At 40.2% G+C, this 121,896-nt stretch overlaps 2 protein-coding genes across 9 annotated transcripts; both read left to right on the top strand.

Moving 5' to 3' along the window:
- The first annotated feature begins 8,019 nt into the window (after positions 1–8,019).
- Positions 8,020–64,644, top strand: LOC142854531 (E3 SUMO-protein ligase RanBP2). 2 transcript variants are annotated; one of them, XM_075980232.1, is made up of 30 exons: positions 8,025–8,206; positions 15,463–15,530; positions 17,300–17,411; positions 18,937–19,089; positions 21,623–21,853; positions 22,171–22,316; positions 25,027–25,219; positions 27,667–27,754; positions 29,494–29,703; positions 31,368–31,549; positions 31,633–31,808; positions 31,963–32,086; positions 33,418–33,579; positions 33,768–33,905; positions 33,979–34,125; positions 35,469–35,648; positions 35,737–35,820; positions 38,217–38,352; positions 43,121–43,215; positions 44,012–48,803; positions 49,677–49,754; positions 51,401–51,571; positions 52,284–52,376; positions 52,828–53,006; positions 56,502–56,703; positions 58,580–58,681; positions 60,027–60,172; positions 62,381–62,654; positions 62,774–63,108; positions 63,465–64,644. In XM_075980232.1, exons 1-30 carry the CDS (start codon positions 8,135–8,137, stop codon positions 63,768–63,770), a joined length of 9,375 nt encoding a protein of 3,124 aa, XP_075836347.1. In that variant the 5' UTR covers positions 8,025–8,134; the 3' UTR covers positions 63,771–64,644. The 2 variants fall into 2 exon arrangements, with proteins under 2 accessions (XP_075836346.1, XP_075836347.1); XM_075980231.1 differs by lacking the exon at positions 49,677–49,754 and having other exon boundaries at positions 8,020–8,206.
- Positions 64,645–66,279: 1,635 nt separating this feature from the next.
- On the top strand, positions 66,280–115,135 carry Ccdc138 (coiled-coil domain containing 138). 7 transcript variants are annotated; one of them, XM_075980222.1, is made up of 16 exons: positions 66,280–66,555; positions 67,652–67,696; positions 67,857–67,914; positions 70,678–70,798; positions 74,275–74,402; positions 75,174–75,355; positions 77,608–77,766; positions 84,136–84,255; positions 85,511–85,588; positions 86,581–86,688; positions 89,699–89,860; positions 93,108–93,224; positions 98,738–98,930; positions 107,951–108,127; positions 112,905–113,043; positions 114,615–115,135. In XM_075980222.1, the coding sequence occupies exons 1-16, from the start codon at positions 66,463–66,465 to the stop codon at positions 114,778–114,780; spliced, it is 2,046 nt and encodes a 681-aa protein (XP_075836337.1). In that variant the 5' UTR covers positions 66,280–66,462; the 3' UTR covers positions 114,781–115,135. The 7 variants fall into 7 exon arrangements, with proteins under 7 accessions (XP_075836337.1, XP_075836338.1, XP_075836344.1 ...); XM_075980223.1 differs by having other exon boundaries at positions 66,310–66,555; positions 70,681–70,798; XM_075980225.1 differs by lacking the exon at positions 66,280–66,555 and adding an exon at positions 66,695–67,114.
- Positions 115,136–121,896: the final 6,761 nt, after the last annotated feature.

Here is a 121,896-nt window from a genome sequence, read left to right as displayed (position 1 = left end):
TCTAACCCCTAAAACCTACCTATTGGGGCCCTGTGGAGATAGTCAGCCATAACAGTGAACACTGCCACTGAACTGAATGCCTAACTAACATTTTTCATGTCTTTTTTTATTTTATGCATGTGAGTGTTTTGCCTGTATGCTTATATGGGCATTATGTGTATCACTGGTTCCAGAAAAGGAGCTCCCATCTAATTCCCCTGAAACTGGACGGTTGTGAGCAACCACATGGCTGCTGAACCTAGGACATCTTCAAGAGAAGTAAATGCTCTTTATCACTGAGCCGCTTTTCCAGCCCCCATTTTTTTATGTCTTGACATATATCTGAACATAAAATCTAGGCACCTGCACCATGCCTGTCAGGAAGATGCTCACAGCCAGAGCGTTTCTCTTCCAGTATTCAACCTTTCTTTGACAAAACTGCTTTAAATTGCTACACTTGGGAGCTCCGTAGGTTCTGAGTTGAGCCATGCATCTCTTTTCCTCCCTCTCAGATGTCTCTGTGTGGCACAATGGCAGGACTGCTGGAAAGGGGAGGCTTCCTGGGAGAGCTGGATGGTATGAGAGATGGGAACTTGCCGGGAAGGAGACCAGCAGTGGACCTCCCATGCCTTCCACTTACCGACTCCTACACGGGCATCTGTCTAGACTCCCAAGATAACAAGTTGACTACATACAGTCCAGCTAGCCTCCCCCTCATCCCTCCGCTCCAGAACTCATCAAACAGCTGAGACTTGTCCTCTGCCCTTGACAGTGCCACCCACTTCCAGGTTGAGCAGCTTCCCCAGCATTCTAGACAATATAAGGATGACACCCTGTTTTAAAACAGGGGACATAGCCGGGCGGTGGTGGCACACGCCTTTAATCCCAGCACAGGGAGATCTCTATGAATTCGAGGCCAGCCTTGTCTACAAGAGCTAGTTCCAGGACAGCCTCCAAAGCTACAAAGAAACCCTGTCTTGAAAAAACACACACAGAAAAAAAAAAAACGGACTGAGGTTAAGTGCAATAGACAGGTGGAGAGAAGACCCTGACTGTTATTTTTTTTTAGGATTTATTTATTTACGTATACAGTGGTCTGCCTGCATATATGCTTACAGGCCAGAAGAGGGCACCAAAACCATGTGGTTGCTGAGAATTGAACTCAGGACCTTTGGAAGAGCAAGCAGTGCTCTTAGCCACTGAGCCATCTCTCCAGCCCCCCTGACTGTGGTCTTTGTAATATTTTGTTTGTTGTTTTGTAATGAGGTCACCTGTATCATCCAAGCTGACCTTGAACTCTTAGGTTCAAGCAGTCCTGTTTACTGTGCTGGCAAGCTCTAATACAGGCCAGCAACTGGTTAATACCACGACCCCAAGACTCTGGAACTACAAATACACTGATATACCCAGCTTAAAACAAACAAACTTCTTATTTAATAATATAGTGAAAGTCTATGAACTGAAGTCAGGTAACAGTTACTGAAAAGCAGTTTGTCCAGGCCAGGAGCATTGCAGTCCTGGAATGAAGGTATCAGATGACTGGCAGGGAAAGAGGCCAGTGCTGTGGAATTTACATTTAGCTGCTCAGAATATGCACTCTAAGTACACAAAATGCCTTGATTGGGCTGGAGAGATGGCTCAGTGGTTAAGAGTGCTGCCTGCTCTTCCAAAAGTCCTGAGTTCAATTCCCAGCAACCACATGGTGGCTCACAACCATCTGTAATGGGGTCTGGTGCCCTCTTCTGGCCTGCAGGCATACACACAGATCTCTCCAGCCCTAAATAAATAAATTTTAAAAAATGCCTTGATCGGTGGTTGCTAGCTACTTTATCTTTTCAGAACAATAGAACAAATTAAGTTCAGTGGCTCTATATGAGATAGTTATCTCCAAAATGACAATGGTTTAAAATAGTTAATAATGGAAGACTGCTATAGCATTGTCAAATCTTTTAGATTTAGTTATTTGGGGGTTTTTCTTCAAGACAGGGTTTCTCTGTGTAACAGTCTTGGCTGTCCTGGAACTCATTTTGTAGACCAGGCTGGCCTTGAACTCATAGGGATCCACCTGCCTCTGCCTCCCCAGTGCTGAGATTAAAGGCGTGCACCACCACCTGGCTAGATATATTTATTCTTATGTTTATGAGTCTTTTGCCTGCATGGATATTTGTACATCAGGTGTGTGTCTGGTGCCTGCAAAGGCAGGATGAGGGCATCAGATACCCTTGAACTGAAGTTGTAGATGGTTGTTAGCCACTGTTAGGTACAAAGGAGACTCCAATTCCCTAAACTCCAAAAGGCAGCCCAAATATTCAGAAATGAGCTCAACTTGGACAATGGAGGATTTTTGGCAGTTAGGTGAAAGCCAGCCTTCCTCAGGAACTTGTGAAGTCAGTTCCCCTCTATCAAAGAGTCATTTCCTTACCTCTGCCAGAAGAGACACACCTGTGGTGGCTACTAGGGGATCAAAGTTCACATTGGCCTCCAGACTCCCGCAGTATCACAAGTACCTGTTACACATTTCAAAGTCCATCCTCATTCTTGTCACCTCGCCACCACCTAAGCTTCCTCCAGGTCACAGGCTTCCCCACACCCAGCTACTCGTTCTCCTTAGAACCCTGCTATTTCCGATAGGTTGACTCTCTCCCTTCCTGTTTGTGCCCTCATCCCCACCCTCTTCTCTTTCCCTCTCCCCATTTCTCTGCTCTGCCGCTGCTTCTCTCCTTGCAAGGTCCAATCTGCTGGCCGTGTCCAGTCTACTTTTTTCTCTCTTTGCTCTGGACTCTTCCAGGTGCCTCTGGCTGCTCTCTCCCTCCGGTCTGCAATTAGCCTTTACCATCCCATGGAACGGTCATGTTGTCAGTATACAGCCATCATATGAGTGCTGGGAATCTAACTTGAGTTGTCAGGTGGAGCAATCAGTGCCTTTAACCACTGAGACGTCTCTCCAGCCCTCCCCCCCCCCCCGCCTTAATCTCTGAAGGCTAAGTGTGAGCCACCATGACAAGTTAGAATGACTCATACTAAACAATCACAAGTACTGATGAAGAGCAGGAGGAAAGGAAACACATGTGTACTGAGAGTGGCAATGTAAATTACACCACGTAAAACACTGGGGAAGGTTCTTAAAGAATTAAAGACAGGCTGGGCGTTGGCAGCACTTGGGAGGCAGAGGCAGGTGTTCACCACTGTGTGTAGTTTTTTCAGTGCTGGGGCTTGAATCCTGGGCTTCCTGCATGTTGGGCAAGCCCTTGCTGAGACTGCAGCCTCTTCCGAAGCCGTCTAAAGTAAATGAAATGTGCTGTGGGTGTTGATTTGATGCCCGCTTTCCCACATTCACCGCAGAATTATTCCTAAGAGGTAGGCTAAAGAGTTTAGTAATAAATGATGAAAGAAAATATGACATGCACGCATACATACTCAGTCAACTTTTAAAAGGTGCCTTTAGTCTTCCCTAGTCTTGTCGCTTGTCACAAACCAGCTGACCCTAGAGACCATGCTTAACAAATTCATCAGGCACAGAAAGACTTCACGCATTTGCTTACATGTGGAACTTTAAAAGTTCCGTAAATAAAATGGGCGGCGGCGGTGCACACCTTTGATCCTAGCACTCTAGAGGCAGAGGCAAGCCACAGAGTGAGTTCCAGGACAGCCGGGGCTACACAGAGAAACCCAGTCTTGAAGAAAGAAGGGGAAAATATCCTGTTCTATTGGGTGCATGTTGCTTACACATCATCATAAAGTGAATAAATCTAAGTCCCAAATCCCGATTTTATGTCAATGACCGATAATGCATTGGCTGGGTGTGGTTTTGCACCCATTAGTTCCAGTTCCGGGGATGCAGAAACTGGTCTGGTCTACAAATTGAGTTTCAGGCCAGCCAGTACCACAGAGTGAGAACCAATCTCAAAAGCAAATAAACAAAAAAAACCCAAAACTCAATAATGTAAAAGGAACTTCAGTGCCTTACAAAAAGCATTGTGTAAAGTGAAGTAAAACACGTCTTTAAGTTCCTGATTCATGCAGAAATAGGAACTGCTTGTCAAAAAAAAGTCTGTTCTTCCTTTGCTCTTGGTGACCAGAACAAACCTTGTGCAGACTGTTCAAGCCATCTACCACCAAGTTACCCCCATGTCTCAGAAGAAGGATTTTGAATTCCTCGAGAAGGTTCTTCGTCCTAATCCTTTTCAGTATGTCTAACTTAAATTAGTTGTATCATTCTTTACCATGGTACAATTGAGGGCAGCCAGGTGAGGCCATTCACTGTTCATTGTCGTGCTTCCTCGCCCACGTAAAATGAGTATAGTCAGATACAGTGCCAGCCTCACAGGAACCGGGGAGCTTCTACACGTGACATGCTAAGAGCCCAAGGCAGCAAGCGCTTACTTCTTAGCCTTGACTATTGTTAGTGGCACATTTCCAAACCAAACTCATGGTGTCACTTGTCACCTAGCGTACATGACTTCCGTATCCATCATAGATCTCACAGCAGGGTGGGCAACTAAGGATCCCAGATTCCCGTAACAACTCAAGTCACCCTTGCTATTTCAAAATTATGTTTTTCTTTTCTGTTATTCACATTCAGGACCATTCTAAAATGTTTCTTCAAATATTTTTAGTTATATATTAGTGCGTGCTTGAGGATATGCGTGTGTAGCATGTGCAGGCAAGATCCTTTTGAGATCAGAAGAGAGCACCAGATCCCCTGGAACTGGAGTGGTAATGTGGGTGCTGGAAACCGAAACTCAGGTCCTCTGCAAGAACAGTGAATGCTCTTAACCACCAAACCATTTCTTCAGTCCCAATTTTTATTTCTGTGTGTGTATGCACGCGCGCGCACACACACATTCGTCTCCTTGTGTGATTGTATTATGTATATACAGACTCATGAGCCTATCTCAGTTGGTGGAGTCCAGAAGACAGCGTGGGATCCTCCTGTAGTACTCTTCTGCCTTTTCCTTGAGGCAGTGTCTCTCCCTGAATCTGGGGCTTGGATTCCATTTGCTAGGCAGGCAGTCAGCAAACCCCGTGTATCCCCACCCAACACCCGCAAGGCTTACAGGCATGAGGAAGTATGGGTGCTGACATCTGAACTCCAGTTCCCACAATTTTGCATCAAGTGCTCTTTTTTCTTTTTGTTTGTTTGTTTTTTCCAAGACAGGGTTTCTCTGTGTATCTCTGGCTGTCCTGGAACTCACTCTGTAGACCAGGCTGGCTGCAAACTCATAGAGGATCTGCCTGCCTCTGCCTCCCTGAGTGCTGGGATTAAAGGTGTGCGCCCTCACCACTCAGCGCATCAAGTGCTCTTGATTGCTGAGCTACCTCTATTTAAAAATTTAAAAATAATCTCCAATTTATTCTTTGACGACGTCATAGTTACATAGAATAGTGTATTTCAATTTTCTTTCTTTAACCCCCAACCTTTCTTCCCAACACATCCCCTTCCCCTTTCTTATTTGACTTTTTTATTTTAAACCCCAGAAGTTTAATTATAGTTGCTTGAATGTGCAAGTTAGCATGTGTGCCTATTTGCTGGATCACCAACCAGTGGTTGGTTCCACCCGTGAAGAAAAATGACTCTCCTATCGCTAGCAGCCATTGACTCCGACATTTCCTCAGCTGGGACTGGGATGTCATATGTCCCACCCCACTCGTGTTGGAATGTTGACAGCATGATCTTGTGCTGGTCTAAAACAAAATGTGATTGAATTTTTTTCTTTATAAAGGCAATGTTTCTTCAGTGTGGAAAATATGGAAAACTTCAAATATATAAAGATGATGCAAAAGACCCAGTTACAATGTTAGCATACTTCATCATTTCCAACATAACCAAGGCATCACTATAGGCACAAGTGTGACCTGTCAAATCTAAAATGTTCCTAACATTTTATGTCTTATTTAAACTAAGCTTTTAACGTGGAAGGAATGCTGTACACATAATAAATAAACAAATAGACAAATAAATAAATACTTAAAAAAAAGAAAACGAAATGTCCACTTTGGGGGTGGGAAAGGTAAAGTTTAGTTCCAACAACCAAGGCTGTCTGTCTCTCAGGGAAAGCAGAGAGTAGGGAAGTGTGGGAATGGGTGTCTGGGGAGGAGGGGACCCTAAGAACTGGACGGGGGAAAGAGAAGGGCTAGGATGCTGACATGGGGGCTTTGAAATTTATTTTATTTATTTATCTTTTTGGAGACAGGGTTTCTCTGAGCTTTGGGGCCTGTCCTGGAACTGGAACTAGCTCTTGTAGTCTTGTAGACCAGGCTGGCCTCGAACTCACAGAGATCCGCCTGCCTCTGCCTCCTGAGTGCTGGGATTAAAGGCCTGCCCCACCAAGCCACCGCCACCTGGCTGAAATGTAAGCAAGTCCTTGTGAGTAGGGGACCAAAGGAGCCTGGGGGCTAAGCATAGACTTCCGCAGGTCTGTAGGTGCCACAGCCACACTCAAACTACTTTTCCTTTTGCCAAAGGCAAGGGAAAAGACTCCTTTTGAAGGAAAGGAACCTGTTTCACAAGTTGTTGAGGAACGCTGGCTCTTATCTAACCGCCAGACATCCTCTGACTAATCCAAGTTGATCCTGGGTCTAGACTCAATTTGGGAGTCAGTAGGTCTGCCCTTTTCGGGGGTGGAGTTAAGTGGGCGTACCCTTTGGACCTGAAGATAAGTTGACTATCCTCTAGAAGGGCAACTGTAGTTTTTATCAGTCTTTGCAGACACAGCTTCTCTTCGGGAATTCTCGTTTACAATTCTGTTCACAATCTGTACAACTCAGTGACAACTCTGTTCACTATTTTTTTTTAAATATTTATTTATTTATTATGTATACAATATTCTGTCTGTGTGTATGCCTGCAGGCCAGAAGAGGGCACCAGACCCCGTTACAGATGGTTGTGAGCCACCATGTGGTTGCTGGGAATTGAACTCAGGACCTTTGGAAGAGCAGGCAATGCTCTTAACCTCTGAGCCATCTCTCCAGCCCCAACTCTGTTCACTATTACTTTTTGTTTGTTTTTGTGTATCTGAGCCCGTGTGCGTCGGGAGCTATGGAGATCAGAGACTTAGAACCGTTGGAACTGGTGGTCAACAGCCAGACGTGGGTGCTGGGAACTGAACTTGGGTCCTTCGGAGGAGCAGCAAGCTCTCCCAACTGCGGAGCCATCTCCCTAGCACGAAGAGATTGTTTACTTTTTTTTTTAATTTTTTTTTTTTTTATTTTCGAGACAGGGTTTCTCTGTAGCTTTTGGTTCCTGTCCTGGAACCAGCTTTTCTAGACCAGGCTGGCCTCGAACTCACAGAGATCCGCCCGCCTCTGCCTCCCGAGTGCTGGGATTAAAGGCGTGCGCCACCACCGGCGAGATTGTTTACTTTTAATATTCTAATATAACCTGTTCTGCTAATTGTTAAGTCACAAAACAGGACCCCCAAATGGCAGTGCTGCTGACAATGTCCTAGATGACCGGTCATTTCTAGAAAACAGAAACCTCAATTTTTTAGCTGGGAAACAGAAACCTAGCTTCAGCATTCCTCAAAAATCTCATGATTCTGGTTTCTGTTTGTTGGGAAAGGAACCACTTCCCCTCTCCGCCCCTAACGGTCAATTACTCAATTACTCCGGGCACCAGCGCATCTCACCATGATTTTTCAACCTTGGTTTATCCAAGCATAAAGTCACGGTCCAGCATTAACCATTATTCTATTGAAACCAGAGGCAATGATGAAGCCTGCCTCTTTAAAAGGATTTTTTTTTAAAAAAAAAAAAAAGGAAAAAGAAATCAACTTTTAAACCTTGAGCACCAAAAAGGTCGGATTCTTAGGGCACTGTCAACAGCATCGCCACTTTGGTCCCGCTTTGTGACATAACCACTAATTTGATATATAAAGGTTTTTTTTTTTTTTTTTTTTTCTGGGGAAGGGAGTTACGCACATTCGTCTGGGGGGAAAAAAAAGCAAAAAACGGTAACGTGGTCCGAAGGCGGGAGGCAGCAAACCAGAGCGTCAGGCCGCTGCGCGGCGCACGGTGATGACGCGGCATCGCGCCGCCCCCATCCGCTCGCGACGGAGCTGCGTCACCGGTGTTCGGTGCTCACCTCCTGGAGACCGCGGCGGCGGTAGGCCCCGGCGCTGGCCTCCCGCTCGCGGGGAGCTCGTTCGGCGGCGCGATGAGGCGCAGCAAGGCCGAGGTGGAGCGGTACATCGCCTCGGTGCAGGGCTCCGCCCCGTCGTCCCGAGAGGTGAGCGGGTCAGGGCAGACCGGCGTCATGGCTCCCGGCGGCCTCGGCTCCGGCGGGAGCGGAGGCGGCCGCGGGCGGCGTTGGCGTGGCGCTGCTGAGCACCGGAGGCGTGGGGTCGGCGGCCGCCCGCCTTTCCTCCTCATGGCGGCCCGCCGCGGGCCCACTCGGGCCTCGTCGCCTCGGTCTCGGCGCGATCGGCCGGCTTGGGGCTCTGCGCGGGGCTCGTCTGGCCGTGCAGGCGCCTTGGGTCCCCCGGAATAGCGAGGTCCTGCGACGCGGGCCGTGGCTCCCCGGGAGGCTGACGCCGCTCGGCCGTGGGCTTTTCCCGCTGTGTGGGTGGCTGCGTGGAAGTGGAGCGGACAGACAGCCACATTCGCTAGGGCGCGTCAGCACAAATCACACGGGAGGCCCTTAATTGGGAGTCTTCGCTTGCTGTGTCCCACTCTTTACATCCGCTTCCCAAACCTCTTTTGGAAGCTGCTATTCTTGGCTTTTTTTTTTAGAAGTTTTTTATTTAAAGGCAGAAGGTCGGGAATTTTTAATTTGTTATAGGCAGTAGTTTCTATGCCTAACTATTGCCAACGTCGTTTTTCCATACCATGTCTTGTGGGTGTTTTTCTAATTTTGATCATTAATGTGTTATAATTATTTTGCCGGTGGAGAGAGATATTCAGAGACTCCAGAGTCAGTTTTTTCTGGGGTTGAACAATCAAGTTCTGCCATTTGTAAACTGGAATTTGGTACAGTATAGACTCCGTCAATAAAAACGTAGTTTTGTTTCATGTTAAACGTTTGGGGCAAAGCTTGAAATACAGCGAGCTTCAATTTATCTCTAGCAAACGCATAGTTCAGTCAGCTATTTTTTAAATTCTGAAAAATAGAGTTTTCTCTAAGGTTTTTTATTTATTTATTTATTTACTTACTTACTTATTTATTTATTATGTATACAATATTCTGTCTGCGTGAATGCCTGCAGGCCAGAAGAGGGCACCAGACCTCACTACAGATGGTTGTGAGCCACCATGTGGTTCCTGGGAATCGAACCCAGGACCCTTGGAAGAGCGGTCAGTGCTCTTAACCTCTGAGCCATTTCTCCAGCCCGTCTCTAAGGTTTTTTTATGATCATCCATATATACCACAGTTCATGTACAAGTCCCTTATGTAAATGGCAGGGTTTGGTTGTTTTTGTTGTTGTTACTTTAAATGTTTTCTTAGTTTGAAAGGGTTAAATAATCCAGTCCAATGACTCTAACTCCAAAAAAAAAATCAGGGTCTAAAGTGATCTTTAAAATTTTCAAGTTCAAAGCTGGGCGGTGGTGGCGCACGCCTTTAATCCCAGCACTCGGGAGGCAGAGGCAGGCAGATCTCTGTGTTCAAGGCCAGCCTGGTCTACAAGAGCTAGTTCCAGGACAGGCTCCAAAGCTACAGAAAAACCCTGTCTCGAAAAACCAAAAAAATTTCAAGTTCATTTAGTGCTGGTCTGCCACAAGTAGGAAACTTTACAACCAGTTGCCTCTGATGGGTCAAAATCAAAACTCCTGGGCACAAAAATTATCAAGTGAAAGTACCTTCAGGTTTAATTCTGTACCACATTAAGCACATGTATTTATATTTAGACTTGGGTCTTGTCACCAGGATGTCTCATACGTTTGAAAATATTTTTAAAATCTGAGAACAAAAACCCAAACCCAAAGACCCTGAAATCTAAAAATGCCAAAATTTCAGATAAGTCATGTTCAGCTAATAATATGTAATACTCTATAAATAGTTGTTAAATTTTGTTAGGAACGGTAACAAGGAAGTAAAGTCTGTATGTATTCAATTTATTCAATTCCTATTATTTTTTTATTTGTTTGGCTTTCTAGACAGGGTCTCATTATGTTGCTTCTGGTGTCCTGGAACTCACTATTGAGATCGGGCTGGCCTCGAACTCACAGAGCCCCTCCTGCCTCTGCCTCCCGAGTGCTGGTGTCCACCCCTGAATGCACCATGCCAGGCTACCAACATATTTTTTAAAAATAGTTTTTGATGTAGGAATGGTTGAGTTGGTTAGTCACCAACTTGGAGAGTGACAGCTGTAAGAAAGCTTGTCTCTTAGCTAGCTTCCTTCATTGTTCACTTCTGTGCTATTAACATTCAACCAAAACCCTTACTTCCAAACCTTCTATATTTAAAAAGAAGTTATGTCGAACAAGTTCTGTAATTACTAAGAAATAATGCTGCACGCCTTTCTTTCCTGTGCTCCTGGTGACCTGTATTTTACTGTTTCATTTTATAAATTTGGTTATTATTGATATTTCATGTTTGTAGGATATTATTTTTGTCCTTTTGTGGCCAGTTCATTTCACTTAGTGTAATTTCAAGGTCATCCATATTGTAGCAGGTGTTAAGAGTCATCCCCTTAAAAAAAAAATAAAATAAAATAAAAAAAAGAGTCATCCCCTTTTAATGGTTGAATAATAGTATGTATGTATCTTAAGTATGTCACGTTTTGCTTATTCATTTACTGTTGATTGACACTTAGGTTGTTTATATCTTTTGTCCAATACATACAATACAGTGAACAATGATATAAAAATATTTTAGTGCTTACTCTTAATTCCCTTCGGTTTACACCAAAAAATAATTATTGAGCTGTATGTTAATTGGTGTTTTCTGAGGAACCCCCAAATTCTTTTCTATAGTGACTATACATTTTTATATTCCTGCTGTCAATTTATGGGGTTCCAATTTATTTTTTTTTAACCAGTGCCTTACATTTATTTTTTATTGCATCTTATTTTGTGAGAGAGAGAGAGAGAGAGAGAGAGAGAGAGAGAGAGAGAGAGAGAGAGTGTGTGTGTGTGTGTGTGTGTGTAAATAAGTGCACTTGTGGAAGTCAAAGGAAAGTTTGCTAGAGTTGGATCTCCTCTACCACATGGGGCCTAGGGAATTTAGGTCTTTGGGCTTGATGGCAAGGTGCATTTACTCACTGAAACCATATTGCCAGCTCTAACTATCCTAAATCTTTAAATAATTAAAAAAAATATATTTATTGTTTATGTCTTCGTGTATCACATGTATTCCTGTGCCGGAGGAGGCCAGAAGAAGGCATCACATCCCCTGACACTAGAGTTAAACGTGGTTGTGAGCTGCCATGTGGGATCCTTTGAAGGAACAGCTAGAGAGCTCTTAACCACTGAGCCACCTCTCCAGCTCCAGTTATCTTAACTATTACGTTCATATAGTTTTCAAATTTATATTAGCAACATATCTCCCCCAGTTGTCCTTCTAATGAACTTGCAAAAGCACTACCAGTCCCACATACACACTGGTTGTATGCTGTATGTTTTTGAATAATTAAAGGTAATACTGAATTATAACTTAGTCAGTCTGACTTAACTCTTTAAGAATTTAGGGGGGGCTGGGCAGTGGTGGCACACGCCATTAGTCCCAGCAGTCGGTAGGCAGAGGTGGATCTCTGTGAGTTTGAGGCCAGTCTGGTTTACAAGAGCTAGTTCCAGGGCAACTAGGGCGGTTGGTTATACAGAGAAACCTTGTCTTGAAATACCCCCCCTCTTCCCCAAAAAAGAAGAATTTAGGGACTGGAGAGATGACTTAGAGTTTAAGATCACTTAACTGCTCTTGCAGAGGACCCAGGTTCAGTTCAGTTATCCATATGGTATGCTCATAAATATAATTGGAGTTCTAGGGGATACAACACCCTTTTCTGATCTCCAGCATCAGGCATGCATGTGGTATACATAGCCTATATGCAGAGGAAACAACTCCTACATATAAAATTAAATAAATAAATTATAAAAATTAATTTGAAGGTAAAATTTAACTTGCTACTGTCTTGTGCTCAAATTTCAAATATGATTTTGTAAATCTTTGTAAGTTAGGTAGCAGAAAGAGGTATTAAAATTGAGACTGTGATAGGGGGCTGGAGAGATGGGTCAGCAGTTTAAGGCATCCACTGCTGGGTTCAATTCCCAGCAACCACATGGTGGCTCACAGCCATCTGTAGTGAGATGTGGTGTCCTCTTCTGGCCCGTAGGCATGCATGTAGACAGAACATTGTATAATAAGTAAATCTTTAAAACAAAATTAAAAGACTGTAATACATACCCTTTAAGAAATTATTACTTATGTGTATGGATGTTTTGCCTGCGTGTATGTCTGTGTAGCATGTACATTTTCAGTGCCTGCAGAATCCAGAAGAAGGCATCAGATCCCCGAGCTAGAGTTGTGAGCTGCCATGTGGGTGCTAGGAGTCGAACCAGGGTCCTATGGAAGAGCAACTGTTGCTCTTTACCTCTGTCTGAGCCGTCTCTCCAGCCCCAGTGGCTCATACCTTTGATCCCAGTACTCTGGGTTGAGGTAGGAGAATCACTGTGTTCATTTGCAGCCTGGACTACAGTAGCATTTCTGGTGAGTTCTGCTAGAGTGAGAACATGGCTTAAAAACACATATGTTACACATAGAAATTGGGTTACTTTCCGGATGGGTGGAGAAAAGGATTGGTTGTTTAATAGGTATTACTTGAAAAGTAATAATTAGTTAATGACTTTTAAAAACAAAGGATCCAGTGTATACTACTTAGAAAAATAAATATTAGATTTCAAAGTAATTTTAGAGAGACTGAAAAAATATAGGGATGAAAATTTTACGAATCTCAAGTGAGAATGGCCTTTCTTACCACATAACCACTAAAGAGTAAACAGCATAGAAAACATTATTTTCTCTAAAAAGTCAGTCTTGTTTCATAAATACACTGAACACTGAAACAAGTAACAACTAGAAACATTTCAAAATAACCATAAATATCGGTGGGGTTAAGGAGTCCTTAAGGAGGGGGATTTTTGGGGTGTAACTCAGTTCTAAAAGTGCTTGTCCAACATCATGAAGGCCTCCTGGCTTAGGTTGCCAAAACCAAGGATTGGGCGTAGTAGCCTACACTTGATCTCAGCATCCAGGAGGAAGAGGCGAAAGGATCAGAAGGTTTATGCTCCCCCCAAATCTTTAAGGATTAGTTAATATCATTTTCCTACTACAAAATTCATGGTGATGATGAAATTTTATTGAGACTGTATACTAAGTATTTGATTATGCTTATAAAAGTGGTCTTAAGAGGTGATTCCTCTGCATATTAAATTAGAGATTAAAGAAATGAAAAAAACCTGAGTTCTTAGATACTTTAATAATTAGTAGAAGAAATAGTTACAAACATTATGGAGAAACGTAAGTAAGGAAAAAAGTAATTTTAAAAATTTTGAAATTAATCCCAAGGAAATTTTGACTGGGCAGATTTGTACTTAAGTATATTTTGAGTGCCTACCCACTCGCGGTTCAGTGATGGTTGAAATCTAGCAACCAGGATTGTACCTGAGTATACCATACAGTTGAAGGGATAGATAAACACGGGCAAAACCAATAAAAACAGGACTTTGATCACTGCTGTTAACACATAAGCAGAATGCTGTAGGAGTGACAGTGTCCTTTTTGAGTCAGAAAACACCAGGAAACTAGCTGTCTTCTAGGTATACTTTGACGCCTTCAGCTAGAATGTTCTGATATTGCTATTCTAAGTATCAATTTATACTATTGAAGTTCATTAGCTCAGACACCAGATAGTTCCCAAAGCCCCCTTTCAAAGGGTAATTACTGAGACAGCTTGTCAGTAGCAGAGTTAAGCTAATAAGTCCCACAAATGTCTGAACCAGTTCTGTTAGCAACATTCCATATAGCTAAATTATCCTTCATAGAAAGGAAGACCAAAAGTCTCTGAATACTGGTGTATCCAAAGCCATTGGCAACGATTCTCTTTTATGTGTATGAGTGTTTTGCCTGCATGTATGTATGTGTGTCACTTGTGTGCTTGATGCCCATGGAGGTCAGAAGAGGTGTTGGACCCCTGAAACTGTAGTTACAGAGGTGGAGAGCTGCCATGTGGTGCTCCTCTTCACCGCTCAGCCTTTTCTCTGCCTGCAGATCATATCTTGTGTGAAGCTGTGTTCTGGACTTGGCAGTTTATAGTAGTAAAGATCCAGGGTATGAAATAGGTTTATTTCAAGAATTCAGATTTTATTTCCTTTTCCTTTTTTTAAAAAGATGTATTTATTATCTATACAGTGTTCTGCTTGCACATGTATGCCGGCAGGCCAGAAGAGGGCACCAGATTTCTTTATATTTTGAGCCCCCATGTGGTTTCTGGGACTTGAACTCAGGACCTCTGGAAGAGTAGTCATTGTTCTTAACCAGTGAGCCATCTCTCCAGTCCCAGATATTTCAAAGTCAGGTGTGGTATGTGCCTGTAATCCCAGTACTTGGGAGGCCGAAGCAGGTGGATCTTTGAGGCTGTCCTGGTTCTACATCTCGTGTATCAGGCCAGTTAAGGCTAATAACCCTGTTTAAAAAAAGAAACAAAATACCACATTTTATTTCAATCTTTAAAAATTCGTGTGTAAAATACTGGTTTTTAAAGTGAATAGTACATGGACCAGGGAATGTCCAGAACTTTAATGAGTCTGAAATGCTTTCCCAAGGAGGCTTCTTACAGAGGGTGGGGAAGGAGAGATTTCTGGTATACATCCCTTTCTCCAGGAAAATTGGTTTTTATGTACTTACTTATCTGTAAAGTAATGCAAGGAAAGCAGTAAAAGATTGCTGGGTAACACATGGCTAAGGTGTCCCTAGCTTCTCTGAGTAAACTTTTTTCATTTTGTGTGCGTGTGTGTTGTAACTCAAGCTGGTTTTGAGCTTAGAATGGCCTTGAACTCAGGATCCTCTTGCTTCTATTTCCAGTTTCTGAGTCTTTAGGACTGCAGGTGTGAACTACTTCACCTGCCTTGAATTGTAACTTCTGATGCCCATTTTAACTATTGAATTTATTTTTCATGAAATTTATAAAATTTGGAACCATTCATTAACTCTTAGGATATACATATACATATATGTATATATATGTGTATATATGTATGTTCAGGTAACATTTTACTTTTCTTTCTTTTTTTTCAAGACAAGGTTTTTCTGTAGCTTTGGAGCCTATCTTGGAACTAGTTCTTGTAGACCAGGCTGGCATCGAACTCACAGAGATCCCCCTGCCTCTGCCTCCTGAGTGCTGGGATTGAAGGTGTGCGTCATCACTGCTCAGCTCATTTTTTTCTTTTCATATGGAAAAGTTAATGTTATACTTGTTAGGGCATTTTTGTCCTTTGAAAAAGTTGTGTAGTATTTCAAAATATAAACAGTAAAACCATTCAATTCTTTTTTAGAAGTCAATGAAAGGATTCTATTTTGCAAAGCTGTACTATGAAGCTAAAGAATATGATCTTGCTAAAAAGTAAGTACCAACCTGGAAAGAGGTTTCAATTTTCCATTCTTGTAATAGGAAGAACTGTTAAAGAATACATTTTTATTTAAGTGTATCCTGGAATAAGGGATTTATTGCTCTCAGACATTTGTTAGATTGAGCTTCTAAGAGTATTTCTTACTGGCTTTTGTTTATATCTAGTACAGAAATTATTTGTCTTAAAACACTATTTCTAAAATTGCTCTTGTGTAGAATGAAAGAGATCATTCCTGTGTGTAAATTTCTTTCTGGTTAGTTAAGAAGCAGGAAACACTGACTTCATAAAATGCTGGCCAGAGAACAGCCAACTTAACAACGTCAGTAGTTGCTTTCTTACCAACCAGACAAGAAACTGGCTGGTTCTAATTTCCTTACTCAGAGTAGCTTAGAGGAGGAAGTTAAAAGGGAGACAGATTATCAAAAGCAGTTATGGGACCAGGGGACTGCTAGCGAGAAAGGCTGTAACCCAGGTTTTCCTAGGACAGTTCTTTAGAGTCAGTTATTTTTCTCTGAATTGTATGTATGAGGGCCTCTGGGTATATCCCTGGCAGCCTCTTCCCCAGAAGGAAAGGGAAGCAGTGATAACTTCTGTTGGCCACATCTGAATCTGTTAATTGTTGTTCTTGTTAATATGAGAGTCTTCCTTCCTTCCTTCCTTCCTTCCTTCCTTCCTTCCTTCCTTCCTTCCTTCCTTCCTTCCTTCCTTCCTTCCTTCCTTCCTTTCTTTCTTCGAGACAGGGTTTCTCTGTGGCTTTGGAGCCTGTCCTGGAACTAGCTCTGTAGACCAGGCTGGTCTCGAACTCACAGAGATCCACCTGCCTCTGCCTCCCGAGTGCTGGGATTAAAGGCGTGCGCCACCATCGCCCGGCTAATCTTAGAGTTTTTCTTCTCAGTTTTCGTGTTTGGTCTTTTTCTATCACATTGTTAATGAACCCAGAAAATAACTTTATTTTTGTTGTTACTTGATTTAATATTGCTTGATACAAGACATAGAAATTAGGGGCTGGTGAGATGTTTTAGTGCATAAAGGTGCTCGCCCGCCACCAGCCTGATGGACCTGAGCTAGACCCCCGGAATCATCTTCTGCAGATTGTCAATGTATATACTGCAGCAGACACACTCCCTCCCAAATTCAGGATGGGAAGAGAAGAGAATTAATTCTGTTTGGGTAGTCAAGACATTTTTCTGCTGTTCAAATTTAGCTGAGTATAGTACTTAGAGATTATTTTCTTGTTTAAAAGGTAAATATGTTCTCTTGGTTTGTGAAACATTTTTAGTATTTAACATTCTCACTTAAAAATTTTTCATTGTAGTTTGTTGATTATAATCATTGCTTATTATGCGAAACTCTTTAGTAAAAAAAAAATTATGCATTCATTTCTTGTAGGTAGTAGAAGAAAAATCATTTGGCAAGTGTAGCACTTTGTAGTAAAATGAGGGCCTGGAGAGAGGACTGGTGATTAAGAGTACTCAGGTGCTCTTGCTGAGGACGAGTAAATACATCTTGAGTAAAACAGTAAAATAAGGAAATGTGTTGTTGTCTCTGTGTGATTGTTAGCTACTTTGCAGTGGATATTTTGGTACTCTGTGTTAAATAAATATGGTAGTTAGTAATTGACTTACAGTAGAAGAATTGGTGGGTGCTTGGTTTACGATACACTCTTCTGTCAATATTTCAGTAGAGTCATAAGTGTAATGATCTGAAGTTTAGTTTTGTATTTTAAAACATGTTTAATCGATGACTCTTGTTTTTAAAACAGATACATTTCTACATATATTAATGTGCAAGAGAGGGACCCTAAAGCCCACAGATTTTTGGGTCTTCTTTATGAAGCTGAAGAAAATACAGACAAAGCTGTTGAATGTTATAAGGTAATTATAGAATTAAAGTACAGCCTCTGTGAGGCTGGAGAGATGGCTCATCAATGAAGAGTTTGGAGTTTGGGCTCATCTTCCAGAGGAACTGGCTTTCAACCCAGCACCCATGTGGTGGCTTACAGCCATTTGTAATTCTACTCCCAAGAAATCTGATTTCCTCTTCTGGCCTCCTTGGGCACAATCACACACATGGTACACAGACATACATGTAGACTAAAAACCTGTACATATTTTTTTTTTAAAGTGTAACCTTTGCATAGCCATACAGGTGATGCCTATGGTATGTAATAAATAATTCATATTAATTTTATCAATGTAGTGAAAAGAACATTAATACTATTAAGTGGCTTAGTTTGGAACATATTTAAAATTTTGATTTTTGGGGGGTGGCTGGGGGAGATAGGGTTTCTTGGTTGCTTTGAAGCCTGTCCCTCCTTTGGCCAGGGTGGCCTTGAACTCACAGAGATCCACTTGTCTTTGCCCCTAGTGTTGGGGGTAAAGGCTTGCGCAACCACCATTGGGCTAAAATTTTGAATATTTAAAACACATAAAATATAGTGTAGCCTGGGGAGATGGCCCAGCTGGTAAAGGTGCCTGAGCCTGACCAGGTGAGTTTGGTTCCTGCAGTCTACAAGGTGGAAGGAAGGAGCTGTCCTATGACTTCAACTGGTTGACCATGGCACAGGAGCACCTACACCCCTGGAAACAAAATAAGTAAAACCTGAAAATGGTCAGAGACAATAACCTCATATTTTTAAAAAATTTAACTAAGCAATGCAAAATTTATTTAATTTATAGTTACAATGATTTGTTTCTGTTTTGGTTAGGTTTGTTTTTTGAGGGCATTTTATACAGTTCTGGATGCCCTAGAACTTGCTGGCCTCAAGCTCATAGAGATACTCTAGCTTTTGTCTCCTGAGTGCTGAGATGAAAGGTATCTAAGACCACATCTACTCCACAAAAAAATATTGGTGGCTCTAACCACTTTAAAATAAAATCATTTAGGAATCGGATTTTGAAAATCTGTAAGGTAGATAACTCAGGTTAACAGTGCTCACTATATTTGTCCTGAGTTTGGTTCCCAGCACCAAGTGGAACAGCTCACACTTGCCTGTAAGTCAGTTTCTAGGGAATCTGACAGCCTCTTTTGCCTTCTTGAGTATCTACATTCATGTTTTGCATATGTGCACACACAGGAACACATGCATATAATTAAAATAATTTAAAAAAATCTTTGAAAAAACCAGGCAGTGGTGGCGCACGCCTTTAATCCCAGCACTTGGGAGGCAGAGGCAGGTGGATCTCTGTGAGTTCAAGGCCAGCCTGGTCTACAAGAGCTAGTTCCAGGACAGGCACCAAAGCTACAGAGAAACCCTGTCTTGAACCCCCCCCCCAAAAAAAAAAATCTTTGAAAAATTGGGAGATTTTTATATGTGTAGTAATTTTTTTTAGGTGATTGTATATACTTACACTTATGTTCACTTTATAATTTCTGTTTTTGGTATTTTTCTGATATCAGCGTTCAGTGGAATTAAACCCAACACAGAAAGATCTTGTGTTAAAAATTGCAGAATTGCTTTGTAAAAATGACGTGACCGATGGAAGAGCAAAATACTGGGTTGAAAGAGCAGCCAAGCTTTTCCCAGGAAGTCCTGCCATTTATAAGCTGAAGGTAAAGTCACGACCCAAGCAACATATGGAAGGAGAAAACTCAGATATCATCATTTTTAGTGTTTTTAAGCATAAATCCTTGTCAATAGCAAACTTATAGTACATTCATATTTTCTTTAAAAATCTTTAAATCTTATAAAACCTTTCTGAGTGTTGGTTTACTAGGCAGTGTAATACTTTACAAATGATACCTCAGTTATTATTCTAGAATAATATTTTAGTGATTTTATAGTTTCATAATTCCATACAATGTAGTTGCTATGGTAGATTGTATCATTTTGTGACCAGTGGAGGTAAGGTGTGTGTGTGTGTGTGTACATGTACTTGCGTGCATGTAGCTAAGGTGTAAATGGAACTCTGGCATAGAATTTTCTTTGTTAGATAATTATTTATGGGTTGAAAGCTTAAAACAACTAGAAAGAAGTATGTTCAAGCCTGCTATAGTAGTGCATATATTTAATCTAAGCACTTGGGAAGCAGAGGAATGTAGATCTCTATGATTCCAAGCCCAGCCTGGTATAACATAGCAAGTTTCAAGTCAGTCAAGGCTATATAATGAGACCCTGTCTCAGAGTAATAGAAATAGTTGTGTTCTAAAAACTGGAAGCATGAGGCTCTCAAACAGAAAATAAAAACACAGTTTATTCAGAATAATTACTAAAAATGTTAAAAATTCTTAATGTTACTTTGTATGGCTTTGGGTTTTCCCATGTTGTCATATCCAACTTTGACTGTTACATTTGTTTGTTTTTGACTGTCTTGCTCATATCCTAGACTGGCCCCAAACTCATGGTCCTCCTGACTTAGCCTCTAGAGTACTAGGATTAAAGGTGTACATAAATGTATATTTATTTTTAACTTGTTCCTTTCAATGCTATTATACATATATGTGTGTGTATTTTCCCCACCCTCCAGACAGGATTTCTCTCTGTAGCTCTAGCTGTTCCACTCACATTGTAGACCACGCTCGCCTCAGATCCATTTGCTCCTGCCTCCTGAGTGCTGGATTAAAAGTGTGTGCCACTATGCCTGGCCTATACATGTTTCTTTAGAAGTTTCAGCAATTAACTTATTTTGAAAGAGGTATAATGTTCCTTTAAAAAAATTTCTGTTTTTAATTTAGTATTTCACGTATAATCAAAGCCCAGGCTTTCTTTTTGCAGATTAAAAGAAGCCAACCATAAGTTTTTGGAAATGACCTGAAGGAGAGAGATTAATGGAGGAGGTTAGGAAATATATAGATTGCTACTGGAGATGTTTGTAAGGCAAAGATAGAAGATAAGTATGTAGGTAAAGTAAAATAGAATTTATACATCAGGATAGCTTCACTTTTCTTAGTGAAGGATAAGTCAAGGCCAAAGGTTGAACATCAGGGTTGAAGGAATATGTGGTCCTTTTAGGGAGCAGAGAATATGCATTTATTAGAAGTAAAATGGTACTTCATTTTAGGTAATACTAGTTTGAGGCATGAGATCATGAAAATCAAATCAGCCTGAATTTGAAATTTCCTAATTTCCAGTATGCCCTATCTCCAGTTGTTCAACTGTTTATGGCAGCACAGAGAGAATGGTATAGGGGTCCTCGTAGGAAAGGTAGAGGGAATTAGGTGGAGGGATTTTTGTAAACAAGCAGTAATGTAGAATATTAAGAATTACTGCATTTTAGCTTGATGGAGAAGAAAGTAAACCCATGTGTTATGGATAATTAAAGCTTGACAATGTAAGTGTGCTGAAAGAGCTTCTCATAGTGGAGAAGTACAGATGTGGCGCTGAGGTGTTGAGTGAACTGGCGAACACCTGGTCAGAGCGCTATGATCAAATAATAGGGTTGGAAGACTTGTATCAATGACAAATGTCTGAATGTTGTATGAGATGATTAAAGAACTGAGTAACTAAGCTACTACCCTACCTATTTGCTAATTATAAAGGTAATTGTTAGGGATGAAAAAGTCACTCCCCCTAGAATTACAAAAAGTGTGGGAGGACATGTGGTTTGGAGATAATAGTAGGGAGTGAAGAAACCGTGAATTCCTCCTGTGTATAGATTATGAGAGGGAGCTGTTATGAAGAGCTGCTTGGGGCTCTCGTGACGTGGTAATACTCACTGTTCATTTAGTTTCAAGAGGGGAAACTGTAGTAGATGATGACGATAGCAGATCAGTGTGAGACGTTGGGCTTAAGTAATTGAGTCACACTTTCTGTGAGCTGCAGGTATGCAGGTGAGGATCCTGGTGGTAAGGGTTTATCGGGTAGGTTGTACCAGGTATACAGGGCTGTGAAGCAATAGTAGTCTTACTAAAGTCTCTGAGGTGAATATGGACAATCACGGGTACTGTGGTAGCTAAGTGCTACTTTCACGCGAAGTTGTTAACATCTGAAAGTAAGTGTGAAGTAGTTAATAGTTTATGTGGAGTGGTAACCTGTGCCGTGTACTTTTTTTAGAGCTAGATATAGTTGAAGGTTGTGCATGAACCTATGGCTTATCTAAAATTGTATCAGTATTACTCAACATTTAATGACTTTTCTTCCAAATAGGAACAGCTTTTAGATTGTAAAGGTGAAGATGGATGGAATAAACTTTTTGACTTGATTCAGTCAGAACTTTATGCAAGACCTGATGATGTTCATGTGAATATCCGACTAGTAGAGCTGTACCGTTCAAATAAAAGATTGAAGGATGCTGTGGCCCACTGCCACGAGGCAGAGAAGAACATAACCCTACGTTCAAGTTTAGAATGGAATTCCTGTGTTGTACAGACTCTTAGGGTAGGTGAAAGCTATTTGTCTCCTTTTCTAGATGGATAGTTACCATACATTCCTTCATATTTAAGTGTTCTTCAACATTTAAATTTCTTTCATCAATAGAGCACAACTATAAAATGAAAATTTGGATAGACTGGGATAATAAATGTGTGTGTGTGTCTCTGTGTGTATATTTGGTATTTTTATTTATAAGGCCAGTGTAAACATTGCTATTTTTATAGTTATAGTAATAATGGACCAAAGATTTTTGTAGCATACTGGTCAGTTTTTTAAAATCTGTTAAAGATTTAGAAAGATTTATTGTTTTTCTAAAACAATAGGAATATTTGGAGTCTCTGCAGTGTTTGGATTCCGATAAAAGTACTTGGAGAGCCACCAGTAAAGACTTACTTCTAGCCTACGCTAACCTTATGCTTCTCACACTTTCTGCCAGAGATGTGCAGGAGAGCAGAGAGCTACTGGAAAGGTATGTTGTTGAGAGACTGTAAGTGTGCGCATGGACACACTTAGCCACGTGACAGATTTCCTTTTTTTTTGTACTAATTGGTCTAGGTTTGTTTACATCATTAACATTCCTCTAGTTTACCTATGCTCATACGATAAAACACTTGAGATTATACTTTTATGGAAATGCTATATAATTCTATACAACTTATTTTTAGGGAACTTTTTTGTAATTTTAAAATTACGTTCTCTTATATATGTGGTGTCATATGCCATAGTGCAAGTGTTGAGGTTGGGGATAATTTACAGGATTTAGTTCTGCCCCTTTCATTTTTGTGGGTCCCAGGGAATGAACTCACCAGGCTTGGCTATAAATGCCTTTGTCCTTTGACCTGTATTGCCCTCCCTAGAAAATTCTTACAGTAACTCTCTGAAAATTAGCCTTCTAGTTTAATATTCTCTTTTGTCATGATTAATAGTTCAACATTAAAATGAATGTTCTGGAGTATAATGTTTGATTTAATTTAATGTATTTATTTATTTTGATTGACTGATTTATTTTTTTGAGACAGGGTTTCTCTGTTTTGCTTTGGAACCTCCCCTGGAACGTACTCTGTAAACCAGGCTGGCCTTGAACTCACAGAGATATGCTTGCCTCTGCCTTTCAAGTGCTGGGATTAAATACAGCACCACCACTGCCCAGCCACATTTTTTTTTAATTATTTTATTTTATTTATTTATTATATGTGTGTTCTGCCTGCATGTATGCCTGCACGCCAGAAGAGGGCACCAGACCTCACTATAGATGGTTGTGAGCCACCATGTGGTTGCTGGGAATTGAACTCAGGACCTCTGGAAGAGCAGCCAGTGCTCTTAAACTCTGAGTCATCTATCTAGTCCCCCCCCCATTTTATTTTTAACGTGGCAATTTTGAGTAAAAGCTACGTAACAAAGTTCTTTTTTGTTCATTGACTAGGTTCAGATTTGCTAGTATAAGCATTTAGCATCACTACTATTTCAGAAAACATTTGGCTTAGAAACAAAGGAATTCAAATATAATGAATAAACTTATTTTGTTTGTTTGTTTTGTTTTGTTTTGTTGAGACAGTTTTTCTCTGTGTTAACAGCCCTGGCAGTCCTGGAACTCACTGTATAGACCAGGCTGACTTTGAAGTCACAGAGATCCGCCTGCCTCTGCCTCCCAAGTGCTGAAAATAAAGGTGTGTGCCACTGCCACTGGGTTCTTTTTATTTTTTTATTTTTATTAATCAAATTTCATATTATAAAAGCATCACTTAGATTTGTATATGGACCACTGCTTGCCTTTGAAAGTAGAGGATTGGCTAGGTGGTGGTGGCACATGCCTTTAGTCCTAGCATTAGGGATGCAAAGTTAGGCAGGTCTCTTAGTTTGAGGCCAGCCAGTACTACAGACTGAGTTCCAGGACAGCCAGGGCTATGCAGAGAAACCTTATCTCAAAAGGCCAAAAAAAATTAAATAAATAAATAAAATAAAAAGAAAGAAAGAAAAAAAGGAAAAAAAAACGTAAAGGATTGTTGGGTTTTTGTGGATTGGGAGACTGAAGCAGGCAGATCCCTGAGTTTGAGGCCAGCCTGGTCTACAGAGCAAATTTCAGGACAGGTCAACGCAGAGAAACCCTGTCTTTAAAAAAAAAATGCAAAAAACCCCCAAAACTCTGAAAGTAAAGGGTTGCTGAAAAATACTTAATTCATGAAAACAAATAAGCTTATAACAGTAACAGTGTTTATGAAAAGTAAGAGTTTTTTAAATAAAACTTGAAAATGAGGCATTATTTTACATTTTTGTAGCATCTGTCTCAATTGAACACAAGTAGATTCTCAAGGATGTCATTCTGTATGTTTCATCTGAAGTCTATAAAATTCATTTATATATGTATGAGAAACTGAGTATAAAGGGCGCAAAGCATTTCCTGTTTCTTAGTATTATTACTACAAAAATAGGTTTAAACTCAGAGATTCCCCTTAAGAGGTCTTTGAGAACTCATAGAAATCCTCAGACCTTATTTGTTAGAAAATCTGTTGATTTCTTATGATAAGCCTTAATACTTAGGATAAGAGTAATCCTTCACACAGTGGTAGGCTTCTAAAGCTTGGTTATTAGATTTCAAAATGTTAAATAGAATATAAAATAAAAATAATTTCTGAACTGTGTTGTCCTCATTTACCATTAAATATTCACATTTTATCTGTCATTTTAATTTGATTCATATCTTTTTTGTGATTAATAACTATTTTGCAGTAGGATATCATGTAGAATGTGTTTAAGATTGAAGTATTGTAACTGCTGGGTGAAAATTCCCACTAGTGTTTGATCTGTGACTAGCCTCCAGGGTGCTTCATCTGTGAAGGGTCATAGTGTGAATGTGCAAGGTGTGCTTTAAAATCACTATAGTGTGGTATATAGAGTACCTGTTTACTCTTTAAAATCACCATAGTGTGGTATATAGAGTACCTGTTTACTCTTTAAAATAGCCATAGTGTGGTATATAGAGTACCTGTTTACTCTTTAAAATAGCCATAGTGTGGTATATAGAGTATCTGTTTACTCTTTAAAATCACCATAGTGTGGTATATAGAGTACCTGTTTACTTTTTAAAATCACCATAGTGTGGTATATAGAGTACCTGTTTACTCTTTAAAATCACCATAGTGTGGTATATAGAGTACCTGTTTACTCTTTTGATCTTACAGTTTTGATAGTGCTCTTCTGTCTGTGAAATCTTCTGTGGGTGGAAATGATAAGCTCTCAGCTACTTTCCTAGAAACGAAAGGACATTTCTACATGCATGTTGGCTCTCTACTTTTGAAGATGGGTCAGCACAGTGACATCCAGTGGCGAGCTCTCTCTGAGCTGGCTGCATTGTGCTATCTCATAGCTTTTCAGGTAAGCCTTTTTCAGTTTGGGGTGCAGTGTCATTTCAAAAAGACTTTATCGTTTTTCTCATAGAGGTGTGTCCCAGTGAGTAATAAAAATATGTGAATAAACATTGTGTGAAAGATAAAAGTCAGTTTGAATAGCTAAAGCAAGGTGAGCATACTGTTTAGACTGGTGAAACAGGTGTGGATACATTCTTGTGGACAGTATTTAGTGGTCTCATTTATTTGGAGATCATTTTGAAGAGTTTGATCTATAAACTTGGCCATATCTGTGAATATAATATTAAAGATAAATTTTATTTATTATTATTTTATTTAATGTGCATTGGTGTTATACTTACATATATATCTGTATGAGGGTGTCAGAGTCCTTGGAACTAGAGTTACAACAGCTGAGAGCTGCCATGTGGATGTTGAAAATTGAATCCAGGTCCTTTGGAATGGCAGCCAGTGGTCTTAACTGTTGATTCATCTCTCCAGCCCCTAAAGATGAAATTTTAAATGTGGGTCAAGTTGATTCAAAGAGTTATATATAGGACGGATATCCTTCCCTCCCTTCCTCCCTCACACTTCCTCTTTTTTTCTCTCTTCTCCTTTTCTACCTCCCTCTTTTCCACCTCCATCTTTGCCCTCCCATATCTTCCTCTTTCTGTCCCCTCTCCTTCACAAATCCCCTCCCCCTTTTGCTCCTATCTTTGTTCTCTCTTTCCCCCTTTCCCCTCCCCTGCCCTTCCTCTCTCCATCTCTTGTGTTTTTTTTTTTTTTTTTTTTTGGCGGGGGGTGACAGGATCTTTTTTTCTTTTATAGAAAGTATTTTTCATATAATATATTCATATTACTGTTTCCCCAGTTCCTCCCTATCTTTTTTCCCATCTTGATCCACACACTTTCTGTCTTTATTAGAAAACAAGCAGGCATCTAAGGAGTAATAGTAAGATAAACAAAAACAAACAAATTGGAATATGATAAAACCAAATGAAAAAGAGCCAAAGAAAAAGCACAAGAAGCGTGTATAGATGTGGAGACACATGTTTGCACACTTAGGAATCTCAAAAACCCCAAATGCAAAGGACCTGTAAGGCAGAAAAAAGAAACACAAAACTGCCCTGACTTAATATTGTAAGACAAAGAACCTCCAAAGATGTCCTTGAGTTTATTTTGTGCCTACTGCTGAGTATGGGGCCTATCCTTAAGAGTAGTTTGTTTAACTGGATGATAGTGACGGTGGTGGCACACACCTTTAATCCCAGCACTCAGGAGGAAGAGGCTGCCAGATTTCTTGAGTTCGAAATCAGCCTGGTCTACAGACTGAGTTCCAGGTTAGCCAGGGCTACACAGAGAAACCCTATCTGGTATTGAGGGGAAAAGTGGTTTGTTTCTCCATTGAGACTCCCTTTGAGGAAATGAATATTTCATTTGCAAGTAAATGTCAGTCAAGTGGAGATAGCTTCTGAGTCAGGAATGGGATGTTTGTCCACTCTGAGGTCTAGCAGCCCATGTGGTACAGACCCATACAGCTCCTTGCATGTGTCACAGCTTCTTGAGTTCATATGTGCACCAGCTCTGCTGTGTCTAGAAGACTTTGATTCCTTGGTGTCCTCTATCCCCTCTTAAACTCTTTCTGCCCCCTCTTCTACAGTGTTCCCCGAGTCCTGAGGGGAGGGATTTGATGGAGACATCTCTTTTGTTCCAAGGTTTTTCACTCTCTGCATATTACCTGGCTGTGGGTCTATGTGTTTGTTCTTGTCTGCTACAGGAGAAAGCTGCTCTGATGTTAGTTAAGCCATGCAAGGAAATAGTATAGGAGTCATTTTATTGCAACATTTCTTTAGCAGAACAGTAGTAATATGTGGTTTTTCCATAGATCACTTGCCTGTTTAATCTCAGGGTTTTGGTTACCCAAGCAGCATTGTTAATGGGTTCCATTTCATGGAGTGGGCCTTAAGTCAAATCAGTTATTGGCTGGTTACTCCCACAAGCTTTATACCACCACTCTTGTACCAGTGAATCTTGCAGACAAGTTGACCATAGTAGATGGAAGGGTGTGGTTGGGTTGGTGTTTACCTTTCTCCTTTTAATGTGAAGAGTATCTTCCCAGTATTGTCAATACTAGTCCTTAGGGGCTAAGGATCTAGTTAGGTACCAGCTCTGCTTCTCCACATTCACTGGGTTGTAGGTGTTTGACAAGATCTTTTATAGCTCTGATTTGCCTAAAAGACCATGTATAGCCCAGACAGGCCTTGAACTCAAAGCAGATTCTTCTGCTAAATCTGCTACTCCCGAATATAAGCGTAAGTAATCTTTGTACTTTTTCTTAATAGAGTACATAAATTTCTTGTCAGCCTTTGTCCAATTAAGTTTAATTATTAACTGGCCATTTTTAAAAAGTAGTATGGAAAAGAACATCAGACTGTTGGAAATAGAGATATTGAATTTTTATTTTAAAATTGTCAGATTCCAAGACCAAAGGTTAAATTAATAAAAGGAGAAGCTGGACAAAATCTACTGGAAACGATGGCCCATGATCGACTTAGCCAATCAGGTAACGATACAATTTTAACTGATTAAATTCTAAAATGGTAAAAACTTAAAAATGATTGTATTTGAGTTTGTTGTTTGAGTTGAGTTGTGCATGTACTCACTCACTGTACATCACTCAGGAGATGATCTCTCTTTACCGTGTGGGTTCTGGGGTTTGAACTCAGGTCCTTGGCGGCAAGTGCCCTTAATAGCTGAGCCATCTTGCTATGCAAGATCTGAACTTTTATTAGGCTCCTTAACTTAAAGTCTTTCTAGTATTCAGAGATAATCTTTTATAATTACTTGTTATTTTTGCCATATTAGTTAAAGGTAGTATGGCAGGGATTAGGGAAAAAACACAACCAAATTGCTACATGGGGGAGGTGAGTGAGGACTGAACTTGGGACATGGTACTTGATAGGCAAGCACTCTGTCATGGAGCTAAATCCCCAATCCCCATTGCATTTTAAATTAGAACCTACTTAGGCTGGGCAGTGGTGGCATATGCCTGTAATCCCAGCACTTGGGAGGCAGAGGTCAACCTGGTCTACAAGGAGAGATCCAGGACAGCCAAGAATGTTACACAGAGAAACCCTATCTTGAAACAAAACAACAGCCAAAAAACCAATTAGAACCTACTTAACTTTGCTTCCAAGTGGTGATAACTTGTTTGTGTAGATGCTAGAGCATCCATCTTTAGTGCGTGAAATCATTTCTGTAGCTAGATATCATTTGCTGCCCATTTAACACCACTGCTTGTAAACACTGGACTTTAGGGATAGTCTTTAATTGCCTAAATGGAATGATATAAAGTGGGGGGGGGGGTTGTCACTATATTTTTCCCATAGTATGTTTTTCAAGGTCCACCCATGGTATAGTATGTAATAGTTCTTAATTCAATTAGTAGTTTGAAACAAATCCTTTTTAAAAAAAACTTAATGTATTTATTTTATGTGTATCAGTGCTCTATCTGTATATATGCCTGCATGGCAGAAGAGGGCATCAGATCCCATTACACATGGTTGTGAACCACCCTGTGGTTGCTGGGTATTGAACTCAGGACTCCTGGAAGAGCAACCATTGCTCTTAACCACTGAGCATTCTCTCCAGCTCTTGAAACAAGTCGTTAACTCTAAAATTCCAATAAGAAATTTCTATCAGGGGGCTGGAGAGATGGCTCAGAGGTTAAGAGCATTGCCTGTTCTTCCAAAGGTCCTGAGTTCAATTCCCAGCAACCACATGGTGGCTCACAACCATCTGTAATGGGGTCTGGTGCCCTCTTCTGGCCTGCAGGCATACACACAGACAGAATATTGTATACATAATTAATAAATAAATATTTAAAAAAAAATTTCTATCAGTAGAGCTGGAGATAGGCACTGCCTTAAAACTGTTTCAAAACATCAGGAGTCTGAGAAGGTGGTTCTAGCCATGATTACATCAGGCCAGAGCTGTTGTCTGAGGGGCACTTAAATCCTATACTTTTCTAGAATGCAAATTCCTTTAGCATTTTTTAATACATTTTGTCTCCCCCCTTTTGTTTTACTTTATTATGTAGACACAGATACTGTGAGACCTATATTTTGTTTGTTTTCTATAAAGTACCATTTTTCTTGACCAGCTGTGATTTGGGACTTGGAAGATGAGGTCGGTGATAATTGTATTATTTCCTTCTTGGGTGTTTCAATGAAATGATTAAGAAATGTGAGCAAATTAAATTGGTGTTTCATCATAAAATGATGTAAAAAATTGTTTTTTTAGGGCACATGTTGTTAAATTTAAGTCGTGGCAAGCAAGACTTTTTAAAGGAAGTTGTGGAATCTTTTGCTAATAAAAGTGGCCAGTCTGCTCTCTGTGATGCCCTGTTTTCCAGTCCATCATCCAAGGATAGATCTTTCCTTGGTAATGATGATATTGGAAACCTTAATGGACAAGTACCAGACCCTGATGACTTGGCTAGATATGATACTGGTAAGTTGTACATTTCAAAGGAAATGCTCTTCATTTATACCTGAAAGGTTCATAGTCTTAATATTTTTTGAATTCTTCCCAGGTTTATTTTGGCAGGAGGTGGAAGTTAAAAAGTCTATGTATAGATGACACTTACTTTTTCTTTATATTTCTTGCTGCTTTGTGAATTTTCTATCCTGTATGATGTATGTATCTCTATCTCTCTCTGTCTATCTGTCTGTCCGTCCGTCCGTCCGTCCGTCCGTCCGTCCATCCATCCATCCATCCATCCATCCATCCATCTATCTATCTATCTATATTTGCTATGTACTTTGAACCATTCAGCATTCAATTTGTTTTTTGTACTACTAAAATAATATAATAATACTGAGAACTTTTTTATTTAAATAGGATCTTTTTGTTTGGTTTTGAGACAGAGTCTCACTACGTAGCCTTGCTTGGTCTGGCCTAGAATTAGCTATGTATACAGTGATGGCCTCACAATCATAGAGATCCACCTGCCTCTGCTTCCCAAGTGCTGAGATTAAAGTTATTCACTACCATGCCCGGCATCATTTAACCATGTTTTTAATGAAAGTTGTATGTAACGTTTTTCATTTCCTGCGTTTTCCCAATTGTTTTCTTCCCTTGTCTTTTTCTACTTGCCAAGATTTGGCTTATGTTCTAGGATTATTTTTTGATAATCTTTGTCAAGCTTTTAGCCCAGTGACAACCACTTTGCTGGAATGAATGTCCATGTGGACAGTTGTGCTATTAGCCTCTTCTCGTTGTACCAGTTCATCATAGATGACCTATTTCACTGACTTTTTACTGAAAAGGTTCTACCTCTTTAGTACACATTAAATAACCTGAAGTACTTCATCCTTATGGCTATGCAGTTATGATCACAAAGGGAAGCATATGAGAGAACTTCATTAGTAGATAGTATATGAGATAGAATATGGTTTAAAATTAATTCCTTGGAGATTCCTAAAACTGAAATTACTGAGATAGATAAGTACTTACTTACTACCTTTGTCTCTTGCAGATTGCTATAATGCTAGCATTTCTGGAAAACTTGAGCTCTCCTTACTTCCAGAAGCCCATAACTTTTTCAGTATTACATTTCTTGTAGATGAAAAAATGCTTTTTGCTATGCTCATAAGTTAATATGGTATTTCATTGTTACTTAATGACTTCTTAATGAAAGGAACATCTTTCCAAAATTTTTATAAAGTAGGAATTATTTACTTGTTTTGTCAGGTTTCTTTTATTGTTTTTAAAAATGATTTATTGATTGATTGACTGATGACTCTTATTTTCTCAGATGGCATGGAACTTTCTTATTTACCTTTTCTTATTAAAATTTATAAAGTGTAGCTGGGTGTAGTGGCACACTTCTTTAATCCCAGCACTCAGGAGGAAGAGGCAAGTGGATCGAGGCCACAGAGTAAGTTCCAGGACAGCTAGGGCTATAACAGAAACCCTTGTCTTAAATCCAAAGCAAATCAAACAAAATTTTATAAAGTGTAATGCATTTAATAAGAATGTGAAATTTTGCTATATCTAGTTCTCAGGTTTGAAACAGCAGTTTGTAGTTAAGTTTAATGTTGGTTTAATTGTTTATTTTGGCAAGCTAAAGACCCAAAGAAAATGTACATGGTCAGTTTTCCCCTTTGTTTCAGGTGCCATTCGAGCACATAATGGTAGTCTCCAGCACCTTACCTGGCTTGGCTTACAATGGAATTCACTTCCTATCTTACCAGCAATTCGAAAATGGCTAAAACAGCTCTTTCATCATTTGCCTCAGGAAACTTCAAGGCTTGAAACAAATGCACCGGAATCAATATGTATTTTAGATCTTGAAGTAAGCAATGATTATAATCGATTAAATATTTCGAGTGTTTGTAATTTGTTTTACTAACTCGCCATTTTTTAAAATTGAAACAGGTATTCTTACTTGGAGTTATATATACCAGCCATTTACAGTTAAAGGAGAAGTGTAATTCTCATCACACTTTGTATCATCCACTGTGTTTGCCACTTCCTGTCTGCAGACAGCTTTATACAGAGAGACAGAAATCCTGGTGGGATGCAGTTTGTACTCTGATTCACAGAAAGGCAGTGTGAGTAGTAAAAGAATAGTGATCCTTTAACTTATGACCTGGGTTTTACTAGGGATCTAATTAATTCATGGGAAGGTTTTATTTGTCATATGACAGCATATTTGGTAAATGTTGAGCTGCGTTTCTTTAAAGTAGTTCTATTAAACTTTTATAGACCTGGAACGTCAGCAAAATTGCGACTTCTTGTTCAGCGTGAAATAAACACTCTGAGAGGCCAGGAAAAACATGGCCTTCAACCTGCTCTACTTGTGCATTGGGCGCAGTGTCTTCAGAAAACAGTGAGTGCAATGAAGTGTGTGTGTGTGTGTCATTCTTCTTTCCTTTCCTTCCTTTCCTTTTTTTCCTTTCTTTCAAAATATGACTTACCTCCAGTGGCAGAGGCAGGCAGTTCAAGGCCATCCTCGCCTACAAATTGAGTTCTAGAATAGCCAGGGCTATTGTACAGAGAAACCCTGTCTCAAAAAACCAACCAACCACCCAGCCAATCAACCAACCCAACAGAAAAAAAATCATTGCCTCTAAACAAAATTCCTTTTCCATAATAAATTAATACACTTACACATAAGTGATGAGTAAAATACTACCTACTACTTAGTATGTGCTATGTACCAGATTAGAAGTAGATGTTTAGTAAAATACTGCCTACTACTTAGTATGTGCTATGTACCAGATTAGAAGTAGATGTTTAGCTTTCTGACCAAAGGCTTACTTCCGCGGGCAGATTTGGTTATCTAAAAATGGCAGGTTTGTTTCAGAGAGGATTGAACAGGATTTCACATAGCCTTGACTTATGTGGCCAAGGAAGACCTTGAACTACTAATCCAATTACCTCTGCATCCCAAGTACCAAGATTGCAGTTGTGTATCACCATGTTCACCTTAAAAAATGACAACTCTCAAAAATAGACTGGGCCGACTCATTAGTAAATGTACTAGACTTTTTCTTTTGGGTCACCAACCAGCTCCCAAATCATGACATGGAGACTTATTCTTAATTTTGAATGCTTGGCCTAGCTTAGCCTCGTTTCTGGCTAACTCTTTTATCTTAAAATAATCTCTCTCTCTCTCTCTCTCTCTCTCTCTCTCTCTCTCTCTCTCTCTCTCTCTCTCTCTCTCTCTCTCTCTCCTACCTTTTTCCTTGGAGTTTTTTTACCTTTTCTTTTCTGGTATAACTTTGACTACTTGTCATGTCTAACTGGCTGGCAACTGCCTGGTTGTTTCTGGTGCTGTATGTATCCTACATTCTCTCTCTGAGCCTAGATTTCTCCTATTTATACTCTCTGCTGGCCAGTCTCATCCATCTCATTTCTGCCTAGCTGCTGTCAGTTAAGCTCTTTATTAGACCAATCAAGTGCCTTAGACAGTCAGGGTGAAACAAGCGTAACATATTTTAAGTTGTTGACAAAGGCAGCAAAAACAAATGTAACATTTTCACATAAATATTCTGCAACATAAACAAATGTAACATCTTTGTCTAGTTAAAATAACATTCCACAACAAGTAGAGGCAGTAATTTTTGATGTTCCATTTCATTTTGATTTGATTTTTTTTTTTTTTGTCATTTCTCTAAACTATTTGTGAAGTTTTGGAATTCTGACTGTCTCTTTTAGGGCAGCAGTCTTAATTCTTTTTATGATCAACGGGAATACATAGGCAGAAGTGTTCATTATTGGAAGAAAGTTTTACCATTGTTGAAGATGATCAGAAAGAAGAATAGCATTCCTGAACCTATAGATCCTCTGTTTAAACATTTCCATAGTGTGGATATTCAGGTAATAATAAACTCTTAATAAATTTATTGCATATGTAATTTATACACATATAGATAATAACTACTTCAGCAAATTGCCTTGTTATTTAATGATAGTGGTGCTTCCTAAATCATGTAGCTGACAAAAATTTTAATCTGGAAAGCATGTAGGTTGGAAGCAGTTTAAGTAACAGTTGTATATGTTCTTAGGCATCTGAAATTGAAGGCTATGAAGAAGATGCACACATAACCTTTGCTATATTGGATGCTGTTAATGGAAATATAGAAGACGCCATGACTGCTTTTGAATCTATTAAAAATGTAGTTTCTTATTGGAATCTTGCACTGGTAAGTGATGTGGGAATTGAATTTCGTTTTGTTTGTTTGTTTGCTTTGAAAATCTTAATTGTATCTTGTGTAGATTTTTCACAGGAAAGCTGAAGACATTGAAAATGATGCCCTGTCTCCTGAAGAACAAGAAGAATGCAAAAATTATCTGAGAAAGACAAGGGACTACTTGATAAAGATTTTAGATGACAGTGATTCAAATATTTCTGTGGTTCAGAAAGTAAGTTGTTGGTTGTTTTCTGTAATTAAGTATTATTGATAACTGCCCAGGTTTTATATTTTGGTAACTCTTAAATCTCTCAGTATCCCTTGCATTAGATGTACCAGGGACTTGTGTGTAGCGTGAATGTGTGTTGATTCTTAACACTTTATCTTAGGTTTGGTATCTCTTTAAAAAATAACAACAGCAAAAACTTGGCAGTTGGGGTTAGGACGATAGTTGTACAAGTGCGAGGGTCCAAGAATGACCACCCAGCACACAAGCAGATTCCAGGTGGCCGTGACCCACCCCATTTGTAATTCCAGTACTCAGGAGGCCATAATAGGTGAGTAAGTTTGCTAGTTAGACCAGCTGAAGCTCCAGATTCAGCGAGAGACCATCCTTTGGTATACAAGGTGGAGATGGTAATCAAAGAAAATGTTTGATATTAACCTCTGACGCCCACATGCACATGTGTGCACAGATTTTTGCACATGCATGTGTGAGTATGAACAACACACACACACCCAAAAAATATAAAACTTTGTTATCTAGGTACATACTGGTTTCTAAAATAGGCAGTAATTTTGGCATGTAATAAAAATGAATATAATAACTTGAGGACTAGTTCCTTATTTTGTTTTTTATTTATTTTTTTATTTTTTATTTTTCGAGACAGGGTCTCTCTGTAGCTTTTGGTTCCTGTCCTGGAACTAGCTCTTGTAGACCAGGCTGGCCTCGACTCACAGAGATCTGCCTGCCTCTGCCTCCCGAGTGCTGGGATTAAAGGTGTGCGCCACCACCACCTGGCTTAGTTCCTTATTTTGGTGAAGTGAAACCAGAGTATTTTTTCTTGTTTCCTTGAGCTGTTAGCAGTTCACCCTCATACTGGTTTCATGTTTAGCCTTCCTTCTGAGTATTTTGTTTATTAACATTATTGCTGCTCTTAGATTAGGGTTTATATTATCTGGTGCATTTCAGCATCTATATTCACTCTATTCAAAATATCTTAGAAGAATCGGTAACTTTGTCCATATGGAAAAGCGTCCTAAGTTCACTTTTCTTTATCAATTTGACTTACAGAGATACTAGAAGTAACTTAGACTTTAGATTCTACACTCTGTTTATATGTATAACTTAACATGTATTAAAATGCTCGTTAAGATGTCCTGCGGTGCCCACATGTAGTTTTTACAAAATGCTGAGGCAGGACTGAGAATTCAAGTGTATCCTGGGCTACAAGGTGAGATCCTGTCTCAAACTAAGAAGAGAGGAAAGTGCAAACAGTTTAATAAAATAGAATCCTTTATTTCCCAAGTTCGTATTTTGTCATATTTTTGCAAACTAAAACCTTTTGTTTTTAGTTGCCTGTTCCTCTTGAGTCTGTAAAAGAGATGCTGAACTCAGTTATGCAGGAACTTGAAGACTACAGCGAAGGAGGTACTCTTTATAGAAATGGTTGCTTGCGAAATGCAGATTCAGAGATGAAACATTCTACACCGTCTCCTACCAAATATTCTCTGTCACCAAGTAAAAGTTACAAGGCAAGTAGAAAAGAAATTATTGTATTGTGATGTTCTTTTCTAAATGTCATAAACACTGTTAACATTGTGTGTATATTTGTATGTTTAGTATTCTCCAAAAACACCACCTCGATGGGCAGAAGATCAAAATTCTTTACTAAAAATGATCTGCCAGCAAGTAGAGGCCATTAAGGTAACCACTTAATTAGACTAAATGTAACGCTTACGCTATGATTTTTCTCTCTGATCATTTCCTGACCCTCTTCCCAACCCCCCTCCACCTTTAAGTTTCTCTGTGTAGACCTTGCACTCACTCTGTAGCCCAGTCTGGCCTTGGACTCAGAGATCTGCCTGCTCCTGCCTCCCAAGTACGAGGATCAAAGGTGTGCACCACCACTCCTCAGCCCTCATGCCCAGTTTTTTGTTTCCTTTCCTTCCTTTCCCCTTCTCCTTCCCCTTCCTTTTTTTCCCTTTCTTTTCCCTTTGCTTTTTTTTTCTTTTTTTGTTTTGGTTTTTTTGGTTCATTACTTTCTTACAGTTGATCAAAATGCCCTTACTCTACTCTATAGAGATCAATTATATATCCTGTTTTTTGTTACATCTCTCTTCACTCTAACCATATTTTCTAAATCACTTACACATCTATTTCCATATGAGATGTGGATAAACCTTTTATCTAAAACAGTATGATTCCTGTTGATCTCTACGGTTGACTTGTACTGCTGTGCACTGTCATACCTTTTTCCCTGGATTCTTTTCTCAGTGTGGCCATTGTTAAAGTATGTCAGCTTTATCACAAGGAATTTAAAAATTGTCTGAACTTAATTATTTTCTGTTTAAATGCTTTTATATGAATGGTTTAATTAGAGTGTAGCATTTAGGGGGACTTCATTTTAGAATTACAGATTTTTTTTTCCCCAATGCTTTTTGGGTAAGAGCTAAATTATTTCTATACCCAATATTATACTAAGGACATTTTGCTATGTGGCAATTATTATGGTATGTATAATCAGCACTGTTCAGCTTTGAAAACTGGTTAAGTGACAGAATTTTGAGTTTGTACAGTTATTATGTGTTACATGAACCATGATAACACATTAGAGTTTCAGTATACAGGTTTCAGTCATTCCGTATTATATGCTGTGGAAATGTAGTGGAGCATTACTTGGTAAGCCTGTAAAACTGGGTACTATGCAGAACTCTGACTCTAGTTGTTAATTATTAAACAATTAGATTTTTTTTAAAGATTTATTTATTTATTACATATAGTGTTTGTAAACCAAAAGAGGGCACCAAATCTCATTATAGATGGTTGTGAGCCACCATATGGTTGCTAGGAATTCACCTCAAGACCTTTGGAAGAGTTGTTTATGTATTTGAAACATAATTATAGTATAGGAAGGTCTCAGACTTGTAGTTTTCCTGCTCGCTTTCCCTCAAGCTGGGATTATATATGTGAGCTACCACTCCACTTAAGCATTTCTCTAATAAGAGAGCAGATAATACTAGGATTTTTTTTTAAATATGATCTCAATTGTTATAAATTGGTTAGATACCTTGGCAGAGAATTTTCATGCTGTTTTCAAAATTGACCTGTCATCTGGATATTATTTCTTATTTCTTGAAAAAAACAAAGCAAAACAGGTGGTGGTTTTTCTTGCACACTTTTTAATCTCAGCATTTGGGAGCAGAGGCAGGTGGGTTTGAGGCCAGTCTGGTGTACAGAGTGAGTTCAAGGACAGGCAGGGCTACACAGAGAAATCTTGTCTCAAAAAACAAAATAACAAAAGAAAAAAAAATTCATTGGTTAGAATTGCAAGAGGAAATTTTGTAATTTCTGGGGTTGGGTTGAGTAAGATATCTATGTAGAAGGCAGTGGTGTGTCTGCCATCTTGTCTGGTAGGAGAGAGTATGAAAACATTTTGGAGGATCAGATACCAGTTCTATCTTTTTCTGCATCTATCTAATCTATGTCTATTTAAGGTTTGATAACTGTGTCTGTCTAATTTGAAGTTCTCTTGTTTACTAACGACATGATATATGACTAAGAATGTGTATACATGATAAATTTTGAGCAGATACTATTTTCAGTTGCTGTGAGTAATTTGGAAGTTTGTTTTCACCCCCACGTGGTTAAGTATTGAGAGGTGACCTTCAGTGCTAATTAGTCCAGATGATGAGAAGAACAGAGCGGTACAGGGAGAAGATCTTAGAGGCTGAGTAGGTAGCTCAAGAGCTTGAGGATAATGGGTATCAGAAAAAGAAATTTATTTATCTTAAGTTTTATGAGTTTCTAAGTTTTTAGTGAGACTAAATTTTATGAAGATTAATGTCAGTTAAGTATGGAATGGAAATTAAATAAGATTTAGGGAATTAGTTCTGTGGGATAGAGTTAAAGTGAAAAATTACAGTAGACAAATTTTAACACATTAAATAACCATGTTCTTAGTATCTAGATTCCAGTGGAGAGTATATTCTAAAAGATACCACCAAGTATTTAAATTTAAAATATTTGCTAAGTGTTCGCTGAGACTGTTCTAGTATTATATAATTAAATGTTTAACTTTTCCTTTTATTTTCTTTAAATAGAAAGAAATGCAGGAATTGAAGTTAAATAGTAATAACTCTGCCTCCCCTCATCGCTGGCCTCCAGAACATTATGGACAAGACCCAGCTCCTGATGGGTATCAGGGCTCACAAACTTTTCACGGGGCTCCGCTAACAGGTAAGCTGGCAACTGAACAACCCCCAGATCTAATAAAATATTACTCTCCTTTTAAAAATTTTTCTCTTTTTTATAGTACTGAGATTTCAACTTGAAGCTGCATGCTTGCTAGATAGATGTTCTATCTCTGAGCTATACCCCCAGCTCAGTTCCCCCCATCCCCCAAGATTTAAATAGGTAACTTGTGAATTTAACTTGTCTGTGGTTTTTTCATTCAAATATGTTTACTTACATGTTTGTTCAAACTCTATATTTAGTATACTGAAATTTTATAAGTCCAGTCAGAAACAAATCTTAACTAACTCCATATATATATTAAATCTCAAGGAATGTCTTAGAATCTTTTTATATACCTCATAGCTAAACTGTGAAATGTTTCATAATTTGAAACATGTTGAGCAATATTGTTAGGTACTGAGATGGTGCCTAATAAGAACTTAAACCTCTTGAGTTATTTTGATGGTGTTTAGAGAGACAGGAAAGTAATTAATTAATTTTCATTGTGAGCCTAGCTTTTATGGCCGAGTCATTTCTCCAGCCCTAATTTTGAAATGTGATTATTCACCAGGAAACCCATAATTATCTGCTCACTTGCTATCTATCTATCTATCTATCTATCTATCTATCTATCTATCTATCTACTATCTACCTACCTACCTACCTATCTGTCTACCTACCTATTTATCTATCTATCATCTACCTATCATCTATCTATCATCTACCTATCATCTATCTGCCTATCTTCTATCTATCTATCTATCTATCTATCTATCTATCTATCTATCTATCATCTATCTACCTATCTATCTTCTATCTATCTATCTATCTATCTATCTATCTATCTATCTATCTATCTATCTATCTATCATCTATCTATATCTATCTACCTATCTATCTTCTATCTATCTATCATCTATATCTATCTATCTATCTATCTATCTATCTATCTATCTATCTATCTAATCTATCTATCTATCTTCTATCTATCATCTATCTACCTATCTATCTTCTATCTATCTATCATCTATCTATATCTATCTATCTATCTATCTATCTATCTATCTATCTATCTATCTATCTATCTATCTAGTCAATCAACTGCTCAATCTATCTATTGAGATAGAGTTTTATTATTCAACTCTGGATGGCCTGGAACTCACTGTAGACCAGGGTGGCCTCAAACTCATTCATTTGAATTCTTTCACCTGCTTCTTCTACCCAAGTGCTAAGATTATAGACATATACCCCCACAGCTGGCTGCATAATAAGTTCATTTGAAGTTTTTTTCTTATATTTTAGCTGTATAATTTAACTCCTAAAATATGGAGTTGATATTTGTTTCATATAATTGTCTTGAGCATTTGTGTTTGTACAGATAGGTATGGTGATGTTTATTGTGGGTTGGTTATGTACAAAAGTACATTTTGTATAATTTTATCATAGTAACTGTGTAAATACTCTTGGTAATTTTAGTGTTATAGATGAGGAAATGCTTTTTGAAGGATTAGTTTATCCATTAGTACTTGCTATACTGCTAGTTACTGATAGATTGGTGTTTTTATCCCTAACTTAGAAGTAACTTGCCAGTATGGTATAGCGCCCCCAGGTGGTCAGCAATAATAAAAATAGGTTTCTTACCTGACAGATTACTCAAATGAAATCTGAAATTCTGTAAAACCTGAAACTTAATAGTATGGTAGGTCTTTCTTTGTTTTTTGTTTTTTCGAGACACAAGGTTTCTTGTGAAAGCTCTGGCTGTCCTGGAACTTGCTTTGTAGCCCAGGCTGGCCTCAAACTCAGAGAGATCTGCCTGCTTCTGCCTCCCAAGTGCTGGGATAATAGGCAGGAGCCACTGTGCCCAGCACTTTTTTTTTTCTCTTGTTGTAGTTTTTGAGTGACAAGGTGTCCTAAGTGGAAAAATCCTACACAATACACTCATATGAGAGGATGTTGTCAGAATATAAATTCACTGAAAATATAGGCAGGGTATGATGGCAAACATGGTTATAGCCCAGTACTCAAGATGCTCAAGCAGGAAGATCACAAGTCTAAGGCCAGTCTTGCCTGCTTAGTGAGGCCCTGTCTCAGAAACAAACAAATTGAATTGAATGAATGAATTTATGAAACATGAATAAATTTGGTATTACTTGCTTTCTGTTCTTAAGACATCTTTATGTATATGCAAATATTCTGATACCTTTGGCACCAAAAAATTTAGACAAGAACTAACTTAATTAGAGCTGTAATGTATATTGATTATTTTGTTTTGTTCATTTTAACAACATCTTATTTTGTAGCCCAGACTGGACTAGAACCCATGATGTAGCTCAAAACTGACTTCAAACTTACAGTGATTCTCATGTCTCTGCGTGAGGGATGGGATTGATGTTTAGTGTAAGATCTAGTTTAAATAAGCACATTGTGTTCTGGTTCACGGAGTCACACTTGACGAGTTCTCTCTGTTCTCTTCTCATAGTGATTTCTCAGTGTTAGCAAGGTTTCATGAAGGTAAACTCAGTGTCATACATTACATAGAAAGTATGCGTTTAGAGCATAGACCTTGAACTGCTTAAAACTCTTTTGTAGGGGATTAAATAGACTGGCTGACCTCTAGAGTTTATTAGTTCTTGTGTGCATCAGTTACTTAGTACCTCCTTGGTTACTATTTCCATTTCTTCTGTGTACAGGCAAAAAGGATCTTTTTTTTGGTGTCATATAAGTCTATAAACATTCACATTGTCGTATTCTTCTTCTTTTTTTTTTTTTTTTTTTTTTGGATTTTCGAGACAGGGTTTCTCTGAAGCTTTTGGTTCCTGTCCTGGAACTAGCTCTTGTAGACCAGGCTGGCCTCGAACTCACAGAGATCCGCCTGCCTCTGCCTCCCGAGTGTTGGGATTAAAGGCGTGCGCCACCACCGCCCGGCTGTCATATTCTTTTAATGATAAAAAAAATTGTACTGGCTAGTACATCCTTGTTTTATAGTTAAGAAAAACTTCAATTGCTCGTTGGCAAGGTCATAAGTTTATTGGAAGCTTATTTATCCCCCTGTGTTCATAGTAAATAATACAGAGGTATTCTTGTTGTCTTTTAAAAATTAGATGCCTAGAAGGTAAAGATCAATAAATCTCAGAAGTACTGAACAATTTAACGAAAACTAAAGATTAACCACCCTTTAAAAACATACATAGTCTTTAAAACTTTTATATTTGTTTTATGCATATAAGTATTTTGTCTGCATGTGTGTCTGTGCACCACATGTGTGCCTAGTACCTGAAACTGGAAGAAGGCTTCAGAGCCTCTGGGACTGGAGTTATCGTTATGAGCTGCCAAATGGGTGCTGGAAATCTAGTCTGACTCCTCCGGATGAGCAGCCAGTGTTCGTAACTGCTGAGCCGTCTTTCCAGCCCCTAAACACGTTTTGGAATATTCTCTTAATTGTCTATTCATATACTGGCTTCTCTTTCTTTTTTTGTTTCTAATTTTTTGTCCTACTGAGTCTCCAGGCACTGATAGAGTTGCATTCTTTTGCCTGCACGTACATGTACACTGTAGGCATTCAGTGCTTGTGGTTGACAGTTGTGAGCTGCCATGTGGACTCTCTTCCACAAGAACAGCCATGTCTCTAGCTTCTTACCCGTAGATTTTTTTTTTTAGATTATTGTGTCATGACTATCAACTTGTAACTTCTGTGCCTGTTTCCTCCTCCTTAGAATAATAGTTCTGTCCCATCAGGCCATTCCATTAGGTTTCCAAATTCTAACTTGGGAGTACTTACTTTACTTCTACAGTAAATATGTACAGTACGAAAGGTCTTTTGGTTTTTAGTTCTGGTAGCACTGTCATAAAATAGAGTGAGCACAACACTGTAGTTTTGCCACTTAGTTTAAGTGCCTTTTAGTAGTTTCAGTTCCTAATAAAGCTCACAGAACAGATGGAGCATATAGTTTGTCTTTCAGTGTTATATTTTTATGTATGTGTGTGCACATGTGTACTTTAAGCCAAAGAACAAGTTTTGTGTTAATTTGTTGTTTTAAATTTTGATGTATTGTGCGTGTCTGTCTGTCTGTGCCATAGCGTGTGTTCTGGAAATGAAAATCATATTGCTAGGTTTGTGTGGTAACCACCTTCACCTGCTGAGCCATGTATTTGGCCACATGCTTATTGTGAGGTCCTTTCCATGATTATATTAGATGATTTTATACTTAAATCTCAGTAATATTTTGAGTTCATAGCACTACTATTCTGTAGATTTTCAAGGCCTCTTTTAAACTTTAGGTCATCAGATGCATTTTGGTTAGTAAATCTTTTGTAACTACTATATTTCTAATGTTGATCATCCTGTGCTTTTAAATCCTGCTGATCTTAGATGGACCATTTGCATTCTTCTTGGTTTTTCATTTGAGAGAGAGAGTCTCTCACTATGTAGCTTTGACTGAAACTCAGAAGAAATCTGGCTGTCTCTTTGAGTGTGGAGATCAAGTAGCATATGCCACTTATGCCTTAGTCTAGGCATAGACAACAGCGGTGGTCTTTTTTATTTTTTTTATTTTTATGTCATTTTTATAGGTTTTCTTTTTAGTTTTTCATTTATTGATTACTTTGGGTTACTTTAATGTGTAGAAATGTAAAGATAGAATAATTAAAATTTTCTTTGATTCCTATTTTGTATTTATAACTCTTGTCTAGATAATAGTATTTTGAACTATAGAATAGACTTTTAACATTGTTTTCTTTTTCTTTTCCTTTTCTTTTGTTTGTTTGTTTTTAGTTGCAACTACTGGCCCTTCAGTATATTATAGTCAGTCACCAGCATATAATTCCCAGTATCTTCTCAGACCAGCAGCTAATGTTACTCCCACAAAGGTAATAAAGGAAAAACTTGTATATTTATAACTACATTTTAAATGTTTAGGTTTCTTTTAAAGAAAATGAAAGGAGTAAGTAGTTCAGTATTGGAAATTTTGTGATCTTCATAATACAGGAATTTCTTAGTTTTGTATTTTAGAAGTAAGTTGAAACATTTGAAATATGTTAAATATAGGAAGATTGCAAGTTTTAGCCCTTGTGTCTTTCTATTTCAGTTGGAATAGGGCAAGTATATTCTTGTGTTGCTAGTCTGCTGTATTGCCAACCTGTTGGCTCAAACAGTAATTGAAAATGAAGACTGGAAGGACAGAGAGCTGGGGGTGCATTTAGACCCCTCTTCTACTTATTGTGACCTTGGGCAAGCTTTTTTTAACTTCTGAACCTCTTAGGGAATACCTATTTTAAAATGAAAATTATACTACAGTTAATACAGTTTTTGAGGATCCTAAAATGAGATAAAATGTTTAGAATAAAGCCCAGTTGGTACAGTGAATTTTAGTCATAATTACCACTGCTAATTAAGATCATTTGGTAAGTGATTAATGACTGAAGAAGCTATTTGTAAGTGTAGAAGTTTAAGACATCTTATTAGTACATGCCAAGTAAATATACAGGTGTCTTTGTAGCACCATTGGTGTCCCTTGTTCTTCTGTGTACATTGGTGCTATTGCTGAATAATACTCATAATTTCAGGTTTATAAGAGTTGATTTATATGTAGCTTTTCATATGGTTATGGTTATCTTTATATGGTCTTATGGTTAATGTATAAAATATTTTAATTTTTTCTTTTAGGGACCAGTTTATGGCATGAATAGGCTTCCACCCCAGCAGCATATTTACGCCTATCCACAGCAGATGCATTCACAACAGATGCATACACCGCCAGTGCAGAATTCATCAGCTTGTATGTTCTCTCAGGAGATGTATGGTCCTCCCTTGCGGTTTGAGTCTCCTGCAACAGGAATTCTATCACCCAGGGGTGATGATTACTTTAATTATAATGTTCAACAGACAAGCACAAATCCACCTTTGCCAGAACCAGGGTATTTCACAAAACCTCCACTTGTAGCTCATGCTTCAAGGCCAGCAGAATCAAAGGTTATGGAATTTGGAAAAACCAATTTTGTTCAGCCCGTGCCGGGTGAAGTAATAAGGCCACCTCTGACAACACCAGCACACACAACACAGCCAACTCCCTTTAAGTTTAACTCAAACTTTAAGTCAAATGACGGTGACTTCACATTTTCATCACCACAGGTTGTAACACAGCCTCCTTCAACAGCTTATAGTAATAGTGAAAGTCTTTTGGGTCTTCTGACTTCAGATAAACCTTTGCAAGGAGATGGCTATAGTGGACCAAAATCAATTTCTGGTCAAACTATTGGGTCTCGAAATACATTTAATTTTGGGAGCAAAAATGTGTCTGGAATGACACTTACAGAAAACATAGGCCAAAACCAGCAGAAGAATTCTGGTTTTCGTCGAAATGATGATATGTTTACTTTTCACGGTCCAGGAAAATCTATATTTGCACCCCCTGCTTCAGAGCTGGCAAATAAGAGTCATGAGACAGATGGAGGAAGTGCTCATGGGGATGAGGATGATGATGGCCCTCACTTTGAGCCTGTGGTTCCTCTTCCTGACAAGATAGAAGTAAAAACCGGTGAGGAAGATGAAGAAGAATTCTTTTGCAATCGTGCAAAATTGTTCCGTTTTGATGGTGAATCCAAAGAATGGAAGGAGCGTGGGATAGGCAATGTAAAAATATTAAGACATAAAACGTCTGGTAAAATTCGCCTTCTGATGAGACGAGAGCAAGTATTAAAGATCTGTGCAAATCATTACATTAGTCCGGATATGAAGCTGACACCCAATGCTGGCTCAGATAGATCTTTTGTATGGCATGCCCTTGATTATGCAGATGAGTTACCAAAACCAGAGCAGCTTGCAATTAGATTCAAAACTCCTGAGGAAGCAGCATTATTTAAGTGTAAATTTGAAGAAGCCCAGAAGATTTTAAAAGCCTCAGGAACAAATGTGTCTACAGCACCAAACCATACTATCAGAATTGTAAAAGAACCTGCAGCTCATGATAACAAGGATATTTGCAAATCGGATGGTGGAAACTTGAATTTTGAATTTCAGATTGTAAAGAAGGAAGGGTCTTGGTGGCATTGTAACAGCTGCTCATTTAAGAATGCTGCAACTGCTAAGAAATGTGTATCATGCCAAAATATAAACCCAGCCAATAATAAAGAGCTCCTAGGTCCACCATTAGTTGAAAATGGCTTTGCTCCTAAAACTGGCCCAGAAAATGCTCAAGATCGATTTGCAATGATGACCCCGAATAAGGAAGGTCATTGGGATTGCAGTGTTTGTTTAGTAAGAAACGAGCCCACTATATCTAGGTGCATTGCATGTCAGAATACAAAATCAGCTAACAAAAATGGATCTTCTTTTGTTCAGACTTCTTTCAAATTTGGGCAGGGAGACCTTCCTAAGTCTGTTGACAGTGATTTCAGATCTGTTTTTTCTAAAAAGGAAGGAGAGTGGGATTGCGATATATGCCTGGTCCGAAATGACGGAAGCTCTACAAAATGTGTTGCTTGTCAGAATCCAGGAAAACAGGCTGTGTCTACTGTTTCATCACCTGCCTCTTTTAAGGCCAGTACTTCGGATATAAGTAAACCTGCAAAGGGTGGATTCGAGGACATGTTTGCTAAGAAAGAAGGACAGTGGGATTGTAGTTCGTGCTTGGTGAGAAATGAAGCAAATGCTGTAAAGTGTGTTGCTTGCCAGAATCCTGCTAAGACAAGTCCAGCTGCCGCCTCTTTCAAGTTTGGTTCTTCAGAGATGAGTAAGGCTCCCAGGAGTGGATTTGAGGGTATGTTCACTAAGAAGGAAGGACAATGGGATTGCAGCCAGTGTTTAGTCCGAAATGAAGCAAGTGCTGCTCAGTGTATTGCTTGTCAGAATCCAAATAAACAGAATCAGCCTACATCTGTTATCCCAACTTCTGCCGCTTCAGAGACAAGCAAATCTCCAAAAAGTGGATTTGAAGGATTGTTTACCAAAAAGGAAGGACAGTGGGAGTGCAGTGTTTGTTCTGTCCAAAATGAGAGCTCTTCTCTAAAGTGTGTGGCTTGTGATGCCTCCAAGCCAACTCATAAGTCTGTTGTAGAATCTTCTTCAGCTTTCACAGTGGGCTCAAAATCACAGTTAAATGAATCTGTAGGAAGTCAAATGGGAACAGAATTTAAAAGTAACTTTCCAGAAAAAAATTTCAAATTTGGCATTACAGAGCAGAAATTTAAATTTGGGCATGCGGATCAAGAAAAAACATCTTCCTTTGGCTTTCAGGGATCTTCTAACACAGAATTTAAGTCAATCAAGGACGGGTTTAGTTTTTCCATTCCTGTGTCTGCTGATGGGTTTAAATTTGGCATTCAGGAAAAAGGAAATGAAGAGAAGAAGAGTGAAAAACACCTTGAAAGTGATACTGGGTTCCAAGCTCATGATGTTAGTGGTCAGAAGAATGGCAGTGGTGTGATCTTTGGTCAGACAAGCAGCACTTTCACCTTTGCAGATCTTGCAAAGTCAACTTCAGGAGAAGGGTTTCAGTTTGGCAAGAAAGACCCTAATTTCAAGGGATTTTCAGGTGCGGGAGAAAAGTTATTCTCATCACAAAGTGGCAAAGTGGCTGAGAAAGCTAACACGTCTTCGGATCCTGAGAAAGATGATGATGCCTACAAGACCGAGGACAGTGATGACATCCATTTTGAGCCAGTGGTGCAGATGCCTGAAAAAGTAGAGCTTGTAACAGGAGAAGAAGATGAAAAAGTTTTGTATTCACAGAGGGTGAAATTATTTAGATTTGATGCTGAGATAAGTCAGTGGAAAGAAAGGGGTTTGGGGAACTTAAAAATTCTCAAAAATGAAGTCAATGGTAAACTAAGAATGCTGATGAGAAGAGAGCAAGTACTAAAAGTCTGTGCCAATCATTGGATAACCACCACCATGAACCTGAAGCCTCTCTCGGGGTCCGATAGAGCGTGGATGTGGCTAGCTAGTGACTTTTCAGATGGTGATGCTAAGCTGGAACAGCTGGCTGCAAAGTTTAAAACACCAGAGCTAGCCGAAGAGTTCAAGCAGAAATTTGAGGAGTGTCAGCGGCTTCTCTTAGACATTCCACTTCAGACTCCCCATAAGCTTGTGGATACTGGCAGGGCTGCTAAGTTAATACAGAGAGCTGAGGAGATGAAGAGTGGACTGAAAGATTTCAAAACATTTTTGACAAATGATCAAGTAAAGGTCACCGATGAAGAGAATACAAGTTCAGGTGCCGATGCTTCCAGTGCTTCAGACACAACAGTGAAGCAAAATCCTGAACACGCTGGGCCTACCTTAGAATGGGACAACTATGACTTACGGGAAGATGCCTTGGACGACAGCGTCAGCAGCAGCTCAGTTCATGCTTCTCCGTTGGCAAGCAGCCCTGTACGGAAAAACCTCTTCCGTTTCGGTGAGTCAACTACAGGATTTAACTTCAGTTTTAAATCTGCTTTGAGTCCGTCTAAGTCTCCTGCCAAATTGAACCAGAGTGGAGCTTCAGTTGGCACTGATGAAGAATCTGATGTTACTCAAGAAGAAGAAAGAGATGGACAGTACTTTGAGCCTGTTGTACCCTTACCTGATCTAGTTGAAGTATCCAGCGGTGAGGAAAATGAACAGGTTGTTTTTAGTCACAGAGCAAAGCTCTACAGATATGATAAAGATGCTGGTCAGTGGAAAGAAAGAGGCATTGGCGATATAAAGATTCTACAAAATTATGATAATAAGCAAGTTCGCATAGTGATGAGACGGGACCAAGTATTAAAACTTTGTGCCAATCACAGAATAACTCCAGATATGACTTTGCAAAATATGAAAGGGACAGAAAGAGTGTGGGTATGGACTGCATGTGATTTTGCAGATGGAGAAAGAAAAATAGAACATTTAGCTGTTCGTTTTAAACTACAGGATGTTGCAGATTCATTTAAGAAAATTTTTGATGAAGCAAAAACAGCCCAAGAAAAAGACTGTTTGATAACACCTCATGCTTCTCATCTGAGCACTCCTCGAGAATCACCATGTGGCAAAATTGCTGTAGCCATTTTAGAAGAGACCACAAGAGAAAGGACTGATGTAATTCAGGGAGATGAGGTAGTAGACACAACTTCAGAAGCTGGAGAAACATCTAGCACTTCTGAAACAACACCAAAAGCAGTGGTTTCTCCTCCAAAGTTTGTATTTGGCTCAGAGTCTGTTAAAAGCATTTTTAGTAGTGAAAAATCAAAGCCATTTGCATTTGGCAATAGTTCAGCCACTGGATCTTTGTTTGGATTTAGTTTTAATGCACCTTTGAAAAATAGCAGTAATGAAGTTACTTCAGTAGTTCAGAGTGGATCTGGAGGAAAGGTAGAACCTGACAAGTGTAAACCACAGACTGACATCAGACAGTCTTCAGATGGCAAAGTCAGAAATGTCGTTGCCTGTCCAAAGGAGGAGTCTTCACCTAGTTACACATTTAAAGCACCAGAAAAGGGTAAGTACGCAATGTTTAGAGTTAAGCAGGTTTTTTTAAAAATATTTTTTGAAATGATTTATTCTTATTTATGTCTGTATGAGAGTGTCAGATACTTTGATGTTACAGATGGTTGTGAGCTGCCATATGGGTGCTGGGAATTGGACCTGGGTCCTCTGAAAGAGCAAACGGTGCTCTTAACCATTGGGCCATCTCTCTAGTCCCCAGCAGATTTTTTAAAAGTGTGTGTCTTTGACTCTTTAGGAAACAAATATTTTAGTCGAAGTTGTGTCGTAAACACTAGTTAGTGAACATTTTGAATTATTTTCATAGACAAGTCTAACCCCTAAGTAAGTTTGCCTGTGAGTATTCAGACTAACAGATCATAAGAGATTTGTTTCAGTAACTTGAGAGGCATGTATCATAAAGCAGAGCCAAAGAAGCTAATCTAGTACAAAGACTCATGCACTTGATTCATGAGTATTAGTCTTTTAAATGTTGATTCTTCAGTGTTTTGTTTTTTTTTTTGGTTTTTCGAGACAGGGTTTCTCTGTGGCTTTGGAGCCTGTCCTGGAACTAGCTCTGTAGACCAGGCTGGTCTCGAACTCACAGAGATCCGCCTGCCTCTGCCTCCCCGAGTGCTGGGATTAAAGGCGTGCGCCACCACCGCCCGGCCAGTGTTTTGTTTTAAAATCAACTTAAAGCATGTGTTATTGAGATGTTCCGTGTGTGTTATATGAGTTAGTATTGCCACCTCTTAGTAAATTAGCGAAGAAAGACCTTGGATATGTAAGACAACCAGATTGATAGAAATTGAGGGTTCCAACTTCTTATGTATTAAGAGTCAATTTGTTTCATAAGATGTTAAAAAATGAATATTCTTTATTTTCCTAGGATTTAATTTTAGCCTTTTTAAATCTAATCCCATGGCCTTTTGGACCAGCTTCCCTACCTTACAACCTGAGAGCAAAGGTATAGATCTAGTATTCCCAGTATGAGGTGACTGGCAGCTGGTAGTCCTTAGCCAAGTACTTGTGGCTGTATGAACTGAAGTACTTAACACTGCAGTGTGCATGCTAAAGAATGCCATTTTACAAAGCATACCTTTTGAGTAGGGCTGTAACAAACAACTTTCAAAATTACGTTTTAAAATGTACCTGGGTGCTATTTATGTTTTTTGGTGCTCTCTTGGCTTCATCTTCAACTATGCTTAATGTCTGTGTGTTGTCTCTCTCTCTCGCTCTCGCTCTCTCTGCTTCACTGAACTTTTTTCTTTTCAACTCTGTAGAACCTGCTTTTCTAATCTTTGACTTTAGCCACTACTGTGTGTGGCAGTATTCAGATAGGATGGCAGTAGAATGTATGTAAAACATGTCTCTTTAGGGTTTAGAAACTGTTTGAAAGTAGACCTTGTTTTTACAGCTACCCTTCTGTAACTTGTGTTTCTTATGAAGTACAAATCATTTATAGATATGAGTCACTTCTTGACTAGAAAGAACATTAAGCATATAGAATTTGTAGACATTCACTAAGAGCAAATGAGGGAAATATGTCCAGTATTCATCCTGACCTTGTAGGGGTAGGTTCTACCAGTTCTCTAAAGTAACACCATCCAGTAGAAATAAAATATGATCTGTGTCTAAATTTTTTTGTGAGCAGCATAGAAAATGAGGAAATCGGCATAAAAAAGTGATCTATTCAATTTAATATATATGTACAAAATATATCATCTTTTAATAAGGATTTAAAAGAAAGTGAAGATATTTTATATTCTTTTTTATACCAAGCCATTAGAGTCCAGTGTGCACTTTCATACCTCTAGCCCATGTTAGTTTAGTTTAATCACCTTTGAAGTGTTGGGAAGCCACATGTGGGTAGACTACCATATTGGACATGGTGGCTTTGGAGAATGTTTTCTCATAGTAGCTGGTACATGCATATTTCATGACTGGTTTAAGGCACTGGTTTATCAGTTCCTATAAGCTAGAGATTCTTAATATATCAGAAGAGACTTCATCTTCCGTTTTTCCTCTCCAAATTTTTGACCTTTCATCAGGTGGGAGTGGAATAGGGGTGTTTTTAGTCACAGAAATTGTCTTGATACATAAAGTATGACTGAAGAATGATTGTTTAACTTTTATCTAATTCCACACTTGGAAATATGCGCGGAATGGATACATGCTATCACCTGCCATCCTTTGTAGTTAGAAGTTGTTTGCTTTCTTAAAGGAGCTTAGAGAACTAATGCAGGTTGGCTCTGGGGCATACTAATTTTATGTTAGATAATCCTGGAGGTACTTCTTTTCAGTTGTAAATGCATGGATACTTTGCTGAATTACTGTTTAGTATATACTTTTTGTATTATAGAAATTGTAATTTCCAATGACTAGTAAAAGAATTTTAAAAACTTTTGTATTCTCTAAGAGTTTTTAATAGAACACTAAATCAGATTCCTAATTCTAATTTATGATCTGATTCACTTGATTTGTTCCAAAGTATGTGTTCTTATTTTACCACTGTGCTGTTTTAACCTATAGATAGGTTTCGTGTTTTGTTTTTTTTTTGATTTTTATTAGTCTGATTACTGTGTCTTATCAGTTGTTTTGACTTGGTTACAGCACAAGAGAAGAATAAACCTGCAGATCCTCCTTCAGATACTGATGTTCTCATTGTGTATGAACTCACTCCCACTCCTGAGCAAAGAGCCCTTGCAGACAAACTTCTGCTTCCTCCAACTTTCTTTTGTTATAAGAACAGGCCAGATTATGTTAGTGAAGAAGAGGAGGATGGTAAGTCTTTCATTAACTGAAAATGACTCCTGGTGACTTTAGGAATTGGGAGTATAGTTTAATTATTTAAAACCTGACTTTTTGCCAACATGGCAGTGCCTGCAATCCTAGCACTTGATAGGGTCAGGTTGGATGGCTGAGTTTCTATTCACGGGGAGTTTCAGGCTAGTGTGGGTTATAGAGTGAGACGACCTCTCAATAAAGAAAGAAAATGTAAGCAGAGTTTTAGAACTTAGACTACTATCCTCAGAGGTAGGTGTTTACTCCATGATTATAAAATACTCCGTGGGTAGAATAATCAGAAGAATGGCATTCGTTAAAGAAGCCCTTTAAAAAATGGTTATTGGCTGCCAGGCAGATGTTTTGAGGAAATTGGAAATAGTCATTATCCAGAAGTATTCAAAGTAAAAGAGGGAGACAGCAAACACCCTCAGAGTTCAGTGAGGTTATTAGGGCAGTCATAGAAACGTTCATTACATTGTGGGGCCGTGTGACGGGTTGGGAGCTGTACTGCAATGATAGAATGTCCAGAGATGAGGGGCGCACACTGAAAACTCAGACAGGTAGGAGGTGAAGGTCTCTGATTGGCAAAACTGAGTGCTTTGTGGATATAGAGTGAAAGGGAGTGTGAGGATCACGGCTAGGTTTGTGGCTAGGAAAACCTTGTACCTACTCAAATTCTCTTTCTCCATATAATGAATTGCATTTGAAGATGAAGATTTTGAAATGGCTGTCAAGAAACTTAATGGAAAACTCTATCTGGATGACTTAGAAAAATACCGACCGTTGGAAGAAAATTTAGCAGGTATGGTATGTTTATACAATTTTGATGTCCTATATTTTAAAGGTACCTCTTAGTCTTATAATATTTGTAATAGCCAGTTTTATTTATTATTAAATTAGTGCTCATTTAAAATATTTTAAAAATAATACTAATCAGAAACACTGATTAATTTTGGTATATATAATTTTTATTAAATTATAATTATTTATTAAATAATACTTATTAAATTAGTGCTCATTTAAAATATTTAAAAATAATACTAATCTGAAACAGATTAATTTTGGTATATATAATTATTATTTATTAAATTAGTGTTCATTTAAAATATTTAAAAAATAATACGTGGCCATGGGCTGGCTTCATGAGCATTCATAGTCATGCTATGGAAGTCTTTAATTGCTTTGAAAACCTGCAGACTGGCAGTCGGACTGGATTTCTGATTGTGTCTGCTTGTATTGTGTGTCTTTTCCAGATAATGATAAAGACTGTGTTATAGTTTGGGAAAAGAAGCCAACAGTTGAAGAGAGAGCAAAGGCAGACACTTTGAAGCTCCCACCTACGTTTTTCTGCGGAGTCTGCAGTGATACAGATGAGGACAATGGCAATGGGGAGGATTTTCAGTCAGAGCTTCAAAAGGTTCATGAAGCTCAGGTCAGACTGTCTGCATTGTTCTCTCAGGTCTCTTGTCTCTGTGGATGGAGTACATTTTAAAATCTCAGTATCAAATGGTTAGAATTGGCCTTGGCAAGCATATGTGTTCGATTACATAAACATAGAGCCATGTTACTATTCATGAATGAGAATACTCAAAATCACTAGGGTATCAAACCCAGATTAAACTACAGGCTTAATATTGTATCAGTTAAAACATCACCAAGATTCTTTGTAGATATAAACAAATTGGTTTAAAATTTCTTAGCAGTTAAGTTATAGCTAATATGAGTTTTTTTCCCATTTTTCTTTTGCGAAAGTAAATGTTTTTTATTCACATAATATATCTTGATTGCCTTTTCCCCTTTTTACCATTCCCACCCCCTACCTCCAGTACTTCTCTACTCACCTCCTATCTGGACCCACTTGCTTTCTGTCTCTCATTAGAAAACAAACAGGCTTTTAAGGAATAGTAATAAAATAAAACATAATAACATCAGAATTGGACAAAACAAACAGAAGGAAAAGAGCTCTAGAGCCAGCACCAGCGATAAAGACCCACTTGTTCACACACTCAGGAATCCCATCAAAGCCCTAAACTGGAAGCCATAATAGAGCTGTATAGGCCCTTTGCCTGCTGCCTCAATCTCTGAGTGTGTGTGCTGATCGCGTTCCTTTAGAGGGCCTTGTTTTCTTGGCGTCCTACACTTCTCTGACGCTTACACTTTTTCTGCCTCCTATTCTACAGGGTTCCCTGAGCCCTTAGAGAAGGAATTTTATAGAAACATCCTATTTAGGGCTGAGTAGTCCAAAATTTCTGATTAAGAGTTTTTAACCCTTCATTACTTTGTGAAGTGATGCAGATACTTTGATCCAGCTTGTAGATGGTTCTGCATTCCTAGGAAAGATTTCACTTGGTTATGGCATAGTACAGTTTTGTATCATTTAGCTTCTATTTGTGTAAATTTTATTGCTACTTATAAAATGGATGTTCCTCAGTAGTACTGTTGAGTAGTTTTCTGGTATTAACTTTAACTTCCATATAAAAATTAGTATTAGGCCTGGATAGTTAAAGTAGTCAATGCACCCATCCGCGTCAGTCAGCTGACAGAACACCACCAGGGGCCAATACCCTCTTCTGGCCTCTGCGGCTATCTGAACTCACTTGTGCATAATCTCTCTCACACATATAAGTAAAAATTAAAACTTAATACTGGGCTGGTAGTGGTGTCCCACACCTTTAATTCCAGGTAGAAGTAGGTATAGCTCTGAATTCAGGTCAGTCAGGGCAACATAATGAATCCCACCTTTAAAAAAAAAGTCAATGGTAGCATAAACAGATTGGAAAATACTTTCTGTGCGGCTATGTTCTGAAAGAGATTTTCCAAGTTCTAACTAAAGGAACTGTGTTTTTTGTTTTTGTTTTGTTTTTTACTTTGTTTTTTTGAGACAGGGTTTCTCTTTCTCTGTGTAACTTTGGAGCCTGTCCTGGAACTAACTCTTGTAGACCAGGCTGGCCTCGAACTCACAGAGATCTGCCTACTTCTGCCTCCCGAGAGCTGGGATTAAAGGTGTGTGCTACCACTGCCAGACTGGAACTGGTTTTTTTTTTTTAAGATCTTGAAATCAATTAATTGAAGGTTTATTTGTAATATCTGTTAGATTATTTGTCTCTTTATTACTGAATGAGTTCTAATTGTGTCTAATGAGTCTAATTCTCAAATTTAAATTTGTAGATTTGTAGAATAAGCTTTTATTAATCAATTTTGGTATTGGAGACCGGGCCTCAGACTGTAGTACAGGCCTGCTTTGACCTTCCTGGGATCTTCTCATCTCATCTTTAGAGTGCTGAGATCACAGGTGTTTGCTAGCACCACCCAACTCCATTATCAGTCTCTTAATACTTGTCAGTTCAGTACTGAAATACCACCTTCTTTGCTGTTTCTTTATTTATGATCAGTTTCACGAGTTTGTTTTGTTTTCTGTTTTGTTACGGTGCTCTCTCCCCATTCCTGCTCTTTTTCCTTCCTTCCTTCCTTCCTTCCTTCCTTCCTTCCTTCCTTCCTTCCTTCCTTCCTTTCTTTCTTTTTTTGGTGGTCCTTGGCCCCCTCTCCAAACAGTGTAAATAGATTTTGGGTTCATTTCTTCCCCTTGTTGAATTTCTTTGATTTCAGCTCTTTATTATTTCTTTCTTGCCTTGGGTTTGGTTTATTCCTTGTCTTTTTCTCAATGTGGGAGGTTGAGTACAGATTTAAGAGCCCATTCATTGTTTCTGTAGATAATGTCGTACCTTAAGCACTGTTTAGCTATATACGTTTTCATATGTGCTATTGTCATTTCTTTTCGGGTCAGAATGCTTTCTTGCAATTATTTTTTTTTTTGACCCATGCATTACATGGTTTGTATGCCATTTAAAAATGATGACTTTGAATATAGCATTCCATTAGTGATTTGTAACTTAATTCAGTTATGATCTATGAGTACATTTATATTGCTCCATGTGTTGTTTTTATTAATTATTACAAATATCTAATGAATAATCTCCTACAGAATGATTTAGTTGCTTTAGAAAAACTATGCTCTGTTAATCACCCCCTATCCTCTGTCAGTGTCCAAATGCTTGACAAACATCTTTTCCATGCTTGTCTGGCTCATGCAGAACTGAGACTGGGGGAGTTGGGTAGACAGGAAAGGGAATGAGAGGAGGTCAGTGCTATAAAACCATCTCTTCCCCCTTAATTCAGTTCACAGATGAAAAACTACTTGGGCTGTTGTGGTTATTTAATTTTCAGAGTAGATGAAAAAGTTAATTTGTACATGAAAGAGTTAATTTTGGTTGTCTTTCTTTGTGTTTTTATTGTTTTTACGGAGAAAAATGATTAAGATGGTTCTTACCCTGCCTTTCTAGGAGGGTAAATTGAGCTTTCATCTTGATCACACTTCTTTATCACTTGTAATTTTCCTGAATCTGCTTTGTGTGATAAAGATACGACCTTCTTTTTGTTTGTGTGGTAGATACTTTTTTTTTAACCTTTTATTTATTGTCTTGCTCCCATCCCTCCAACTTTCCATCCTCTCCCTAAACCCTGAGCATCATTCTTTTAATGTCCTGTGTGTACTTCCTTTTCCATGGTACCAAATCCAGGCTCTACTACCAAGATAAATCCCCAACCTGTAGTGGTTTTTATATTAAAACAACTCTGATTGAATAATCTTTTTACTAATGTTTATTATACCTTTTGACACTCATTTAATTAGTGAGGTGTGATCTAAGTTTATTGTTCATTTTTAGTTTTGCTTGTCTCTTCCAAGTTTTCATTACTGTTAGTTTTACTGCATTTTCAATGGTTACTGTATATAAAACACATAGCAAACTTAAGAAACTACTTACTATTTTTAATTAAGAAACTACTTACTAGTTTCCTATTTCTTTTTGTTTTGAGGGGAGGAGGAAATGATTTGATAATATAGTGTTTTATTCTTTCCTCTTTGCAGAAATCCCAGAATGAGAAAGTAACTGATGCATTTGATAAAGAGCATACAGGCGAGACTGAAGTAATAAATCCTTTTGTGTGTAAGTCTGAAGAACCTGAGTCTAACACCAAATCTGGTAGCTCATCCTCTGTTTCTGGGACTGTGGACAAGCCTGTGGATTTGTGTACTAGAAAAGAAACTGACACAGAAGTCCCAAGCCAAGGTAAAAGTTGGTCGTGTGTTTATACTGTGCAATTTATAAAATACTGTCTGAATGTTTGAGAAAATAAACTTTTTATAAAGATATAGATTAGATTCTAAGAACTTAGCTGAAAATGCTTAAGGTGAATATGGGAGCATAATGTTTTTGTCACAGTAATCATACAAATCATATTGCCTTTTCTATAAATAAAACAGTAAATAGCATTTTATCATTTGGTTTACTTACTTACTTACTTATTTATTTATTTTGGTTTTTCGAGACAGGGTTTCTCTGTGGTTTTGGAGCCTGTCCTGGAACTAGCACTTGTAGACCAGGCTGGTCTCGAACTCACGGAGATCCGCCTGCCTCTGCCTCCCGAGTGCTGGGATTAAAGGCGTGTGCCACCACCGCCCAGCCTGGTTTATTTATTTAAGTTATTATTTATTTTTAAAAAATGGAGTCTTTGTATAGCCCTGGATGACCTGGAACTCACTATACAGACCAGGCTGGCCTTAACCTCACAGAGATCCTCCTTTCTTTACCTCCCAAGTTCTAGGATTAAAGGTCTACACTGTCATTCCCAGCCTATCATTTGATTTTAAGCTGTTAGGGAATACAAAGTATGCTGATTGACCTGTCTGCATAGAAGAGAATGATTTGCTTGTATGGTCATCTTCTTGGTGTTATGTGATGTTTTTACTTGACTATTCTTGAGTTATAGTAGTGTTACTTGAATGCTTTAGTTATAAATTATTATAGTAGGAGCTTAAAATTTTTATGATACTGTAATATATACAAGCCTCAAAAGTCCTAAAATGTCAATTGCAGTAATTACTCCTTATATTACTATGTGCCTCAGTTTTTCTAAGTTGGAAGAAATGTCTTTGTGAATTGTATTTCTTTATATATGGACATTATATTACCTATTTTTGGTTTTTTCCAAAAGTTGTCCCAACTTTAGGAGGTCACCAATAGTACATTTATGGGCACTTTAGAATCTTAATATACTGGAACAAAAATGTAACTTCATAACCAAAACCTCTACATTTTCAGACAAAATTAAGTAGGCCAAAACAATTTTACAGATCATGAAACTATGCATTGGTGGAATTCAGACAAGGCCTCCAAACTTCAGATGAGCAAACATATGAGCATATTTATAGTAAAGACAACACAAAAATTAGTTCAACTGCCTACTGCTGTTGCAGAGGATTTGAGTTCAGTTCCCAGCACCCATGGTAGGCAGCTCAGAGGATCCAATACCTTCATTCTGACTTATTTGGGGGCCTGCAGTGATGACCATCTACCCACACACAGACACATATAAACTCATAATTACAAATAATAAATGTTTAAAAAATGTTTGGTACAGATTTCTTCAAAGATCTTGCCTTTGCTTGTTTGAAGGTGGAAGAAACTTGACAAAGCAGAAACTAGTCCCACAACATAGCTTAGTGTGGACAGCTCTACAGCTCTGTGGTTTTTGAAGTGAATTTGGTTTAGAATTTGTGTTAGTTGGGACTAGAACCTGTAAACTTAGTAATGTTACTAAATAAGCTTGAAGTTGAATGTATTTTGTAACATACAATGAGAGGCAGGCAGTTGTCTATGAGTTCAAGATTAGCCTGTTCTACAGAGCGAGTTCCAGAAAGGCTCCACAGCTACAGAGAAACCTATTTCAAAATACCAAAAACCAAACCAAACAAACAAAAAAGAAACCAACCCAAAAATTTGGCTTGAATTTAAAGGCATTTTAGAAGAATAAATACTAAGTTTTAGAAATGTAGTTTATAACATCCTCTCCTCTCACCTGGAATAGAGAGAATCCTGTTCCTTCTTGGTCCTGCGTAAGGTTTTGATGTGTGTATTAAATAAGAAATTCTCTTCTTTTTGTCAGGGGAAAGCAAGACTGTTCTGTTTGGATTTGGAAGTGGTGCAGGACTGTCATTTGCAGACTTGGCTTCAAGTAATTCTGGGGATTTTGCTTTTGGTCCTAAAGGTAAGATGAAGAAGAAAGATATTAGTGATCATGTCAGCCAAGCGTAATTGAAAAAGGAGTCCTTTCCATGTTGTAATTGACAGTGGAGTGGCCTTGTCCTTGGTTTGCTTAGTGTTTTAGTTGATGATAATACCTATAAGGATTTTTCTCTAATTTAATTCAATGCTGTTAGCCCTTCCTTTCTTCATATACAGGTATGCTGTTCAGTTTTGGGATAACCCCAATTTAGGCAGCACCTTTCTTTAAATGTTTGTGTTCTTAAATTTGATTGCTAGTATTTCAGGATTTGTGATTATATATTTTTAAGCCAAATTGGATCTCTGCATTAGGGCTGTACTAATTTGTTGTGCTAGAGTAAGTTATACATTAGTGCTCTTATTTATCACTGGTGTTTATTTTTTAAGATTTATTTGCTAGATGTGATGCTGCACACATTTAATCCCATCACTCTCGAGGCAGAGGCAGGTTGATCTCTTGAATTCTAGGCCTACCAGATCTACAAAGTGAGTTCTAGGGCTGTCAGACAAAGAAACCCTGCCTCAAAAACAAACAATAAAAAAAAAAACAAACAAACAAGCAACAACAACAAAAAACCAAAACAAAAAGAGATTTATTTTGTATGTGTCTTTTGCTTACATGTGTGTATTTTCTTTCACCACGTGTATGCAGTGCTCTTGTAGGGCAAATCCTCTCGAATTGGAGTCATGTACAGATAGTTGTGAGCTGCCATGTGGGTGCTGTTTCAAGTTTTATTAACATTATACTTCATTATATTTACTCATAAGATCTTTAATATTGTGAATATAGCACCATGTAAATTATTGTTTAAGATATTTGGAGAAGAAAATAAAGAGTACAATTTAAAAATTAGTTCACGTATTTATATACTTCACAGGTCATGCTACATATAGAAAAACATTTAACTTCTAGAAATGATTGATATGAATTTACATTAGAATTCATAGTTTTACTTATGCTGAGTTGTTTTTCTTAAGACTGGGTCTTAGTATGTTTCCTTAGCTAGCTAGAACTCTATGTGACTACATTGGCCTTGAACTCACATAGACCCACGTGCCTCTGCTTCCTGAGTGTTGGGATCAGAGGTGTGTGCCACAATACCTGGCTGCAGTTTTTAAAAATAGTATTTTATCCTGTAAATCTGCTGAAGCCAGCTGTGTTTCATAGGCATTGAAATTTTCAGAATATTATTAGTACTTTAGACTTCTCAATTAGGTGTGTTTATGACATTGTTGAAAACTAGATGTACTTAATGAAGGAATTGGAAAGTAACCTTCAAAACATAAAAAAGTTAAATTCAAAGTTAATTACCAAATTTATTTATCAGATAAAAATTTCCAGTGGGCAAATACTGGAGCGGCTGTGTTTGGTACACAGTCAACAAGTAAAGGTGGTGAAGATGAAGACGGCAGTGATGAAGAAGTTGTTCATAATGAGGATATTCATTTTGAACCTATAGTCTCACTACCAGAGGTAAGTGCCAAGAAGTAAATGTTTTACTAGTAACCTGTGTATAAAAATTTTCCCTGAGTTGATTCTTCTTTTTAGTACTGCTACCTACATTTCTTCCCAGAACAGTTAAACATTAGATTTTCAGAGTTTTAAAACATTATTACTATTATTTATGTGTATGAATCTTCTGCATGCATGCATATCTGTGTGCCTGTCATGTGTGTGCCTATTGTTTGCAGAGGTCATATCCCCCTGGACTGGAGTTACATACAGATGGAGTTACCGATGGTTGTGAGATGCCAGAGGGGTGCTGGGAATTAGACCCAGGTCCTCTGGAAGAGCATCCAGTGCTATTAACTGCTGAGCTATAGCTCCTGTCCAGATTTCCAGCCTTTAAGTAGAAATTGTTTTGAATTTTTCATGTGTAGTTCTTGGGATTTTATAGGGCCTCTCTCATGTTAGCAGTCACGTTACCAGTCAAGTGTACGCTCAATTTTGCCCTGAAGTTTTTTTTGTAAATGATGCTTGCTAAATTGTTTGTGCATGGGGCTGGAGAGATGGCTCAGAGGTTAAGAGCACTGACTGCTCTTCCAGAGGTCCTGAGTTCAATTCCCAGCAACCACATGGTAGCTCACAACCATCTGTAATGGGGTCTAGTGTCCTCTTCTGGCCTGCAGGCATACACACAGACAGAATATTGTATACATAATAAGTAAATAAATATTTAAAAAAAATAAATTGTGCAGTTTTAGAAATATTCTTGTTTTTTCTTTTTAGTTTTTTATTTTGTCTGCGTGTCTGTGTGTGTATGTTTAAAGAGTGGGGTAGGAGAGGAGTGAGGAAGTGGGTGTGCACATACCACAGTGAGTATGTGAGAGTACAAACAGGTATGTCCATTCCACGGTGCCATTGGAGGGCAGAATAGCTTTCCAGTGTTTGAAGTCAGATTGTCAGGATTGTGTGGCAAGCATGTTTACTAACTGGCCATCTTGCTGAGCCATAAGCATTTTTATTATGTCTTTAGGAGATCATGTGTCTTCATAAAATAATTTTAGGGACAAAAGAGATGAAAGTTATTTTAGGAAAATTACTATGTCCATTTTTTTAAACTTTTATTTTTTGTGCGTTGGTATTTTGCCTGCCTGTATGTCTCTGTAAGGGTGTCAGATCTTGGAGTTACAGACAGTTGTTAGCTGCCATGTGGGTGCTGGGAATTGAACCCAGGTACTCTGGAAGAGCTGTCAGTGCTTTTAACCGCTGAGCCATCTCTCCAGTCCCCATGACCATTTTCAATCTCAGTAATTACTATCACACACACAGTACTGCTGTGACTGGAGGGATGGATGTTCTTGAGTCTCAGCATCCGTGGCATGCATCTCACAGCTGCCAGGTGTTCTGATGCCTTTGGCCTTTATAGGCACCTACATCCGTGCACACATACCTACATACAGACACACACAAATAAAGAATTAAAAATTTAAAAAAAAGCATATTTAAAGAAACAATAAAAGGTTTGGAGAGATGGCTTAGTGGTTAAATCCCAGTACCTACATGGTAACTAACACCTGCATGTAACTCTGCTTCCAGGGGATCTGATACCCTTTTCTGGCCTCAGGGGCGATGGATGCATGCAGTGCATAGATACACACGCAGAATAAAGAACTATATACATAAAATGAAAAAGTGGCATAAAAATAGAGAGAATCAGCACTTTTGGGTGGAGCATTGGTTTTTTGAGACAGCATGTTGTTACATAGCATTACCTGGCCTATAATTCAGTGTATAGCCCAGACTGGCCTCAAACCTGTAGTAATCTCCCTGCTTCTCAGGCTCTGGAGTGCTAGGATTATTGCACATCCTTGCGAAAAACCACATTCCCTCTGATCTCGTATAACCTAGTCTTGCCTTGAACTCTTGATCCTCTTGCTTCCACATCCTCAGTGTTGGGATTATTGGTGTACACTGCCATGCTTGGCAAGAGCCAGCACTTCTGAAACCTCTTCTGACCTTTAAGGGCATTTTATTTCACAAAGAGAAGTAAAATGCTATAAAATAGAAAAATATTTAATGATAAATCACATCTTTACTGCTTAACCAAGTCAGATTATTACTAGTCTGTAGTGTTATTAGTTACTATGATACTGTAAAACCTGTTGACATTGGTTAATGAAGTTTGTTATAAACAGCTGTTTATGTAGTAGCTTATATAATGCTTATCTGTTGTCATAGGTAGAAGTGAAATCTGGAGAAGAAGATGAAGAAATTTTGTTCAAAGAGAGAGCCAAACTTTATAGATGGGATAGAGAAGTCAGTCAGTGGAAGGAGAGAGGTATTGGAGATATAAAGATTCTTTGGCATACAATGAAGAATTATTATCGGATCCTAATGAGAAGAGACCAGGTCTTTAAAGTGTGTGCAAACCATGTTATTACCAAAGCCATGGAATTGAAACCTTTAAATGTTTCAAATAATGCTTTAGTGTGGACTGCCTCAGACTATGCTGGTGAGTTACTACCTTCAAATACCTTTTAATTTTATTTTCTGAAATCTATAAAATCGACATACTTTGTAAGTTACTTTGATATTAAAGTCTCTTCTCTCCCCCATCCTTCCCCTTAACAGATGGAGAAGCAAAAGTAGAACAACTTGCAGTGAGATTTAAAACAAAGGAAATGACTGAGTGTTTTAAGAAGAAATTTGAAGAATGTCAACAGAATATATTGAAACTCCAAAATGGACAAGTATCCCTTGCAGCAGAGTTATCAAAGGACACCAATCCTGTGGTGTTCTTTGATGTTTGTGTGGATGGTGAATCTCTAGGACGGATAATCATGGAATTATTTTCAGATATCGTTCCTCAAACTGCTGAGAACTTCAGAGCATTATGCACTGGAGAGAAGGGCTTCGGTTTCAAGAACTCTATTTTTCACCGAGTAGTTCCAGACTTTGTTTGCCAGGTAAGTGTCACTGTACAGACATCACGGTTAAATCTGCTAAGACTAGACCACACCAACTTGAGCAGGTTTTTCTTTTTGCCCCCATTCTCATCTTGGGAATTTTTAGTTTTCCCGTACCATAGCTGGCTTGCACTTGACACTCCTACTCCTTTTCACACATTCAGATGGAAAGGCTTCAGATTTCTCATGTTTGTTACCTACTAGAAACAGAATGTAGGGAAAACCTCCCCCCACAAAACATGTATTTCTTAGTTTTCAAAATGTATTTTTAAGTAGGGCATTTGTTATTCCTCTGTCATGATGATTTCTGTGTATTTTAATATGTGAGTCAGTATTAACAGATTGTTTTGTTTCAGGGGGGAGATATCACCAAACATGATGGAACAGGAGGACTGTCCATTTATGGAGATAAATTTGAAGATGAAAATTTCAATGTGAAACACACTGGCCCGGGCTTGTTATCTATGGCCAATCGAGGCCGGGATACCAACAACTCTCAGTTCTTTATAACACTGAAGAAAGCTGAACATTTGGACTTTAAGCATGTAGTGTTCGGGTTTGTTAAGGATGGCATGGATACTGTGAGAAAGATCGAGTCGTTTGGTTCTCCTAATGGGTCTGTTAGTAGAAGAATTAGTATCACAGAATGTGGACAGCTATAAAATAATTTTCACCGTGCATTTTATCTATAGTAACAGTTGAATTGATGCTTAATTGTTACAGACAATATGGTAATTATGTTCATCTTTTGAAAACAGACATTTCTGATGTATAAATGTAAAATTGTAGCTTATAGCTGTTGTCACTTTTTAATGTGTGATAATTGATCCTGCATGGTATGAAATAAAAGTTTAAACACTGGTGTATTTCAGGTGTACTTGTGTTTATGTACTCCTGACATATGGATTAGAAATGGCTAATACTAATTTTGTTCAAAGCAATAGAACTTCCCAGACTATTGGAGGAATGTTATATATGCAATCTTATTTTAATTCCTGTTCCTGCATGGTACTTACCATTGAATAAGGGGGCCACAACTCAGATAATTTTATTTTAGATTTAAAATATATATATGGTAATCTTAACTATTCGTGTGCTCATTTATGTATGGACTCATTTATGAATGGATAGAGCCACAGAAGATATGAGTTAACCAAAGTGCTCTTCTGTAATTTTTATGCTCCTGTATAGTTAAAAATTAACTTTTAAGTAGAAATCTGTCTTTTCTTATGCTATATAGTTCCTTTTTGAAGACATTAATTTTTACATTTTAAGTAAGTTGATCATCCCCCCACCCCCATCCTTCTTCCTTTTTTCCATTCACTTTTCTGTTACCTGTCTCTACTACCTCAGAAACTTCAGCTTGGTCCTGATGATAGAATTGAAATTTTCTCTAGTTCTTGTGATAAAGTATGAATATTTTTAAAAGATCTATGCCATGTTGTTTGGTTAAAGATTTGCTTTATATTAGATTGTTGCAGTACCTTTTTCTGGTGACTTTTGTAGCAGAAATAAAGTGATAATTGATAACAGCCATGACATTTAAAACATTGATTACTCGTGCATCTCAGTGTCTGTTCCTCCTGTGACGATGTGAGTGAGATGTTAGAGGCCAGCACTCTGAGCTCACACTTCAGCATCCAAGTGATAAACACTGAACAGCATGTTCTTATGGGCCTACTTGGTGTATAACTAAAAGGAATCTAGTTAGACCATAAAACTTTGTATTTTCCAATCTTGAGTATTGAGTCCTTTCTGTTTTCTTGTGTTTTACTATTAGAAGAGGGCAAGGAAGGTTCTGGCTTATGTAATGACTTGTGGGCTAGCATCACTGTTGAACATGAAGCAAACCTGCCTGTCCTTGTAAAGGGAACCGTGCACATTTAGTGACTTCTTTGGAAAACTGCGTAATATAAACTCATAAAAGTACTGAAACTTTTCAGCTCAGAAGTTGATGCCATCATTTTAGTCTAAGTAGACGGAAATGTCTTTAAAAAAAAAAAAGTCATCTGTAGTCCAATATTACTTTGAACTTGCTTTGTAACTGAGGCTGGACCTGAATTCCTCTTGATTTCACTACCTCCACCAGGATTGCAGGCATGTTCCCACTATGCATAGTTGCAAATGCTTTTTAAGGTACTCTATACTTGTTTTGCTTTTTCAAACTATTAGGGTTATTAAAGATCTTTCAAAAACTTGGCAGATTGGTGTGTTAAACTTTCCCAGGACTGGCGTTAATAACAGGTGTTTCCTACCTGAGCGGTTACCATTTTGGGTGCTGGGACTGGAACCCAAGTCCTCTGTCAGAGCAGTCAGTGCTCTTAATGGCTGAGCTATCCAGCGCCAACAAAGAAGTTTAAAAGATGCTTGACGTATTTTATAAGATACTTGATATATTTCAGAACAATGTGACTTGTTATAATGATGACCACAGTGATAGCCATTTCTTTTCCAACTGGCTAGATTTTCTGTGCTCATTAAAATCTGGCAAAAGAAAACAAAACAGTTTAGATAGTATTTTATAGCAAAATGTGATCTTCAAGCAGTTTTTTTAGTAGCAAGTTTGCTGCTTACTTGCTGAAGTATCAGCTTTTGCAGCAGTAAGGGAAATTACAGAATTGAGGGGTGCTGGTTCATATGAGCACTTACTAGAAGTTCTCCTTGTGGATGTGTGCCAGAGAGTAACTGAAACTGAACAAGTACAAGCTTGTAAGATGAGGTTGGATCCCCACTGTAGGGCTTTGGAAAGGTTTTTGTTTTAAGCCAAACTACATGTTTACAGGGAGTTTTTCTGGCTTCTTGAGGTAGGTCTCTAGCTGAGACAGCTGTCCCAATTGACTATGACCGTGTAGCCCAGGCTGGCCTCCTGCCTCCACCCAAATTTATGCCTGTCCCAAATTTATGGATACAGGCAAAGGAATTGCAAAGGTAATATGGCTACAGTTCATGTGCCTAGCGTTCAGACATGTCCTGATTTTTCTTTTGATGAAGAGAGTGTCCTTAGTTCTATGCACAGTAAACATTTTACCCTGTGTCCCATGAGGCCCCAGGCCCCGGGGAACACGCTGACCCGCAGGTGTGCAGAACACACTCGCTCTCCTGCGGGCCGGGTCTGAGCTTGCGCGGGAAGACTTCATTTACTGCGCCGGGCGGGGTGGGGAGGGCGGAGACTTGGAACCGAAGGACAAGAATCTGGAAGGGACAAAGGAACTGGCTAGCTGTGAGTCCTCCTCGCACCCCTCTTCCCACTGGTTTCCAGCGCCCCCGGGGGCGGGGCCGGGCGTCGTGACGTACGGCCCGCCCCGACGCGCCTCTGAGCGCGGTTCCCCGGGCGACCGTGGTCAGCGACCCACCATGGAGCGCAGGGTGGTCAAGCCACCCGGGCAGGACATGGTAGTGGAGCGTCTCAAAAGCCGCTACGGCCTGGCGGGAAGCTGCACCGTGGAGGTGAGGGGAGTGGAGGCCGTGGTGAACTCCGCCGGGCGGGCGGGCTGCTACGGGATGGCCCCGGTCGCCCTCCTCCGAGTGGCTTGCCAGAGAGCGTCCTCCCTCGGGGGAAACGTCGCGATGCACGGGGCGTGGTCTCGGTCCTGCTGGCCTGGACCCGAGTGCAGCAGGCATACAAGACGACGTAGGTCTTTCGGGAAAGCTTACATCGAATAATTGCAAACTTAGAAGTTGTGGCAGTATGCATTCGTGTAGCCCTCCCTTGAATGCGCCGTTCACCAGGGGAGTCTTGCCATTTTTGCTGCGGCCCCCTCCACTCTGGCAATTTGCTAGTATTTTGTGAGAGGTTGGCTAGATCGCATCTCCGAAGAAAGCTGGAAGAACTGAAGTGGGAAACCATTTGCAGCCCTGAAGTTTCCGTGAGGCTTATTTTTATTATCACACCTCCTTTGATAACAGAGGTGGGAGTTTACGGTTCAGCTGAGAAGCCTGCTTCACAGCCTAGCAAATTCAAGGTTTTAGAAAGTTCAACAATGTTGTCTTCAGAAAAACATCTGAGGTATGGGAACATCTTTCACCCTGTTCTGCAGAAGTTGAGGAAGCTCGCAGGCATTCCCGAGTTCCTTCCCACGTTTGCATTCCCAAAATCCCTTCTTGAGAAATACCAGTATATTTCAGTGTTCCCACGTCCATGCCACAAATTCATTCTGTGCTCACATAACCCTAATTCAGTCGCAACACATACTTTGGTTTTCCTGTGAAGCACGTTCTCAAAATCTTAAAGCCTCATTGATACTTTCCAGGAAATTTAGTATTGCTACAATAATACAGGATAATGCATAGCTTATAGACAGATTTCACTAAGTACCTCAATTATGACCTTTTGTAGAAAGTTTTTCCGGGTGCAGATACCACCTGCAAACATGACGTTTGGTTGTCTCTGTTGCCCTTGATCTACAACCGATGCCCACACTTAGTTTCTTACATCATTAATGCTTTTACAAGGCCGAAGACTGTTGTGTATAGAATGCCTCCCAGTTTGAGTTTGTCTGATGGGTCCTGGTTTGATTTCATTCTGGTTTTGTATTTTTGGCAGGACTACGACATGAATGGTGTGTGGGCCACTCTGATGAATCAACAGGTATATGATGTTTGCTTGTCTAATTAGGGATGCTAATGTTGCTTAGGGTGAGGCCTCTAGGCTTTTCCATGCTAACCTTTGTAATTAACATGTAATTGATGGAAAAATATCTTAAGGGAATATTTCTTAGTGTTTAAGTGTGTTTTCTTTATCCCTCTAGCATGAGCTTTCCAAGTTTGATCAGACTAAATATAAAAGAAGAATTCTAAGCTCTCCAGGTAAGCCAATAGAATATTTTGGGTCTTTTCACACATCTGAGAGATTTTTGTAAATGTTTAGACGTGGGGTTAATGTTGCTTATTTTTTATTTTAAAATTTTCAATTTGGCAATCACCTAATAATAATTGTGAATTTAGGGATGAATATGTGAGATGCCTTTAAAAATTAAATTTAATGAGAGTTTTGGTGTGTGTTTAATTTATAATATGTGCACCTTCTTTTTCTTTTTACTGCTGGGATGCTGGGAATCAAAAGCAGACCCTTGATCAATGCTGACCAAGTGCTTGGTCACTAATCAATGTCTCCAGCGGATATGTTTGCTTTCGACGATGTTAGAAATTGAGCATTGGGTATTGGGTGAGGAACACTAATTGGTCTTTTTAGGCAGGAAAGGTTACTAGGATAGAAACTAAAGGGAAAATTTATAAAATGAATGGAGTTGGAAAACATAATTATCCTGGGAGTTGTAATTTTTTTGATAAGCTAAAACTTTTTTTACAGTAATAAATATTAACCATTAATCTATTAATATTAACCATTTGTTAATTCTTCGGTGCTCTATTATTAGTTAAACATAATAGTCAGTAAATTTTGGTAATTATGGCATCAATAGTGTCTTTAATTTCGTTCATGTGTGGGAGCTGAGTCTGAGGACTAACTAGTGGACTGGAGGGCTATATTGATCTGATTCATGTAAGTCTGCAGGCCCAGATCTGATTTCCACAGTATGTTATATAGTGGTAGGTGGCAAACTGCTCGCTAGGATAAAACTTGTTTGGTAATAAATTAAAAAAACTACTCTCAGTGAAACACCCTTTTGGCAGGGATTCCACTACAGGCACTTTCAGAAAAGTACGTGTGAAGTGAGAGGAAGAACGGTTAATGTTTCTGGAATATCAAAGTTCAGTCTACAGACAGAATGAGATCATTAATAATAATAAAAAAACAGTTCAAGTTGATTGCTGAAGTAATCAAAAAGGACTGACAGCAGATACCCAGAACCTTAGGAATGTATTAGAAAAAGGGATTATTTCTGCTTGCTAACGGAGCCAGTGTGGAGAGACTGGAAGGCTTTTTAAAAAGATTGACTTGGACTAGAAATGAGAAGGTTATCTGGTAGTCACTGTGGACCCCTGCACACACGTGGTACACGCACACACGTGTGCGCGCGCGCGCACGCACACACACACACACACACACACAGACACATAAAATGAAAACTAAATCTACAGAAATGAGTAATGGTAAGTCCTATCTTTTTAAAATTTTTGTTCAGCTGTGGGGTTGGTTATGACTAGCACCGAGAATGGAAATTTGTATGACCTGCACTTATCTCGTTTGTCTCTTCAGCTTCTGCACCCCAGCTTCTGAAGGTCTTTACATCAAAACATGAAAAAGTCCATCAGATGGTTTACTAGGTTATTTCATATTTCCCTAGACTTCTTACATCTTGAAATTTCATCAGCATTGAAAGGGGCTTTGTTACACAGCCTAGGGCCCTCATTTACTCTGTATTGCTGCGATAAAAAACAGTTACCAAAAGCAACTTGGGAAGGCGTTGATTTACCTCCCATTACATCAGCTTCTAAGGAAGTCAGGGCAGGAGCTCACGCAGGATCCTGGAGGCAAGAACTGAAACAGAGACCTTGGAAGAAGGCTGCTCCCTGGCAGTGGCCTAGCTTCTGTTCAGCTAGCTTCTTACTTCGCCTAGGGCTGTCTCCGCCCACAGGTACCTCAGTTAGCAATGAAGAAGAAGCCCACAGTCCCTCAGACGTGTCTCTCGGATAACCCTGTGCTGTGTCAAATTGACCACTGAAGCAAACAGGGAGACCCAGGCTGTCCTCTAACTTCCTGTTTTAGTCTCCCAAGTAGTGTCATTATGGTTTGCACCACCAGGCCCAGCTAGTTTGAATTTTTTGAAATGTAAATAATGTATGGACATCATTCGCTGTGGTAGATTTTACCAGCTAACTGAGTCAGTAATTGTGGTGGTTCGAATAAAATGGCCTCCATAGACCCATAGGTGGCAGGACCTTGTTGGCGTAGGTGTGGCCTTATTGGAGGAAGTGAGATCTCAGAAGCCCAAGCCAGGAATAGTGGTTCTTTGTATCTTCCTGCTGCCTGTGGATCCAGACTCTGAGCTACCTCTCCAGCACCCATGTCTACCTGCACACTCATGTCCTGCTATGAAGATAGTGGACTAAACCTCTGAAACCGCAAGCCAGCCCCAATTAAGTGTTTTTTCTTTCTGAGAGTTGCCAAAGTCATGGTGTCTCTTCACAGCACTAGAAACCCTAAGTAACTAAGACAGTAATCTATTTTGTTTTTCTCTGAAATGTTTTCCTTTTCACTGGATTTAGACATAGGCTTACAGTTGTTAAGAAACAAATGCTTGAGGACCATGTTAGGAGGTAAGAAGGCTGCATTCTGATTTCCAGAACACACCTGGTTCCCATCAGCTCTCGGCTCTCTGGGGTTTTAACTTGTGCAGTAGACTTAAAGATTACTTTACAGAGCCATCACCTGGGTCAAGTAAGGATGTAAAACGTCGGTAAGGCACAATATCAGGAGAGTCATTGCCTGGGTCAAATAAGGATGGAAAGGCATTGTGTAGTCAGGCACCATATCAATATGAAATCGAGTGTGTATTCTCATTAGAGAAACAGATAAATCAGTGATTTTGGTGTCTTACTGTTATGAGGCCAGAATGAGATCATTAGTATCTGATGTCATTGTGTAATTTTTTTTTCTTTTATTGACAGAAGATCTGGATACCTACTGCTCTGGAGATAAAGTTGGTTCCTCATTAAGATGTTACTCTGATGAAAGGAAGCATCCCACAACACCTTTTTGCAGTTCCTTCAAACACTTAACTGTGAACTGGTAAGGAATTCAGAATAGATGCTGTTACTGCCCTGTTAGCAACTCAAGAAAGGCGGTAGAAAAGAGGTGTGTGTGTGTATATGTGTGTGTGTGTGTGTTTTCTTGGATGGAAGTAAAAGCAGTCTTGATCCTGATGAGTAGTTGAAGAGCTGAATTTAATATTTTATGTGTATGTGGACTTTGCCCACATGTATGTCTATGCACCACCTGTGTGCCTGACTCCCCAGGGAGGGGAGACCAGGAGAGGGTATCTCACCTCCTGAAATGAGTTACAGACAGCTGTGAACCACTGTGTGGCCCAGGAACCACTGGAAGAGCAGCCACTTCTCCTGGCCACTAAGCCATTGCTGCATCCCTATTTATTCTTTATTACATTTATTCATTTATTTAGTGAGTGTCTGTGGGTGGGGGATGTTGTGTGCATGTGTCGAGGCCAGAGCACAGTTTATAGGAGTTAGTTCTGTCCTTCTACTGTTTGGGTCCCGGGGATTAAATTAAACTCAGGTTGTCAGCCTTGGCAGCACGTGCCTTTGCTCTTTGAGCCATCCCTCCTGCTCTGAGTTATTACGTAATTAAACAATTTTTAAAAAATTTATTCGTTTCATCATATGTGTATGACTGTTTTGCCTGCATGTAATATGTGTACTGCATGCATATCTGGTGCCCAGGAGGTCAACATGTTGTGAGCTACCATATAGATCTGGGAGCTGAACCCAGGTCCTCTGCAAGAGCAACAAGTGCTCAAGTTCTCTTAACTGTTGTGCCATCTCTTCAGTCTTTCTCTCTCTCTCTTTGAGACAGGGTTTCTCTGTAGCTTTTGGAGCCAGTCCTGGAACTCACTCTTGTAGACCAAGCTGGCCTCAAACTCACAGAGATCCACCTGTCTCTCCCTCCTGAGTGCTAGGATTAAAGGTGTGCGCCACCATCACCTAGCCCCTTTAATTTTTTTTAAAAGAAGATGTATTTATTTTACTCTATGCATGTGACTGTTTTGCGTGCATGAGTGTTTGTGTACTACGTGCATGCTTATTGAGTCCCCTGGAGCTGGAGTTATGGAACCATGTGGGTACCGGAAATTAAACTCAAGTCTTCTGCAAGAGCAACAAGTGCTCTTAACTGCATAGCCAGTAGTTCTCAACGTGTGGGTCACGACCATTGTGAGGGGGTCACAGGGGTCGCCTAAGCCCATCAGAAAACACAGATATTTACAATATGATTCATAACATTAGCAAAATTACAATTATGAAGTAGCAATTAAAATAATTTTATGGTTCAGAGTTGCCACAACGTAAGGAATTGTATTAAAGTGTTGCAGAGTTAGGAAGGTTGAGAACCACTGAACTGTTTAGTTCTGTATCTCTGTAAAACATGTGTGCATTGCCTGAGATTATCAGAAGAGGGCGTTGTATCCCCTGATACTGGAGTTACAAATGGCTGTGAGCTGCCATGTCAGCGCAGGGAGTCGAACGAAGCTGGATTCTCTGCAAGAGCAGTCAGTGCTCTTAAGCTGTGAGCCATCTCTGCAATCCCTATTATTTGTGTGTGTGACAGGGTCTCCCAGTGTAGCTCTGGCTATCCAGGAACTGGCTCTGTAGACGAGATCCTTCTGCTCCTTTAGTTTGCTAGGGCTAAACCACCATGCCCACCTTTTTAGGCTTGTTTTATGTGTGCAAGTGTTTTCCTTGCATTTTATATATGTGCACCACACGTGTGCCTGGTGCCCATGGAGGTCAGAAGAAGGTGTTAGATTTCCTGGAACTGGAGTTATGGGTGACTGTGAGCCACACCATGTAGGTGCTGGGAACTGAAGTTTGGTGTTCTGCAAGAGTGATGAGTGCTCTTAACAGCCGAGCCATCTCGGTAGCCCCAAACTGTTCTATTTTTTAATGAACTTATCAAGTATTAGCTTTCCTTACATTTTCCCCCCATGCATCGTTAGTTCTGGTTGACCCTACTACTTTCCCTGTGCCTCTGCTCCTTCTCCCCACTCAAACCTCTCTACCGTCTTCCGCTGCCGCTGTTTTTATAAATCTGTGTGCAATTCCAAATTACCATCTGGAGGTTTTAACCTCTGAAGAGTTTTATACCATTGGCCTTTTTTTCTCCAACCCTTAATCATAATTCTAGTCCAGAAGTATGCTGTCCTGCCAATAGATATAGGTCACAAATAGCTATTTAGTACTTGAAAAGGGGCTTGTCTGGAAAGAGATAGGCTATAAATTCAGAATATACCCAGAAATTTCAAAGACGTTGGATGGTCAAGATAATGTAAAATCCTTTTATGTTAGTTTTTTTTTTTTTGTGTGTGGTTTTTCGAGACAGGGTTTCTCTGTGGTTTTGGAGCCTGTCCTGGAACTAGCTCTTGTAGACCAGGCTGGTCTCGAACTCACAGAGATCCGCCTGCCTCTGCCTGCCAAGTGCTGGGATTTAAGGCGTGCGCCACCACCACCCGGCTATGTGTTAGTTATTTTGACTCCTGGTTTCCAATTCAGTCCATGATTCTAGGAGTGTGGTGATACAATCATGGTGGAAGGCGCGGCAGCTGGGACCTAGGGACAGATGAGCAGGGACCAGGACAAGATGCGTCTTTGAAAAACATGTTTCCTAAAAGCTCATTTAGTAAGATGGAAATTGGCATACTTGTAAACCAGTCATTCAGAGATTCTGGGATATCAACACTGGGGCCCGTAGGGGTACTTTATACACAACCATACAACTTTCGTGTCTTATGTTCATTCTTTGGATATCAACACTGGGGCCCGTAGGGGTACTTTATACACAACCATACAACTTTCGTGTCTTATGTTCATTCTTTGGATATCAACACTGGGGCCCGTAGGGGTACTTTATACACAACCATACAACTTTCGTGTCTTATGTTCATTCTTTGGATATCAACACTGCGGCCCATAGGGGTACTTTATTCACAACCATACAACTTTCGTGTCTTATGTTCATTCTTTGGTGGAGTGACATTTTATATGTACCGTGATAACTGAAAATAATGTGCAAGTCTCGCCTCTTCTTAATGCGTTTGAATGTACTACCAGAAAAAAAATGATCAAATGTATTTGTAACTTACATTATGTTCCTTGTGAGCCATTCTGCCCTGAGGTAACCTCAGAACATGAGGTTCTGATTCTGGTTTCGACATTAACTGTTAATTGTCTTAACGAAAGTAGATAACAATGCCTGGGGTGTCTGCATTGCTGGGTTTCAGAAGAGTTTGGCAGCCACAGAGCATTCTACAGCTTTTAAATTGTTTTAAAGTATGTCTGCTTAATGTGCAGAGAAGGTTGGAAGACACGTACAGTGGGCTTCAGGGCTTTTGACCTAGTTTTCCATGCATGTATCTTTGTTGTATTTAACGATGATTTTTACATTTTCCTCGCGTGTGTGGCACCGTCTGAAAAGCAGTTCTTCTCTTGTCAGTTGTTGGAGTGAACTCCGGATTTCTGATATATGTATTGTTAAAGCCTAGATGACGAACTGGATTCTTTTCATAATTTAAAGAAATGGGAAACAGAAAAAGAATCATTTGAAGATGATCATAGAGATGGCGCCTCCAAAATAACAAAGCAGTCCTTCAGAGAAATAGAGAAAGGTAAGGAAATACTCATAAATAGGAATTTGTCACGTTGAGTCTGTCGGTCATGCTTACCTCATAGCAGTAACTGCTCCTCAGGAATCTGTGGATTTCTGTGTTCTGAAATTTCATAAACTGTAAGATGCTTGCTGTGCTTAGTGTTAAAGGAGAAGAGAAATAAACATGCCATTTTCTGGTTGTGTTCTTCTGTTTTCAAAACCTATCCAAGGGCTGGATAGATGGCTCAGAGGTTAAGAGCATTGCCTGCTCTTCCAAAGGTCCTGAGTTCAATTCCCAGCAACTACATGGTGGCTCACAACCATCTGTAATGAGGTCTGGTGCCCTCTTCTGGCCAGCACAGACAGAATATTGTATACATAATAAATAAATATTTAAAAAAAAACAAAAAAAACCTATCCAAGTAAGTTTATGATAAACTGAGCTTTTATGATATTTTTAGTTCCTTTTCATGTTTCCTTGTGGAAAGGACTTCCGAGGATTTGAACAGCCCTGATGCTTTCAGCAAGTTCTGTAGATCGCCACGGCTGGCTTCCCTGCTGCTCCTTATCTTGGCCTGGGCTGCTTAGTGCGTGAGTGTTTTCATGCACATGACAGTTAAGTCCGAAACAATCTCAGATCCACCAGGAATATCGCACAAAGTACAAATCCAAATCTGATATTTTATCCTTTTACCATATCATTCTTTCCAGACTTTTAAACAATACTGTAAGCTTTATTTAAAGCAGCTCCCTCGGAAGATTTCTCTGAGAAAATTTAAAACTCTTGCAGATGCCCTGCCGACTAACATAGCCTCATCGAGACTTCAGACTGAACATTGCAGCGATTCTGTTGACTCTCCTCCGAAACAGGTCATTTATCCAAAATCCAAAGTGTCAAAGAAGCAGAGTTTACTTCCTCATCAAATAAATGAAATATATGATGAATTACTTAATATCCATCTGAAACTGCAGGTAAAAACCAGATGCTGAACTGGGAATTCAGAGTTGTTTGTGTTCTAAGACTATTTGCAAAGCTTCAGTATAAGGATTTGAGTTATACATACACAGGTCAAGAAGTCAGAAGGGACAGGCTTAATTTATAGGATTATTGAACGGGAAATGTAGTGACTGAGAGAAAATTTAAAGCAGCGGTAGTTTACCGGGAGGTGTGTCTTTAAATTTTACGTTTCTTGTGTTTGTTTTCAGCCTAGCCCATCCTTAAGATAGAAAACAAAAAGTGATGATAGAAAGTGTGTAATTTGAAGACATTATAAATTCATTGCTATAAGTACTTAAGTGTAAGAAGTCTCTTGTCAAAATTCAACTCTAAACATAGGCAATCATGTTATCTATGGGGCTTCCATCTAAAGGGTGTGTGTGGGGGGGTGTGTTTACTCCTTCGGGGGCATGCCAACCAACTCCCAAATAAATACACACACGGAGAGACCTATTCTTACTAATAAATGACTGTCCTTAGTTTGGCTTCTTTCTTGTCAGTTTTTCTTAAATTATCCCTACTGCCTCTTGCTTCCACTCTTAATCCATGGCTGGCCGACCAATGCTTGATGTCAACAAAATCTGACACATTAATTTGGGGGCAGAACCAAGTCCCTTTGCCCCGCATTAAGGCTGAGCATGGTATCCACCATAGGAAATGGGCTCCATCAAGCTTGCTCATGCACCAAGTATAGATCCTGGACCTACTGCCAGGGGCCCCTCAGATAGTCCAAGCTTCACCACTGTCTCCCACATGCAGAGGACTTAGTTCAGTCCCATGGAAGCTCCACAGCTGTCAGTCTAGAGTTCATGATTTTCCACGAGCTTGGTTCCGAGGTTTCTGCAGATTTCTCCATCATAATCATAACCTCCCTTGCTCACATATTCCCTCCTCCCTCTCTTCGACTGGATTCCCGGAGCTCAGCCTGGTGCTTGGTTGTGGATCTCTGCATCTGGCTCCATCAGTTTCTGGATGAAGACTCCATGATGATAGCCGGGGCGTTCACCAATCTGATTACAGGGGAAGGCCAGTTCAGGCCCCCTCTCCGCTATTGCTAGGAGTCTTAGCTGGGGTCATCCTTGTGGATTCGTGGGAATTTCCCTGGCACCAGCTTTCTCTCTAACCCCATAATGGCTCCTTCTATCAAGATCTCTCATTCGTTGCTCTCCCACTCCATCCCTCCCCACCTCAACCATCCCGTCCCATTCCCTCATGTTCTCATTCCCCTTCCCCTCCCCTTTACAGCTCCCCTCAACCCCCTCCCCCGTTACCCAGGAGATCTCTTATACTGATCTTATGTGATGAATGAGTTGCATTCCATCCCAACCAATTTTAGAATATTTCCTCATCCCCCAGAGGCAGCCACTGATCTACTTCCTGTCTCTTTCGGTTTGTCCATTCAGGGTATTCTACACATGCTGTCCTGTGGTGTGTAGTAACTTGCGTCTGGGTCCTTTCACTTAATGTGTTTTTAAAGCTCATTTCTGTTGAATCATAGATCAGTCCATGCTTCTTCTTGCTAAGTATTGCTGTTATATACCACATTTTCTTTCATTACTCATTAATTGCTGGACATTGGGCTGTGTCCTGGTTTCATTTCTGTGGCTGTGATAAAATACTCCGCCAGAAATCAGCAGAGGGGAGCGAATGGTTTGTTAGCTTGCCACCCCAGGATGCAGTCCATGACAGCAGGAAGGCAAGGCAGCAGGAACTAAAAAGCAACTAGTCATATCATTTCCACAGTCGAGAGCAGATAGACATGTGTTACCCGTCTAGCTTTCGATACTGTCTTATATAGCTCAGGACCCCCGCCAAGGGAATGGTACCCCCCACAGTGGGCTGGGCAAGACAGTCCCCCATAGGCATGCTCACAGGCCAATCTGATTTAGGTGATTCTATATTAAGACACCCTTCCAGGTAATTATAGTGATATCAAGTCAACGGTTCAAACTAACTAATTATAGGTTGTTTACATTTTAGACTATTGTGATGATGTTGCTGCGAGCGTTTGTGTTTAAGTTTTGTATGAACATGTGCTTTTCTTTCTGTTGGAATGCTGAAGTCAGGTGGTCACTATGTTTAACATTTTTTGAGGAACTACCAGACTGTTCCAGAGTGACCACATTATTTTACATTGGCAAAAACCATTTGATTCAAACAGTGTCAATGGAAAGCATAATGTGCAGAAATAATTAAGAAAAACTATTTAAATTGTGTGTTTTGGTAGTGTGAAACCGCATCACAGCAGAAATTTGCGGAAGAACTTCAAAGCCGAGAACGGTTCTTAGCAGAACGAGAACAGCTGCTCTACAAACATGAAACCGCCTTGAGCAAAATTAAAGGTGTTGAAGAAGAGGTTCTGACAAGATATCAAATTCTAAAGGAGGTAATTACACAGCATTTGATTATAGAGTAATTCTTTTTCTTAGCTTCATTAATTATTAACAGTTTTGTCGTATTTGCTCATTTCACCTCCTTCCTCTTGGCACCCGCTCATACTCACCTTATTTTCTTTCTTTTTTATTGAAAATATTTTTCATCCACTATATTCTGATCATAGTTTTCTCTCCCTCATCTCCTCCCAGGTCCTCCCTACCTTCCTATCCATCCAAATTCAAGTCTGTCTGTCTTCCTTCCTTCCTTCCTTCCTTCCTTCCTTCCTTCCTTCCTTCCTTCCTTCCTTTCTTTCTTTCTTCTCTCTCTCTCTCTTTAGGAAACAAACAGGCAAATAAAAATTTAAAAAAACAGAAAAAGAAAATAGAAAATAAAGAAAAAGCATGAGAAAAACAAATACAGGAAGGGACACACAGAGACACATATAATCCATAAAAACACAAACCCTGAAAGCATAAGCAAAAGACCAGTAAGGTAAAACCTTCCCAAACAAACAAAGAATTATGAGACCAATCTCTAAAAACACCACTGAATTCATTGTGTTCACCATCTACTGCTGATTGTGGGACCTGCCCTTAAGAGTTGTTTGTATATCCAGTGAGACTGAAGCAGTTTTTCTGTTGTGGCTGGTTGACAGTTGATGATAGCTTCTGGGTTAAGGATTGGGGCTCGGGTCCACTTACCCTCTGGGTGTTGGGACCTGTACATGCTACCACAGACTGTAAGTTCATATGCTTGTCAGTCTTGTGTCTGGAAGGCACCATTTCTTTGGTATCTTCCACCCCCACTGGCCTTACAGTTTTTCTGCCTCCCCTTTCCTCATAGGTCCTGAGCCCTGAGGGGAGAGGTTTGATAAAGACATCCCATTTAGGACTGAGTGTCCCGGGGTCTCTCAGTCTCTGCACATTGTCCAGCTGTGGCTCTCATTAGTTTCCATCTGCAGGAGCAAGCTTCTCTAATGATGGCTGAGCATGTAAGAGTACAGCAGAATGTCATTAGGAGTCATTTTATTGCTACTTTCCTTTAGTTGAACAATAATAGTATTTGGTTTTCCTCTAAGTCCATGACCTATCTTAGGTTCTTGGCTACCTTGGTAGTGTCAGGCATGAGTTCTGTCTTCTTTTTTTTATTAATTTTTTTTCATTTATCTTACATCCGGATCACAGTTTCCACTCCCTGCTAATCTTCTGTGCCTTTCCCCACCTCCTCTCTAACACCCTCCCCCATACACATCATCTTTGTTCAGAAAGGGGCAGGCCTCCTATGGGCGTCAGTAAAACATGGCACATTGTTGAGGCAGGAGGAAGCTACCTAGGTTCCCAAACACCAGCTTAAGGGGTGATCCTTATGGATTCCTGGGAGTTTTCTTGGCATCAGGTTTCTCCCTAACCCTAAAATCACCTCCCATCAAGACATCGTTTTCATTACTCTTCCCTCTCGGCCTCACCCCCAACCCAAGCAACCTGGTCCCTCATATTCCCATTTCCCACATCATCTGCCCCTACCCCAGTTTACCTATAAGATTTCTTCTATTTTCCCTTCCCAAGGAAATCCATGTATTTTTCTGTGGGCTTTCCTTGTTACCTAACCTTTTTGGGGGTGTAGATTGTAGCCTGGTTAACCTTTGTTTTACTCCTAATATCCACTTACTAGTGACTACATACCATGTTTGTTTTCCTTGGTCTGGGTTACCCCCCTCAGAATGATTTTTTTTTTCTGGTTCCATTCATTTGCCTGCAAATTTCATGATGTCATTATTTCTTACAGCTGAGTAATACTCCATTGTGTAAATGTACCACATTTTCTTTATCCATTCTTCAGTTGAGGGGCATCCAGGTTGTTTCCAGGTTCTGGCTATTGCGAATATGCTGATATGAGCAAGTGCCCTTGTGGTATAATTGAGCATCCTTTGGGTATATGCCCAGGATTGGTATAGCTCGGTCTTGAGGTATATTGATTCCCAATTTTTTAAGAGACTACCATCTTGTTTTCCAAAGTGACTGTGCATGTGTGTACTCCCACCAGCGGTTGAGGACTGTTCCCCTTCCTCCACATGTGCTCCGTTAGTGGTTTTGATCTTAACCATTCTGACAGATGCAAGATGGTATCTCAGAGTTGTCTTGATTTGCATTTCCTTGATGGCTAAGGACACTGATATACAGTTAAGTATATCGCAACCATTTGAGAATCTGTTGGAAATTCTCTATTTAGACTTGTACATTATTTTTGAATTGAATTATTTGGAATTTTGATGCCTAGTTTCTTGAGTTCTTTGGATATTTTGGAGATCAGCCCTCTGTCAGGTGTGGGGTTGGTGAAGACCTTTTCCCATCCTGTAGGCTACTGTTTTGTCTTATTGACAGTGTCCTTTGCCTTACAGAAGCTTTTCAGTTTCAGGAGGTCCCATTTATTAATTGTCAATCTCTATGTCTGTGCTAGTGGTGTTATATTCAGGAAGTAATCTCCTGGGCCAATACATTCAAGAGTTCCATCTCTTGGGGAGGACTTAAATCCAGTCAGATAGTGGTTAGTTACACCCACAACTTTTGTGTCTTTATTGTGCCAGCATATCATGTAGACAGGCTACCCTTGTGGATTAAAGGGTTGGTAGTTTGATTGGTATTTACCTCTGTCCTCTGGTAGCCTGCAAAGTGCCTTCTGGTACCATGAACACCGGTCAGTAGGGGTGAAGTCTAGTTAGGAACTAGCATGACTTCTGTGTGTTCAGGGAAATTTGTGTTGTCTTTAGAAGCAGAGCCTTTCTGTCTGTCTGTGGAGAGCAATCAGTAGCCTTGGCCTTATCCTGGTTGTTGTTCTGGGCTTCCATAGGGTCCCTTTAGCCAGGAACTTAGTTAGATGTAACCCGTTTCTGGCACTGGAGGTTTCACTTGGTGGTGAGAGATGTCTAGTTGGGGCTTTGTTTCCCCCATTGTTTTGTGATCTTATTTATATATGTATATATTTTAAGAAGCTTTTGTTGTAGTAGGTTTCTGTATGACTCTTTAAATGGCCCTTAGGATTAGTTGTCCCTCTCTGGATTCCTTCCTTACCCTTCTCTTACCCTCTCTGTTTATTTCTCCCATCCAGTCCCCTCCTTCTTCTCTGTCTTTCCATAACTATACATTCTATTTTACCTTCCTTAGGAGTTCCTTCTCTTCCCCCTAACTCCTTAACTTTTGTGGTTATACAGATTGTAACATCCCCATTGAAGGCTTAAAAGTTAACATCCATGTATAAGAGAATGCATACCACATTTATCTCTTTGGGTCCGGGTTGCGTTACTCAGTCAGAATGATTTTTCCAACTCTATCCATTTACCTGTGACCTTCATGATTTCATTTTTTTTAAACAGCTGAAAAATACTAAGAACTATGTAAATGTACTATATTTTCGTTATCTATTCATCTGTTAATGGCCATTTATGCTGTTATGAATAGAGCAGCAATGAACATGGTTGAGCTAGCATCTCTCTAGTGGGATGTGGAGCTCTTTGGGTATGTGCCCTTCTTAGAGTTACTTTTGCTGTGACGAAACACCATGACCAAAGCAATTTGAGAAGGAAAGGGTTTATTTGGCTTATACTTCCACATCAGAGTTCATTATCAAAGGAAGTCATGACCAGACCTCAGTCAGGGCAGGAACCTGTGGGGAGGAGTGCTTTTTACTGACTTGCTCTCCATCATTTCTCAGCCTGCTTTTCTTATGGACCCAGAACCACTGCCCTCGGGAGGCTGGGCCCTCCCCCATCAGTCGCTAATTAAGAAAATGCCCTACAGGTTTTCTTACAGCCTGGTCATAGAGAAGCATTTTCTTAGGTGAGGCGTCCTCCTTTCTGATGACTCTGACGAATTGACCTAAAACTAGTCAGCACGATGCCCAAGAGTGGTGTGGTGGTTTGAAGAAAAGGCCCCCAAAGGGAGGGGGTGGCACTGTTAGGAGGTGTGGTTTTATTGGAGTGGGTGTGGCCTTGTTGGAGTAAGTGTGTCATTGAGATCTCATGTATACTCAAACTTATGTACGGGTCTTCAGTTTGATTACATTAATCAATGAGTTTGTTTTTATGCCAGCACTATGCTTTTATTATTATTATTATGATGATGATGATGATAGCTCTGTAGAATTACTTGAAGTCAGAGGTGATGATACCTTCAGCAGTTTTCTTATTATTCAGGATTGTTTTAGCTATGTGTAGCACGAATTCTAATTGTTCCTAATAATAAAAAATTGGAGTCAGATATTAGGGGTGAAAGCTGAAGGATCAGAGAAACAGTGTGGCCAGCCACGAGAGTTCTTACCAGTGCTCAGACCAGAGGAGCGGTCCTGTCCTCAGACAGCCTCTTCATCCTCAGACTGACTCTCCATCCTGCATCCTCAGACAGCCTCTTCATCCTCAGACAGCCTCTTCATCCTCAGACTGCCTCTTCATCCTCAGACTGCCTCTTCATCCTCAGACTGCCTCTTCATCCTGCATCCTCAGACTGCCTCTCCATCCTCAGACTGCCTCTTCATCCTGCATCCTCAGACTGCCTCTCCATCCTCAGACTGCCTCTCCATCCTGCATCCTCAGACTGCCTCTTCATCCTCAGACTGCCTCTTCATCCTGCATCCTCAGACTGCCTCTCCATCCTCAGACTGCCTCTTCATCCTGCATCCTCAGACTGCCTCTTCATCCTCAGACTGCCTCTTCATCCTGCATCCTCAGACTGCCTCTTCATCCTGCATCCTCAGACTGCCTCTCCATCCTCAGACTGCCTCTTCATCCTGCATCCTCAGACTGCCTCTCCATCCTCAGACTGCCTCTTCATCCTGCATCCTCAGACTGCCTCTTCATCCTGCATCCTCAGACTGCCTCTCCATCCTCAGACTGCCTCTTCATCCTGCATCCTCAGACTGCCTCTTCATCCTGCATCCTCAGACTGCCTCTCCATCCTCAGACTGCCTCTTCATCCTGCATCCTCAGACTGCCTCTCCATCCTCAGACTGCCTCTTCATCCTGCATCCTCAGACTGCCTCTCCATCCTGCATCCTCAGACTGCCTCTTCATCCTCAGACTGCCTCTTCATCCTGCATCCTCAGACTGCCTCTCCATCCTCAGACTGCCTCTTCATCCTGCATCCTCAGACTGCCTCTTCATCCTGCATCCTCAGACTGCCTCTCCATCCTCAGACTGCCTCTTCATCCTGCATCCTCAGACTGCCTCTTCATCCTCAGACTGCCTCTTCATCCTGCATCCTCAGACTGCCTCTCCATCCTCAGACTGCCTCTTCATCCTGCATCCTCAGACTGCCTCTTCATCCTGCATCCTCAGACTGCCTCTCCATCCTCAGACTGCCTCTTCATCCTGCATCCTCAGACTGCCTCTCCATCCTCAGACTGCCTCTTCATCCTGCATCCTCAGACTGCCTCTTCATCCTGCATCCTCAGACTGCCTCTTCATCCTCAGACTGCCTCTTCATCCTCAGACTGCCTCTTCATCCTCAGACTGCCTCTTCATCCTCAGACTGCAATGAGCTTCTGTTTCCTCCCGCCTTCTATTCCTCTCTCCACCCAGCCATATCACTCCTGTCTCGACCTCCCTAGTTCTGGGATTAAAGGCATGGGGTCCCAAGTGCTGGATCACCTTTGTGTGAGCTCTGTTTCTCTTTTATAGTGAATCAATTTCATGTAGCCCAGGGTATCGTTGAACTAACAGAGATCTGTCAGCCTCTGTCTCCCAAGTTCTGGGATTAAGGGTGTGCACCACCGCCTGGCCTCTAGTGGTTTAGCTCTGCACTCTGATCTTCAGGCAAGATTTATTTGTTCAAACACAAACAAAATATCACCACAGCTATGGTGGATATTTGTGTTTCCATATGAAGATGCCTTTTTAAAATATTTCTGTGAAGAATTGGAATTTTGATGAGGATTGCAGATTGCATTTAATCTGTAGATTGCTTTTGGTAGGATGGCCATTTTCATAATATTAAACCTACTAATCCATGAACATTGGAGCTCTTTCCATCCTCTGATATCTTCTTCAATTACTTTCTTCAATGTCTTAAAATATTTATTATACAAGCCTTTTACTTTCTTGGTTAGAGTTGGGCATATATATCTATATATCTATATGTATATGTAGATATAGATACATACATAGTCATACTACACACACACACACACACACACACACACACACTACCTTTCACCTATGCTTAAATACATTGATTAGAGTTTTTATGGTAGAAGGATTTCTGTTTTTTTAGTTAACTTATGTTCAGTAGCATTTGATTTATTTTTTAATGATTTTTGTGGGGATTTAACTCAGGGTCTTGGGCTTGGTGGTCCAGAGATGCTATTTAGATCAGATGCCCCCCTCTTTTAGCAACACAGCACAGAAGTCGAACACTTGACAGACGTTCTTAAGGAAAAGAATAAAGAGAACAAGAGAATGAGGTCCTCGTTCGATGCCCTGAGAGAACTGAATGATAACCTAAGAAAACAGGTAAGACCTACTTCATGTGTATTAGATGCTAAGACTTAAGGCTTATGTTTAAGAAATTTAAGTCAGTCTTACATCATTTCAGCTAGAATTTTATTAAATTTCTTAGCTTTATTGTAAGATTCTTGTAAACATAAATAAAATATTAAAATCCTTGCTTCTTTTTCATCTATTTTGACAAATAGCTGATATATTTGGCAGTTTAAAAAATGAAAATAAGTCGGGTGGTGGTGGCGCATGCCTTTAATCCCAGCACTCGGGAGGCAGAGGCAGGTGGATCTCTGTGAGTTCGAGACCAGCCTGGTGTACAAGAGCTAGTTCCAGGACAGGCTCCAAAACCACAGAGAAACCCTGTCTCGAAAAACCACAAAAAAAAAAAAAAGAAAGAAAGAAAAGAAAAGAGCTTTACTAGATTGACAGCAAGCACAGGGACTGGAGAGATGGCGTAGTGGTTATAAGCCCTGACTACTCTTCCAGAGGACTGGGTTCAGCTCCAAGCACCCACAGGGAGGTTCACAACTGTCTGTAACTCTAGTTTTAGGGAATCTGATGCCCTCAGGCACTGCATGCCTATGGTGCCCAGACATCATACAGGTAGAATACCCATTGTCTTAGGTTTTTATTGCTGTGAAGAGACACCATGACCACAGTAACTCTTGTAAATAAATACAGTTAATTGGGGGTGGCTTACAGTTCAGAGGTTTATTCTATTATTGTCATGGCGGGAAGTATGTGTCATGGAGGCAGACATGGTACTTGAGAGGTAGCTGAGAGTTCTACATCTTGATCAACAGGCAGCAGGAAGAGAATGAGCCGATAGGTAGGTGTAGGCGGGGACCGCTTGTTGGTCTCCCAGTGCATTTTCTGCCAAAGCATATCCTCCCATCAGGCTTTTCAGACCCTACGTCATCCTTGTTGCTTTCCTCTTGCTGTGCTGAAATACGAAGTTCAGGGAGGCGCTCCGTCAGGGTGGGAAAGTCACGTGGCAGGAGCTGGAGGAGGCAGCTGGTGACCTTGCGTCTGTACTCAAGCAGAGAGCTTTTCTGTAGTCTATGATTGCAGATTGTTGACAGTTGTCACTGGCCTTCACAGGAGTTTTGCAATGTTCTAGAGTGAAATGGGATTTTTTTTTTTTTTTGGCTTTTTTGTTACACTGCTCAGTTAAGTGTTTGGAAAGATTACATAATATGTTGAGAAATCCTTCATATCAAAATAGTTTACAATGTCTATTGAAATGTGTAATTTTCTCCTTCCTTAGCTAAATGAAGTAAGTGAAGAAAATAGGAAGATGGAGATTCAGGCCAAAAGGGTTCAAGCTCGTCTAGATAACCTACAGGTAAGTTGCCTGCTTGTTTTCTGAGTTATTGTTTTTACAATTTTTTTTTTTTAGAGCGAGTATATGCCGTGTGTGTGCGGCTGCCCCACAGAGACCAGAGAGGGCATTGAGCTCCTGGAGCTAGAATTGCAGGCAGCTGTGAACTGCCTAACTGATGTCTGGTCTTCCAAGAGCAGTACCTTCTCTTAACTGTGAGACACCTCTCTAGTCCCTGTTATAATTTTTAAATTAGTTAATTATTTTATGTTGTTATGCCCAAGTTCCTGGTACCCAAATGAATTCATGGAGCTGGATTTCTGATGCAAATTACATGAGGGTTTTTAATTTAAACTCAAGTTTGGACCAACACCTTTTCAGCACTCCGGCAAGGTGGGTGCAGAGATTATGGCAGGGAGCCCTGGGAAGGTAGAACTTTTAAAGGGGAAACACTGTAATCAGGGGAGTTCATGTCCTGATGTTTTGGGATTGGGTAAGGAAGGCATAGGGTAAGGTACTTTCTGAAACCATTGGTCAGTTTTTGGGCATGAAAACCTAAGAGCCATAAATTACTGACAAGGTATCTTCAAGGACAGGATGCCTCCCAAGAACATCTGTCCCTGTCTCTCTAACTATTTTTAGGGTATCTGTTTAAATTTCTGCCATCACTGCACATTTCTGGAGCTGTGATTTCCCACCTCCACCTCATTATATGGCTCAAGATAGAGCCCCTCTTTAAAATGGAGTTTGCAAAGTCAGGTCCTCACAGTGTGTGTGAGTGTTGTCTGCAGGTATGTGCACAATGCCTGTGCCCATGAGAGTCAGAAGGGGCATTGTATCCCCTAGAACTGGAGTTAGAGATGGCTGTGGGCCACCATGTAGTTGCTGGGAATTGCACCCGGCTCCTTTGGAAGAGCAGCTAGTGCTCTTAATCACTGAGCCATCCCTTTAGCCCTGTCTTGAATTTTTCAGTGATTTGCTTGCTTTTTCTAATTCATGACTATGTGCATTGGCAGAGGAAGTATGAGTTTATGACAGTACAGAGACTGAAAGGAGAATCCCACACTGCTCAAGAAGTGAAAAGTCTAAAACAAGAAAAGGTACCAGTTTCTAAACCTTTCAAGGTATGATATTAAAATTCCTCTAATAGAGAGCCAAGAAATTTTCTTTTAACATTTAATCATTTTTCTTTCTATTTTAAGCAAAAATATATATTTTGTTTTGTTTTGAAATAATTCATCTTAATTATTTTATAGAGAAACATCTTAATTGGTTTTTTTCTTTCTTTTCCTTTCTTTTTTACATTCTTTCTTTCTTTTTTTTTTGGGGGGGGTTAGTTTTTCAAGATAGGGTTTCTTTGTGTTGCTTTGGAACCTGTCCAGGAACTTACTCTATAGACCAGGGCAGCCTCAAACTCACAGAGATCAGCCTGCCTCTGCTTCCCATGTGCTGGGATTAAAGGCGTGCGCCGCCACCGCCTGGCCTTAATAGGTTTTCTATATTGTGATAATAGGTTTCTCAGCCCACACAGTAAGACAGATCAAGCTGAATTGGAAAGTTAAAGAATAAGTTTATTTGAGCAAAGCAACTCCCGGGTGAGTTCTCCAGTCCCAGAGATTGAGGCAGGAGAAGTCACATGCGGGAACTAAAGCAGGGAGCTTCTGTATCGTGTAGGCAACAGGTGGTGCTGTGTCTGCCACAAGCTGGGTTTGTGCCCAGGGGAGGAACTGCCACAGCCACCAAGAATGCAGAACTGGGCTGGTCAGCTCCTTTTCTTTGTTGGCGATTCTCTGAGAGAGTGGGGGGGGGGAGGGGATTCACATGTGTATATTCTATGAAGGGATATATGGGATAGAGTGGGGGGGAATTCACATGTGTATATTCTATGAAGGTATATATGGGATAGAGTGGGGGGATTCACATGTGTATATTGTATGAAGGGATATACAGGATAGAGTGGGGGGAGAATTCACATGTGTATATTGTATGAAGGTATATATGGGATAGAGTGGGGGGATTCACATGTGTATATTGTATGAAGGGATATACAGGATAGAGTGGGGGGAGAATTCACATGTGTATATTGTATGAAGGGATATACGGGATAGAGTGGGGGGAATTCACATGTGTATATTCTATGAAGGGATACACGGGATAGAGTGGGGGGATTCACATGTGTATATTCTATGAAGGGACATACGGGATAGAGTGGGGGGGGATTTACATGTGTATATTGTATGAAGGGATATACGGGATAGAGTGGGGGGAATTCACATGTGTATATTCTATGAAGGGATACACGGGATAGAGTGGGGGGATTCACATGTGTATATTCTATGAAGGGACATACGGGATAGAGTGGGGGGGGAGAATTCACATGTGTATATTGTATGAAGGGATACACGGGATAGAGTGGGGGGGAATCACATGTGTATATTCTATGAAGGGATATACGGGATAGAGTGGGGGGGGATTCACATGTGTATATTGTATGAAGGGATATACGGGATAGAGTGGGGGGGGGAATCACATGTGTATATTCTATGAAGGGATATACGGGATAGAGTGGGGGGGGATTCACATGTGTATATTCTATAAAGGGATACACGGGATAGAGTGGGGGGATTCACATGTGTATATTGTATGAAGGGACATACGGGATAGAGTGGCTTGTAGGCTGTGACCAAGAAGTCCGACAATGGCTGATAGTTGTCCTGTCTGCGAGGCAGCAATCTTGATCTTGTGCTGGTTCCTAGGAGCTGCTGGTCTTCAGTCTACGTCGGAATCTGTAGAGAAGTAGGCTCTAATACCAATGAAGCATTGCCTCAATAGCAGGATAGTGAACTTGCCAAGAGAGTGAGGTCAAGCAGGGACAAAGCAAAACTTCCCGTCCTATGTCTTTTTATTTTGGCTGCCACCAGGTGTGGCCCAGACTTTCAGAGGGTCTTTCAACTTCAAGTGATCCACTCAAGAAAATCCCTCACGGGGGCTGGAGAGATGGCTCAGTGGTTAAGAGCATTGCCTGCTCTTCCAAAGGTCCTGAGTTCAATTCCCAGCAACTACATGGTGGCTCACAACCATCTGTAATGAGGTCTGGCGCCCTCTTCTGGCCTTCAGGCATACAGACAGGATATTGTATACATAATAAACAAACAAACAAATAAATAAATAGAAAGAAAGTCCCTCACAAGTGTGCCCTGCTGCTTGGGTTTGAATGTATCTTTATTTTTTTATGGGACGAAGCAAAGGTCACACTCATCTATACTAGTATTCTACACTTTTGCTATATTCCAGACCTTAATCTTACTATTTTTTTTCCCCTGTTTTGATAGGCTCTCAGAGAATAGAGTTTCCAGGAAAAGAAAGTTACACCTCATGTTAATATCAGTTTATTATTACAAAAAACCTAAGTTTTGTAGGAAGAAAATATAAAATACTACAATAGAAATTCTTAAGTTTTGGGAATCATTAAGTCTGTTTTGTTCGACTTTTGTTTAAGACAGACTGGTTCAGGCTGTTGAATTAAAGCCATTGTTTTTTTTTTTTTACATTTTTGTGTTATCAAGCTTAAATAATTTTAATGACAATTATTTTAAAATAGCTGGGTATGATGGCTCATGACTTTAATCCCAGTACTCAGGAGGCAGAGACAGGCAGATCTGTGAGTTCGAGGTCAGTGTGGTCTACATAGTGAGTTTCAGGACAACCAAGCCACACAGAGAAAACCTATCTCAAAAAAACAAAAATTTTTTTTTCTTGTTTTCGAGGTAGGGTCTCACTGTGTAAGGCTAGTTTGGCCTTAAACTCATTATCTGCTGGCATCAACTTGTTTGGTGCTGGGATGGGGTTATAGTCTAGGGCCACTATAATATAGCCACTGGAAATTTTTTACTATAGTAACAAAATATACTTTTATTTTTCTAATTATGATGAATTTACGAGTCTTAGCAGGCATTTAATGTTTTTAATACAGTTGGCAATATTTGACGTGGAATTTATTTTAGGTAAATACCTAAACACTTGTCTAAAAATAATTTAGGTAAGTTATTCTATAACCACCAAATTTAAAGCTTTCTTTTTAGTTTGTATGGGTTTCGAACTGCAGTCATGTTTGATTCAATGTTTGATCAACAGACAGCACTCAATGGACAAGTGTATGAACTGTTAACTATTTTCATGGACTGGATATCAGACCACCATCTTAACAAAGTGGAGCTCGAAGAACCTGGTGTGGACGGTGAAAAACCATCATTCAAACCTTCCCAGAGAAGTGACATTCAAGAGAAGTGTGTAAAGGTTGGTGTTTAAGATTCACTTATTTTTATTTTACCCATGTAAATGTTTTGTGTGTATGCATGTAAGTGCCACATGTGTGCCTGGTGTCTGTGGAGGCCAGAAGAGGGTGTCGGATCCCCTGGAGCCAGTGTTAGTGCTTCAGACACGACCTGGGTGCTTTTAACCGCTGAGTGTTTCTCCAGCTCCCAAGGTTTTGGTTGTTTTGTTGTTAATTCGAAGTACATGAAGATTAAATAAGGAAAAGTTTTTGGTATTTTTATTTACTTGTTTTATTTTAGTTTTTAAAAACTACATTTGTTTATTTAATTGGGGGAGTACCCACCTCTGTACAGGTATGGAGGTCAGAGGACAACTGTCTGCAGTCGGTGAACCCCAACAGTGGAGCTCAGGTTCTCAGGCTTGGTGACAAGCTCCTTTACTAAGCCATCTCACTGGCTCTGGTATTTTCATTCTTCAATTAGATTTGTATATTTTATTTTATGTGAGTATTTTGCCTGTGTGTGTGTATGTGCACCACATGCATATGTGGTGCTTGCAGAGGTCAGAAGAGTCAGAAGAGGTCAGAACACTGCTCTAGAACTTGAGTTACAGATGACTGTGAACCACTCTCTGATGCTAGGAATTGAACCCCAGCCCTCTACAAAAGCAAGAGCACTGAGACAAGACGTGCTCTTAACCACTGAGCCATTTGTCCAACCCCAACTTTCTGACATGCTTCTAAGTGGAAAATGCTGCAAGGGTTTTGTTTGTGAGGCAGGTTCTCAGGAACTTCGGCTGTCCTCAGATTCACTCTGCGGTTGAGGATGGTGCTGAATTTAGGATCCGCTTGTCACTGCTTCCCTGTTTTGGGATTATAACTATGTGCTTCTGTATTTGACTTAGGAGCATATTTTTGCTAGAAAATTGTCTGTACCAACAGTTTTTAACTTGATTCATCCCAGACCTCAGTATTAATTCATGCTGAATTGGAAAGGCTTGTTTTATGTGTATGCATGTTTGCCTATATACATGTGTGTGCTGAACGCATACAGTGCTCAGGGATCTAGAACTGGGGTTACAGGCTGTCGTGGGCCACCCTGGGGTTCTGGGAACTAAACCCTTGTCCTCTGCAGCAGAAAGTACTCTTCTCCATCCAATCATCTAGCTAGCCGCTATATGTACATCTTTAATTTTTTTAAATTTTGGATGGTGTTGGAGATTAAATTCAGGGTCGACTTAGGTAGTGGCATTGTATTTGTAGTTTTATTAATATGATGTTTTTTTTAAAAGTAAAGACATGACCTTAATAAAATGCTTAAAAGTGCCAAAACTGCTATCTATTCAGTGATGTGAATAGTTCTTTTTACATACAGCTGTGGATTTGAAACCCATTGGGATAATTCTATTTTGTTAATTCTATTTGGGTAAAATCTCTGCTTTTAGGATTCTCATCATCAAAGGGAAGTATTTCCTAATGCTAATATCAGTGCTCAAGATTTATAACTAGTATGAAATGTCTTTAGAGTTTGATACTTTCTATAAACACTTAGAGAAAAGGACAGGTTTTGTCTGTTATTTTCAGGAATAATTTCATGGTTATTAAGTAGTTCAGGATTTTGAGTAAATTATATTCATCTTTTTAAAAAATCTTTGCGGGCTGGAGAGATGGCTCAGTGGTTAAGAGCACTGTCTGCTCTTCCAGAGGTCCTGAGTTCAATTCCCAGCAACCACATGGTGGCTCACAACCATCTGTAATGAGATCTGGCGCCCTCCTCTGGCGTGTGAGTATACATGGAGGCAGAAAGTTGTATATATAATAAATAAATATATTTTTAAAAAAATATTTGCTTCAAAACCTCTTTTGTGCTATGTAGACCAATGGCTGTAAAAATGCTCCCATTCTGACCTCTGGGACCTGTCAGTATGTTCTGGTGCATAATGAAAAGGAGTGAAAACTGCCCGTCAGCTGTCCTTGGAACAGGGAGGTTCCCAGTTCCCAGCGGGTCCAGCACATTTAGTCTTTGACCTGGAAAGGAAGAGTTAGAAGAATAGGTTGAGGACTCAGTGCATCATTGCTGGCATTGACGATGGACCAAGGAGGGAAACGCGCACTGGGAAGGAGACAGTTCTGGGGGCTGGATACCGTCCGTTGCTCAGTCAGCATAGATCTGCAGTAGATCTGCAGAACTGCAGAGAACTGAGCTCTGCTTGCAGCTTGAATGAGTAAGGAGTGAATCTTCCCCTCGGCCTCCAGAAACACAACCAGGGTGGCAGATATCTTAATCTTGAGCAGCTAAGGCCTCCATCAGACCTAAGTGTTGTTTAAACATACTTTGTGATACTTTATTAGACCTATAATAGGACACATTTTATTTAGAATTTTTAACATCTGTATAAACTATGTCTCTATAGGAAGCTCAAAGTAAGAAGGGAATTCATGAACTGTCTCAAATATAATTTTAAAAATGAAATCTGAACTGGACCTGGTAGCACACGCCTTTAAAATCCTTGTACCCAGGAGGCAGAGGCAGGTGGATCTGAGTCTGAGTCTAGCCTAGGCTACATATTAATTTTCACACAAACCAGGGAAATATGGTAAGACCTTACGTCAAAAAGAAAAGAAAAGGAAAGAAAAAAGAAAACCAAAAATTTTACACTAATTTAATAATTTACTTATCTCATATCTGACTCAGATTCATTTTATCTTCATGAATAGTCTCAATAGACTTAAAACAGCATGAGAAAAACACATTGCCACTTGCTAGGGCGCCTCTGTGAGCATGGGAGCAGCTCTTGCAGCAGACCCTGGTGAGCCCCTAGTGCTGGCACAAAGTACTGGACAGTCATAATGGAGAAACAAAGACTCTCAGATAAACAAAAGCTGAGGGGCTAATTAACCACTGTCCTACTGGAGGTACTGATGGGGATCTGCCAAGATGGAATGAACGCTCGCATAAGCCATATGAAAGAATAAATACAGTAAATACCAACCAATGTCGTAATTTTGATATAAAACATGTAATATGAAAACTGTAAAATTTTTAAAGAAATTCAAAATATCTAAATAATAAGCATACATATTTTTAAAGATTTCAGTTCCCTACTCCAAATTAATCTGCGTATTCAGGGTATTATCCAAATTTCAACTGGCTTCTTTGTAGAATGGATAGACCAGTCCTAAAAGTCATTTAGTTCATTTTTAGAAAATCATGGCGTTGGTTTCAGATATCTAAATATGCGGTGCTTTTTTTTCCCCCACCACCTTCAGCTTTTGCCTCTGATGACAGAGCAACTCCAGTGGATGCCATTTGTGAACGCCAAACTGCATGAGCCTTTTGTCAAGTTTATATATTGGTCTCTCAGGCAGCTGGATGCTGGGACACAGGTACTGACTCTATTTAGTATCGGTTCTCTTGGTTATGTTTCACAGAAACATAAATAGTGTTCCATGTGTGTGCAACCTGTTGGCTTTCATTTGAGAACAATGTTCTCTATAAAATACCATCCTAAGGTTTTGATAGGAACGGTATTCAGCTTGTGTACCAGTCTCACGTGCTGAGTCTTTCAGCATAGGAATTGTAACCACCTTTTCACTCATAGCTTTGTGCTTTTGCATTATTATATAATTTTTTCACAAAATTTATGTGTGGACTCTTCGATTTTTTTAACTATTTGAGTTCTTTTTTTTTTAATATTTATTTATTTATTGTGTATACAATATTCTGTCTGTGTGCATGTCTGCAGGCCAGAAGAGGGCACTAGACCTCTTTAAAGATGGTTGTGAGCCACCATGTGGTTGCTGGGAATTGAACTCAAGACCTTTGGAAGAGCAGGCAATGCTCTTAACCACTGAGCCATCTCTCCAGTCCTATTTGAGTTCTTGAGTGATTTTTTATGTATTGAATTTTTATGTGTATATGTTTATGGTGATAGCGTGTGTCTTAGAGTTTCTACTGCTGTGAAGAGACACCATGACCATGGCAGCTCTTATAAAGGACGACATTTAACTGAGAGGTTGAGATGGTGGCTTACAATAGAGAGGTTCAGTCCATTATCATCATGGTGGGGAGCATGGCGGTGTGCAGGCAGACATGGTGCTGGAGAAGTAGCTGAGAGTCCTGCATCTTGCAGGCAGTAGGAAATGGTCTGAGACACTGGGCAGTATCCTAAGCATAGGAAACCTCAAAACCGCCCCCACAGTGACACACTTCCTCTAACAAGGCCATACCCACTCCAACAAAGCCATACTTCCTAATAGTGGCACTCCCTATGAGATTATGGGGACCAATTACATTCATGTAGACATATAATTGATTAATAAGGGATTTTGGTCTTTGGTTTTTATGTTTTAAACCTTGTCTGGTAGCCACGTGGTGATAGTACACACCTTTAATCCCAGCACTTGGGAGGCAAAGGCAGGTGGATCTCTGCGAGTTCAAGGCCAATTTGGTCTATAAGAGCTAGTTCCAGGACAGGCTCCAAAGCTACAGAGAAGCTCCGTCTCGAAAAACAAAACCAAACCAACCAAACAAACCAACAAACCAAAATTAAAAAGCCTCGTCTGGTTTTATATCTATTTGATTTATAAAAATTGAAATCATCTCATCCTTTATATTTCTTAAGAATTTTTTAGGTGGTGTCTTAGTTTGGGTTTCCATTGCTCTGAAGAGACACCATGATCATGGTAACTCTTATAAAGGAAAACATTTATTTGGGGCTGGCTTACAGTTCAGAGGTTTAATCCATTATTGTCATGGTGAGAAGCATGGTAGCATGAAGGCAGACATGGTGCTGGAGAGGTTGCTGAGAGTTTCAGTAGTTTGTGCAGTGTGAGGAAATGAACCGCTTTGTCTTGTTGACAGATCTGTACATCTAGTATGTGGAATGTAAGGATGAAATGGAGACAGGCGCAGTGCATTTGGCTATTTGCGATCAGCTGCTGCGAGGTGACTGCTTTTAAAGTGGCCTTCTCTCTGATGTCCCTCAGCAATGTGGAGAATCTGTGGGCTTGCTTTTTCCTTACTTTTGGTTGCTTTTCCTAAATAGTTTTTTATTGATCTTTCAAAGAATCTTTTTTTTTTGTTTTATTTACTTTCTCCATTTTATATTCAGTTTAATTAATTTCTTCTCTCTTTATTTCCTTCTACTACTTCATTTTGTGAGTCTCTTGTTTCTAGGTTACTGAAATGAAAATTTAGATTATCGATTTAAGACTCTACAAGGATAACACTTTGTCCTTTTGTGTTATGTGCTAATGTTTGGATTGACACAGTGTCTTATTAGTCTTACTGTGTAGCCTTGCCTGGCCTTAGTTTACAGGTCTCCTGCCTCAGCCTCTTGAGTGCTGGGATGACAGTGCATGCCAGCATGCCAGCTTCTCTCTCTCTCTCTCTCTCTCTCTCTCTCTGTGTGTGTGTGTGTGTGTGTGTGTGTAGATATAGAGGACAGGTAGACATAAGGTATCTCCTGCAGTCACTCCACCTTGTTTATTTTTAATACTTACCGTTATTGTATATGTGTATATGCACAAAGTATGTGTGTGGGCGTGAGTGCCACAACATGTGTGTGGAGGTCAGAGGGCAGCTTTGTGGACTTGGTTCTCTCCTAGCTTTCTGTAAATCCCTGGCCAGGTCATGAGGCTTGTGGAACAAATGTTCCTCTGAGCGATCCTGTAAGCCCTCTACCTTTTTGAGACAGGGCCTCTCACTGAATCTGGAGCTTACTGGCTGATTAGAATGGCTGTCTACTGGTGCCCAGGGATCTGCTCATGTCTCCCGCTGCTAGCCCCCAGTGCTGGAGATCCACCCGAGGCTCTCGTGCTGTACAGCAGGCACGTGGCCACCCTAGGTATCTTCCTTATCCCACACATTTTGATATCTCTCATTTTCACTCATTTTTTAAAATATTTATTTTAATTTGTGTGCATGTATTTGTGGGTTCATACCAGAAGAGGGTGTCAAATCTCCTGGACCTGGAATTAAAAGCAGTTGTGAGTACACTGAGAGAAACAATTAATAAATGGGACTTCCTGAAACTGAGAAGCTTCTATAAAATAGCAAAGGACATGGTCAACAAGACAAAATGACAACCTATAGAATGGGAAAGATCTTTACCAAGCCTGCATTGGACAGAGGGCTGATCTCCAAAATATACAAAGAACTTAAGAAATTGTTCACCAAAAGAACAAATAATCCAATATATATATATATATATATATGGGGTACAGACCTTAATAGAGAACTCTCAACAGAGGAATCCAAAATGGCTGAAAGAAACTTTAGGAAATACTTGATATCCTTTGCCATCAGAGAAATGCAAACCAAAACAACTCTTAGATTCCATCTTAAACCTGTAAGAATGGCCAAGATCAAAAACACTGATGAAACTTATGCTGTAAAGGAAACACTCCTGCATTGCTGGTGGGAGTGCAAACTGGTACAGCCACTTTTGATATTATTATGGTGATTTTTCAGAAAAAATCTACCATAGGAAACAATCTTCCTCAAGACCCAACAATACTGTAACTTTTTGTGTATATACCCAAAGAGAGGATGCTCAATCATATCACAAGAACATGTACTCAACTATGTTCATAGCAGCATTGTTTGTCATAGCCAGAACCTGGAAACAACCTAAATGCCCTTCGACCGAAGAATGGGTAAGGAAAATGTGGTACACTTACACAGTGGAGTACAGCAGAAAAAAATGACATCTTGAAATTTGGAGGCAAATGGATGGATCTAGAAAACATTATTTTGAGTGAGGTAACCCAGACACAGAAAGACAGTTATCACATGTACTCACTTATAAGTGGCTTTTAAATATAAAGCAAAGAAAAACCAGCCTACAACTCACAATCCCAGAGAAGCTAAACAACAAAGAGGGCCCTAAGACAGACATACATGGATCTAATCTACATGGAAAGTAGAAAAAGACAAGATCTCCTGAGTAAATTGGGAGCATGGGGAACTAATAGGGGGAGGGCAAGGAAGGGAGTGGAGAAAAATATATAACTCAATTAAAAAGACAATTAAAAAAAAAGAAGCAGTTGTGAGCTGCCTGGCTGAGGTGCTGGGATCTGAATTGCAGTCCTGCAGAGCAGCAGAGGCTCACACTGCTGTGCCAGCTCTCCAGGCCCGTTGTTTACATCTCCTTACTAGTGTGCTAATTCCCTTGGAACTTCCTCTCTGCTGTGTGCGTTATTTAGAAGTTGGTTTTAGTTCTTTCTGTTTTTGTTTTGCTAATGTGGCTGTATTGTTGAAGTTGCTCTGTTGTTGACCAGGATGTTTTATACATGTTAACTGGTGGTATTTATAAGTTTTGTAGCCTCACTAATACTTAGTCTAGTTCTACTCTCAATAGTTGAGGGTAGTGTGTTGAAGCCTGAACATTTGTGTCTCTCTTATGATCTGGTTTTGTCTCACATTGAAGAATTAACCTAAAAATTTTTATGTGTGTGATGTGTGTATGCCCTACTTACATGCAGTGCCCATGGAGACCAGAAGAGGGCATCTGACTCCCTGGAGCTGGAGTTAGAGACAGCTGTGAGCTGCCATTGTGGTGCTGGAAACCAAACCTGGGTCCTGTACCAGTACAGGCATTGCTCTTAAGAGTCAGGCTACCTCTCCAGCCTGTTTCATATTTTACAGCTTTTTTCGTTGGGATTATTGTGCCTTCTTGGTTTTCATTATGTAATTTTCCTTTTCTTTTCTTATTTATTTATTTATTTGTTTATTTGTTTATTTATTTATTTATTTTTGAGACAGGGTTTCTCTGTATAACAGCTTTGGTTGAGACCAAACTAGCCTTGAACTCACAGAGATCCACTTGCCTCTGCCTTCTGAGTGCTGAGATTAAAGGATATGCTACCACTGCTCAGCTTTAAAAATTTTTTGAATGATGCAAGTTTTAATTATTTTAGACTTGAAAATAGAAACATTCCACATGCTATTAAAAATACCTACTTTTCCTCAGGAATACTAAAATCTTATGTACAATACATTTAAATCTGATTGCATTGTTCATGCCACTCACTGCCCAATCATTTGATACCCCAAATCTCAGAATATCTGTTTCTAGTTTTGCGTGTACAAATGTGTTATCCATATTGCAGTATCAGTGCTGAGCTTAGAATCAATGTACAAATCCTCATGAAGATGTGGAAAAGCATTATGAACATCAGTAAGAAAAGCTGGAAGAATTAGATCTCAACATAGAAACTTTTAAGTTATTTCTAAGTCTTGCTTAAGCATTCTCCTTTTCAGTAGTTTGAAATGGTTTCCTTTTTGTTCGAGTCATGAAAAGTCTGTGGAAGACATCAGAGCCCATGTAGAAATACCTTACTCTGTACCTTTATTTCTGTTTTGTCCATTTTCTAGTCGAAATTTATTCTGTGAGACTTCTCCATGATCCTGACCAGTATTTTTTTCTTGGGGGTAGTTACAGTGAAACATGAAGAAGCAAGTCCTTCTGCATCCTTGCCCAGGGGTAGTCTAGGCAGGTCTGGTCTGGGGCTGAGGCACTGTGTGCTCGGTCTGTGCTGCACTGGAGATGCCCTCTGTTCCCTCTGTGCAGCATTGCTTAGTGAGCTTCCTGCTGACTTCATCCTTTCGTCGGGGCCTCTGAGAAAACCCTGGGTTGGCCTGGCCCCCAACAGGGAAAGCGGTGAACTCAGAGTCCAGCTCTCTTCTTTTGACATTTCTCTATGCCAGATTTAACCTGATCTTAGTTTCTTAGGAAAACATTTCAAGAAAAGAAGTTCATACTTGGTTTTTAAACGTTAATTATACAGTTTTAATTCTAATTTTGCATATTTTCAAGTCTATTTTCATAAATATTTGCTTTAGTGCTTACATTTGATCAAGTATTTAAAAAGATGATTGTGTATATATCTAACAGCATTCAGCTATGACGTCAACATTGAGGAGACTGGGTGAAGACATATTTAAAGGGGTGGCCATTAAAGGAACCCAGGATAATTCTGTCGAGCATTTTGTGGATAACAAACCAAAGACAGCAGCGTTCTTCAAGAGCTCCAACTTGTCACTGAGGTTTTTATCAACTCTGATTGTCCTTAAAACAGTCACTCAAGGTAAGCTTCTAGAGTGCTCACTGAGTAGTGTTCGTTAAACATTTATGAGAGAATATTATATAATAAAGCAATCCTTTTATAGTCAAGTATCTTCAGCCTTTCCAGAATGTTGGTTTTCTTAGATCGCGTTTCTATGTGCGCTTTGCCGCCTTTGCATCTGTCACGTAAGTTAACGTCGTGTTGTTTCCACCAGAGAAGGGAACAGGAAAGGCAGCCCTGTAGGAACATATTTGGCCACCATTGGATTTGTAGATAAAGTTTCTCCTGTGGCCACACTCGTCTGCCATGGATCATTACGACTGTTTCTACCCTGGAACTCGCTCTTGAAAAGGCATTATTAGCCCAGAATCAAATTCACCACAGACCTGATTTAGAAACTTTTCTATTCACACACACACACACACACACACACACACACACACACACACACACTGTTTTAGCAGGCAGTCCATAACCTCACACTAAAAATATGTATATTTACAAGAGGTAAGTAAAGTCAAAATTAGGGTCTCAAAGCTACTCTGTTGTCAAGGAGAATATTCAAAGTCATATATCAGCATATATCAAAGCATCATCTAATGCAGTGGTTCTCACCCTTCATAATGTCGCAACCCCGTTAATACAGTTCTTTGTGTTGTGATGACTTCCAGCCATAAAATTATTTCATTGCAACTTCGTTGTTGTAGTTTTGATACTGTTACAAATCATATTATAAATGTCTGATTTGGCAGGATATCTGATACATGACACCCTTGAAAAGGTCACAACAGGTTGAGAACTATTGAGTGAATTAAATGTAATGTTTATTCTTTTTAAAAATTTATTTTTGTTGTTTTATTAATGGGGGGAGCATATGTGGTATGTCACACACATGGAGGTCAGAAGACAGTCTGTGGAAATTAGTTTTCTCCTTCTACCATTCCTAACTTTGTGGGATGGGGCAAAAATAATGTTCAAAGGCACTGAATGCCTTTAGAACAAAGGGGAGGGCAGTGAAGCAAATAAAAAATATAAGATTATACTCAGCAGAAGTTCTTGAAAATATGAAAAGTAATAGAGAAAAATGAGTGAAGACCAAAACTTTTTCCTGGAGAAAACTACTAAGCTGTTTCATCTCTAGTGAGGCTGAGGAAGAAGGAAGAGAAGGAAGAGAAGCAAGAAAAGCACTGATTGCAGAAACAAGGGTGACTTAGCAGGGCTCAAAAGAATGGAGGAGTGTGCTAGCTAAGTTAAAGCCAGCACACTACACTTCTGAGGAAATGGGATATTATTTCAAAGATATAAAATACTAAATCTCTTAACCTGAAAGTCCCCGTGTCTGCATAGAAGTTGAATTTGTAGTTGCAAAGTTTCCCTTCAGGAAAATTACAGCCACAGATGGTTTTATTTGGGAGTTATACCAAGTATTCAGTGGAAAATTTCTAGAACAACAACAAAAATAATGAAGTGTTTATAAACATGTGAGAGACAAAAGACACTGAAACTACAAAACTGTGGAGAAACCGAAGGTCAAACATGTAGACACTCTAAGCAGACACACCTTGTTCATGGGTCAGGAAGTTTAGTGAATTTTGTTTTTGTTTTTTGAGACAGGGTTTGTCTGTGTAGCCCTCGCTTTCTGGAATGCTCTCTGTAGACCAGGCTGGACTTGAGCGCACAGAAATCCACCTGCCTCTGCCTCCCAAGTGTTAGAGTTAAAGGCGCACACCACCACTGCCCAGGAAGATTAATGTCAAGGTAACAATTCTTTCCAAATGGTGATTATGGCTTCCTAGTGATCAGAATGATGTTAAGTTCTTAGTTAGAAACTGATGAGCAGATTTCAAAGTTCATACAGAAACCTTTTGGGTTTAGAGTCCTTAAACACAGATTTGTTTTATTCTACATGACTTCAAAAGAGTATGGTATTGGTGAAAAGCCAGACTCAGTGGGACAGAGTGGATCATCTGAAACAGACCTGCACATTATGGCAGCTTATTTTCAGCCAGTCGCCCACACAGTTCAGTATGGCCAGGGACAGTCCTTTCTGAAGATGGCCTAGAGTGAAGTGTGTCATATGTGGATGGTGGCAGGAGGGATGGGAAACGACCTTCTGCCTTCACACACAACAAAAACCTCAAAACTGAAACGGAGAAGCTGGAACTATAAACTTCAGGAAGAAAACATAGGAGGTTATGTTACTAAGTTTGGATTTGGCATAGAAGTTTTTTTTTTCCTATTTGATACAGGGTGTCATATAACCCAGACTAGCTTCAGATTTTCTGTGCAGCCAAGGGTGGCCTTGAACTTATTACGCAATTCAGGGCAATCTCACGATTATGGAAAGCCTCTCGATTACGGGAATTATAGGTGTGTGCCAACACATCAAGAAAAATCATCTTAAACAGCCATAATAGTCTTGATTTAGGAAAAGATTATTTGACTTTGTCAAAATTAAAAAATTTTGGGGGCTGGAGAGATGGCTCAGCCGTGAAGAGCACTTGGCTGCTCTGGCAGAAGACCTGGATTTGGTTCCCAGCATGCACATAGGCGGCTCACAACTGTCTGACTCCAGTGACAAGGAGATCTGTAACTTTCTTCTGGCCTCCACAGTGGGCACACACCTACATATACAAAATAAATACATTTAAAAAATTCAAAATTTTGATTTTTAATTGTATGAGTGTTCATGTATGTATATGTCGAGGCCAAGGGTCAACAATGAATATCTCCCTCAGTCACTTTCCACCTTAGTTTTGGAGATGGGCTTTCCGGTTGATAATTTGCTGTTTTGGCTGGACTGGCTGGCCCTCAAGCCCTAGGGATCTTCCTGTATATACTTCCTGGAGATGAGACTGTAGTCACGTGGTGCTGTTCCTGGCTTTTTAACATGGGTGCTGGGAACCCAATTGCAGGGCCTCAAGATTGAGCAGCAGGCACTTTACCAACCGAGCCGTCTCCCCCGCCTGGAAATCTGAGTTACAGACTGAAGTCACTTGTGAATTGTATGTATGTATGCATAAGAAGGCAGCACAGTTAAAATGGGGCAAGTGTTTACATAGAACCCTCATTAGAGAAGACCTGAAGAGCGAAGGTGCACATGTCATCGTTCCTGAAGAACTTCCAACGTCAACCGCACTGTGATCAATATGAACATTAGATGTTCTGTGGTTACATGTCCTGACAAAGCAACTTAAGGGGAAAGGCTTCTTTCAGTTTTACAGCCCAAGTGTGGTCCAAATCCATCATGATGGTGAAGTCAAGACAACAGGAGCTCAAAGCAGCTGGTCACATCACACCCACAGGACAGAGCAAAGAGCAGTGATTAATCCACACCGTGGCTCAGCCCCTTCAGAGGGGGTCACTGGCGGACTGAATCACTGGCGGACTGAATCACTGGCGGACTGAATCACTGGCGGACTGAATCACTGGCTGACTGAATCACTGACGGACTGAATCACTGGCGGACTGAATCACTGGCGGACTGAATCACTGGCGGACTGAATCACTGGCGGTGTGACTCAGCCTGGAACTCGTGCTTTTGCCTCTAGCAGTGTGGAATCGTGTGATTCCACACAGAATAGTGGGGTAGATTACTGAGAATTAAACATGTCTCGCTGTAACATATCAAGTGTAACACGTCTCGCCCATTCTACTCTCGTGTGTTTGTGTGCTATTCACCTGCATGCCATTTATCTGGAGCAGCTTCGTTTGTGCTGCCTACCAGCCTGAAACAGTCCGTGTCCATCAGAAGGGACGAAACCAATGTTCTAACTGCAACGGAATACTGCTCAGCAATGAGAGGCACAAACTGCTGATAGAACCATGACACATGAGTCTAAAATAATTATGTCAAGTGAAAGAAGCTACCAATGCAATGAAGATGATTACTTAAATACTTAATACAGTATTCAATACTGTAAAAATACAAATAGCTTGTAATGGCGGTAGTATAGCCTGGACAGACAGAAAATGCAGGCAGGGCAGAAACATTAGCAGTTTTTAGAACTAAAGTATGTAATGACATCACTTTTCCCCTTCCTGTTACATAAACCTTTAATGATTGCTTGGGGTTTGACTTGTTGATGGAAGGAGAAATTATGGAAGGTTCGAGGAAGCCTTTTGGAGTAACGGATCTAGTAACAGTCAGTCTGGGATAAGTTTAGAGATATGAAAATGTGTAAGATTTTTTTTCCCTTAGAAAAGCTCAAAGCATTGTGCACACATTAACGATGATTTCTCTTAGATTGGTGAACCGATGAGTTTACTGGGATCACTTACAGGAGTGTGGGTGAGGGTTAGCCCACCCTAGTGGGTGATGACCCTGGGAAGCTTAACTTCTGACGCTCCCTGCCCAGATTGCAGGCAGCGCCACTGGAGAGACTCCTTTATGGTTATTGCCATGTTTTCAGTGCACATAGTACTGTTCCATAAAGACATTGTAAGCCAATATGTAACGTCCTTTGAGCGCGTCAGACAGTCCTGCTTTACTGCCATGCTTCATGTACATATCAATCTCAAACCCACAAAGAAGAGAAAACATGCTGCCTTTGTCTTTCTGAGACCTGACTGACTTAATTTCCTAATTTCCAGTTGCATACATCTTCCTACAAATGACAATTTTGTTCTTTTTTTTATGACCGAATAAAATTCCATTGTGCATATCCACCACCCGTTCTCTGTCCACTCCTGGACACACCCAGGTTGGCTCCATAACTTGGCTTTTGCGAACAGTGTTATAGTGAACCCTTGGCTGTGCAAGTGTCTCTGTGATGTGTTCACTTGGATCCTCTGGGGAAGTTCACAGGAGTAGGGTAGCTGGGCCACAGAGTAGATCTACTTTTAATTTTTTGACACACCTCTAAACTAATTTTCACAGGGGCTAGCCTGGTTTACATTTCCACAAGCAATGTACATAGGGGTTCCATCCATATCTCTCTCTCTCTCTCTCTCTCTCTCTCTCTCTCTCTCTCTCTCTGGCTCTTTGAGACAGATTTTTTCCATGTATCCCTGCTGGCCTGGAACACACTCTGTAGGCCAGGCTGGCCCTGAACTCAGAGAGCCGCCTGCCTCTGCCTCCTGAGTGCTGGGGTTAAAGGCGTGCGCCACCACTGCCAAGTACTACGGTTGTTTTCTCAAGAACTACCATTCTGGTTAGGGTAGGAGGGAATCTCCTTGTAGTTCTAATTTGCATTTCTCTGACGGCTAGTAAAATTGAATATTTTTTTCATGTTTTTGGTCACTTAGGTTTCATCTTTTTTGAGAACTGATTGTTCTTTTCTTTAGCCCATTTATTGACTGGATTTTTTGATTCCTTGTAGCTTCGTTTTTGAGGTGTCGAGTTCTTTGTAGATTTCCTCTGTGAGGTGTGCGGTTGAAGGCTCTTCCCATTCAATAGGAATCTTTGCGGGCTTACTATGCAGACACCTTTGAAGTAGTGAAATTGCGTTTCTCAGCTGTTGGCATTATTTCCTGAGCAGTTGGCGTCCTTTTCCAAATGTTGCCCATGCCTGCATCTTGAAATGTTTGATCTACCTTCTTCTCTCACAGTTTGAGTTTTGGGGTTTGCATTAAGGTCTTTCATTTGGAGTTGATTTTTGTCACAGGATGAGAGAAAAAGATGGAATTTCATTCTTCTGTATACGGATATGGAAGAAATGGGCCAGTTTTGGGGCACATTGGTTGAAGAAGCTGTCTTTAGTATGTATGTTGGCATCTTTGCCAACATTGGAGTTGTAGCCCCATGGGCGTATATTTGGGTCACCTATTGATGGTGATGCTAGTAGTCATGAATAAAAGGCGTGTGCTGCTCCAGGAGGAGTGTAGTTAACTGCCTAGTTCATGGCTTTTACAGCTTCCTCTGTTTTTAAACACATCCGTATGTGTATCCTTTCCTTGAATTTATAAAATTCCTTAAAACTTTCATACATGTATAAAACGTACCTTGACCATATCCTCCGCTCACCCCCTTTCTCTGTCGCCCCACCCTCACCTCTTCTAAACCCCTCCCTCCTTTTCAGCTTCACGTTCTCTTTGTAAAATAGTTAGAATTGCCTATCATGCTGCCAAGGGCGGGCCATACAGTGTTGTTTTTGACTTCCCATTGTAAACAAAGGGACATGCACACCATGTCCAGAGCCCGTGATGAAGATGAAGGAAGTGGATGTCCTGATTCCTGCCACAGGAACCCAGTTTAGGTAGGACCAACCTTGATCTCCTGATGGGGCATCCAAAGGGAAGTGATGGTCTCTGCAGCACAAATCTGAAGAGGCCCTGGGAGAAGTTTGTTGCGCCTTGAGCTGTCTTTGCCTGTGGATGCTTTCGTCATCCTCTCAGGAGCCCTGGCCAGCAAGACATGTGGGCGGATGTGTGCTCCGCCACAGGAGCCACTCCAGTTGCTGGTGGCCTTCCTCCTGGGACTTTCACTGGCCAGATCCAAGCAGCCTTTAGGGAGCCTCGTCTTTTGGTGGTGACTGATTCTAGGGCTGACTGCCAGCCCCCCATAGAGGCATCTTATGCCAGCCTGCCTCCCATGCTCCGTGTAACACAGATTCTGCTATTAACCGGTGAGCTAACTCTAGCTCTTGCTAGTTTTGATGCGGTGGCTAACTGAGATGTTTGAAAGCCTTTGATTTATCTCTGTAAGGCTAAGGCCGCTCTATGGGTACTCAGTGGTTAAGAGCACTTGCTGCTCTACCAGAGGACCAGTTTGACTCCCAGCAGCCTTGTTGAGGAGCTCACAGCCCTGTGACTCCAGTTCCAGAGGATCGCACACTTTCTGGCCTCTGCAGGCACCCACACTCACACATATTAACAAGGTAAAGCCACTTTAGAAAAAATAATCAAATGCTGTTTTTCTACTGTGACTGTTAAGAAACAACTCCCGGCCGGGCGGTGGTGGCGCACGCCTTTAATCCCAGCACTTGGGAGGCAGAGGCAGGCGGATCTCTGTGAGTTCGAGACCAGCCTGGTCTACAAGAGCTAGTTCCAGGACAGGCTCCAAAACCACAGAGAAACCCTGTCTCGAAAAACCAAAAAAAAAGAAAAAGAAAAAAAAAAAAGAAACAACTCCCGCATTTTTAAATATTGAAAACATTTTTTCATATACTATATTCTGATCATGATCTCTCCTTTCTTACCTCCTCTAAGATCCTCCCCACTCCCCACTCATCCTACTCCATGGCTTGTTTTTTTTTAATTAATTAATTTATTTTTTTTTTTTTTGGTTTTTCGAGACAGGGTTTCTCTGTGGCTTTGGAGCCTGTCCTGGAACTAGCTCTTGTAGACCAGGCTGGTCTCGAACTCACAGAGATCTGCCTGCCTCTGCCTCCCGAGTGCTGGGATTAAAAGCGTGCGCCACCATCGCCCGGCCATGGCTTGTTTTTTTATTTTTTTTATTTTATTTTTTAGAAAACAGACAAAACCAACCAGAATTTTAAAAAAGAAAGAAAAAAGAAAAAAACGCAAGAAACACAAATACACACACACATACAAAACCTATAAAAATACAAAATAGGAAACATAATCTATAAGCAAAAAGATCAGTAAGATTAGAGAGAGAGAGAAGACTGGAGGAGGGGGATAGAGGATAACCTTTTAAGCTTGTAAATTAAAAATTAAAAAAAAAGTACACGAAGCAGGATGCAAGAAGGAGCATGTGTAATTATCACTAAGGAAGCCAAGGGAAGAGAACTAAGGCAAACTTAAGCTAGCTTGACCTACACATGATGTTCCACACCAGGCAGAGTTTATACAGTAAGAAAACCCTTTCTCAGCAACCCTGCGACAGTCAGTCCACTTAACCATGTGAGGTGTTGCAAGTAATTTCAAATACAGTAGGGGGCACTGTTGTAAAGCCTGTTCCTGTGGAGAGGTCAGGATTTGTCTATTCTATCTGTATTGTTGCTTTTTAAAAAAGTTTTGGCCAGGGAGGTGATTTGGTGGCTCGTAAGTCTCACTGCTGGGTAGGCAAAAGGACCTGAGAGTAGGTCTCTTACATCAGTATGGAAGCCAGGCACAGCAGTGCCCATCTCTAACCCCAGCACTGAGACACGGGCAGCGCCTGGACTCACTGCCCCCTCTGGCCAGCATGTCGAGATTCAAGTCCAGTGAGAGACCCTGGCTCAAAACAATTTAAGAAAAAGAGGCCCGAGGCCATGAATTTGAGAGCAGGATTTTTTTTTTTAATTTCTTGGAATCATCTACTGAAGGAACATTTTGGAAAATAAACTTTACATATTTAAAAGCAGTGTAAAACTATTGTAGACGTCATAATGGGGACATCTGCCTAGTCAATGTAATGACCCAAACACAATAATAGAAAGCTCTGATTTTTACGTGCATTGATTCTGATTAGTGTTTTTCTCGATTTAGTGGCTCTCCGGTCACATGTGGAGCATTTAAAGGGTTAAGGACTCTGATCTCAAAGTGCTGTTCTAGTGCTGGTCTTGGTAAAATCTTGCTGTCGTTCATAATAATGGGGGGAGGGGGTCATGTCGTGGACTGGAGCTTAGCCCAGGCTCTGAATGATATATTTGCTCTTTAGTAGGAGACAGAAATCCTTGCTTAAAACTCACTGAGCAAATTTGTATATAGTTAGAATTACAAATAGGGAAGCATTTGAAAGTCAGCAATAAGACATATGATCTTAGAAGCTTCTTTAAAGATACAAATATGGTTCTGTTTAAGCTTGTGGGAAAATGTAGTAATTACAACCAAATATGGAAATATATGCTACTGTGCTATTTAATAATAATCACCAATTTTTTCTTAGTATAAAAAAGAAAATGGGACTGATTATTTTATTAGTAAAATGTGAACACTAATGAATTTACCCCATCGTAATTGCACAGCCTTTTCTCTCTCCTTCCTCATTGAGTTCTATCAAACAAGTGAGGGGCTGAATCTAAATTTAGTTTGTGATTTCTTGTCATTTAAATTTTTTTACATTTTTATTTTATTAAAGCGGTGGTTCTTTTTGTTTAACCTTGTGTTTCTGATTTAATAACTGATCCATAGGCCGTTGTTTGTGTTATTTTTAGCTGACTACCTAGCTCAAGCATTTGACTCCCTTTGTTTGGACTTGAAGACAGATGAAGGAAAGACCTTATTTTTGGAGTACCAAGCTGTTCCGGTGATACTAAGACACTTGAGGATATCCAGTAAAGGGCTCTTGTCCAATGTCATCGATAGTCTGCTTCAGATGACAGTAGAATCAAGTGAGTGTTTGTGTTTTATGTATGTAAAGAAATGATGTTTTCATTCCCTCCTAATCGCAACACGCTAACTCCACACACCAGCTTTTAAATGGCGGCTGTTGTCAGAAGTTATTATTTAGGATGGCACATAGAACAAGAGGTTCCGTTGTGGCCTCTTGAAATGTGTGTGTGGTACTCTGCTGTGTGCTCCTCCCCGTTGCCCTCCTCTCTGCCCATCCTCCCGTTAGCACCCTCTTACCACATGTCTTCCGATGTCCGCCACCCCTTAGGGTCCCCTCTTCCCCTCTTATGGTTCCTTCTCCAGTCATGTCCTGCAAATACAGACGTGAAGATACAGCTGTGCATATGTGTATAATCTAAACTTTGAGTTCCTTGTATGAGAAACAGTGTGATATTTGTCTCTGAGTCCGGCTTATTTCACATAACATAATTCCATTTGCATGTATCCTGAGAATGTCATGATTTTATTTTTCTTTATGTAAAATTTCCTTGTGTATATCTACGTACCACATTTTCTTTTTTCTTTTTTAAAAAACAGCCAAATGGCTTAGGCTAGTATTTTTTCCTTTTTTTTTTTAAAGATTTATTTATTTTACATCCTGATTACAATTCCCCCCCCCTCTTCTCCTCCCAGTCTCACCCCCAACTCCCCTCTGCTCCCACCCCTAGTCCACTCTTCCTCTGTTTCCGTTTAGAAAAAGTTAGTTCTCCCGTAAGTACCAACAAGACATGGCATATCAAGTTGCAACAGACTGTGCACCTCCCCATGTATTAAGGCTGAGCAAGGCGGCCCAGTGTGAGGAGAAGAGTCCCAAAAGTCAAAGAGTTGGCCACAGCCCCTGTTCCCACTGTTAGGAGTCCCACAGGAGACCAAGCTACACAACTGTAACATCTATGCAGAGGGCCTAAGTCAGTCCCATGCAGCCTCTCTGCTTGTCGGTTCAGTCTCTGTGAGCCCCTATGAGCCCAGATTAGTTGATTCTGTGAGTTTTCTTGTGGTGTCCTTGACCCCTCTGGCTCCTATAATCCTTTATCTCCCTCTTCTGCAGAATTTCCTGAGTTCTACCTAATGTTTGGCTGTGGGTCTTCACCTGTTTCTATCAGTTGCTGGATGAAGCCTCTCTGATGACAGTTGGGCTAGGCACCAATTTGTGTGTGTAGCAGAATATTGTTAGACATCATTACATTGATATTTTTCCCCCTCCGGTCATGTTTGGTTCAATCCTAGGTCTCTGGGTCATCTAGACTGTTTATTGCATTTTCTTTATTAATTCATTTATCGATGGACATCAGGGCTGCTTCTGTTTCCTGGCTACTGTCATAGGATAGCTCTAGGCATGGATGCACAGATAGCTCTGTGGTGTGCTGGTCTGGTCCTGTAGACAGATGACAGGGTGGTTCTGTTTTCAGTCTTGGGGGGATTTCCACAGTCGCTGCACAAGTTTCTCAGGGTGTTCAAATTCCTGGCATGTTGCTCTCCGAGACTCAGGGACAATAAATCAGTATCTCAGGAATTCTCAGAAATTTTATAATTATGATGACTTTACCCCTCCTACTTTACTCTGTTGATTGAACAGCTAAAATTCATATTTAAAGAATAATATACACTAAGTTGAGTAGTATTTATGAAGAACTGCATCCTACAGGAATTCAAACAATAAAAGCACAATTTAAAACTCAGTACAGTCTCAGGATAGTAACACATAAGCCTTTCAAGTTGTGTTTGTGGATTTAAAAACCAAGATGAATGCAAGGCTATCATAGTTTTATATCTTTTATGGGAAATAATTTTACTTGCACTTAGAAAAAAAAAGCCATTTGCAGAGGCTTTTCCCTGAAGAGTGAATTGTTTTCAAGGCCACAATTTGACTTGTGTGATTTTTTTTTTGTTTCATTTTCTCCCAACCTTTCTTAACTAGCCAGTATCAGTTACTGTTGAGCTAACAGTATCTTCATATATTATCCTGTAATAAACATAGCAAGTGAAATACAGCTTCTTACCTTTAGTTTTTCAACTTTGTTTTCAAATAAAATCATTTTATGTGAACACTTAAATTTAAAAAAAAATTACTTTATTTTTTTGAGATTCTAATTACATTGTGCCCCCATCTCTTTTCTCCTTCCAAACCCTCCTATTTCCCTTCCTTGTTCCCTTTCAAATCCAGTGCCAGTTTTTCATTAATTGTTGTTATATACATATGCATGTAAATAAACACACACATACACCTAAATGCACGAATACAACCTGCTCAGTCTGTATAATGTTACATGTATGCATCTGTCCTCAGGGCTGACCATTTGGTAATGAGCCGGTTGCTGTGCTCTTCCCTGGAGAAGGCTGTTCCCCCACTCTCCGCACTCCTAGCTGCTGGAAGTTACTGTGCACGGCGGAAGCCTCATGGCCTCTCCCCGTCCCACATTAGTATGTCTGTTGTTGTCCGTGTTCAGCCCATGCTGAGGCAGTCATGTCGCTGAGACCTCAACTGCTGACAGCCCAGGAACCACGGTCTCACAGCCAACTCCTGGTGCTCTGGTCCTTACAGTCTTTCTGCCTGCTTTTCCACGATGAACCTGTCTCTCTTTAGCCTTTATGCTCAAAGGGTTCGTTCCTGTCTAATACTCAGAATTGTTATTGGGGGTTTTAAAGAAAACAATTGACTGCTTCAGTGGAACTTCTTACTTGCAGTCACCTAGACTGTGCTTCTGGTCAGAAGCTTATTGAAGGAACGCTGTCCGCTCTTCTTTCAGTCGTGCTTTGTGTTAGATAATAACCCGCTCGCATGACACCAAGAGCCCTGCGTGCTTTCACCTTCCAAGTGATGATTTGCCCCAAAGTTTAAGGATGAAAGAGGGAGAGTCCAAGTGGTGTTGATACACTTCTCACAGAGTTCTGGTGTGGATACACTTCTCACAGAGTTCTGGTGTTGATACACTTCTCACAGAGTTCTGGTGTTGATACACTTCTCACAGAGTTCTGGTGTTGATAGACTTCTCACAGAGTTCTGGTGTTGATACACTTCTCACAGAGTTCTGCTGTTGATACACTTCTCACAGAGTTCTGGTGTTGATACACTTCTCACAGAGTTCTGGTGTTGATACACTTCTCACAGAGTTCTGGTGTTGATACACTTCTCACAGAGTTCTGGTGTTGATACACTTCTCACAGAGTTCTGGTGTTGATACACTTCTCACAGAGTTCTGGTGTCGATACACTTCTCACAGAGTTCTGGTGTTGATACACTTCTCACAGAGTTCTGGTGTTGATACACTTCTCACAGAGTTCTGGTGTCGATACACTTCTCACAGAGTTCTGGTGTTGATACACTTCTCACAGAGTTCTGGTGTCGATACACTTCTCACAGAGTTCTGGTGTTGATACACTTCTCACAGAGTTCTGGTGTTGATACACTTCTCACAGAGTTCTGGTGTTGATACACTTCTCACAGAGTTCTGGTGTTGGTGCCCTTCTCACAGAGTTCTGGTGTTGATACACTTCTCACAGAGTTCTGGTGTTGATACACTTCTCACAGAGTTCTGGTGTTGATACACTTCTCACAGAGTTCTGGTGTTGATACACTTCTCACAGAGTTCTGGTGTTGATACACTTCTCACAGAGTTCTGGTGTTGATACACTTCTCACAGAGTTCTGGTGTTGATACACTTCTCACAGAGTTCTGGTGTTGATACACTTCTCACAGAGTTCTGGTGTTGATACACTTCTCACAGAGTTCTGGTGTTGATACACTTCTCACAGAGTTCTGGTGTTGATACACTTCTCACAGAGTTCTGGTGTTGATACACTTCTCACAGAGTTCTGGTGTTGATACACTTCTCACAGAGTTCTGGTGTGGATACACTTCTCACAGAGTTCTGGTGTTGATACACTTCTCACAGAGTTCTGGTGTTGATACACTTCTCACAGAGTTCTGGTGTGGATACACTTCTCACAGAGTTCTGGTGTTGATACACTTCTCACAGAGTTCTGGTGTGGATACACTTCTCACAGAGTTCTGGTGTTGATACACTTCTCACAGAGTTCTGGTGTTGATAGACTTCTCATAGAGTTCTGGTGTTGATACACTTCTCACAGAGTTCTGGTGTTGATACACTTCTCACAGAGTTCTGGTGTTGATACACTTCTCACAGAGTTCTGGTGTTGATACACTTCTCACAGAGTTCTGGTGTTGATACACTTCTCACAGAGTTCTGGTGTTGATACACTTCTCACAGAGTTCTGGTGTCGATACACTTCTCACAGAGTTCTGGTGTCGATACACTTCTCACAGAGTTCTGGTGTCGATACACTTCTCACAGAGTTCTGGTGTTGATACACTTCTCACAGAGTTCTGGTGTTGATACACTTCTCACAGAGTTCTGGTGTTGATACACTTCTCACAGAGTTCTGGTGTTGATAGACTTCTCACAGAGTTCTGGTGTTGATACACTTCTCACAGAGTTCTGGTGTTGATACACTTCTCACAGAGTTCTGGTGTTGATACACTTCTCACAGAGTTCTGGTGTTGGTGCCCTTCTCACAGAGTTCTGGTGTTGATACACTTCTCACAGAGTTCTGGTGTTGATACACTTCTCACAGAGTTCTGGTGTTGGTGCCCTTCTCACAGAGTTCTGGTGTTGATACACTTCTCACAGAGTTCTGGTGTTGATACACTTCTCACAGAGTTCTGGTGTTGATACACTTCTCACAGAGTTCCGGTTGTGCTATGTAAAATCTTCCTTTCTGCTTCCTAACAGTACAGCCTGGTGACTTGTTTTACAGAGTCCTTGCAGCCTTTCCTGGAAGCCTGTAGCAACTCTTTATTTTTTCGTACTTGTTCTGTGCTGCTCCGAACCCCTAAGCTTGATCTTCACATCCTGGAAAAGCTCAGTATTATCCTACAGAAGCTTTCAAAAATCAAGTAAGAATATCTTTTGTAATGTTTTTAATTGATAATCATATTGCGATCACTATTAGGGCTGCTTTTTCAATCTTGATCTAAAATCAGTTCAACTTGATTATTGCTTTGTTTTAATTTATTATTTCTAGTCTACAGAGGTAGAGATTTAAGAATCGTAGTATTAATGTTTATCAGTGACAAAATACTGGGGCTGGGCCAGTGCTAACCAGGTAAGAGTAGTTACTGCATAAGCATGAGGACCTGAGTTCAAATCCCCAGTACTCACATAAAAAGCTAGTGTGACTGCGTGCACCTGTGAGCCTGGCACTGTGGGGGATGGAGGCAGGAGGATCACTGGGACTTGGTGGCCACCAGCAAGACTCCAGGTTCAGTATGTGACCTTGTTTAACATAAATAAATCAGAGAATAATAGATAGGATGCCGGACATCCTCCAGACCCGCTCACACATGCCCGTACCATACAACACACGCACACACATGCATGCACGAACACACACAAACACACACACACACAAACACACAGATTTAATATAATCTTTGAAAATATAGTTGTTTTTCAATTGTTTTTGTTCATCTAAGAAAACTTTAAATTCCAGGGATAGCATGCGAATCCAAGAATGAGGTATTATTTGAGCTGTCAGGAGGGGGGTTATTTGTATATTGGGGGTCGATTTTGGTTTTTATGGCTCTGAACCCAGGTGTAACTGCATGGCAGGTAAATGTTCTTCCACTAAGAACAAGTTTATGAATCAAGTGATAGTATCAGAAAAAATCACTGCACACTGATATTTTATATATGACAGGTGAAAAAAACCAAAGTGATAATAAAAGTGCATTTTGTAATTCCTTATTAACACACTGAGGTATGCATTTTGGCAAAACAATCAGAAGAACGTGTGTGTGTACACATGTGCAAGCTCAAGGTTGGTGTTAGGGATTTTCCTTTTCTGTTTTTTTTTTTTTTTTGAGACAGGGTCTCTCACTAAACCTGGAGCTCGCTGATTGGTCAGGGAGCTCCAGGAAAACCCCTTGTCTTCAAGGCTGGACTATCTGATCATTTCTCTTGAGGCAAATATACCCAGATGAGAAAATAAAATAGGTGGACGCCTATCTTACATTGAAGATAGGATTATGATTGACATGAGATTACTGAATGCTTCTTATCTTCCTCTTATTTTGTGAGATAGGCTCTCTTTATGTAGCCCTGGCTATCCTGGATAGATCTGCCTGCCTCTGCCTCAGAGTGCAGGGATTAAAGGTGTGCGCCACCACACTGAGCTTGACTGTCAATTAGAGAGAGGGGTTGGAAAGTGGTATATTGCCACTTTAGCTCCTTAGGAAAACCAGTTCTGTCTAGCTATGGGGAGGGGAGGTTCCTTGTTCTTAGTAGTTACTCTCTATTAGTGCGTAGGTTCAGTTTCAGGATATAAACTATTTTCTCCTGGCCTGTAATGTTTTTCTACTTGGGGCTGCTTTTCTTATCATCCAAGTCCAGTAATCAGCCATTTTCTCCATTGCATAAGTTCTCTCGAGTTTATAAATAACTAAGTAATAAAACTTCTCTTTTTCAGGAGTAATAAGAAGCTCTTTGAAGTTTTTACCATCCACCTGATGCTTCAGGAAATCCAAAGGACGACGCATCCCGAGCACGCCTTTCTCTGTATTAACCTAAACTCCACTCTGTTCAATCTGGGTCTGACCAAATGTAACTCCTTGGTGTCCACTACAAGCCATTAGAAAAGAGAGTGTGTGTGTGGTCTGTGTGTGTATATGTATGTGTCTTGTCAGTAAAAGTGTAAAAATCACCAAAGTGAGATTCTACGGAGTAAAGTTATCAATAGCAGCGCTTATCATGAAGGATATTGAGAAAGATTTTTCAGCTATGTAAATGAGAAATAGAAGGTATGGATATTTTAGAATTTTTCAGTTTAAGGTAATATTAATGTACAAGGTAACATTTCCAGAATTTAAGGCATTGAGGTGACTTCTTACAAAAATATTTTTGCAAAAATCTTTCTTGAAATTATGTGATTATTTGGAATATTCTTTGTGTTCTTATGTGGAAATAAACTATGTTATCATCCCCTCCTAATGTAGTAGAATCACTTGTTTTGGAAGCAAAATACTTCTATTTTTTGATCGAGCTGACCTCAGAGTCATAGGTAGTAGCCTCCTGCCTCTGCCTTCCAAGTGCTGAAATTAAAGGCACGCACCACCGCATGCCGCCAAATGCTTACTTATCCTTTGATGATCTTTCATTTGCTTGTTCTGTTTTTATTTTACCAATTCATGTTTGTGGTTGTTAGGCAGGTGCTGTACAGTCCAGCTAGAGTGTAGATGGTGTGTGTGTGTGTGTTTTATGACATCGGCCACCCGTGTGTTAAGGATCATAATGTTCTCTTGATGTTGTCCTCTTGAACAGCACAAAGTGACCGTCTTGGCCTTTCATCACCAGTTTTGGTTTGAACCGGTTTTCTTGGATATTAGAACACTGGCACTTGCCTGTGTCTCCGGTACATTTATTTAGGACAGCTTTTGGTGTCTGTTGTACATTGCTTTCTGATACTGTGATAAAACTCTGACCAAAAGCAACTTGGGAGGAAAGGGCTTACTTTCCCTCACATGTCACAACCCGAGGACAGTCAGGGCTGGGACTGAAGCAAGATCCTAGAGACAGGAGGTGAGGCAGAGACCATTGGAGGGATGCTGCTTCCTGGCTCGTTCTTCTTGCATTTTATTCAAGGATTCTTTGGCCAGGAGTTGCCCCACCCATAGTGGGCTGGGCCCTCCAACACCATTCATTAATCAGGACGTCCCACCAACCGGTGCAATCTGTATAAGCTATTTTTGTAGAAAATTATTTTTTTCTTTAATGTTCTCTATGCCTTTAGAACTAGATTCCTCTTTTGTGCTTACTATCCACAGGTTTGGTCTTTTCACGAGTGTCCCATGAGCCTTAGAATTCTCACCGTTGTCCTCTCCTAATTTTGTCTTTGTTGTTGTTTGATTATTCCAGTTTCTGGACCTTATCTTCAAGCTCAGATCTTGATCTTGATCTTCTGCTTGGTTCATTCTGTTGTTGAGATTTTCCACAGAGCTCTTTATGTGAATTATTATATTTTTTACTTTCAACTTGTCACTTACTTTTTCTTCAGTATCTCTGTATCTTTTTTAAATTCCTCTTTCTTGTCTTGCATCAGCTTCCTTATTTCACTAAGCTGTTTGTTATTGTCTCAATCAGGAGATTATTTTCTCATCATCATCACTGAAGCAATTACCCATATTGTTCTATTATTAAATAAAACTTGGGAGTCAGATATCAGGATAAAAACCTGGTTGATCAGAGAAGCAACCGTGACCTCCTCTCTCTCATCCTCCTCAATCAGAAAGTGCCGTGAATCTTTCTAGGCCTCTCCCTACTAATCCCTGTGTATCTCTCTGTATGTCCTGGGTCCAACAAGAGCTCCGTGGCTAATTCTGATCAGCTAGTAGCTAACTCCACCCTCTGATTCAAGGTAAACTTTATCGGCAGTCTCGAGAGTGTCAGAGTACAATCAAAATATCCCACAACAAACCACTAACTTGCAACCCAAATTCAAGAATTCATCAGAAAGATGGTTTACTATGATCAGGCTGGCTCCATTCCAAAGATACAGGAATGGTTCAACATACATAAATAAACATGCAATAAATGTAAAATGTCACATAAATGGACTGAAGAACAAAAACCAGAAGATCATCTCAGTAGGTGCAAAAAGAGCTTTTGACAAAATCCAATAGACCAACACCTGAAGAAAGTGGGAATAGAAGGAACATACCTCAACATAATAAAGATTATATGTGGCAACCTTATAGCTAATATTATACTGAATGAGTTGAAAAATCAAATATTTCCAGTCACACTAAGAACAAGATATGACTGTCATATTTCTCCATTCATGTTCAATATCCTATTAGAAGTCTTAACCACATCAGTAAGACAAAGTAAGGAAATAAAACAAATAACAAACAAGAAAAAACACTAAAGTATCTTTATTTATAGGTTATGATTTTATACAAAAGAGACCCTAAAGACTCCACCAGAAAAATATTATGCTAATTAAATACTTTCAGCAAAGTGGCAGGATGCAAAATCAGCACACAAAAACAGGGGCTGCACTGTATACCAATAACAAACATGCCAAGCAAGAAATCAGGAATAAAATCTCATAATTGCCATTAAAAACATACCTTCTGTCTTAGGGTTTCTATTGCTGTGAAGAGACACCATGACCACTGCAACTCTTACAAAGAAAAACACTTAATTGGGGTGTCTTACATTTTCAGAGGTTTAGTTCATTATCATCACGGTGCAACATGATGGCAGGAAGGCAGACATGGGACTGGAAAGGGAGCTGAACATCCTACAATTTGACCTGCAGGTCAAGAAGTAGTCTGTGTCATTGGGCATAGCTTGAGCATAGGAAACCTCAAAGCCCACCCTGTGGCACACTTCCTCCTCCAAGGCCACACCTACTCCAACAAAACCTAATACTGCCACTCCCTATAAGCTTAAGGGGGCCATTACAACCAAGCTACCACACCTTCTAACCAAGAAAATGAAAGACCTCTACAATGGAGAAAGAAATTGAGAAAGTCACTGGAAGATGGAAAGACTTCTCTCATGGATTAGAAGATTCACTACTGTGAAAATGATTACATAGTTATTTTACCAGAAGCCAATCTACAGATACAATATAATACTCACCAAAATTCCACTGCCATTCATCATTAAAAAAAAAAGAAAATCTTAAAATTCATTTGCAAACTAAAAATCTTCAGATAGACAAATCAGCCTGGGGCAAAGGGACAGTCAGCAAAGACTGGAAGAATCACCATATACAATGTAACTTCAAGTTGTCTTACAGAACCATAAATACAAGTACAGTATGGTTCTGGCACAAAAACAGACATGTAGATCAATAGTGTAGTCACAAACCCACCCAATTCCAGTCGTCTGGTTCCTTTTACTGTGATACCAAACATAGTTGTTGGAGAAAAGACTGCCTCTTTGACAAAGGATGCTAGGAAAAGTGGGTGTCTACATGCACAAGACTGAAACTAGATTCCAATCTCTCACACTGCACAAAAATTAACTCCCAATGTTTTGAAGTTGATAATGTAACACCTGTTGCTGCGAAATTGCTAGACAAAGAGGCAGGAAAATCTTTTGAAGATAAAGATATAACCAAGGACTTTTGACAAGGACTCTCATGCTCAGAAAATAAGGTCGACAGTCAACAAATGAAACATCAGGAGATTAAAAAGAAAGAAAAATGAGTGAAGAAGCTTACAGAATATATATGACAGAGAATATCTAGAATATACAGAGAATTCAAAAAAGTAAAAACTAAAAGGGTCAAAGAATTGAGTAGAACGTTCTCAGAAGAAGTGCAAATGGCCGATATATATCTTTAGAATAACCATATGACTATGACCTAGCTATTGTCAAACTTAATTTTTTTTTAAGTAAAGCTGGTGACTGTGAATGGCTTACACGTATTACTTACCCTGTTGACAACAATTATGCATTTTAATTTCTTGGTAGTTTCTTTCATGTATATGAATGAAAAAAGAAAGGAAAGGAAAGGACATGACTCCTCCTAGGGATGGTGGAGGAGAAATTTTATCATAGACATGTGGGAGAGCATAGGCAGGCAGGGACATCTGGGAGAGTTCAGAGTGGACATGACGGGGCTGAGCTGGGCCGTGTGGGGAGTGGGGAAGGGCAAGGAAGAAGGGACAGAGGAACCAGGTGCAGTAACCAGGTGACCCAAATGTCTGGATTATATAGGAACGTCTCTGGGGGAAGGGCAGCCCAGCCCTTGGCCTGGAGAGTCCGGGGTAGTCGGGATATGCTGCCATCTGTATCCTGTAGCAGGTAGGCGTTGAGGGATGCTGGAGAACCTGGCAACTAGGTCTGCATTGATATTTTAAGTAGGCACCTCGGATTTGAAGCTTGATAGTATATATTTTTTGTCCCCCAAGACCCTTTCATCCTCTCCCTCCTGTTAAAACCCTTCTTCCCAGCAAGCCCCTCTCCCACCTCCATGTCTCCTTTCTGCGTGTCCCATTTAGTTTAATTGGAATTTCTTGTATGCGTGTGTGTAGGAGGTTATTCAGGACCATAGGCAATGTATCCGTGGCTACCCTTCTGAAGAAAATGACATCCCCTACCTCCAGCAACCATTAACTGCCAGTGTCAGCCCAGGGAGCGCTGGGGCCTCGTGGGTTCCTCTGCCACCCATGACGGTAGGTTAAGTCAGAGAGGTGTCATGCAGATAACCGCGGTGACAGTGTGTTTACGAGTGCAGCAGCTGTGTCCTACCCAGAGGGCATCTTTGTGCTGTACGCCCCTCCCCCCCCATCCTCTGGCTCTTAGCGCCTTGCCTCACCCTCCTGTGCTGGTCCCTGGCTGTTCCCCAGGAATGGAGATGTCCCTGTAGGGTGGAGCACTCCATCAACTATGCTTGACACTTTGGCCAGTTGTGTGTTTCTGAATTATCTCTCTGTCTCCGACAAAGGCTGACTGTAGCATTAGTTTTCAATGACAGACCAAGAATTAAGAATAATTATGTTGAAGAGACCTGGTCAGTCATCCTCATCAACTTAGACCATGAAACCCATTATGGACGAGTTCAACAGAACCGCCATACATGGGCTGCCCATGCCTGCTTCAGCTTTACCAGGACATAAATATCAAAGTTTCAATGTTTTATAAGCTGTATCTCTTTAAAAAACAGTTTCAAAAAATCATTTTGATAACTTGAAACCTTAAAATGAAGTAATGGCTATTTATAATCATATCTTAATCCGTGAGACTGGGAAGATGGCTCTAGTTAAGAAGCACTGGCTGTTCTTCCAGAGGACCAGGATCCAATTCCCAGCACCCACATGTGACTCTGATGTCTGTAACTTCAGTTCCGGGGCACCTGCTCCCCTCTTTGCCCCCTGTGGACACCAGGCATCCATGCAGCACGCAGACATCCATGTAGGCAAAGCACTCATACACAGAAAAATCAGAATAATTTCCAAGTAAGTTGAAGCCTGTGGCTGCTACTTTTTCTGTCTTGAAAATTGAAACATTAACAGAAACCTACTGTTACTGAATCCAAAGCCGCTTTAGAGATTTGTTTTTCTTACGTAATTCTAGTCAATCTGGTCAGTTCCAGTAGAAATGTAAACATCAAAGGAATTGACTCATTTAAGACTTAAAAAGCGATACTTTATGTCTTAAGGTCTACAATTGTTTACACAAAAGTCTAAAAGCACTTCTCGATAAATCCATAGTAACTGGCTGAGATGCAGTCAAACCAGAAAAATGTCTGTGGCTGTTACTGTTCATTTTATGAGATAAATATAGGATCACATATAAGATGGCCTATTGTGTTTTGAGCGTTGTCTGGCGTCTGACTTCTCATCTCTTTCAGACATCGGCACAGCACCAGAGCTACATCCTTGGACTTTTCCAGACATAAGTATATAAGCATCTGGGGGCAGGAGACTGAGCCAGTACGGACCTTGGAGTTAGGGAGCTGGGACAGCCGACTGAGGTGCTGTAAACCGGTCAGCCTCCCTCCCTGCAGTTGCCAAGCCTCTACGGAGCCACTCTGCCCCCTTCTCTGGTGGGAGGCTGACCTGAGCTTCCCTACTGGACTTAGCAAACCTCGAAGGATATTCAGACCTTTAACTTTCCCGGTATTTCTCCAGGTCCCGGCCCTGCCAGGTTATCTCTGTAAGAACTGAGTTTGAAGAAGGAAATAGAGTGAAAATTCTCGCAGACCTTACCTCACCCAGCAGGAGCAGACCTTACTTAGACTGTGAGGGACATCACAAGACCCAGCGGCACGGGGACTAGAATGTAGGAGAGCACAGGGCACACGGTGTGAGTGGGGTTTTTATAGCTAAAGGTAAGTTAGGGGTGGACAAGGGACAGAGCGAGGGAAATAAGCTGAGTATTTTTCTAGATAAGCTTTCTTTAAAATTTGAAACTATAGGTCCTGCTGTCTGTTTCAACATTGGGGGTTGGGGTCAGCTGCTTTTCTTTTGCAACCTCTGGGAATTGTACAAATAGTCAGCTTCCTGGAACTTTGGGCCAGTTTAGAGCCTAAGTTTTAAGAAAAGGTGGGAATTTCCCTTTTTCCAGATCATTCGTGTGTGTGTGTATTTGTGTGTATGTATGTATATGTGTGTGTGCACACATACACATGGCATAGGGGAACCATTTCTTTGGAGGTAAGTACTTCCTGCTGACAGGGAGAATTGTCATTTTGGAATTCTTGGGTCTGGAGTGACTCTCTCTTGACTTTCTCTTGCCTAGTGTGGTAGACCGGGTGATAACAGTAAGTAGTCCAGGAGGAATCCCTCCACAAAGTTTAAATGACAAGGTAAAAATGTAGGAAGGGCATGAGTGGGGGAGGGGCAAGGGTGGGAGGGAACACTTGTGTTGAGATTTTTGTGCCTGGCTTCTAAGTCTTTGGGCCTGGTCCTGGGCTAGTTTTGATTTGTTGGTGCAGAAGCAGCCAAGTTCCTATAGAAGAGTACATATTCCTCTGTGGGCTGCAGGCAGGGGCCTCGCCCTCTGGAGTTTTAGAGCCCCTGGGTGGCCAAAGAATCAGGTAGATCCTGGAGGGTATCAAGCCGATTAGAAATCTCCTTAAGGCTTCCTCAGATGGGGAGAGACGGAGGTTAAGTGATGTAAAGGTACCTAGGCCTGCTACCCAGTTCCTGAAGAGGATGCCCAGAGTTGTTAGAAAGGGGTGACCCCATGGCCATTTTTTGCTTTAATTGGAATGGAGGCCAGTGTGGGGAGTG

Source organism: Microtus pennsylvanicus, chromosome 7 (genome assembly GCF_037038515.1).
Source record: "Microtus pennsylvanicus isolate mMicPen1 chromosome 7, mMicPen1.hap1, whole genome shotgun sequence".
Classification (NCBI taxonomy): Eukaryota; Metazoa; Chordata; class Mammalia; order Rodentia; family Cricetidae; genus Microtus; species Microtus pennsylvanicus.
The sequence above is the reverse complement of the archived record's forward strand: the minus strand, read 5'-3'. Positions and strand labels throughout refer to the sequence as shown.

Bases quoted from the DNA above. Each gene is read 5' to 3' on its own strand.
- LOC142854531 (XM_075980232.1), top strand. From the start codon at position 8,135: ATGAGGCGCAGCAAGGCCGAGGTGGAGCGGTACATCGCCTCGGTGCAG. The intron at 31,809-31,962 runs GTGAGTAGTAAA...AAACTTTTATAG, and splicing joins CTGATTCACAGAAAGGCAGT to ACCTGGAACGTCAGCAAAAT. The intron at 35,649-35,736 runs GCAAGTAGAAAA...TTGTATGTTTAG, and splicing joins CACCAAGTAAAAGTTACAAG to TATTCTCCAAAAACACCACC.
- Ccdc138 (XM_075980222.1), top strand. From the start codon at position 66,463: ATGGAGCGCAGGGTGGTCAAGCCACCCGGGCAGGACATGGTAGTGGAG. The intron at 75,356-77,607 runs GTAAAAACCAGA...GTGTTTTGGTAG, and splicing joins ATATCCATCTGAAACTGCAG to TGTGAAACCGCATCACAGCA. The intron at 108,128-112,904 runs GTGAGTGTTTGT...CTTGTTTTACAG, and splicing joins TCAGATGACAGTAGAATCAA to AGTCCTTGCAGCCTTTCCTG.